At 39.1% G+C, this 144179-nt stretch overlaps 1 pseudogene; it reads right to left on the reverse strand.

Moving 5' to 3' along the window:
- Nucleotides 1-18859: 18859 nt before the first annotated feature.
- On the reverse strand, nt 18860-90923 carry LOC124971671 (RRP15-like protein; annotated as a pseudogene).
- Nucleotides 90924-144179: the final 53256 nt, after the last annotated feature.

Raw genomic sequence — 144179 nt, forward strand, 5'->3', positions numbered from 1 at the left:
TGTAAATTCTTTTAACTTTTGTTTATCATGAAAAGATTTTATTTCATCTTCAAATCTGAAGGTAAGTTTTGCTGGGTATAGGATTCTTGGTTGGCAACCATGTTCTTTCAGAACTTGAAATACGTTGTTCCAGACCCTTCTAGCTTTTAGAGTGTGTGTTGAGAAGTCGGCTGCTATCTGTATTGGTGTTCCTCTATATGTAATCTGATGCTTTTCTCTTGCGGCCTTCAAAATTCTATCTTTATTTTGAATGTTAGGCATTTTCATTATAATGTGCTTTGGTGTGGATCTGTTGTGATTTTGTGCATTTGGTGTTCTATAAGCCTCTTGTATTTGATTTTCCATTTCATTCTTCAGGTTTGGGAAATTTTCTGATATTATTTCATTGAATAGGTTGTTCATTCCTTTGGTTTGTATCTCTGTGCCTTCCTCAATCCCAATAATTCTTAAATTTGGTCTTTTCATGATGTCCCATAGTTCCTGGAGATTCTGTTCATGATTTCTTACCATCTTCTCTGTTTGGTCAACTTTATTTTCAAGATTAAATATTTTGTCTTCATTGTCTGAGGTTCTGTCTTCCAAGTGGTCTAGTCTTTTAGTGATACTTTCCATTGAGTTTTTTATTTGGTTTATTATTTCCTTCATTTCAAGGATTTCTTTTTGTTTTTTTTTTCTGAAAATCTCTATCTCTTTGTTGAAATGATCTTTTGCTTCCTGCAGTTACTCTTTCAACTGCTTATTGGTATTATCATTCATTGCCTGCATTTGCTCTCTTTTCTTATCCTTTGCTTCATGAATCATCTTAATCATGTATAATCTGAAGTCCTTTTCTGACATTTCTTCTAACATACTGTCATTGGATTCTATTAATATAGAATCTAGATTTGTTTGGATCATTTTCTTCCCTTGTTTTTTTCATGTTGTTCATGTATCTTCCCCTCTAGCAGCACAGATCTGGGGTATTGAAGATTCCCCCATATAGGCTTATAGTGGCCCTATAAGTTTCCAAAACCTTTTCTTTAAGGGGAGATCAATATTAGCAGTGCCCTATTCAGACACTATGCAATCCTAGACCAAATAGCCCCTATGAAGGCATTAACAATATTGTCATAGTAAACAGAATGTGTTCAATTATTATCTTCAGTATAACAAACAGATTTGCAATAAGGTCTGCAGTTTCTAATGGAGGACAAAGAGGATGCAGAGGGATATTGGATGTGGCTGTTAATGGGATAAGAAAGAATATACAGAAGTTCTAGATAATAGAAAGGGTGAGAGTATAATCAAAAGAAATTGGATGTTAGCATGCAAAAAGGGAGAAAGAGACTCTGAGGGAACAGGTAAACAAAAGGAAAAGAGAGCAAGAAAAGTAAAGAAATAAAAACTTTACATTGTTCAATAAGGAGAAAAAGAAAATCTACACTATAACAGTCATATACTAATGAAACCTCCCGGTGTTCAGTAGCCTGATGCATGAGAGGTACCTGATAATGAGCTTCAAGCCTCCAGCAGGTGTCTCAGGATGGGATTTGCCCCACCTAAAGATCGGAGCTCCGGCTTCCAGGATTATTCAAGATGGCTGTTGTGGCTTTCAAATGTGTTGGCAAATGGGAGCTGCAGCTGGGGGTGTGGACGTGGTCAGCTGGAGGTTCTGGAGGAGGGGTACAGTTGGTCAGGCAGGGGTCCTGGAGGTCGGGTGTGTTTGGTGTGGTTGCAGGATCCTGGAGGCCGGGTGTAGTCGGTCTGGGGTCCTGGTGACAGGGCACAGTCAGTCAGTCTGGGGGTCCTGGCGGCAGGGAGCCGTCAGTGGACGTGAGGGCCCTGGAGGCAGGAAGTAATCGGTTGGGCTGAGGGATCCTGGAGATGGGGCTCAGTCAGTCTGGCCAGGAGTCCTACAGGGCCTGGCTGTTGTCTCAAAATGGCAGCAGCCTCATGTAACCAAATCTGCAGGTCCCGTAACAGTGAACTTCCAGGCAATAGGAGGCAGCTGGTGCTCCACTGGTGGTCAGCAATCAGTTTGCTGACTGTTGTCAGACGATCGGGAGGTGAACCTCTGCAGTGGGTGATGGATAGGTGTCAGGCAGGCGATGGGCAGGCAAGAGGCAGGCAAATGGCGGATGATAGGCACCTGACAGTGAGCAATCAGCACTCAAAAAAGGTGTCAATATGCTGGCATACTGCAGGTCATCACAGCAGACAAATGGGGTAAACAGCAGGGGATCGATAAGCAGCAAAAACTGCCTCACCAAGAAACAGATGTCCTCTGCTTGAAACTGGAGTTATGGAGTGACAAGGAACTCAGCCTCCCTCTAGTCCGCCATCTTGAATCTCTCCCGAGAAATTAACTTTCTAGCTTTGCAGACTGTAGTATAAAAAGGGGTATCAAAAGAAGACTAAGTGAGCTAACACAATATCCTCACAAGCTAATTTTGGGATAGTCTGCTGGCCTTGAATGACTATGGCACTAAAGAACTTTCTGTCCTATGGTCAGATAGACTTATTGTTCTACAGACATCATTACGCTAAATATGTCAGTCATTGTCTGCCATGCTCACAACCATAGAAGCTTCCAGAGAACCTGTTCCATAGCTTTGTTGAAGGGCTTCCTGGATATGTGCTATGTGATCAGGGGTGGGTCATGGGACCAATGGTGGCTTATATGAAGTCTGGCCAGGGAGCTAAGTGGCTTGGATAGGCTGATTGAAAAAAAAAAAAAAAAGAGGAGCTAAACCAATAAAGTTACCTCTTCAGGAATTGAGTATGGGAAACTTAAATCTTCAGGTCAGCTAAGTTGCAAAGTCATCAGGGAGACTTAAGACCACAAAGGCCTTTGCAGAATATGTACAAGATGAAATTGTCATGAAATCAGATTAGTATAGAGGTGAATAGAGCAAATATACAGGGTGAAACAGATACTCCAAGCAGATTGATGGCAGCACCTGAGTGAGCCCCAGAAAAAGTAGCTATCTCTGTTCTTGGTGTCTTTGTAGGTCAGTTCCATTCCAAGACTATATTGTCTTTATTTGCCTTGAAAATAACTTGAGTGGCAAAAAAATCTTTGTGTAAAACCATACCACAAAGAAAAGTGGATGGGAGATTCACTTCCTCCCATGGGACGTGTGGCAAAGGCATGCTGTTTGTCATTCCATTTGCTCTTCCTGAGCAGCCAGGAGAAGTATATTTTCCAACCCTTTTTTGGAGGGCTACTGTAAGTTCTTACCATGGTGGATGAGAGCTGCTGTGATATGCCATTTCCAGTCCAAGGAAATTTAAAATGGTGCTCTTTCTTCATCCACGTGGGGGGTGGGCTAAACACTCTGATATGGAGACATTGCACTATAGAAGTAGCCAGGATCTCTGAGTCACTTGGAGGAAAGTTGCTAAGAGATCTACTTAACCTTCATTAGACTATAACCTGACCTTTCTTGTGTTACAATACTGATTAAGGGTGAGGGATAGGGTGTCCACTGCAATAGCTAATATTCATTATCCCAGTTAACACAGACTGGTATCCTAGCTAATGGGTCCACAGTGCTGCTTACTGTATAACAGTGTCCCATGTGTACAGTGTTAGGGATGCTGTTGTTCCTTTATCATTGAGACTTGAAGGTTCTCTGTTGACTTCTAGGAATATACTTAATCTGATTTAGTTGTGGTGTGAGTCAGTTGCAGCAATTTGGAAGAACTGGATTTTTGATGGGATACCTCAAGAAGGTATATCCTTATGTCTTTCTGAAAAATAGTTGTGGCATAAAAACTTTAAATTCCTTTGTATAAAAGAGAGAATATTTTCCACTTCCAGCAGAAACTACTTCTACCGAAAAGTCAAGGAGAAAATGTGGGCTCCTTTACTTATGTCAATGGCAGAAATTCTATGTGACTCAGTGAAGGACTGAGTGATGAAACCTATAAGGAAAGGACCTTGACTATCTTGTCTGCCACTATGCCTCTAGAGCCAAGAACAATGTCCATTGTAGGTGTTCAAAAGTATTTGTTAAGTCAATGAGATGAGATGAAGTTAAAATTTCACACCTTTAGTTAGGACAGTATTTGACTTTAAATTCACTTAAGGGACTTAAGTGTAGCTGGAGTGTACAGCACTTGCCTAGGATGTGTAAGGTCCTGGGTTTGAGCTTCAGGTTTGACCACAAAAATAACCAAAGCACTTTAAAGGGCTTTCAGCTAACCAAGAAGTATAATTTGATCCCATGAGCAGTTCCAGGAATTCATAAAGTGCTCACCAGAATTATACCTAAGTAATTACTATAGGCAACATCAGTAGACATGGGGAGTCTGACTCTCTCAGCAATTTGCCTGATTTGCTGTGTGAACTTAGGCAAATGATTTCATTCAGCCTCAATTTCCTCCCTTACGAATGGAGATAAAAATCTGTCTCATGTGCCTCAGAGAGTTGTGAAGATCAAATAACCCAATAAATAAGGAAGAGTCATGCAAACTCTAGTGTGTGTGTGTTTGTGTGTGTGTGTGAAACACACATACATATATTCACTTATGTGTATATGTATGTACATGTAAAATAAGTCATTGCCAGTCAAATGTTTCAAGGACATAAAGTCTTTATTCCTCTTCCAATATTTATATATTTATATTATCCCTTTGGATATTGTTTTATTCAGCTTTTTCACTACTGTGACCAAAAGACCTGACAAGAACAATTTTAGAGGACAAAAAGTTTATTTGGGGGCTCATGGTTTTAGAGTTCTCAGTTCACAGATGGCCAGCTCCATTGCTCTGGGCCAGAGATGAGGCAGAACATCATCGCAGAAGAGTGTGGTGGAGGAAAGCAGCTAGGGACAGCTCACCAGGAAGCAGACAGAGGGCTCCACCCACCAGAGACAAGATATAAACTCCAAAGGCAGGCCCCCAATGACCCATTTCCTCCAGTGACACCCTATTTGCCTAAAGTTACCACCCAGATAATCCCTACTAGGGATTAATTCACTGATTAGGTTAAGGCTCTCATACCAAATTGTTTCACCACTAAACTTTCTTGCATTGCCTCACACTTGAGCTTTGGGGTGATACCTCATAGCTAAACCATAACAGACATATATTCCCAAATTCTATTTCAGTGCAAGGGAAAATTAACTGTGCTGTCTGTATAATTGTTGACATAAGAAGAAGATAAAGAGGTATAATTAATCTGCATATCTCAGGAAAACCAGTGGAAGATCCAGATGACCAAATCCATTACAGAGAAGCTTGTTTGAATTATGCATATCTCCTATAATCCAGGGTAAATCAAATAGGTCTAAGTGGCCCAGGGAGAAGAACTACCATCAGAGATTTGGGTAGTGTTTGAACTGTGTAATGCAAGCATACTTACAGGTTGCTTCTCTCTGTGCAGTAGTTGATTACCTGTGCAGACATTCTCTCACTTGAAGTGCAAGAGGTACTCACCAATTCATTCACTCATTCTCACCCTGGAAGCACTCCTCTTACAATTTGATAAAGCAAAAGCTTACTTTTTAAAGGGAATGTTTACTCTCTGGTACTTTTATTTAGACAATTTCCATCTAGTGAGTGTTTTTCATTGCTTGAAGCAGTGAGGGGCATGGTGATATCATATGAGATGGTCCTGTTTTCAAGGCACCACAGTTAAACTGGGATTAATCAGGGAAAGTGTCCCAGAAGAGATGAGCTATTAGTTTTACATTGCTGCATTAAAAATTGACACAACCATGATGACTTGACAATCATACCTATTTCTTTTTTATCTGCATTTTAATTAGTACATTATAGTTGTACATATTGTTGGGATTTGTTGTTACATATTCATACATGCACATAAAATGACAACATACTTTGGCAAATATCACTCCCCAGCACATCCCCTCTCTCTCTCCTTACCTCCCATCCCTTGGTCCCTTTCGTCCTCTGATTGCCCTTTGATTTTTAGGAGATCCACCCCCACTTTTGTTTTCTTTTTTTCCTCTCTAGCTTCTGCACATGAAAGAAAACATACCACCCTTAACCTTCTGAGTTTGACTTATTTCACTTAACATGATGGTCTCTAGTTCTATTCATTTTCCCACAAATGCCATAATTTCATTTTTCATACCTATTCCTTAGCTCACAATTCTATAGGACATAACTCAGATGACTTCTCTGCTCAGAGTGTCATGAGGCTGAAATCAAGGTATCAGCCAGGCTGGATTCTTATCTCAAAAATCCAGGAAAAATCTGTTTCCAAGCTTATTCATTTCATTTGTTGAATTCAACTTATTGAGAGTTAGGACTGAAGTTTCTGTTTCCTCCTGGCAGTCAGCCAGAGGTCTCCTTCAGTTCCTAAGGCAACTCACATTCCTTATCATGTGGTCCCCTCCATCTTCAAAGCAGTAATGGTTTGCCAAATCCTTCTCAACCTTTAAATCTCTGACTTCTTCTGCAAGCACCTAAAATAAACCCAGTTTTTAAAAGGCTCACATGATCAGGTCAGCCCATCCAGGGCAATCTCCCCTTGCCATATAATGTGGCATCATCCTGGGAGTGATAGTTCATTGCATTCAAAGTTTCTGCTCACACTTAAGGGGATTGTGCAGGGCACTGCACACACCACAAGACAGAAATCTTAGTGGCCCTCTTAGCATTTTGCTTACCACAAAGTGGATGTCAAAATAGTCCTGGAGAATGGCAATCTGTAAATGCTATAGAACCATGTTGGAGAGTTCGACAAGGCACATTTTGCCCATTCACAGAATCCTGTACTTGCCTCCTTTATTGTTTTCTATGACACTCTCTTTGGATTACTGAATACCAATTAGAAAAAAGAAGATCAAGTTAGTGTTTACATCTGACCATTTGGCTTCAAATGACATCTAGCATAGGAGTGGCTTTCTATATGGCAAATTGAAGTAGTACTTCTCTTTTTAAGTTCTTAGAAGGCAGGTGTTGTATTTTATTTCATCATTCTTGGCTCCAAACAAAACAAGCCAGAGCAACAAATTTCCCGTAACCCTTGAGTTTCTGATACATTTATATCCCAAACTTTAAAGCCAGGTTTGGAGAAAGGCCACTGTGTTTCCCTTCTGTTTCCTTGCTTACAAATGTTTTTTCTACCCTCTGAGATGTAGTTGTCACTCCCCTCATCCGTTTGGTTTGGTCCAAAAGAATAGACTAACCTGGATTCAAAGATCAGCTTACTCACTTGTCATGGTTAATCTTCTATGTCAACTTGAGTAGACTAAGTGATGCCCAGATAGATGCTAAAACATTATTTCTGAGTACATCTGTGAGGGTATGTCCAGAAGAGATAAGTATTTGAATCAGTAGAGTAACTAAAGAAGATGGCCTTCATCAGTGGGGGAGAGAATCATCCAACCTGTTAAGGGTCCAGATAGAAAAAAAGAGGTAGAGGAAAGGGGAATTTGCTTTGTTTTTGAGCTGGGACATCTTTCTTCTTCTCTCAGACATCAGAGCTCCTTATTCTCAGGTCTTTGGACTCTCGGACTTACACTAGCAGTAGCATATAATGGGACTTCTTAGCTTCCATAAACATGTGAATCAGATTCCATAATAAATCCTTTCATATATATATATTATATATATATATATATGTGTGTGTGTGTGTGTGTGTGTGTGTGTGTGTGTGTGTGTATGTGGTTATATGGTTCTGTTTCTTTGGAGAACCTGACAAATACAGTCACTTACCTCATGTATGATTATCCAGGCCTCAGTTTCCTCTTCTATAAAAAGGAGATGACCATGTTAAATCATAAGAATGGGATCCTAATTAGAATAAGTTATACTCCATGTATGTGTAATATGTCAAAATACACTCTAGTGTCACGTATATCTAAAAACAACAAATTAAAAAGGGAGATAATATTCATGCAGAAGTGTTCTAGTAACAACTCATTCTTCAACAATTCTGTTTCTTGATAGCAGAAGCAATCTATCAAGGAATCACAGGACAGTCTGTTTTGACACTGGCATTTTGATAAAATAGCAGCAGAAAATCCCCACGTCCAAATGAGACTGTGAAAACATTCCCACTGAGGATTGGGCATCCATATCACCCCCATTTTCTTCCACAATGCTTCATGTATGATAGGAACTCCATAGATACTGGTAAATAGTAGAAATGATCAATTGGCTTATGTATTTTCTTAATGTAAATTGTATGCTCAATGAGGGCAGATAATTTTTTTCTTGTTATCAAGATTCCATGTGTTTCATTCTTTCAGAGGAAATATTAATTTTATCATGATATATTTTCAAGGAGTAAGCAATATTTGGTCATGAATAATTCCTTCATTCATCCAAATTCTCAGACTTGGATGAAACCTGAGGGAAGATTGAATTTGAGCATTCCAGTAAGAAGATTAGCTTTTTAATGTTTAAGAATCATCAGGGAAAAAAAGATTCCATAACCTTCCCCAGGAACTTGCTTCAGAGTTAGATTATATAGAAGGAAGACAATAAGGATTATTAAAATCCCTCATGCTCTACATAAATCTATTTCCAAGTGCTAATAGGTTCCCTGGGAAGTTAGACACTTCCTGCCTCCTTCTTGTGAGTGTGAGTGCGTGCGTGTGTGTGTGTGTGCACGCGCAATGTGTGTTTACAAGACAGGAGAAGTGAGAACAGGTTGTTTGCTCTGCCTGAGGTAGTGAAGGAAAATGGGTTTCCCCAGAGAATCTGAATTAAAGATTTCCTATATCAGAGTGGTTAATGAATAGTTACAGATTCAAGCTCCACTGTTTGATTTTGGGCAGAAAGTTCTTTAACCACTCTGAGCCTCAGGTTCCTCATCTAGAAAATGGGGTTGAAAATAGTACCTCCTTCAAGGATGGTAATTAAGATTAAATGAGAGAATTCACATAAAACCTTGCCACACGTTTAGCAGGTAGTATAAGTACCAGCTATTTATATCATAAGTAGAATTCTCTTTTAGCAAGAATGTTTTAATGCTTAACTTGGTATAATGGTCATAATGAAGGTATTCCCATGTCTTGGCAAAGAAACCACATAGCATTACTTTGCTGATGAAAATGAATATTCCTGTGAGAACCAAAGGCTCCCCAACGACCCTCTTTTATTTAACATTTATTGGAATACGATTATCATTCTGTGAAACCAAATGTGGATCTGTGTAAAAACTACATTTAGACACAATCTCCAGGCACTGTACTAGACACTTTGGGCTATAGAGATGGATCAGACACAGATCCTGCATGATCTAGGGAGAAGATATCAAATGTTTAAAACTAACTACACCTGAGAGACACAAATGCAGTAAAAGACTGCAAGAGACACAGGTAAAGCGTAAGAGAATTTGGAAAAGGGATCACTTTTAGATCTGCCTATGATGTCCCTGCATCTGCCTCTAAGTCACAAAGTAGCAGAGAACATCAGAGGTTCACTCTCTGAAACATCTTTCCTTCAAATCTTGACCTCTGTCTATTTCCTGCTATGTAAAATAGACTTGATACTCAAACCTGCCCCATATGGTGGTGAGATAGATTAACTGTCTTGGACATGGTGTGTCCTTGATCAATGGAAATCATTGCAATGCTTTCCACTGAAACTCCCCAGGCTCAACTTACTGTGAAGTCATTTTAAAAGATAGGTGCATCCAGGTACTTTGTGGAGGCTTCAGATCTTGTCCATTAAAAGTGGAGTGAATCACTGTACTGGCATTACTATCATGTTCTCCTTTTAGTGTGGCTGAGTTTGGGAAATTGACAAAGATATTGATAGCACTCTACTTCACACTGATCTTTTGGCAGCCCTACTGCCCTGAATCTTCACATGATGATCTTACATGCATAGAAAAATACGTGTAATTGTATTAATCATCCAATATGATGCTTTCAATTGTACCTATAGAGGAAAGAAAATAGTAATGCATGTTCTGCCCCCCACAAGTTTTGGCATACTTTGGGGTCAACAAGGCAACTCCTTTGGGGGTAACATACTTGTTGTTCTCCCATCTCTTTGAAAATAGGGAATACATCTAATATTTACTTAGGCTTCAAACATCATGATTCGGATGTTCTGATATCTCCTCAATCTTCTTAAAATAGGATTTTACTGGTGTGCCCATTGGTAACTGTTTGTGAAGCAGAAATACAGTAATTACTTGATATTAGCTCAATTCCCCATTGAACATTAGCCAATGTTGACGCTAAATAAGATAGTTCTTTGCTATGAATTTCATGATTTTGCTGCAACTGTCCTGGATTTTAGTAATGAGAAGTCATAGCCTTAATATCATGACAACTTACATCTGAAACAGATTTTGGGGTCTGGACAGGGGTTTTCAGTAGGGGTAGAGGAAAGTGCAGCCTCGAAAGGAAAGAAACTCTGGAGGAAAAGACCATTCGTTATTTTTGAAGTCCAAAGGTTAAATGTTTCTTTTTGACAACCTGGAAGATGGTTTCCTGCAGTAATGCTATAGCACTAAGCCACATAAAACAATTGGTAAAGGCTTTAGAAGTGTTGGCTGAGGGGCTGGGGTTGTAGCATGGTGGCAGAATGTTCTTCTGGCCCTGTCCTGGTTCAGTTCCCAGTACCACAAAAAGAAGTGTTGGCAGAACTCAACTATTGGTTAAGTTCAGCTCAGTCCCTCTCCCTCTAATGTTGCTTGAATATACTCATACATTTACATCTTTCTGTGATGCATGATGTGGGACAGATGGCAGCATTTCTTCTAGAGTCATACTGAACAACTTGAGGAATCAAAAAGCTATGGAAATAGCCCTGTTTGGTTTTATAACTGTAGAAGGCAATTGGATTTTGAAAAACTAAACCACAGAAACTGACTAGGGTTTTCTGATGAACTGTCTCACAAAATATTACTGATTTGTAACTCAATCCTTAGTAATATATAAACACACACATATATATGTGTATATAGGGTCATCCTGAAATAGTTGTTAGTAACTTTTCCCCCAATCCTCCCACTTTTTTTTATGAAGTACCTTTTCACATGCTAGTTACTGTTTCACACTTGTTTCTTGCCATGTCCTCCAAACACATTTGTGAGACAGGTAAAGGTTTCAGAAGAGGAAACTGAAGGGCTGCAAAATTAAGCTGCCTAGCCAAAGTTACACAGCTACCACATGATCCCCAGCCTCTGCCTGATGAGAGAATGTTCTCTGTACTCTTCTGCCTGGATCTGTTCCATTGAATAAGTGGGATGCCCCCACTGGCTATTCAAACCTATTGGTGAGACCTGTTTTATCCCTCCCATGGATGAAAACCAGGGCTAACTCTGTGACTTTTCTGGTCACTGTCTAATAACAAAAACTTCTTTTGTCACTTCAGTTAATAAACCACATTCCATTTTCAAAAAAGAGTCCAAGTCCACTTAGAAATCAAAACTCCTCCATTTAAAGCTAAAGCTCCTCCATTCCCCCAACTAGGACCCACAGTGGGAAAAGTTCCATACCCTGAACTTCTACTCCCCCACCAAGCTAACAGTGGCTTCTGACTTCCTCAAAGGTCAAAGCAGGGACAGAGGTAAGGAGGCAAGAGTGACCTTGCTCAGTGAGTGCTGCCATGATAACCCAGTATCAGTGCTCTCTGGATTTAGTAGATATTTAAAGTGGCTCTCACTCTCTGGGTTGCTTCATGGGCTCCTCCTTTATACACTTAATGTTAGAGCAAGATTAATAATCAAAGGCCAGCTTTGTAAAACCTCCTTAGTCTTGGGGTCTCAGCTGTAGCTGAGATAAAACTAATTTCATTGTAACATCCTGTTACATGTAGCTGATTTATGCTCTCATAATGTGACTAGGATCACAAGCTTTGGAGTTAATGAGACCTGACTTTGAATGCAGGTTCTGACATTGGAGAAGCTTTCCTAGCCTCCCAGTTTTTTAAAGTGTTAACTGCATATTATAATCCTAACTTCATAAACATTATAAACTTGTGTAAATAAAATTGTATATTAGTTGTCTGGCATAAAATAGACACTCAATAACTGGCGGTAGTAGCAGCCATTTTGTTATACAGGCAAATATGATCCCAATAAACATTTTGGGGTAGACAGTTTGTCTTTAGCATTTCCTTCACCTTGTGCTGCTTCCTGGTACCCTAAAACCTACAGTGTTCTTCTCACTTTCTTGCTGTGCTTGAAATCCTTCAGTAGGTTATCCAACCTAAGCCTGCCAGTCCTGCAAAAGGATTTTTTTCCAAGTTGTAATGATTAAAGGGGATGATACATTTAAGATGATCACCCAGCATCTAACACTAGTAAGTGCTTAGGAAATAGGAGGTGTTATTATTGCTCGTGTTATTGTTATGATCTTTTCATGTTCCCTTTTTTCTAAAGTTCCTTGTACCTACAGTCTCAACCTTCTTATTCTCAACAAAGCAAATCACTGAAAGTAACCAGAAATGGCAAGTTTCTTCCAAATGATACTGTAGATTGGTTTAATTAAGAATGCAAATTTTGAGGGGGAGGAAGAAGGGGAGGGAAAAGGGAAGTACTAGGGACTGAAATGGAGCAAATTATATTCCATTCTTTTATAATTATGTCAAAATGAATCCTAAAGTTACTGTGTGAGGAAATGGTCGAAATATACATGATTGTTAAGGACCTTTTGTGGTAATTAAGGGAATTTGGATTTTATTATGTAACTAGTATGAATCCAACAATAGCAAAAAGCAGGCAATATAAACTGAATTGATATAATTCAATTGTGTGTCTACTGAATTTTGGTAAATTAAGTCATTTTTGCATAGAATTGACTGTCTTTAATTCTGGCTTCAGAATCAGAACCCTATTGGTGAAGGAGCCCTTGGAAGTGGAATGTAAATGTCTTTGTAGTGAAAATAAATTGCCCTGTAAATTAAAAAATAAAAAGACATTTAACTGCAGAAGTTTTGAAGATACTGTGATGGCCAACAGAGGGAAAAATAATAAAATTATTTATTGACCCAAACAATCCTAATATTCTATATAACTAAAAAGAACCAATAGAAAGGGAAAAAAGACTGCAGGTTCTGGGCTAAGAGTGTAGCTCAGGAGTAGAATGCATGCCTCTCATGCATGAGGCCCTGGATTTAATCTCCAGCACAGCTGGAAAGGGGAAAAATAAGAAAGCAGGTTCTGAAATTACACCAGATTGACTTCAAGTCACAGCTCTGTTCCTCACTAGCTGTGTGACCTTGAATAAGTCACTCAAACTCTTTGAATATCAATTGTCTCATATGTAAAATGGGGTCTCTAATAGTGTGTACCTTGCAGGTTTTCTTATGAGAATTAAACAGGATAAAGTATATAAAGCACTTGGTGCAAGCCCTGGACCATGTGAACACTCAGTAAATGTTGTCAGTTCTTGTACTGTCGTTTCTAGAACAATCAGTTAGCAACTACCCACCATGAGGTCCTTTATGTGCTAGAACTCGGGATGGAGAGATAAAAGGAAAAGATACAGTTCCAGAACTCACAGAATTTACATTATACTGCTGTAGTTCTTAAATCTGCATATCACCTAAGGGGCTTGAAAAACTCACAGTCCTGCATCCTCGCAATTAAGTCAAAATCTCTTGGGGGCAAGAGGCATGAGACCTGAGCACCAGGCTATTTTTTGTGTGGTTTCACCATGTAGCCAGTGTTGAGAACCCCTGACCTAATGCAGAGTTTGATAACCATTCTCTTAAAAGGGCCAGAGAGTAAATACTTTAGACTTTGTGGACCAGGCATTCTCTGCACTGATTGAAGTTCAAAAGCAGCTGCAGATAATACCTAAGCCAATGAGCAAGGCCGTGTGGCAATATGACTTTGTTTACAAAAACAAAAGGTAAGCCATAGTTTCCTGACTCCTAATAAAGAGTACAAAGTAAATCAAATATTACAATACAGCATGACAGGTGCAATAATAGGTCTAGAAGAGCATTCCAGAAGTGGTGAAATTTAAGCCGAGATTTGAAAGAGATAGTCAGGAGAAGCAGCACAAGGCAGGGGCAGGTGGAAGAAAGATCTTCGAAGGAGAAAAACAGTGACAGCAATAGCAGCAACAGCTGTTAGGTGAGCATGGAGAGTTGATGGAGCTGAAAATAGTTGGTATGGCTCAAGTGTACAGTAGGTGTTAGGGAAGAGGGAATAGATTAACCAGGACACATGTGAACAAATACGCAGGAGCCAGACCATGACGAACTTCATATGTTGAGCTAAGGATTCTAAACTTTATCTTGAAAACCCCGGGGAACAATGGCATTATAGAATCACATTTTCAGAACAGCACTCTGACAGGTAAGGATGCAGATGGAGAGGGTAGTGCTGCAGACTGGTAGCAGCTGAGAACAATTATAGTGATAGATAGGAAATAATGAGAGTAGGAGCTGGGTGCCATGGAGCATCCCTGTAATCCCAGTGACTCCGGAGGCTGAGGCAGGAGGATCGTGAGTTCAAAGCCAGTCTCAGCAACTTGGCGAGGCCCTAAGCAACTCAGCAAGACCCTGTCTCTAAATAAAATATAAAAAAGGAGTGGGGATGTGGCTCAGTGATTAAGCACTCTTGGGTTCAATCCCTAGTACCAAAAGAGAGAGAGAGAGAGAGAGAGAGAGTAGGAACTATTGCATTGATAAGGAGAAGGGGAAGAAACTAAAATATACAGAGAAATAGAGCAGACAGTAGGAGGTGGACTGATGGAACTGAGAGAGTGCTGTTTGGGAGAACAGTGCATCAGGAATGGAGCCCATTTATGGCTTGGGCAGCTAAGAACATTGGTGCTGTTCCTTGATGAAAAGATTGAAGGAAGACCATGAGCATGGTTTCAGACATGTGAAGTTTGCAGTGCCAGTGGAACATCATATGGATCGAGACAATTAGCAGTCTTGAGCTTAGGAGGGAGGTTTGGATGGATGATAGAATGGGAAGTCAACTATCAATAGATGATAGTTAGAGCAGTGGTTTTTCATGAATTCAGCCATGCAGTGTGGACAAAGAAAAGAAAGGCTAAAAAATCATGATCCTGGGAAGACATAAATATGGCTTTCATTTATGGGGTAAGTGCATCAGAAACTGTGCTAAGCACTTTATACAGAACATCTTATTTCCACATATCCCCTATGGTAGATAATATTACTATCTCAATTTCAAGCTGAAGGAAAGTGATACCAGAAGGTTTAAGTAATATGTTCCAGAACACAGAGCTGGGTTGAACATATGGCTCTCTGACTCCAAAGAACATGCTGGTTAACTACTACACTTTCCTGCCTTCCATAGAAAGCTAAGGCTGAGGGGTTTTCAGAGAGGAACTAGCCAGTGTCAAATGCTTCAGAGGCTACATAGAGTGAAGATGAAAACATGTGTCATTTAAGATTTGTCAGGACCCAGTCTACAGTTCATCAATGAACAAATGAGAGGTGAGAAAGTAAGAAAATGTTTTCAAGGGTAGATGAGTTCATCAAGACCTTGTCTGTTCCAAGCCATAACACCATCAGTAAGGGTGATTGTTTTTTAGGATACTGCAGCACTGGGTAGAGGGGGTTGACAATAGAGTGTGAGAAAAAAAGACACAAAACCCATTTTTCTTGAAAAGATTTAGTTGTTTTCTTGAATAAGAATACCTTTGACTGTTGTAAGATTTTGGTTTATTTCCAGATTTCTGAGAAAGTTGATTTCAACTAATTTGGCCAACCTTCTCTTTGGTTTTGGTTTTTTTTTTTTTTGGAGAGTAGATTTTTGGAATTCCTTACATTGCCATTCCTGCTGACATTGCCATACAGTTGATTCTATAATATCAACTTTGTATTTTCTGATATTTCTGAATTTTCTTGTTATAATAGCATTTTAACATTCTCTAGAATTTTCTACAGACCTTATTATGCATTTGTGAATAATACACGTTGTAGTATTATATCACTTCTTTTATTCCTTTATTTTGCATGTCTTTATTAAAAAATAACACAATGAGGGCTGGGGCTATAGCTCAGGGGCAAAGTGCTCATTTAGCATGTGTCAGGCAGTGGGTTCAATCCTCAGCACCACATTAAAAACATAAATAAAATAAAGTCATTCTGTCCATCTACAAAAAAATTTCTTAAATAACACAATAAAAAATATTTTGTTTATGATGAGGAAAAAATGGATAATGATGTCATTGGAGAAAGTGTTCTATTTTGTTTTGTTGTTTGCTTTTAATATGGGAGATGCTTAAATACATTGAAGTGCTGAGTTGGAAGGAACCTGTAAAGAAAACAAAGCTTGAAGACAGAAGACTCAAGGTCATAAGAAAGTCAGGATGAGTGACCATCAGAGTATGGGACTAGCTTCATAGAGAATGACGGGCACTATTTCCACTGGGATGGGAAAGAAAGAAAGACTGCAGAAGGATTCAGGGAAGAAATGTAGAAATGGGGGGAAATTCTACTCACTGGTCTCTATTTTTCTCTGAACTAAAATGCACCCTTCTCGCACCTGCCCTGTACATGGGAAGCTAACCTACAGGGAGTTTCCGATTGGATTTGGCCAATGGGAGGCACCAGCCTGAAGCGGGAGATGGAGAAGCAAGGGAGAAATGGGTATTAACTTCTCCAGGGTCTCTTTAATAGTGTGACTTCAGGTTGACTATTTCCCTCTCTCAAAGGCTATAGCTCCTGTCAGACAGCCATCTCTACACAGTTGATCTCTGCAAGTTCTGATGACCACTTGCTTTCCTAGCCCTTTCAAAGCTGGGGTTTTAACACACTCCACTGTTGCTGGCTCCAGGGCCTGCACTATATCATGGTAGTTTCCTGGAACTATGCCCCCCTTCATGGTCCTTTCATTAAACTCTTTAATTACCCAGTTTGTATGGAACATCTGATTCCAGCCAGGCCCCAGATGGATAGAGATGGCAAAATCATTTACTAAAAATAAGGGAGGTGTTCTGGGAGGTAGTTTAAGGAGAATGGAGAAGGTTTGAAATAACTCAAATGGGGAAGAGAAGAGGAAGCTGACAAGGGACAAAGGACAAGGACAGCATCACCTGGCAGTGTTGAGACGAAGTTCCAGCCAAGATCGGAAGCGGCCTTTACATAGGATCAGAGAAAGCGGTTGGTTGGCTTGATCCATGGTCGGAATTTTGCCAAAGGTCAAATAATTGCTGATAAAGATAGTTGAAATATTGGCAGATAGGAACATGGTGGGAGAGAGAAGACATAAAGTAAGCTGGTTGCTAAGACACTGGGGAAAATGGAGAAATAATGACTGAATTTCTCCTTTATAAGTACACAAGTAGTCATTTGAAAACAGGCATTTAAAGGGCTCAAACCTAGCCAGGTGTAGTGGTTTATACCTGTAATTCCAGAGGCTCAGGAGGCTGAGCAGGAGGCTTACAGGTTGGAGGCCAGCCTCAGCAACTTAATGAGACCCTGTTTTAAAATAAAAAACAAAATATAAAAAGGGCTGGGGATGTAGCTCAGTGGTAAAGTGTCTCTGGTTTCAATCCCTGATACCAAAAAGAAGTAAACAAATAAAGAGTTCAAACCTCTTCACATCACAGTCACCGAGGCAGGACCCAGACTAGGATGAAGCAAGCAAGGGCACAAAATGTCAAGAGGCTCTCACTCTAACGTGCCGACCCTGCATGCGCCTTTCTGACTTTTGGTTCCCTCCCTTGCTCACCCTAGCCCAGGCATGGTCCCAGGGGCAACTATTAACATTTTAGCATATTTCTTTCCGGTCTTCTCTCCAAATCAGTTATCTATTTCACTAAGTTCAGACCTTACTGCTTATATGATTTTGTATCCAGTCTTATTTACTTGACATTATAATGAAATTGAATCTTCTTTAGAACTGCTTTTATTATGTCTCCGTTCACTGGTAATATATATTCACTGCAGCAAAGCCAGACAGTACAGATAAGCAAAAGGAACAAAATAAAGAATCATCTGTAATCTTGCCATCCAGAGACAATGACTGTCGTCACTTTGCTGCATACTGAGATTGATTCATAATGCAAAAAACGATTCTGAAGTAGAAATATACTGCCAGCTTGTGGAAGGCTGTGCAAAGAATATCTGCAGCTAACCAAGTGTGGCGAATTTGGGAAAAGGATTTTGGGGAAAGGCAGGCCACCATCTTTACTGAGTGGAAAACAAGCCCACCCTACCTGAGGACCCCACATTTTACCCCACACTCCCCCACCATCTGAGAGCCTATTCTCCAGCCCAGTGTGGAAAAAGTTCCAGTTATGAGAAAATTCTGTAGAAAAAAAAAAGGAAAAATAGAAATTCCTCTTTATTTGAAATACCTCATCATTGAGATATCTTGGCAGGCTTCTTATCATTCTGCAAACCTGTGTTTTGGGAAACTTGCCCTATAGTCCTCCAAGTGAAAGATACATGTCGCATTCCCAGGTGAGAAACAGGAAGTATGTTTATGGCTATACTAAATTTGATTATGGTCATCTTTTTTAACTATAATTTTAAATTTTACTACATAGGTGTTTCTTAATGGCTTACCAAAAACAAACAAATGAAATGAGACCAATGATTCTCCCAAGCTACTCTGTGAGTTGGAAAGCAGAGAATGATAACTTCAAAAACATTAATTATGAAGTGGTACTATATTTCAACAAACATTGGTGATACTTAAACAATACACTGATAGACATGATCATTATGTGTATGCATGTGACAATCCTAGCAAAAACATACTTCTTATTGGTCAAGAAGAAATATTCTTTCTACAAATGTTTTGAGAAAAAGTACTTAAATGATAAGAGTTGAAAATCTAACTGTAACAAAGTTCACATGAAAGAGGGGAAGCTGGTAAAATTCTCTTGGCTTTTGGTTTTCACAAATGGTATTCTTACAATTCCCCAATTGTCAGAGGATGAAGCATTTTTCTAGGAAAATAATATGGTTGCAGATTTTGTTTCCTATATGGTTTTACGTGTCAGTCACTTGCAGATCTTGGTCTGCTGTTATCTGGACCATCACTTCCTTGTCCCAGTCTTCTGTAGATGCACCCATCAGGAAATCTCCACATATTATCATCCAACCTGGGCCCTCTTCTGAGTCTACTTTAGGTTGTTTAGTTGGGGTTCTTCCCAGTTGAACTTTTCTCATTTGTACTTTCATCCAGTCTTCTCAGAACACTGATGAAATCTTCTTGGAAACAGTTGACATCAACTAAGCCTGCTTTCAAAGAGAGCCTTTGGCTTTTCTAGCCTTTCCATCAGTGTTCTTTGGATGCTCGAACACCATTAAATAATTGCACCACACACATCGCTGCAGTTCTCTGAAGGTTTCTCTGTTCTTTGTCTTTGACAACATCTGCCTTTACTCTCTACATCATTTCCCACTTCTCATTAAACCATTTTCCTTTCTCTCGACTTTCCCGCTTTAATTTTTCTTTCTTCTTTTCCAGCTCTTTGTTTTGTTTTTGTGAAAATGTTTTGTTTGTTTTTGTTTTGTTTTTTACTTTTAGGAGTATTTGTTGAGCAGGTTCAGCTTCTTTGTCACAAGGTTCAACATCATCCTCACTGTCTGCTTCTATTGCTTCATCACCAGACAACGGATCCTTTTCTGACACATACTTCCTATACAACCTCCACCACTGGAAGCATCTTTGATATCACCTTGCAGCTCCTATGCTACAGCCCTGATTACCGGTTTCATCATCTTCTTTTGTAGGGAATTTTCAGGTGTCCCCTCACATTTGCACATGGGTTTTGAATGGCTGTGGTCATTTCCCCCTATGGTCATTCTTAATAATGTGATCAGTATATATAGAAGCATTTTAGATTCTAGCTTTCCATTAGACAACAGATAAATTTTGTCTTATTATATTTTGTTTTGTACTGGGAATTGAACCCAGGGGTATTCTACCACTGAGCTGCATTCCCAGTCCTTTTTCTTTTCTATTTTGAAGAAAAGAAAGGAACAGGTAGACTGGGAGAAGGGAACACAACAAGATAGGGAGGATGGGAAGCAGGGATGAGTTTTAGACAGGGGGAGGAATCCTTTGACCATAATTGTGGGTGGAGAGGAAGAGGAATTGTCTGTGGGGAACATGTGGTAATGGTGGAAGTGGTGATGGTTCTCAAATTCTTCAAAGAAGCAGAAAGAAGGGAAACTGTTGGAAATCTAAACTAGGGCTAGATTACAGGGAGATTTGGGAGGTTTTCTCTCTAGTTAATGGAGGAGCCATCAAGATTTTTCAGTTTTTAGGTAGGCACAGTGTCACATACCTATAATCCCAGTATCTTAGGAGTCTGAAGCAGAAGGATCCCAAGTTCAAACCCAGTATCGGCAACTTAGTCAGACCCTAAGCAACTCAGTGAGACCCTGTCTCTAAATAAAAAATAAAAAGGTCTGGGGATGTGGCTCAGTGGTTAAACATCCCTGGGTTCAACCTCAGAACCAAAAAACAAACAAACAAACAAACCTAAGAGATATGAGAAGAGAAGGTAGTAGGAACTCTCTACCTTCTCTTCATTAATGGTGGGGCACAGTAGCCAGCACTTGTGGTTTTGAAGTATAGGAAACTCAGAACCAGGTCTGGACCAGATCCTGTGCTAAGTTCTTTGTGAGCACTGTTTCACTTAGTCTGTAGCACAACTTGTTGGAATTGGTCTCTCTAGATAGATATGAGTCATGGCTGTACCACTCACTAGTTTTATTCATTTGGTCAAGTCATTGTATGTACTCCAAGTCTCAGATTCTTCATCTGCAAGGTAGTACAAACAGTGATAGTTCTCGGGAGGGCTCTTATAACAATCAAATGAAATAATGTATGTAAATGAGCTCTGTACACTCTGCCTGCATCTCACAGAAATGCCTGTCATTATCATAAGACAAAGGACAAGTGAAAGAGGACAGTTTCCGTCCTTACTTTATTCATTTTGTGTGTGCCATGCAGTGGGATACAGGAGAAGCTTCCTCCACCAAGTCCAGTTGAGGAATGCTAGCACCTAACTGGGATTTTCCATTGCAAGAAATCTGATTTCCTGGAACATTCTTAAGAAATCTACCCTAAGGAGATCTAGTTCCATGGGGACCAAAGGAAAAAAAACAAGCTGGTGAGGGTGCAACTGTTTCAACAGCCAGAACCAGAACTTAATGGGATGAGTCTTTGAAGGGTAGGAGCTGAGGGCCTGAAATCTGACTTGTCTCCCTCCTACTGGGTGAAGCTGGATTACAGGTCTGTCTATTCATGGACAGGCTTGTCTGATTTCCCATGTTGCACACACCCTGATCAGTCTCACATGTAAAATAACACATCTGTGAATCGAAGTCTTATGCTATTGTTTTTTGAGAATGGGCTTGGGTGAGAGAAAGATTATAGACTCAGGGTTATTTTTTTCCAAAAGCAGTACCCAGCAAAAGAAGGACCTGAATCCTTAGGAGTATATGGGATAGGAAAGGTAAACATGGAGAGATGAAAACCAGAACCTGAATGTGTTCATAAACTAAATGGGTGGAAAATAGATTTCTGGTGCTACGTCACCTCTAGGTAAGTTTGGCCCTGTACTTCCTTCCAGAAAGAAGAGACCTCCTGGCTCCAGTGCTCCCCTTCTCCTTTATTAGCATGCAACTAACTGGATAAATTTTAAATTATACACTTTAGTAGCTGTTAAAATACATGTAAATAGATGTCCATGTGTATATACTTGTGTATATGCAGGAAATCCTCATCATTATCAAGATAATAAACATACTTTAACCCCAAAAGTTTCCATGTACCCCTTTCTAATCTTTCCTTCCCACCTCTGTCCTCTGTCACCCCAAGCAGGCAACCACTGCTCTGTTTGTGTCATTAGAGATTAATTTGCATGTTATAAAAACATATGAATGGAATCCTACAGTACATGTTCTGTTGTCTATCTTCTGTTACTCAGCATAATCGAGTTTCATCCATGTTGTCTCATGTATCAATGACTCATTATTTCTTATTGCTTATCTTATGATTTATCTATCCCATGCATCATAATTTGTTTCTGAACATCCTTATGGATAAACATTTGGGTTGTTTCCAGTCTGGGCTATTTTGGATAAAACTGCTATTTACATTTATGTATGAGTCTATATAGACATATGCTTTCTTTATCTTGGATAGATTCCTAGAAATATACCATATGGTAGCTATATACTTAAATTTTTAGGAAACTTCCAAGCAATTTTACAAAGTGCTTGTACCATTGTACATTTCTAAGAGGAATATAAGAGAGTTCCTGTTCTTTTTCACCCTGGTCAAATTTTGGAATGGTCAGTATTTTCAATTAAAGCCTTTCAAATACTTGTGTAGTTGTATTTCATTATGGTTTTAATTTGTATTTCCCTATTGATTGATATGAACCATTTTTTCATATTCTTATTTGCCATCTGTATATCATCTTTACTAGTAAAGTGTTTATTTAAATAATTTATCCATTTTAATGGATTATTAATTTTGATATTATAGTGTTTTAAGAGTTAATTATTCCACATACAAGTTCTTTATCAAATAAGTGTTTGGAAAATATCTATTCTAAGTCTGTGTTTTGCCTTTATATTTTCATGTGACTTTCTTTTGAAGGGCAGAAGGATTTAGTTGTGATTCAATTAAGTTTATCAATTAATTTATTTGATAGATTATGCTTTCAGTATTATATTAAGGAAACCTTTGCTAACCAAAGGTCACAAGGCTTTTCTCATGTTTTCCTCTATAAGTTTTATACTTTCAGGTTTTACATGTATGTTTGTGATCTATTTTGAGCTAATTTTTTAGGTGGTGCAAGATATGGCTTGAAGATTTCTTTGTGTATGGATATTCAATTGTTCTAGCATGATTTGTCAAAAAGATTGTCCTTTCAAAATGAATTTTATTTGCACCTTTGTCAAAAATCCTTTTCCACATTTGTGTGAGTCTATTTCTACACTCTCCCTTCTATTTTTTTCTTATCTTGATGTCAATACCACACTGAGTTGATTAGTGAAGCTTCAATAGGAAGTCTTGAAATTCTCCAATTTTGCTATTTTTCAAAGTTTATTTTGGCAATTGTAGACTTTCTACACTGCTATATTTAATGTAATATAATTGTCCATTTCCATAAAAGCATGGTGTAGTTTTGACTGGAATTATGTTGGATCTGTAGATCATTTTGAAAGAATTTACATCTTAATAGAATTGCCTTTCAATCAATTAACAAGATAGAAATCTCCATTTATTTAAGTTTTCTTTTATTTCTCTCAGCAATGTTTTATAGTTTTCAGTATGCAGGGCTTGTACTTCTTTTATAAAGTGTGTTCCTAAGTATTTTATTCTTTTGATGCTATTAAAAATATGATTGTTTTCTTGGGGGCTGGGGAGATAGCTCAGTGGGTAGAGTGCTTGCCTTGTAAGCACAAGACCCTGGGTTCAATCCCCAGCACCCAAAAAAAAAAAAAAAATATGATTGTTTTCTTAACTTCATTTTTGGAATTTTTATTGAAAGTATATATAGATACACAGTTGAGTTTTGTGTATTGATCTAAGCTTTCTGAATTTGTTTATAGTTTCTATAGTTTTTTCCGGACTTTTAAGGATTTTCTGGAGTATACATGATGATGTCATCTGTGAGTATAGATAGTTTCACTTTCTCTTTCCAGTCTGGAAATCTTTTATTTCTTTTTCATTGCACTGGCTATAACTATCAGCACAATGTTGAATAAAAGTGGTGGAAGCAGATATACTTGTCTTTTTCACGAACTTCAAGAAAATCATCCAGTCTTTGATCATTAAGAATGAGGTTATCTGTAGAATTTTCATTGACATCTTTTACCAAGTTGAAGAAGTTCCTTTTTGGTATTAGTTTGCTGAAAGTTTTAATCTGGAATATGTTGTTCTGGGGGTCCTAAGGTTTATAATTGTTCTATCTTCTTCTCTCCATCTTTCAGATTCTTATGTTTGTTTTACATATAATGTGCAAGGTATTTGCTGTATTTGTCAGGAGAGATAAGAAAATGACTTCTAAAAGTTTCAAGAAGTTCAACTCTGGTCAAGAAGTAATGAACATGTAGATTTGGAGCTGCAAAGTTTATGCTCAAAATACATGATACTGAAAGTTTAAAAATACTTTTAAACATTAGGCTGCTTGGTAGCTTGAAAGACAGGAGAGAGTGGTGGTAAGAGAGAGATTTTGTCAATAGTCTAAATTTTAAAGGCATAAACAAGATTGGTGACTGTATTAAGAACTGGAATGAGAAGCTGGGTTCAGTAGTGCATGCCTGTAATTCCAGTGGCTCAGGAGGCTGAAGCAGGAGAATTGAGAGTTCAAAGCCAGCCTCAGCAACTTAATGAGGCCCTGTCTCAAAATACAAAATAAAAAGGACTGGGGATGTTGTTCAGTGGTTAAGCACCCCTGGCTTCAATCTACAGTACCAAAAAAAAAAAAAGAAATGAGAAAAATGGATGTGAAAAGCACTTTAGTGAAGAATACTATTGAGGGGAAAAGTTTCAAAAGTTAGTTTGAGGTGAAATTTTACAGAACCTTGAGTGCCTCACACAGAAGGTTTGACTTTGGCAAATTCACTGTGTCCCTCCTTAGCTTTACTTACATCATATGACTGATGCCCTTCAGTGCTACGTTAGTCTCCTCAGATTGCCATAACAAAATACCACAAACTGGGTGGCCTAAACAACAGAAATCTATTTTATCATAGTTCTTGAGGCTGATAACCTAAGATTAAGTGCCAGTATGGTCAGTTTCTGACAAGACCTCTCTTCCTGGCTTGCCTTCTTTCTGGGTAAGCACAGCCTTTCTCTGTGTGTGCATGGAAGGAGAGAAAGCTAGCTCTGGGATGTCTTCTTCTTAAAAGTACCCCAGACCTATTGTATTGGGGCTATACCTTTATGGTTTCATTTAACCTTAATTCCCCTTCAAGGTCTCATCTCCAAAATAGTCACATGTAAAATTAGGACTTCAACATGTGAATTTTGCTGGGAGACAAACAGTCCATAACAAGGTGATTTCTAGGAATACTACTAAAAATATTGTGAAAACAATTTTTTGACCAAAGAATTGTATTTGAAATAGATGATGATTATAACCTCTGTTAGTATGGATCATGGTTATGCAAAAATTCTTTTCTAATTATGGACAGGTGTGCTAAATAAAAATAATCTGGGTAGACATTGTATACATATATTAAAATATTACACTATACCCCATGAATATAAATGATTGAACTATAATAATTAATAAAATTAATAATAATTTTTATATAAGTTTATAGATTAGTTCAGCATAGCTATCATTTTTCAGGCCCTGAAAAAGTAAACATAGTAGAGTCCATTGGTTGCCTTCCTTACTCATATTTTGTATTTTTGAAATAAAAAGAATTGTACTATATCAGTAATGCAGGCATTGATGTGTTCATGATTGTAAAAATCATCTGAATTATTTTTAAAATAAAACCCTTCACTGATTTGACTAATACAGCAAAAATCAAATTTATTGGAAGTGGATATTATCTGATGATTTACCTCTTTGATGATTAAATGGCTTTTACTTTACATTAAGACATTATGAGCTCTGATTTGAGCTATTATTCTATAAGATTAGCTTCACTGAGAATTAGAGAAAGGACTGAAAATGTAGCTCAGTAGTAGGGTATGTGCTTACTGGGCATGGGACCCTGGATTCAATCCCCAGTACCTTCTCCCCCTGAAAAAAAGAATTAGTGCTTAATTATGTGATAGTTGAGGCTAATAGCACATTGTGAGTAGCCAATGATACTTTGGAGAAAGAAGACTAATGTGCATAAGGCTCGCACATATATTCCTTAGATTTTCATTCATTCCAGTCACCTTACTTTTCTTCTAGCACTTTAAGAGAGACGTTTTCCTGACTTTCTCCCGAATCTCCCCTACTTGGCTTCACCAAGGTGTTCAAAATGTCCATGCCAGGTATTTCTGGACTGATGCATACCCAAATGAAACCAGATCCTCTTGAGAACCCTTGGGCAGTAACTCCCAAGTCAATCCCCATTTGTTCTGTTCATTAAATTGCTTCTTGTTAATTTTTGCCCTAAAAGAAAACAGAACCCAGGTGTCTCCCACCCCAGGCTTCAGCACCAAAGACCATGTCAAGTGCTGACTCCTCCGCACAGACCAAGAATTGGGAATTCAACTCCAAGTTCTGAACCCAGGGAGTGCTCCCAGGGTGATTTTTATAGGTGCTGTCTAAGACTTTGGGAAGGGGATATCCAGAATCAGAAGAGGAGTGGAAAGATAAGACAGCTACTGCTGCTAAGGGGATGGAGGCAAGATTACAAGTGTGAGCAGCAGAGAAATGAAGAACGGCCATGGGAATTTGGTTATTTACTGTTGTCAAAACCTCTGGCAACCTTTCTATGACAATATGCAGATCTTATAAAGACTGTATGAAGAATGACTGTGATCTAAGCAAGGGCTTTAATCTTGAGTGCTGTGGTAGTGCCTCGGCCTTTAATTTGCCAAATGACTTTTGTCTTTGTCATCCTGCTTCCTTCCCCTTTGTACCTCCCTCAACGCAGGCCAGAACTTTATAGTATACTGAAGTGGATTGTCTGCTAACCATATCATCCATTCCTGGGAACCCGAATGCCATCATCTGCAGCCTATTTGGCTTATGCTTAAAGTTACATACAGAGTTCTCTGAGCCTCAATGTCTGTCTCTAGGTAATAGCACGAAAGAATCTCTTGGGGCTAAAGGGTTTCTGTTAGTATAGGATTACATGAAAATTTATATGTGTGTTAGTACTCTTGATGTTGAATGATGAGACATTCTCCGCCATAATTGTCGTTTATTGTTTGTGGTGATTTTATTGTATAAGTTGAATGAGGTAACTAGGAAATTCCCAGATTTTGCATTTCCTGAGTGTGTCTTTATTATTTGTGGGTCAGCCCATGTTACATTGTAATGAATGAGAAAAATTAGGAACATTCCTTGCACATAGAGAAAGAAAATGGAAAATAGGAGTGCCGTTGAGGACATTCAGCCACAAGGAAAAGAAAACTAGCATCTTTTTCAGCATCTATTATGTGCCTCGCCCTGAAGGCACATGATTTCACTTTACTGTACTGTCCACTCCAGGGGGTAGGGGCTGCTGCTTCCCCCATTACACAGTAAGGAAGCTGAGGCACGAGATAGGCTCAGCAAATATACCCTCCACCACATGCCCTCTAAATGTCCAAGCAGGGACTTAGAGGTCCAGAAGACTCCAAGGCAACACCATGCAACTTCCAGAAAACTGGTTTTTCCATTTTCACAACTTATTATATTCATCTCTAAAGATCATTGCTACTTGAAGAAGCCATTTTAAAAATTGAGCTTTGCTTCCCATCTCTGGTATGACTGAACTAAAGCGATGACAAGTTTGGAGCATCTGGGGGAAATTTGCCAGGTCTGTGCTAAAGGAGATACTCTCAGAGACCATAACAAAGGGCCTGGCTTAGCAATTGTGACTTCCAGAGGGTGACTGGGTAGATGTGGTGAGGTAAAGAGAAACTGAGCCAGAGTCACTGAGAGAGAAAGATAGCAAGAATCTGGGCAACCAGAGAGGTGGGGGTGGGGTGGGGATTACACAGACTGAGGAGTTGCTAACATGCAGAGGATGCAAGGTCAGAAGTAGACAGATAAATGGAGAAAGCATTACCCTCTGTAAAATATTCTGGTGCTGAACTACGGGTGTCTATGACACAGTGGGGGAAAGAAGGGAGACAGAGAAAAATAGATAGGCAGAGAGGTACAGGGTGATATATACAGGAGTACTTTTGCAGGTCAAACAGGACAGTAGAAGTGTCAGAGCATATTTCAGAATGCTAGTCCTCACTCTGACAACTACTTTCCCATTGCAGACGCACAACACCAGAGTTGCCAGAGCACTCTAATTCCTTGAACACACTCTTCTGACTTTCCTTCCACTCTGCCTGGCCAGAAAGCCTGAACAGCAGTGACAAGGAGCTTCCAAATAGCAGATGCTTAGATTAAACATGAAATTTTGTCTCACCACAAAAATGTCTTAGCTGAGTTCATGTTTACCCAACAATCTAATTTTGCCACCTTCCAAAATAGCATGGCACAACACCTGGTGTGGAAGCATCTGCACACACGCATGTGTGTGTGTGTAGTAGACTGGGAGACAAGAAGAAGTTGGAGAGATGTTCGTTTGCACAGTTAAACATCCCCCTTTATCATTTCCCTCCCTTGTCTGCACAAAGCCCTCTCAGGCAGAGTAGAAGACAAGAACATGCAATTTGTTTCACATTGTTTTTCTCCCCTGATCTCAGTAAGCCAGCAGGTATTCCTGGAGATGACATTAGCAGGAGACAGGATGTTGCCAAAGAAGGAAACAAGTGCTGCGGGTGCTAAAGGTGACTACTGCTAGTGCAATAAGGCAGTCCCACAGATGGGTCCCCACCCCTCAGGGAGCTGGCCAGACAGAGCCTGCTCCTCTCCTAAAGTGACCTTCCACATGGGCCCTTTCTGGATTCTTTGGCAGTTTTGCCAGAAGGACATCTAGCACAAGTTCTTAAGTGACATATGGTTTATCAGTTTTTTCATGTTTTAAATTCTTTTAAAATGTGTCTCCAGTTCTCAGTTGACAATGACATTAGAAGTGGGGGGTTTTGCTTTCCCGGGCTTGGGAATGAGGCCTTAAACTCTCCCCAAACATGGGCCTGCAGGAAGCACCATGTTCTCTCACCCTTCTGTAAACCCCATCTCCCCGCCAAAGGTAGAAACTTAACCCAGGTGCAGGATTCTCTTGACAATCGAATTCAATGTTCCTTTGTAACTACTGTTGAGATAACGTCCTGCACCCCTTTGGAGTTGGGAATTGTACTTTGCCAACACATTAATGAACATAACCCCCAAATTTCAAAAACCCAAAACTCAGCAAGGTTCTCTCCTGGTCAAAATGTATTTTCCTGTTCTCTCTAAAAAAGGTGTGAGAACCTCAAAGGGCATTTTTGGACTCTGTTCCTCCACCTACAATTACCTTTAATAATAATAATGCTTGAATGGAAACATAATGGGTTAGCCTGGAACACTGGAGTGGGTGTTTAATTGGCCCTGCCATTCTCAAAATCGGAGATAAAAATAAGACTGCTTAAGAATGCCCTTTCCAGCTGGGCACATGGGGAAAAAGTCAGTGTGCCACCAACTCCTGAGCAGCATTATGTGCCTATCTGCCAATCCTTAAATTAGCCCATGCTGCATCATGGCAATCAGACTGTTTAGTTTCCTGAACTGATTTGGTTCATGGAGGGCTATTCTTTTAGGCCAAGTCTATTTTTGTGGTGGTCTGGCAGCTCTGAAATGTTTTTCCTCCTGAAAAGACCTGGCACTTTTTTGGTTTACTTTGGCATAGGTTGGGCCCTACTATAATTTCTGAAGATAGCAAGGAGACATCAGAACAGTGATTCTCAAAGTATGGGTTCTCAAAGTGGAACTGGAGGAAGCCTGGGCCTTCCCAAGGGCCTTTCCTTCTTATTCCAACTGCATGTCTGTGTGCAAATGGTTTCCTGCATAGAACTGCTTCAATTCCTCTTAAAGGTTCTACAGGAAGAGCAGCAGGTTAGCCTTAAGAATGAACTGGAATAAAGGCTTAAATATTATGTTCACCTATGATGTTCTTTGACAACAGGTGCTGCTCCCTGGTTTCAAGGACAAGAGGCAATATAATCAATAAGTTTCTCTCTAGGATGATTTTCCAAATGATCTATGAAATCATTTTAAGATGATGAGAAACCAAGAAGCTTCTGTTCAATGTTCCTAGCTAGATTACCTAAATAACTTCTTTAACTCTTCTTAAATTTTCTCATGTTTCCCCATAAAATACTCACCACTTAGGGATTAATAGTCAGTGTTTGCATAATTGCTGTTCTCGGCTAATCTAGCCCTTGACTACCTCTCTAACTTCATGGTGCACCTTTCTTTCCCTGGTACTCTGCACCACATCTTGGGTCTCCTTTCAGTTCCTCAAATCTCTCCACCCACAGGGCCTTTGCACAGGCTCCCCCTGTGCGAAATGCCTTTCGCCTCCACTTTGCCTCATTAAAGCCTATTCATTCTCAGAGATCGGCTCACGCAACACTGCCTTACAGAAACCTTCCTTCCCTGATCCCTGAGCCTCAACCTGACCTGGTTAAGTCATGTGTTTCTACCTGTCAGAGCACCAATCTCTGCATTATCACATTGCTCAAGTTGCTTGACTGAAGTCTATTTTCCTTATAAGACGACAAGTTCAATGAAAGTAGAACCATGTAGTTTTGCTCACTACTGCCCTATGGTAGTGCCTTATACATAATGTGAGTTAAATGAGAGCATGAGGACACAAATGCTCCCACTTCCCGATTTACAACTGTCTCAGCCTCTGCTGCCAGAACTCTGCCCCAAAGAAAACCAGGCTCATATTCATGGCTACATTTGCTCTCATTCTACTCTCTGTCTGAAATGTCTATTCACTCCCTCTGACCGTACACATACAGGACTCAGCTCAGAAATCACCTGCTGTTTAAATAAGTTAAACCATCCCAGTCTTCCTGACCTGGGATCTCCCTGTCCAACCCTTCTCTTCCAATCAAACGAATGTGTTACTGTGTGCTATTGCAGTGTATCTTTTCATAAAAAGATCTTGTTTCCACTAAGCACAGAAGCACATGCCTCTAGTCCCAGTGACTCAGGAGGCTGAGGCAGGAGGAGCACAAGTTCAAGGCCAGCCTCAGCAACTTAGCAAGGCCCTGAACAACTTTTATTTAGAGACATGATCTCAAAATAAAAAATAAAAAGGGCTGAGGATGTGGCTCAGTGGTTGAGCATCCCTGGGTTCAATCCTTGGTACAACAATGACAACAATGACAAAGTCTTGTTTCCTCTGAAAACGGAAGGAGGCCTTTTCCCTGTATACAGTGTAATGACAAGTGTCCGACTTTGCACTTGAGCTGAACTGGGCTCAAATTCAGGCATTATTATTTAGGAGTTGTGCAGCCTTGAGAGACTGCTTCCCTGTTTTGGGTATCAGTCTGTTCATCTGCAATATTAGGGGTCAGACAATATGATCTTCTGAGTTATTTCCCACTTTGAAGATTCCAGGAGCTCTATGAGACACTGCTTGAATGGTATGGAGTCTTTTTAAAAACAGTTTTATTGAGATATCTTTGACATATAAAACTTGTACATATTTAAGGTGTGCAATTTAATGTTTTGATAATGCATATACATTGCAAAATGATTAACCAAGTTAAACTATACCAGATTACCAGTGTGTGTGTTTGTGTGTGTGTGTGTGTGTGTGTGTGTGTGTGTGTGTGTGTGGTGAAAAATTTAAGTCTATCTTCCTAACAAATTGCAGGTATAAGTACCGTTTTAAATATCATCTTGTTGTACATTAGATCTCTGGGGCATAACTGAAACTTTGTACCCTTTAACCAACAACTCTGCAATCCCCTGCCCCTGACAACCTCCATCCTACCCTCGCTTTGCTGGTGAGTCTTGACACGCAGCCCTGCAGAAAGGGAAAGATGTGGAAACACAGATATAGCCCAATGGACCATCAAAAGCAAGGGGAAAAGCTATTGTAAAATAAGTAAGATAAACGAGTACTTATTTCTGGGTGAGAAGACACCCTTTTGTAGTTTGTACCTTTTCTGAGGCTGGCTCTCCACTAAGTAGTTTCTAACCGCTCCTTCCTACACCTATTAAAACCAGATCCCAAACTCAAGACTACTACCTATTTTGGGATTCTGTACACATCTCAGGACTGCTTGTGGTCTAAGAAGGAGATACATAAACAGGAATTCCCTGAGCTCCCACCGCAGGCCAGGCTCTCTGCTTTGGGACAGTGGGAATGAGAGTGGTGGTTCGCTCAGGGCCCAAATGAACTGAACTGCTCCATTCAGGACAAAGGTCTTCTGCATGTTCTAATACAAGGTGTCCTGATGCTGGTGCATAATTGCCAGATGAGCATTTCTCCACACAATATGGAGGCATTTATTTGCCTTTTAAAAAACCAAAGGGAAGTACTTTTCCCTGTTTCTGAATTTAGTCTGCTTTCCCCTGATCTGCTTCCCTCCTTGACTTGCTTCTTTTCATTCTTTTTTTCTTTTTCTCTTTCATTTTTTCAATCCCAACAAGGCAAAGAGAAGCCAAAAGGAATGATTTCTCATTGACTTTGTGAATCTGGGCTCGTCCCCAAAACATCATTTCCCATTACTGAAGAACTGGAAGCCTGAAGTGAACTTAACTGCTATATTATGCTGCTCGCTTTCCATGAAGTCTTATGCAGAAAAATAAGTTGCTATTGTTGAAATGAACCAACTTCCAGCATACCATGGGTGCTCGTTAAGTGTTAAATAATAATAATATGTTTGGTGATGCAGTAAGCTTGATTTATACTCATTATTATTATTTTTGCTTTCTTCCTAATCCATGGAGTTGGATCATGTGGGCTGGGCCACCCCATTGTTCAGGGAAATTAGTGACGGGCTGCACACATCTCTCTCCACCTAGCACACCACAATGACAATTTACCTGTCAACCTTTCTGACACTAATCTTTGCCTGTGGCTCTTTCTGGTCCAACTTTCTAAATCCCCTTGTAGTTATTTAAATCTTTGAAAGCTGGTTCTTTAGGGAGATTGAGAAATGATGGTCATGGGCAATATATTATTTCTGGGGTGGAAAAAAACAGTCTTTTCAGAGCTTTCTCTCACTTTCACCAGAGCTTGAACTATATTGTGCTTCTCCCAGGTATCAGCAAATATGTGGGTGGTTGCATGGAGGCGTCTTTACAGAGTGTGGGTAATTGTTTGGTCACGCCTATCAATCAGCAAAGGCTGTACTTGAATTTTTCTGATTAGCTACAGACATTTTGGGGGAATATTTGACTTGGGACCAGGTTTCAAAAATGCATACTCTCTGTAGAAGCCTATCTTCATGTCTTAAAACATCATACTTGGCAAAGGTCCTATTTGGTGACTTTTATCTGCTTACATTGTCTAATTGTGGGGACCAGAAGAAGACAGAATACCTTTAAAAATGAAAACAAGTTGAAAAGCTTTTGTGCAGACAAGTTGGATTTGATACCTTCTGTTGGGTAACCCTGAGCTCTCTCTGGGCCTCTGACTCCACAGTGTGTCTGTTTCTGACTTTCCCTGCAGACTGTCGTGTAGAGTGCTGGTGACAGGCTTCTGTGGTCAGTCCCCTGGACTTGCATTGAATACATATAAGACAGAACATGAACTCCTAAAGGATGAAGTCTGGATCCTATCTTCTCTCTTTCCTCTCCCCATACCATACCACAGGCTGACTGACCCGCACCTAAAGGATGAAAGGCTCAGGACTGATAGACTGGAGTTTCCAGATCCTAAATTAGAACATAGAAGTTCAAGGGGTATAAGTATGTGGGTAAGGATAATGAGGTCGATGGTTTTAAAATGAGGATCAGTGTGAAAGTTCTAAGCTCTAAGCCCTTGCAGTCACTGTAAGCTCAGTCCAGTAACCTCCTAGAGTGATGCTCTCTTATCTTAAGAATATGAATCAATCAAAGTCACATTTAAAATTTTTAAATTATTAAATTTTTAATTAAAACATAATTCTACATATTTATGGGGTACATTATGACATTTTAATACATATATACAATGTATAATGTCAGATCAGGATAACTGGCATATCCATCACCTTAAGCATTTATCATTTCTTCATGTTGGAAATATTCAAAGCCCTCTCTATCTTTATTTTGAATTATGCAATTAATTGCTGTCAACCATAGTTGTACCACTGAACTACAGAACATTAGAGGTTATTCATCCTATCCAAATGTACCCCTGTACCCAATAATCATGTTCTCCCCTTAACACCCCCCGCATTGTTCCTAATCTCTGGTGACCTCTGTTCTACTCTCCATTTTTATGAGATCACTTTTTACCCCTTCACATATAAATGAAAACATGTAGTATTTGTCTCAATGTGCCTAACTTTTTTTACTTAGTATAAATCAAAAGCACATTTACATGTATATATATATATTTTTTTTCTTGGGTTGGGAGATGGAGGAGCCTTCCTCATGAGCCTCAAGGGTCTCTAGATGCAGATTCATCCCCTAAATCTGCCTCTTACTAAATGAGTAACCCTGGACAAGTGACAACCTTTGAGTCTCTTAACTGTCAAATAAGGGTCACAGCCTTCTCCAGTTTTTGTGAGGATCAAATGGGTTGATGTGGGTAATGCCTGCAGAACAGTACCTGGTGCATAGAAAAGGCTATGTAAATAGAAACTATTGTGCACATTATTCAATCTTGTTATTCTTTTGAAAAAATAAAACCATCTATCCACTCAAGTGATAGGTAGAGAGAAGAGTAGAATAAACATTGTAATCAAAAGTCAGCAGACTCCCAGGAGTCAAGGTTTCAGGTCAGTGCACAAAAGAGGTTTTTTTGTTTTTTTGTTTTTTTTTTGTTTTTGGTCCCTTTTGAGACTGTGAAGGTACAGGAATTTGTGTTTGGTTCACCCATTTGCTCAACCTGTTCCCAATAGTTGCCATCCAGCCAAGACACATGAATTCTTCTGAGATTTGTCAGGACAATGCGGAGTAAAGAAGTGATGGCCCACATGGACAATTGTGTCACTTTTGTTGACACCATTCAGGGAAATTAAGTTTTAAAATGGTGGTTTAATATACTGAAAATGCCTGCAGGTGAGGGGGATTTTCAGGGTATGATTAATATTAGTTTACCCTCAACACAAAGTTACGATTAAATGTGAACTCATCTTAGAATATTAAAGGAAAATATTTAGCAATGGTAAATCTAATATTATTTTTATTGGTGTATTATAATTATACATAATAATGGAACTCATTGTTACATATTTGTACATGGCCATAACATAATTTGGTCAATTTCATTTCCCAGTGTCTGCCCTCTTTGAATATGCAACTCATTCTTGTCAATGTCATTTTAAGGCCATATACCGAAAATGGGAAATTCAAAAAGAAGATGCTTATGACAAGGCTTCTGCCCATCCCATCCACTTTTGGATTATTGAGTTATTAATGTGTTAAATCCAAAATATAATTTTAATTTAAAATTAAAATTTCAAAATATTGCTGGGCTTGGTTGTGCATGCCTATAATCCCAGGGGCTTGGGAGGCTGAGGCAGGAAGATGACAAGTTCAAAGCCAGCCTCAGCAACTTAGCGAGACCCTAAGCAACTTAGTGAGACCCTGTCTCTAAATAAAATATGAAAAGGGCTGGGGATGTGGCTCAGTGGTTAAGCACCCCTGGGTTCAACCTCAGAACCACAAACAATTTAATTTAATTTAATTTAATTTAAAATAATTATTTCTAAAGTTAAAATTGGGTTCTGATTCTGGGCTCTGATTCACTCCTGTTTTCACTGCACTAATACCTGCTTTCATCTTTATCCTACCCCTAATTTAGCCTTGCCCTTTCTTGTCCAGTCTCCATATTTCTCAAAATCAGTGTTTCCCCTCTCTGCACTTCAGTGTGTCCCAGCATAAAATGATGTCTTTTGGCTAGGAGGGACTATCAAGACCTGTCAGTGTTGGCCCTCAGAAGCAGAGCCTGTAAGACTCACTCAAGACTGCATTTGTTTCTGCTTGGTCTCCAGGGGCAAAAAGGGAAAAGATTCAGTATCCAAGATTCCAAGTTGATAGTTGGATGCCAAAAGGATTCTTGGGGAAAACATAAAATAAAAAGAAGCATTAGCTTCTGCAGCCTTTAGATCCATCAGTTTCAATGTTTGAAATGCCACTGTAGTCATGTTGGGGTGTGTTAACTTTTAAAACGAGCACCTAACCTTTTACAGCTTTGTCATGAGAGTATTTAATCCAAATTCATATTTCAGTTGCATAAGCAGAGTCCGTTTCTCAGACATTTCTGGCCCAAGTCAGACACTTGCAGTACTATTGGAGAGTTTTGGCTTTGCTGGATGGCTGAATCTAAGGAGATCTTCATTAAAGTCAATGGAGAAGAAAATTAAGTCATTTAAATTGCTATTTCTGGAGTTGTGGAACTTGAAAGTGTCCAAACAAGAAATATTCCATTATTTATTATGGTGACTTGATTTGTGGCCATTGAAATGATCGGCTAATGCTCTTCCATCTTTCCAGATCGTCTGTACTGGTGGCAGCGCTGAGGAAAGGAGAGGTAATACATTAAATAAATGGTCCCTCTGGGGCCCAATGCTAATTATTCTTAGTTAATGCAAAGTGCTGAGACATATAAAGAGGTCAATAACAAATTGTGAGTTAAAATTCTGAAACTGTCTCTTGCCTGACAGGGGAGAAGACTTTTTCTAAAATTTTGCTCATTCTTTATTCTTACTTATGTGAATAGCCTTTTGGACCCAGGAGAAATTCACTAGTAATAGTATAGGGTTTTTTTGGTTGGAAACTGAGGTTTATTTAGTCATGAAATGGTTGCTTGGGACTGGCAATCAAACCCAATGAGAAAGTTTAAGTACATGTTCCTCATTTCACTGAATATTTATCAATTATAACTTAATAACATGAAACAAACTGGAGTGTCTCTTGAGATTTGGGACACCCAGCTCATCTTTTGATATCATTGCCATCTAACCTACATCTTGGATGATAGAGGTTCTTAATCTGAATTTAAAAGGGCCCACAAGTCCCCTGAAAGTGGGGGTAGCCGCACTGGGGATATGACTCAGTTGGTAGCACAAGGCTCTGAGTTCAATCCCAGCACCTCAAAAAAAAAAAAAAAAGAAAGAAAGAAAGGAAAGTGGGGGTAGCCTTTACTGGGGAGGTGTACATCTGCTTCTTTCTGAGAAGAGGACATCACTTTCACTGGATTTCCAAAAAATGCTGTGGCCCCAAAGAGACTAGCAGAAACTTCTCTTTCTGCAGAAATGTGACCTAACTTGCCATACTTCCTTTGTGTTTCAACCTCATTGCATTAATACAGAATGGATGCAGCAGAAAAGATTTCTTCAATTCTCACAGCTTCCTTGTTTCTAAGAGCATTGCTCCTTCCATCTCTCCTGTTTGTATTCTTCTGACAGAGCCTGATCAGTCATGTCTGACTGCTTTGCTGGTTTGGATCTGTTTGCATACTCTTCTCTCCATGTCTAGACTTCCTCTGGTCCTCTCCTGCCACTGTGGTGCTGCCAAGTGCAGACCCAAGATTCACTTCTGGCAACTGGAGGTGACACAGGGAGATCTGTCATGATGGCCATCTTCCTTGTGACCCACATTCAATAAAAATACATAGGTCTTTTCCTCCCCTTTCAACCGTTCTCATCATTCAGTGGGGAACTAAGGGTGACTTCATACTTCTACTGGCCAATCTGATCAAACTCTTGCCTCTTTGAAGTTTACTCTCTGTGTAAGAAAAAGGAATATGGCCTTCTTCCTTTCTAGTACCTGATCCTGTACACTGTACCTGCTGCCCACAGTGACCTTATGGTGCCTGCTGTGGCCATTCTGTTTCCAAATAACTGTCTTGGGTCTGGCAGGGTGAGTGTCTGTCCTGAGGAACACAAGCAATCAGCAACAGTAATTTTTGAAACCTATTACAAGTACTATATTAAGTGCCTACTATGTGCCTGCCATTGTGTTGAGAGCTTTATGCACATCCTCTCATGGAATCCCCACAACCACCTTGTGAGCTATAAAATTCTTTTGCTGCTCAAATTTGATCCCAAAGTCCCAAACTGGTATTTACATTCTCTATACTCCTCATATTGTTTCCAACAAAACCAAAGTCTGAATGTGCTTCCAAAAGTAAAATGGCCACTGCTCCCTATTTGGCTAAAATCAGTATCTAATGCTCCTTCACTAATGGATTTGCTGCTGTCAGCCTCCACTTTCTGAGCCGATGCCTAAGTCCTCTCTGTGGTTACTTTGTTCATTTCCATTTAAATTCTTTTTCCAGAGTCAATACTGAGAGTCACAAAGGTTTCCTCAACTACTAAATCTCGAGTGAGTGACTCATCCAAACACAATTATTATGCCATCCTATTTGCCCATCATAATTAGCTATCCATTTTAAACCTCCAAAATGCCTGTTTCAGTGGTTAATAGCAATGGAAAAATAAATGAGGGCATATATGCCAGTGTGTATGTGTGGTCATTACCGCTCTATTATGTGCATCAGCCCTATTGTCCACCTCAGAGCTGTAATGGCAGACGAGCTTCCCCTTCCCCTCGGCACACTCCAGCAGCCGCCTGCTCCTGCTGTTCAGCCACTGTGTGCTTAGTGAATGCAAATTAATATTAATATCAATCAGCCTAAGCCAAATCAACCTCTCCTAAGCAGGGAAGTGAATCTGCATAAAATCAAATGAGATAATGTATGTGAAAGTGCTCTGAAAATTATAAAGCACTATACAAATCAAGGTATTTTTATAATAAAATCATAATGTATTACAAAACCAAATATGAATTATTTTAAAGCTGGTCTGCTAGTTTAGATTAGCTGCACTATTAGCAAGTGCTCAATAAATATTTGTTCAATTGTATTGTTGAATTGAGATAATCAAGAGTTGACTGTACATGAAAACAAAGAATTCCATGAAAGATTTAACTAAGTACAATAGGTTGGGGAGCATAGAAAAATGAATTTTAAAAGAAAAAGGATGACTTCGAATACAAAAGAAAATAATTTGTGTTTTCATCTGAGAATTGGAAGACTCTCTTCAAAGCTCTTCCTTTTCAAGACCGGGTGAAAAGGAAAACCAGATGGTTTCCCTTGTTATAAAAATCTTTTACAAGTTACGATACAACAAGATCTTCACTGTGTTTAAATTTGAAGCTAACTGTACAATCCTAATTAAACATTTTAAATAGTATCCATGATGAAAAACATGTCACCTCATGTCAAAGTACTTTGGTGATGGAAGTACAAATCGTAAAGAAGTTTTTTGATGTCTCATCAATTTTTTCATATACATTTACTGGTTTCTAAGTAATTTTGGAATGTGCTTCAGAACAACTCTGGTTCTCCCACTACCCACAGCTTGTAACAATGTCACTTTGAATTTATTTAAATGTGACTGATTACAGCAATTTCACAGCTAAGAGTGTTCATGATAAATAAAGTGTAAGTACATTAGTGAATGAGCATGAATCTTCTTTGCCTTATGGTGTGCTTATCCACCTTTTATAAGGAAAACTAAAGATATCTGGATAATTGACTGAAACTTGGTGAGGAAACAGTTTTGTGCCTGGAATTTAGAAAAAAAAGAAGAGCTTGCACTCTGAGTGAGTCAAGAGTTTGATTCCATATGTAAATTCCAAATTTCTTGTAGATTTTATCACTTGGAAGCTGGAAATTAAACCTTCTCACATTTGGAACATTTAAATTCAGCTTAAAAAGTGAGCTAGGCAGCCTATCCGAAAACAATAACAACAGAAATACATGACCATGGCAGAACCCTTCCCGTGACTTTATTTGCTAAGTAGATAAACCAGTCACTTGTTAAACTTATGAACAAAGGAAATCCCAAATACAATTTCATAAGCTTCTGGAAATACATTTTCTTTTTTTAAAATTTGTTTTGGTCTTTTTAGATATACATGACAGTGGAGTGTATTTTGACACATTATACATACATGGAGTATAACTTATTGTAATTAGGATTCCAGTCTTGTGGTTGTACATAATGTGGAGTCTCACTGGTCCTGTATTCATTTATGAACATAGGAAAGTGATGTCCAATCCATTCCACTGTCTTTCCTATTCCCGTCTCCCCTCCCTTCCCTTCATTCCCCTTTGTCTAATCCAGTGAACTTCTATTCTTCCCTCCTCCCTCCCACCCATTGTGGGTTAGCATCCGCATAACAGAGAGAACATTTGGCCTTTGATTTTTGGGGATTGGCTTATTTCACTCAGCATGATAATCTCCAGTTCCATCCATTCGCCAGCAAATGCCAGGATGTAAATATATTTTCTAAGAAGATATTTAAAAGGAATCTTATCTTGGAAAATAATGACCATGACCATGATAAAAAGTAACATAGCTTTTTTTAGAGTAAAAATAGATTTATTTAGTATTGATGTAGAATTGATATCTAAAGAAAACATTCCTTACTTTTATAATTATGTTGAAATGTCTCCTAATGTTGTATATAACTGATATGAACCAATAAAAATGGAAAAAAAAAGATTTGACATAGAACTGAGGTAAGGATCCTATTCTTTCCCAATGCAGCTATATGATAACATTGTTCTGAGTATAACCAAAAGCTTTAAAATGATTTTATGTTTTCAGTGCTACTTTGATTTAGATCATTTTAATTTATGATGGAATGTTGAAAGAACCAATGAGACTCAGGATGGATTTTGGCACTGGGAACATCATAATATAAGGGTTAGATAATGGCCTAATTAACTGTATCTAGAACTGGTTGGGTAGTTGTAGCTCGAGTGTAGATTATTGGATCAGTGACAATGTGGAGGGGACTTTCTACTAGAATGTTATAGAGCTTTCTTCTTTTTTTGCTTTGTTTTTGTTTGCTTGTTTGTTTAGACCAGGTCTCACTATGTTTTGCAGGCTGGCCTCAATGTCCTGCAACTAAGTGATCCTCCTGTCGCAGCTTCCCAAGTAGCTGGGACCACAGACATGTGCCTCTGTACACAGGCTAGAGCTTTCTTCTTGATCTTGGACTATTAATTTCTTTTTTCAAGGCTTAGATGAAAGTAGTCATGCTTATCAAGTTTATAAATGAAACAAAGTAAATATAATGGATGGCAGAACTAAGTTTCAAAATCTTGATATGGTATAAGGATAGGTCAAAACCAAGAAGATGAAAGTTGACAAAAATAATGTGAAAGAACTGAATTTAGGTTTTAAAAATGTCAATTACCAAAGTACATCATGAAGAATATTTGTCCTGACAGCTTTCCAAGTGAAAAATACCTCAAGTACAGTATGAGTCACTGTTATTTTGCTAAGAACAAAAACAAATACACCAAAGAAAAACTAATAGTGCAATCATAGCCCACATTAATAGAAATGTACAAGGAAATAGCTCTAATTTAGTGTAGTGGTTAAAGGCATGAGTCTTAGAAAATTCTGTTTTTTGCCACATTAACTTAAAGGTGTCTCTTAGACCTCCCACTGGCAATGTGGGGTAGGTTGTTGGCTTCAAGAAATGGGCAGGTTACAGAAACAAATTTCAGACTTGTCAATGCATAAATGGTCTGTAGAGCCAAGGGATTAGATAAAAATCAGAAAGACAGTGATTATAGACACAGAGACGAGGTCTATATTATCTACTCAGGAGGCTGGAACAAAATTCTCAGATGGAGTGACTTAAACAAGAGACATGTGTTTTTTAATCATACTGGAGGGTGGAGGTCCAAGACATTGTCAGGGTCAATTTCTTCTAAGGTCCCTCTCCTTGACTTGCACATGACTGCCTTCTCACTGCATCTTCACTATTCCTGTGTGTGTGGGACTCTTGTTGTGTTTCTGTGTGACCATAGTTTCTCTTCTTATAAAGACACCAGTCAAAATGGAGTAAGACCCGCCCTAAATGCCTTATTTTAACTCAATCAGCACTTGAAAGGCCCTGTTTCCAAATACAGTCACATTCTGAGATGCTCTGGGTTGGGATTTCAACATATAAATGGAGGACATTTTACAAGTCTTAACAAGGTGATTGTGCTGCTCTTCTAATCATAACTGTGTGGCTTCAGACAAGTCTCTTTACTTCTTTGAGTCTTTATCCTCATCCAAACGTTTGGAACAAAACTATCTCTCTATATATTATATACACATTGTTTAAGAAGCAAACACAAAAATGAAATACATTGTAGTAAAGCCTAGCTCCTCCTATAAGCAGCTTCTGTGACCACATTAGTCTTTTTGAAACCCTTTGGGGTTTTACCACTCATCTGCTATCTAACACTGTTACCTAATTGTTCTCAACTGTATTGTTGTTGATCACTGGATTGTACATTTATGATGAGGAAGAAATGAGTTTTCTATGTATTATTTTGGGGGAGTGGGTGAAAAGGGAAAGGGACTGATTTATTGAGCATCTATTTAGGCATATTATCTAAATTAATTCACACACAATTTCTGTAGAAATGGACATTATTTCACATGTGAAGAAATGGAAGCCCAGAGAGATTGAGAAGCTTTTCTAAAGTCACAAAGCTAATCAGTGATGAAGTCAAAACTTGAATTTGAAACTCCAAACTCTTACCCAGTGCTCTTTGTACTACACCATCCCACACATTCTTCTATACCAGGCAATTTTGACTGTATTAGGATTTCTTGCTGAGGCTTTAATTACTGAGAGGAAATGACATTTTGATTAACCCATGTTTTCGCAATTATAATGCCAAACAAACAGCTTCTGCTTTTCTCATAGAAATTTATGATAGTACTGGTTCATAGCCAACTCTCTGAAAATTGGTTATCTTGCTACAAATGAAACTCTATTTATTTGCTTTCTCATACCATCACAATAAGGAAATCAGAAATGATGAATCATAAATGGCTGACACTGGAAAAGACCTCAGAGACCATCTATCTCCAGCCCCTTCCATTTACAGGTGAAGAAACTGGGCCCAGAGAGGGCAGTTGACCTATTGGAGAGGATACAGCAAAAAATGTCAGAATCAGGATTGGCTATTTTTCTCTCCCAGCCTGATTTTCTTTCCTCCAGTCTACTTACTCCATCTTATAAGCCATCCCTTTGTCCCTAAAGCAGCAGTCCCAAGGTCCCGGGGATTTTTCTAAATGTCTGCATGAAGTTTGAAGGGCGAAACCTCAAAGCATGTCTCCCTAGGTTAATGTCTGAAGAGACTGGGAGAAAAGCAGTGCCAGGAAAGCAGGTCGGTTCATACTTCTGACATTTGCTAGTTTTGTTGCTTTATTTTGTTTTGTCGAGGGATTATTTTGTTGCAACTAAGCAGTAAAATTTGAGGTCTTAATGTATGAACTCTTTGGAAGCAAGGTACCATTTCTCTGTTTTAAGGCTTCATCAGTGACCTTTTCTTCTCAAAACCACCCAGAGAAATGGGCAGCAGCAGGTAGTTTTAAGATGATTTTCAATCTAGCTCTCCTCCCTGAAGTAACTGAACAACTCCTCTGATCTATTGCTTCCCTTTCAAGTTTATAAATGATACTCAGGAAATATCTTCATGGAAGACTGAACCAAAGGAACGTGTGGGTGAAGAATGGATGATGCCAAAGGGCTCCGTTGCTGTTTCCATCTGTCTCTGGAGATGAGCTTCCCCCTGACCGCTTTCTGCCCTTGAGGGCATACAGTTTAGCATTGGTTGCAAGAGTCTTCCTTTTTTGATGAGGACTTCCTATGGCCTTGCTGGGTCTATGGCTAGGCCAATGGGGTAAGCAGTCCACTTGTATATCATTGTGAACTGGCCAAGTGCACAACACACTTTTCCCAACACCATATCATCACAGAGGAGTCATTATCTCACACTTTAGTGTCAATAGCAAAGGATTGCATGTCTGCAGCCAAGCATAGCCTACCCCATCCACAGGTCTGCTTAGAGCAACAAATGCCCAATGTGTGAAGAGAGAAATCGACAGCAACAAAAACAGCAAATAAAAAAATACAAACATTTTGCTTCATTCAAAGAACCTCACAAAAGAACATATAATTCCTTTATGTCCTCTTTTATGTTTTCTAAGTCCTTCCAAAAGGCAGGGTTCAGGACTTCAAATCTTGGTGAGCTGAGCTAAACCTACCCACCAGTTATTGACCAAGCAATCAAGTAGCAAGCACCTAGCATATGCTACGATTGTGTTTGGCACTGAGACACTGTAAAGCAGGGGCCAGGGGACAAGGAAGAGGCCAAATCTGAGACAATGTGTAAACATTAGATATTGAGGCTGAAACCCAGCCCATTGATTTTCAATTCGTGACCTGCACCCACCTTGGATAAGCCCAGCAACCAAGCATTGGCTTCAGGCATATAGGAAGCATGGATTCAAATCCATTCTAGAGAGCCTTGCACCACCCTGCTTAATTATCCACCAACATCCAAGCAGCAAGTGCTACAGCCAAAACACATTTTCTTATTTTTGAAAGATATTTTGGGGGTTATTGAGAATGATCTCGAAACTGCACTTTGCTTCTCCCTAATAATGGATGTACCATGTAACCAACGCCTAAAGCAGCCAGTGAACTCGAGTCTATTGAATCATTTTCTGTGCAAAGACGGCTGTTCAGTGCCCCACGATCGATCAGCTTCCATTTGCCCATTATGCAGCAGCATACCCAGAGAGGGCTATTTTAAGGGACAGAAGATTTTCTTTATTCCTTTTCTTTTTAATGAATAAGCTTTGCAAGACAAAAACCAAGATGACTTCCTGCTTGGCTTTTGTTTTTAGGTCTTGTTGGAGAAAGAACATTGATTCAACTGTCTAGAACATATTCCATTTCCCTGAAGAGATTCGATGCTGGAAACCATAAGAAGGGCATTGAATTTGGAGTCAAAGCTAAGGATATAGCCATGACTCTGCCCTGAACCAGCTGCACAACTTGAAAAAAAGTAACTTATTGTCTCTGGACCTCAGTTTTCCCTTCTGTAGAATTGGGGAGACAAGAAAGTATAGATGTTAAGAGGCAGCTCTTCCACTTAATCAACTGTGTAAATTTGAGAAAGTCACTTAACCTCTCTAGGCCTCAGTTTCCTAGCCTGAAAAATGGAGATACGTGCCTAATAGTGTTTTTATGAAGATTAAATTACAAAACACATGTGAAGAGTGAAGTGACTGTGAATTGTGATCAGGAAATACAAACAACTCTCACTATTTTGTCTCCAAGTTTCTATTATCCCCAAAGATCATTAAATATTTAATACATTATAAGTCAAAATTTTTCTTCATTGACTATTATATTTATTAACCTGCCAGATCATATTAAACAATTAGTATATGTTGATTAATAAGGCCATCAATCCATTTCCTTTATTTCATAGACTCATTCCTGAAATTCAAAGAAAAGGAAGCAAATATTTGATACTTTATGTCTACAGAAGAAATTCTAGAAGAGAGAGACCACTCATTCTCCTATAAGTTTATGCTTTAGCCCATATGAAGACAAGGGTAAAGATTTACTGTTTCTCAGGAATCCAAAGACTTTTCTCTGTCATCATTCTAAATGTAAAATTGTAGAAATTCACTTTGAACTGTGGCTATGTTTTATCAGAATTTAGTGAGCAATGTGTGGTCTGGAAGACATTCATCTTCCTATGTGTATAGGAGAAGAGACTGACTGAGGCAGGCCCATGGCATCTACTAAAATATAAAGCATCACAATCCTCCACACAGTTTCTTCAAACAACTAGGAATGGAACCACCATATGACTCCTCTATTCCAGTCCTCAGTATTTATCCAAAAAAACTGAAATCAGCATACTATGGTGATACAGTCACAGCAAAAATATGGAACCAACCTAGGTGCCAGTCAATAAATGAATGGATAAAGAAAATGTGGCATACATCCACAATGGAGTTTTGCTCAGTCATAAGGAAGAATGTTATGGCATTTACTGGTAAATGGATGGAACTGGAGAACATCCTGCTAAGTGGAATAAGTTGGGCTCACAGAGTCAAGGGTGGAATGTTTTCTCTCATGTGGTAACTAGTAAAGTAAGGGGAAAATATGGGGAGGTCAGCTATCATAAGGATAGAGGGAAGACCAGTGAAGTAGAAGGACAGTGAGGGGGAGAAAGAATAGATGAGAAAAGGGAGGAAATGCAGAATGCATTTGACAAAATTATACTGTGTGCATGTATAAGTATACCACAGTCAATTCCACCTTAGTGTATATCTATAATGCAACAATTACAAATACATAGATAAGCACACACCTGTAATCCCAGCAGCTCAGGAGGCTGAGGCAGGAGGATCATGAGTTCAAGGCCAGCCTCTGCAACTTAGCAAGGCCCTCAGCAGCTCAGTGAGACCCTGTCTCTAGATAAAATATAAAACGAGTTGGGAATGTGGCTCAGTGGTTGAGCTTCCCTGGGTTCAATCCCTGATACCAAAAAGTAAAATAAAATAAATAAGTAAAAGGAAGACTAGTAGAGTAGAGGAAGGAAAATAGGGAGCTGGAATAGGGGAGGGAAAGGGAGACACCAGCAACTGAAAAGGAGCAAATTAAATTTTATATATGTGTGATTATGTCAAAACGAACTCAACTATTACGTATAACTATAATATGCTAATAAAAACATAAAAGATCCTGCATACAAACCCAGTACTCTTGCTTAAAATACTAAGTGTGTGTGCACATGCCTTATGCAGACAATTTCCTATATATAACTTTCATAATCAATGTTTATAGAATATAGAGTCATGAAAATTATTTTTCCATGTGAAGAGTATATGGGACAGTGGTCCCAGTCTACCTCTGCAGCAGACTTTTATGTCTTTTCCTGGTCAACAAAATTGAAGCTACAATGGCCATGTGAAATTGTGTAAGAGCTTGACATTAAAAGATGAAATCTGGGGCTGGCACCAGGAGATTTCACTTTGCCCACCTAGGTAGGTGTTATTTAATCTGTGTCTCCTGAAAGAGCAAGCCATGTGATAATTGCCTTTTCATCTGTTGATGAAGAGCCTCGTGCTCATGTTAATGTTCCCTAGGACAGGAGGGCCAGATCCAGTTAGATGCAGCTGTTTCTTGGCTTTCGTCTGAATCCTGTAGCAGTATCACATCATTTACCAGTACACTCCGGCAAAACTGACTAGAGCAATCACGGTGTATGTCCGTGTGTGGAGGTGCAAGGTGGGTTGTCTCTTTAGATGGAATGGGAACATAACAACATTGCTAAAAGCTTTGCCTCGTTATCCCATCTACATCTTCTATTACATATACTGAGCTAGTGAAAGTACAGGCAGTAATTGCCAGCCTGCCTGGAAGATCCAATTTGTGCATTAAGGTAATGCTGTCCTGATCTTGCAGCACTCGTTTGTTTATTGTTTCTTCTGTGAAACATTTTTGCTCATCAGCCCATAAACCCATACTCACCATATTGAGTTTATGATAGGATCAGATCACCCTGTCAATATGAAAGAAAAAAAAATGAAACTCTTCTCAGGGGAAGCAGGAAACTTCAGAAATGTGAACTAGTGGTAGGAGTGATGGCGAAGATGGCGTGGGGTGACATTAGCTTCTGAAACTAATTGGGTGCATATTCAGTCATTGATAACCTTACTGATAGGGATCAGAACACATCTGGAGTGTCATGTTCTAATAAAGACATTGGGTGGGAAAACGTACGAAGAAGGTGACCGGGATTTGGAGAGATGTAGAAGCCATGCCATATAAGAAAGGATTGAAGTAACTGTATGTCTGCCATGGAGAGGAGAAGACTAAGCTAATTCAGGCTGACTGAACAGAAGAGAGGAGTGCAATTGTTTTGTATGAGTCCAAAGGAAAAATGCAGAACAAATAGAAATTACAAGAAAGTACATTTCAGATAAATAAGACAAATGAAAAGAACCTTATAAAAATGAAAACTATCCAAAAATAGAATGCATTTACTCAGGAAGTAAAGACATCTTCCTTGAGATGTTCAAACTGGCTGAACCTCTAGCAAGGATACTGTAAAGTGGAGGTTTGCATCCTCTAGTCAAGTCATCCCAAAGTTATCCATTAAATACTCTTAATTATTTTTTCTATGATGCCAGTCATTTTATTTACACAGAAAATAAAATCATATGCTTTCATTTGTTCACCTATTCAAGCATCCATTCATTAATTCATCAATAAACAGTGACCATGATGTCCCAAGTATTGTGTTAACCCATTAAGTCCCAAGTGTTAAATTCTGTGAACAAAATTGACACAGGTGCATTAAAATAGGTTGGAAATCATAAGCTAGAGATTATATATCCTTTATTGTCATTAAAGACAAAAAATAGATTGTCCTATAAATAGGACATTGGGACATATACAAGTCATTCTATAAATAAGACATTGGACAAATACCATATCTGGGATGCTGGGGCAAAATGAGTTAAACAAAGGTATATTAGACATAGAAACAGGACAAAGACATAGACACAGATCATTACAGTATAGTTTGATACAAGCAAAACCAGACACATGCACAAGTAACAGAAAGAGTCATAGAGATGTTTGAGCAAGTGCAACCCGAGGAGAAAGTCATGCCTGAACAGAATCATAAGGGATGATTTGGAGCTTGCCAAAGAGACAAGGTGGAGAAGTGGGAAGATGATCCTAAATGAGACATCAATGTGTTCAGAGACATGGAGGTGTGACCCTGTCCAGCAAGTCTGCAAACCTTTAAGTAACTCACCCTTGCTGGAGCAACGTAAAGTCTATCAGGAGAAGGGAGAAGGGAAGAGATGAGGTAGAAGTGTGGAATCAGGTCAGGTCTGGGGACCACCCCAAAGAGCCTGAATCTTTATGGATGCCAGAAAGCTGGGCACTGATGTTTCTTGATTCTATGTTTGCCCTTGGTTTTCCCTACACAATTCTTGTATCTAAGTAGGAAACCACCCATAACAAAACAAAATGAAAATGTAGGTCAGCTATTTTCTGCTGCCACAAAGTCAGCTGAATTTCCAGAACCACATTCCCTGACCTCTGTATCTGTTCACTTTAATCCAAATGTAACATAAAAAAACCTAACATCAAAGTTTTTCCATTTAGCACAAATTGAACAATATTATGTAAGTCTTCTAAGATATTTCAAATGTTCATTGACAGGAAATGAAATAATGTCTATAGCTATATCTGCATGGAAGATCTGTCTTCCAAATTGATGATATGTTGTTTGTAAGTTAAAAACAAATGGAATCATCTTAACAACAATAAAATAAAGCCCTGCAAGAATTTAGCACATTTTGTTCTGATTTTCAAAAAAAGCTCTTATCTCTTCAGAGTAATATGATTCAAATGAGCTTTAATTTTTTTAAAACCCCCATAATTGGCCCTATTAATTAGATGGCTAACCAGATTTGGGGGAGAACTCAGACTTACAGAAGTTCTTTTTTTTAATAACCTGCCATGTTATTACTTTCAAGTATTGTACTTGAGAATCATGTAAGTGCTTTAAAAAAATCACACATTCTTGTTTGAATGCAAATGCTGCTGTGACAACAGTTCTTGAAAACAATTCATCTGTGTTGGGTTTTTAATATTCATCTTTATTAATTCCATTCCGAATGCACATGAGGTGTTATGGATCAGACAGAGATTATTGTTATTCCACTAAAAAGCAAATAATGACCTCAGTTCCCCACACCCGGATTCTCACTCCTGGGGTGACACAATGAAAGTCAGGTCAAATCTTTTACACATAGGAAGTCTGTATTACAGGTAAGGAACAGAGAAAAATGGATTTTTCTCTACATACAAGAGAAAAAGGCAGCCATTACCCCCCTTTCCTCTCAAAATAAATGGAAAAGAACTATATCTCCAGTGTTCATAAATAAGCTCAATAAATCTTGTTGAATGATAAACCAAAAAAAGAAAGAAATGAGAAATATCCTTAGTTCTTATTCCAACGTTTTAAAGTAGAAATGCATTTTTTTTTCCCAAGGACCAGATAAGTCTCCAATTTTTGTGACCTAGAAATATCTCTAAGGTCCCTAGCTTCATTTATCCTTGAAGTGTAAACATAGACCTCCAGAATCAGCTAAATCTCCCTGGAGTTTATCACTCTCTATACATTTGTAAATTACTTCCCCAAAGCAACTTACTGAAGCTAGCTCTTAGTCCAAGATCCCAAGCTCCCAGCAAAACGTATTTAAGAAAACCTGAATTCTGTAGATACACCAAGTATTCTCTTTATACCTCAGAGTCAACCCATACTATCAATGAGGTTACCATTTCTTTGTGTTAAAGATGCAGGCTTGCTTAGCAAATCTTTTTCTTCATACACAATAAAAAATAAACTTCAGCCCAGTATATTTTCATTAATATAAAATCATAGTATAATTCAATCTATAAATTCAAAAATATCCATTTTGTGCCTACTGTGTGCCAGGCCTTGTTCTGATGAAATATTTCACTACAAGTAGATTTGGCATTTAACTGTTACCTCTATGCCTTTCTCTTGCCTTGGAATGATTCTTCTCCAGTTAGATCAATTATTGCTCTACTTGCTGTTTCAAAAGTTGTAAATGACCATGTACCAAAAAAAAAAAATGCAGTCTGAAATATTTCAAGCAAGATTTGGAACATTGTTCTTTAGGGACTATTAAATTCAATCATCTTTTCTTTGTACTTTGCCACCCTTCTTTATCACGTATAATCCTAACTGCTAATCTTTGAGACATTCACAAGTCTTCCTTCACTAAACTCAAGTACATTAATTTGCACGCTACACTAACTCAAACAACTTCTCAGCTTTAAGCCAAGGAAAGTTTTCCTCCAAAATGTTTCAAAGTATTGATCAGTTTTGTTTGCAAAATTTTAAAGTCCTCTTTTATAACTCAGTCTGTGGTAGCTTAAAAGTATATGGAGTTTTCACAACCTGCTTCACCTTTATTAAAACAAAATCAGAGAATTTAGATTGACTAAATTCAATATTATAGATGATACTAAATTATCATGATACTAAATTAGTATCATAGCTAAGTCAGAATGACTACTTAATAGTTCTGTATCATTTTTTAAGATAATCTCAGGTCTAGGGATATACCTTTGTGATAGATTGTGTTTAACATGTGCAAGACTCTGAGTTCAATCCCCAGCATCCAAAATTTTTAGAAAAGATCATTTTAGAGAAAATGGCAGTTTAATTACCAGAAAATAATAACAAAAAGATAACTTAATAGAGTTAAAGGAGTAAACTGAATTGTAAGCATAGCAAATCATAATGAATTGTTTCTCCTAAAACATTGAATTTAGCACCAAGGTAAATTGGAGCAATCAGAAATTAGTTATGACATAGTTTTTATTACCTTTCAGTTAATAAAATACTAATACTAATATAATACTGTAATATGATTTTTAATGTTTTGGACATTTAGTGAATCCATTTATACTTTTTCAGTATGGTTCAGGGTTCAAGAAAAGAAGACATACCAGAAGACATTCAATAATAGCATATGTACTATATTATTTTTCTTCATCAGAGAGTGGTTATGAGTTTGAGCCAGGAAGAGCCAGATTATCTACATTGGCTGAGTGTTGAAGACTTGCCTCAAAGTACATATAGAGCCCTTTGACAAGATTGGGACATTTATTAGTGCTAGGAACTTAAGTTATTCTCTGTCCAATTATTAGCTGACTGCTAAGATGATCAGTGAACATGCACAGTAAGAAATGCAGACTTTAAAGAATTCATTCAGAAATGTCACTAAAATAACAAATAGAAAAGTAACAATAAAACAGGAAACCCTAAGGAGGAAAAATCTGATCTCCAGATTTACCACATTATATTATATAAAATGTTCAGTTTTTCACACACAAAAATTGAGGTATGTAAGGACACATGAAAGCATCATACACAGGGAATCATGTCAATCAACAAAAAATTATCTCTGAGCGAGCCAAGACATTGAACTCACTAGACAAAGACTTTGAACCAGTTATTTTAAACATGTTCAAAGAACTAAATGAAAGCACTTCTAAATAAGTAAAGTATGAGAATCATGTCTTACCAAATAAAAATATCCTAATGAAATTGACATTATAAAAAGGAACCAAATAGAAATTTCACAGTTGAAAAATACTACTACTGAAGTGAAAAATCCAATAGAGGACCTCACAAGCCGATTGGAGGAGATAGAAGAAAGAATCAGTGGACTTGAAGATAGGCAACTGAGATTATGCAGTGTGAGGAACGGAAAGAATAAACAGTGAGGAAAAATGAATAGAGGTTCAGAGACCTGTGGGACACTAACAGGCATCTTGTCTATGGGAGTTCCAGCAAGAGAACGAGAAAGGGAGTACAAAGAATATTTGAAGTAAACCTCCCAAAATTGAAAAAAAACAATAATTCACACATCCAAGAAGCTCAATAAACTCAGAGATTTGCACCTAGACACATGATTAGCAAAATATCAAAATATCAGGACAGAGAGACTCTTGAGAGTAGGGAGAGAGAAACAACACATCATGTAAAAGGGATACACAATATATTATGAGCTTACTTCTCATCAGAAACCATAGTCAAAAGGCCAGTGGGATTACATAGTCAAAGTTGTAAAAGCGCTCCAAGAATTTTATATCAGAAAATTATCCTTTAAAAATGAGGAAGAAATCAGTACATTCCCAAGAAAACATAAACTGACAGAATGTAATAATAGCAAACTTGTGCTTAAGAAACACTAAAGGGATCTCTGCAGGCTGAAATGGAAGGACAATAACTTAAATTAACATAAATACAGAAAGAGTAATGGGAAAGGTGATTACATAAGTAAATACAAAATAGAGTATAAATATGTTTTTATTTGCAATTCATTTTTGTTCTATTTGATTTTAAAAGACCTATATGAGGCAACAATTACATGTCCATGACTGTGGACATATGATGTCCAGCCATGCAATTTGTATGGCAATAACAAACATAAATGGGGATAGAATGGAATCATATAATAGCAAATGTTTTATATATTATTGAAATCAAGATAATATCAAGTAGAATAAATCAGTCATAACTTTCCTATGTTCTTATATGATTGCATAACCAGTGTAACTCTACATCATGTACAACCACAAGAATGGGAATTTATATTCCATGTATGTATGTCAAAATACATTTTATTGTCATGTATAACTAAAAAGAACAAAAACAAAAATTTTTTTTAAATATGATGTCAACCTGAACAACATTGTTATAAATTAAGATGTAAATTGTAATTAAGAAAATAATGTATTGCCATAACACAATACCTAAGGTTGGGTAACTTATAAAGTAAAGAGGTTTGTTTGGCTTATGATTCTTGGGGCTGGGGGGTTCACATAGCACAGCACCAGCATCCTTGTGAGGGGTCCCTAGTATATGGAAATCAATTGTGTTCCATGCCATTTATCTCTATGTATATCCATATGCCAGTGCCTCACTGTCTTGATTACTTTTACTTTGTGGTTAGTTTTGAAATCAGAAAGTGTTAGTCTTCCAATTTTGTTCTTCTTTTCCAAGATCACTTTGGCCTTTTTGGTCATTTGAATTTTCAAATAGATTTTTAAGAGCAGATTACTAATTTCTACAAAGAAGTCATTTAGGATTCTGATAGAGATTGTTTTGAATCTGTAGATCAATTTGAGGAGTTTTATCATATTAAAATATTAAGTTTGCCAATTAATAAGCATAGGATATCTTTCTAATTATTTAAATATTCTTTAATTTCTTTCAATAACTTTTAATAGTTTGAGGGGTATAAATGTTGCAATTCTTGTGTTAAATGTTGTCTTGGTTCAGTCACAACATGACAGAGAAACGGAAAGGGAACTTAACCACATGCAGAAGGGATCAAGCTCGAGGTAGCCTCACTTTATAATAATCTGCTCTAATCCAGTCCCAAGAGACCTGACCCACTCTCTTAAGACAGCATTAATTCATTCATAGGATTGGAATCCCCATGACCTAATTACCTTCCACTAGGCCCCACCTCTTAAAGGTTCCACCACCTCAACACTGCTACACTAGGGACCAAGCTTCCAGCACATGAAACTTTGGGGGAAAACTGTATTTGACTATAGTAAATATATTTTTAAATAAACATTCTTTTTGATGCTATTGCAAATGGAATTGTTTTCTTAGTTTTGTTTTTAGATTGTTCCTTGCATATGTATGTCATGTTGAGATGTTACTAGAATGATAACATATAAGAAAACCACTAAATTGCTCACTTGTAAAAAGGTTTTAAAAAGTTGCCTAGGCAACTAAAAGGCAGTGAAAAATATGGTGACCAACTGTCCTAGTTTGCTTTAGAGTGAGGGGTTTCATGGGACACAGGACTTTCATTGTTAAGCCTGGAAATATCTTCAGCAAACCAGGATACTAGCTCATCTAAGACAACAGAAGGTAAACAGTTACTCCTAATGCCCTGAATCTAGACTATTCATGGACTGATGTATACCTACATCTGTTAAAATATCCCCTGGGTATCTAAAAAGCATCAGAAATAAGAGGAGGACATTCTTGGGTTCCATAGTTGAAAATCCTACATAAAAGAAAAATATCAAAGAAGAGGGTTTTAAATATTTTCATTTATGGAAACAAATGAAATGGATTAACTATTACACTAGGTGAGACCCTGTCTCCATGCAGTCATTTTCTAAATTGATAATGACCACTGATAAGAATGGAAGGACAAACTCTTGTGTACACACACACTTTTGGAGGAAGAACTTTATTTAAAAGGAAAACACAGGACTGGGTTTGTGGCTCAGTGTTAGAGAACTTGTCTTGCACTGGGTTCGATCCTCAGCATCAAATCAATAAATAAAAGAATGGTATTGTGTCCATATACAACTAAACATTTTTTTAAAAAAGGAAGACACATATGTATTAGTATACCTACCACACCGCAAGCCCTGTTCCAAGCACCACAAATATAAGTTTCTTGTGTCCTTTGTGAAGTATGTACTATTATTATTGCCATTTTTATTATCTCCATTTTATGTATGAGGAGACTAGTACACAACCACATTAAGTAGCTTACTCTAGGTCACACAGCTAATAGTTATTGAAGTTAACCCTGACAGTCTGGCTCCAGAGTCTGAAGTCTTAGCCACTGTGCTACATTGCATCCTCAAATGGGACATATTATGAGTGGACTAACAAGTGCAGACCCACACAAGGACAAGGCAAGGAAGGAAGGGCTAGGACCTGAAGGTGACAATCCTAATAAATTGAGAAAATAAACTTCTCTATTCTTTTTTTGTTAATGAACTCATAACCCCCAGTTGGACCCCCTTCTCCTGAGGTGGGACTTTGACAATTCTTTGTGTACATAATCTTCTCCCCACATCTCTAATTTGTGATGACTGCAATTTGGGCCTCTGTTGAAAGGGGGAATATGTAATTTCCAAAGACACAAATTTGAATACTTGGATCTAAAATATTCAGTGTTTCTCAAAAAGATTGACATCTAAATTCATGGTTTGACTTAACTACACTAAGTCAAAGCATAGTTCCAAAGATGGCAAGGACAGGGATGATAGGGTGGGGCTCCGATAGCAGAGTGCAGTGAGGATCAGTCAATTAAGCACATTAAAGAAAAACATAAAGCTATTTCCAGCGGAAATGCTCAGAAACACTATAGGAAATTAATACAAGAGACTGGCATAATCTCACCTAATAAAACCAGGAGCAGGTGTCTGCTAGTCCTACAGTCAAAACAACTTAATAAGATTAGTCTATAGCACATAGAGGGCTTAGGGATTGCATGGCTTAGGGTAAGTAGGATTCAGTTTTCATTAAGGAGATAGATGAATAAGAAACTTTCTGTTACAGCTAAAAATCTCTCATTCAATAAGTACTTGTCTTGAGTGCCTACTATGTGCCAAAATCTTTATTAAGTGTTAAAGACTCAGGAATGAAAAAGACAGATGATCTTACCATCTATTGAGTTAAAAGAGACATTTTAATATCACAAAAACAAATGACTACAATTCTGGTAAGTGCTTGAATGAAAAGAATGGGATTTTATGAAAAAGACTAACTACAGAGGGTAATTTGGATAGGAAGCACAGAGTCAGCTCCTCTCAGTCAGTGAAACTTAAGCTGACTCCTGAAGGAAGATATGGAGTTGGACAGATTTGGACGTAGAGTTCGAAGTGGACCCCAAGGCCAAGAGTCTGGAGGTCAAGAGCTTGGCAACATTCTAGAAACTAAGAGGGACTGTTTGGCTTCAGAGTAATGAACAATGTGTGGAGTGACTCAGGATAAGAATGAGCAGGTGAGAGTGGGCCATATCATTTAGATCTTTGAAGATCATGAAGGGGGAGTCTGGATTCTACTCCATGTTCAATGGCACATCATTATACAAGGATTTAATTGGGATGAGGGGGTAGTGACACTAATCAACATATGGTTTAAACATCCCCAAACTGTATAATCAAGTCCTAAGTCAGAATGGTACCAATATAGCTAAGTGGAAAAAAATATCTACAGGATATGAAACAGGGCTTGGAGACTATCAGGACACTGGATAATGATATGGAATAGTTATTGAAATAATCAAGGTTTAGAGCCATTGGACCTGGAAAAGATGTTATGGACACTCAGATAAATGGAGTAAAGGAGATGAGGAAGAGAACTGTTACAGAAAATTGTCATTTATGAGCCAGGTACAGTGGTGCATGTCTGTAATCCCAGTGACTTGAGAAGCTGAGGTATGAGGATCACAAATTTAAGGGCAGCCTAAGTAACTCAGTAAGACCCTTATGCAACTTAAAAATAAAAAGAGCTGAGGATGTAGCTCAATGGTAAAGTTTAATCCCCAATACCAAGAAAATGTCATTTCCATTTTTTAAATGTTGATTATAAACGTCAGAGGAACAAAAAAGCAGATGTTATGCTGGTGATGTAAGAGATTAGGCTAGAAACTTATTTGGGAATAATGGAAAGAATTGAAAGCTGAGATTAAAAGCAGCTTTGAAGGAAAAGTAGCTGGGTTCCTCAGGATGTAAGGGGAAAGTGGAGCCCTAGAAGGAGACACCAAAAGAACAGCAAATGGAATTGGAATAGAACTCAGGTAGGCCACTGTCTCAGTAAGAGTCAAATACAACCACAACACTGCAAGTGAATTTACCCACCTTGTAGAAATGTCTTCAGAGTTGTAAACACAAAATACTAAGGAAAAACTAAGGCTTCACTTAGAATGACAACAATGGAAACAACTCATATATTGTTCAACCTGGGGAGTCACTAAGAATCTGTGTAATATCATTTTGATTATTCTTATGACAATATTATGTATCAGGGAGGGAACTTCTCTCTCCCTTTTTTTTCTACTCTTGCCAATTCTTGAGTAATTCGTTGCTTCCAAAACTCTACTTTCTACTGTATGAAGTAAGTACTACTTTAATTAGTCAGAATATTTTTTATTTTAAACTTCAGGGGGGCCCCTCTACCCAACATTGTGGAATTCAGCAAGTAAGTTTTGTCAGATAAGAACCCCAACCTCACAGAAGATGGCAAGAAGTAACAAGACTTCAAAAATATTACAAAAGAAGCAAATTGGGGCTGGAAATTTAGCTCTGTAGTAGAGTATTTGCTTAGCATGTACAAAGCTCTGGTTTTGAACCCCAGCCCTACAAAAAAATGCAATTAGCTTGTCACAGGTGCCAAGAGTAGACATTGATATTCGACAGATCACAAGATGGTTTATTACTCACAGTGCAGTAAACATCAGGAGAATCATCATGGTAGCACCAAGTCTCTTAAATCCAAGTCTCACGGGAAAATGTGATAGGCCCAGATATCAGCTGTGTGTGCAGTTCAGCTGAGGAACCCAGGGGAGAAGGCTTTGTACCTTGGCAGCAAGCAATCAACAAACCAGTTCCCCATCCCCATAGTGTGAGTAGTTCTAGAGTGGTCACACTTTGGTTGCCTTGAACTACTTAATTACCTACATGACTAACTACAGAAACTGCTCAGTGTTGGTGTGCTGATGTGAGATAGGCCTTGAAGAATGTTGCTTGTATCAAGGATGTGCAGGGACACTCTGGGCTCGTGGCAGAATGCTTCTTCCAACAAATTAAAAAACACCTTATCTTTTAAGCATTCATAAATCACATAGATTTTGTTTATCAAAAGTCTCTTTGGAAGCCAGACACTGTGGTGCATGCCTGTAATCCCAGTGATTTGAGAACCTGAGGCAGAAGGACCACAAGTTTGAGGTCAGCCTCAGCAACATAGTGAGACCCTATTTCAAAATAAAAAATAAAAAAAGAATGGAGATGTAGCATAGTTGTAAAGCACTCCTGGATTCAATTCTTAGTACAAAAAAAGACTGAGGTCTTAATTCTTTCCAGAATTAAAAATTCTAATCTTATAAATCTGTCTTCCAACAGCTAGCAGCACTCCCCATCCCCCTGAAATGCCAAACTTCTAAACATCTTTGTCATTTTAGCTTCTCCCTCAAATTTTTTCCTTATTCCAAATTCTCTCTTTCTTGTGGAATAACTGAATTTGCTACCAGAATTCCACATCCATATACACCATAGTTTGGAGCAGAAGTCCACAAGTATTTTCTCGAAAGTACCTGAGAGTAAATATTTTAGGTTCTGCAAGTTATATGGTCTCTGTCATCCTACTCAAATCTGCCACCATAATATGAAAGCAGTCATAAATAATAATACTTAAATGAATATGTAATAATCTATACATAATAATATATAAATGAATAAGTGTAGCTGTATTTCAGTAAAACTTGGTTGTGCACCAAAGTTAGCACACAAGTTACATTTTGCTGACTTGACTCAGAACGATAGTAAGATATTTTACATTTGCTTCAAGAAAAGAATTACAGATATGCCTCATAAACATATAGGCAAACATTCTTTAGAATACCAGGAATTAAATCCAGCAACAGATAGAAAAGATGATATACCACATCCAGTTAAGCTTTATCTAAAGAATAGAAGACTGGATAAACATTCAAATCAATGAATATAATTCACCGTATTAGCAGAATAAAGGAGAAAATACATAATCATCTCAACAGATAAAAATTGGAAAAATTCAATATCCATTCGCAGTGAAAAAAATATTCTCTGCAAACTAGGAGTAAAAAAAAATGAATGCTTTTCCTTTAAGATCAGGAGCATGGAAATTCTCATTCTTGCGGGTGCAGTGGCACATGCCTGTAATCCCAGCGACTCAGGAGGCTGAGGCAGGAGGATCACAAGTTCAAAGCCAACCTGAGCAACTTAGCAAGGCCCTAAGCAACTCAGCAAGACCCTGTCTCTAAACATAATATAAAAAAAGGACTGGGGATATGGTTCAGTGGTTATGTGCCCCTGGGTTCAATTCCTGGTACCAAAAGAAAAAAAGAAAAGGAAAGAAAGAAATCCTTTTTCATGATCCCACCACTTCTATTCAACCCTTTAGTAAATATCTGAGTGATTCTAAAGCAAGAAAAATAAAGAAGGCATACATGCTGAAAAGAAAGAATTAAAACTGGCTTTACTGGTACATGACATGGTTCTATACATTTTTAAAATCCTAAAGTATCTACAAAAATAATACTAAAGCTAATAAATGAATTTGGAAAAATAAAAGAGAAGAACAATATTAAAACAATTCTACATTCTAACAATACAAAATTGGAAATTGAATTTTTTTAAACCTAACAACATAGATACTTTGGAATAAATGTAACCAAATATGAGCAGACCTGTGCATTAAAAATCTCTAAATCATTATCAAAAGAAACTGAAGAAAACTCATATGTATACATATATAAATACCTATATGTATATTGAGAAATACATCATGTTAATGAATCATAAGCCTCCAAAATGATATCATTTCTCACAAAATTAATTTACAGATTCAATATAATCCTAATGAAGATTCCAGCATTTTTTATAGAAATTGACAAACTGAATCTGTAATATACATGAAAATAGAAAATACCTAGAAGAGCCAAAGCAATTTAAAATTAAGCAAACAAATAAGATAGAATGAAGTTGGAGGACTTAAACTATCTGAATTCCCAACTTAATATAAAGCTATATTAATCAAGAGAAGGAATATAGGGACTGGGGATGTAGCTCCATGCTAGAGCTCCTACCTAGCTAGCATGCTCAAGGATCGGTTTCATGACTAGCACCAAAGAAAACAAGAAGTGGGTGTATAGATAAATGGAATAGAAGAGAGTCAAGAAATAAACCCACACCACAGAGTCAATTGATTTTCAATAAAAATACCTTGAAATTTCAATTGGGAAAAGAATAGTCTTTTTAATAAATAACACTGGCATGAGAAACATCCATGTTGGAAAAGAATCAACAACAACCTTTTTCTCAAACCATATACAAAATTAGCTCAAAAAGGATCATATATCTAAATATAAAATCTGAAACTAAAAAACCTCCAAAAGAGAGAACATAGGAGGGGCTGGGGATATAGCTCAGGTGGTAGAGTGCTTGCCTCACAAGCATAAGGCCTGGGTTCAATCCCCAGCACTGTGGGAAAAAAATCTTGACTTTGAGTCAAGTAATTTCTTATAGAGGATACCAAAATTCTGAACCATTTAAGTAAAGGTGATTAAAATGAACTTTATAAAAATTAAAACTTCTGTCCTTTGAAAAGCATAATTAAGAAAAGTAGAAAGACAAGCCATAGGCTGGAGGAACATATTAGAAATACATATATCCAATATGGAACTTTTATCAAGAATATATCAAGTATTACAGTTCAATAAGAAGACAAACATGCCACTACCACCACCAAATGGTGAAAACACATAAACAGACATTCAAAAGAAAAGATACAGAAATAGTCAATGAGCACATGAAAAATGCTTAACGTTATTGGTCTTCAAAGAAAGGAAGAGTCACACTGAGACACTACTACATAACGACTAGTGTACTTAAAATTAAGTGATCATAACAAACTGATGAGAAGGTGAAACAAGTAGAACTTTAAAACATTCCTTGTGGGAAGGTAAAATGGTACAACTTTAGAAAAACTCCTTGGCAGTCTCTTATAAAATAGAATACTTACTTTATAATCCAGAAATCCTATTCCAAGATCTTTTTAAAAATATTTTTAATTGTAGATGGACACAACACCTTTATTTAATTTATTTATTTTTATGTGGTGCTGAGAATCCAACCTAGTGGCTCACATGTGCTAGGCAAGTGCTGTACCACCGAGCCTCAACCCTGGCCCCTACTCCTAAATCATTACACAAGTGAAATGAAAACTTACATTCAGACAAAGACTCGAACACAAATATTCATAGCATACTTTCTCGAAATAGTTAGTGGGGCTCTGGTACACAGGCTCTCCAGGGGAAAAAGCCCCAATTTGCCAATTTCCCCTGATGTAACTATTTCCCTCATGGTTGATTTCAAGCTACCCACTGAACATAGAGTTAAGAAGAGATGTGCACAATCAGCTCCAGCAAACCTGTAGGAGTCAGCTTCAGTGGACTGCTAATTTATCATTCAAAACTGGAAATAACTCCAATGTTCATCATTTATCCAGGTGAGTGGATAAACAAATTGTGGTATATTCACTGTGATGCACTAACGTTCAGCAATGAAAAGGAATGAACTACTGATTCATGCTGCAGTGTGGATGAATCTCAAAGACATATGCTGAACGAAAGAAGTCAGACAAAAAGGAGAACCTACTGTGCAGTTCCATTTCAAACAATTCCCAACTTATGATGGTTCAACAGAATGATGATGTGAAAGTCATATGCATTTGGTAGAAACCTCACTGAATTTTGAATTTCTGTCTTCTCCCAGGGTAATGATATGTGGTATGATTCTCTTCTTGGTGCTGGACAGCGGCATTTAAAGCTCTCAGGCAGTCATATATGGTGAAGGTCAGCAACTGGTCCTCTGCAGGGTGCTGTGTTGCTAAGCTATGGTGTCCCATAAATGAGGTCTTTCAAGTGTATTTCCAATTTACGGTTTTTCCCACTTATGATACTTCTATTTATAGGACATAACCTTATGGTAAACTGAGGAGCATCTGTATGTGGAATTTCAGAAGATGGAAACTAAAACTAAGTGACAAAAAGAAGATTAAGTTCTCTCCGAATCTTGGGACTGCAGTAGGGATGAAGGTAATTTTGATGGTGGTTACTCTGATGAAATTTTTTATGTGAATTATACCTCAATAAATTTCATTTTTAAATCTTTATTTTGTTGTTTTTGCATGCTAACTAGTGACATCTCCCTCCAGTTTGTGGCCATCAATTTGAGTTTTCACTAATGGAAGAACTTAGTGTTATTTACGAAAACAGAAATTTACATACTATTACTTTTAGAGCATTGATTTAAAAAAAAAAAAAACATTCAACAAGGATAGTTCTAGTCCCCTGGGAAAACCCATTAATACCTCTGTACCTAAAGATATCATTTAATCCCCACTCTTTCTATACTGAATCTAAAATGGTTTCCTATTTGTCTCTACTCATTCTCCATAGCTAGAGCTACTCTTTATGTGGTGTATGCAAAGTAGACAAAATGTTCATCATGCATCATCTGAAAAAGATCAAACCGCACACAGTAATAACATCACAAGCCTAAAATAAAATCTCCAAGACTTGGATAACTTAGCCACAAACTATCTAATCCACAGAAAGTTAGCAAAATAATACTGAAAACATATGACACTTATTACATGTCAAGCACTGTTCCATGATCTTCCCATTAAATCAATCCATTTGAGCCTCGCAACTCTGTGAAGTAAGTACACTATCATTAGTTCCGTTTTACTAATGTGGACACTGAGGCTCAGAGTGATTAAACATTTAAGTGTGTGAATTGGGATTCAAATACCTTTACTTACAAAGAACTTCAAGGTACAGGGTTTTTAGAATAAATAAAAACAAAGTTCTGTGGCAAAGACAATATGGAAGAAAACATTAGTCTTTTCATTGGAGTCATATGTGCAAAACAACCCATTTTGATACTGCACATCACAGCACAAATGGATATATATATATACATAAGAACACATTAAAGACTTTGAAAATAAAAACAAAAATGTTAACAAAGATTATTTCTGGTTGGTTAAATTAGGTATGATCTTTTCCCTCCTGTACTTCTGTTTTCTAAATGTCACACAATCAATATGTATTATGTTTATAATTTGAAAAATGTCAATGTCTTTTCAGCTATGCATGGATTTTAAATGTTTTAAATATTCCCTGAACTTCTATGGGATTGAAAAAAATCTTTGCAGTAAGTCAAAAGTTCTCTTCATACAACTATACATCACAGTAAAGAGCAGGGAACATTCAAGCTATCTCTGGTATATTACCTGTTTTACAGAATAATTGCATAGACTATTTTATACTATTCATAATGGTTTGGCATCGTGAATTTTAACAAGGATGCCTTTTAAGCAAAATCTGCAAACAACATTATGACAATCAACTTGTTTTGCTATACACTTTAGAAAAGAGATGGATTCAGGAAAGAGATGGATTAATTGAAAATTTATATGCAATAGCATGGGAGTAATTATACGTACTAAGCCAAATTTACTTATGATAATAGACTTAATTGGAAAATTCTTTAATGTACAATTTTAATAAGGGCATTAAAGAAATTGGGAAATTTGAAGAACATCTAATCATTTCTGAATTATAATTGTAAATGAGTACAGATGACCTAATCTGCTTACGTAAATGATAATTATTAATTTAGCAGTTGTAAAAATGAGCTCAAAACATGGACTACAATAATTACAATACAAACCAATAACTTCCTTGTCTGCTATTTGCACAAATGATTAACTTATATGAGAAATGTTTTGTCTATGCTTTACAAGCTAATGTAAATTTAAGAATCCAGGGAAATTATTAGTGTAATTAAAATTAATCGGAATACACAAATATGGAAAACAAACAGCTGGATTTGTAAAGCTTGAAGGAAGAACATTTCATTCTACTTTAAGTCCTAATGTCATGCATCTTTCATTGTAACTGTAATGAATAACGAATCACCAGAAAAATAATATTGCTTCCTGTAGTAAGTTACCATTTATGGTACTGGTTTTTTTTTAAAGCATTTTGCACTTAAGGCTTTTCATCAAAAACGATATTTTCTCATTTGCTTCTCGCCACAGATAATTTTACATTCTGAAAATAATGCTATACACTGTCACTTAACCAAGGGCACTAAGTGGAAACCCACGGTAATTTTCAAAGTGTTTTTAAATGCCCTTTACATTTGTTTCATTACAGTATTGTGATTCACCTGGAATTTGTGCAGCAAAAGTTGGGGGAGGGGGATATCAGAAAACCACAGCTATTTGGAGTGGGGGGAGGGGAAGCACACAAAACTGCTGATTAAGGAGTAACAGAACAGAACTGATGGTGACAATAAAACAGGCTGGAAAGAGCGAGGCCGGGCTCTGAGCTGGCAGGGTCTGCTTCTCTGTGGGGTAAAGAGCCCCCAGCAGCTCTAAGCCATCGCCCTTCTGCCTGGCCACTGTTTGTGCCTGTCGCCACGTGCTTCAGAGTGCTCTAAGAGCCTAGTATGAGTTTCCTCCCTCAAATCGGTCCAGTTTGACCACGGTGCCGAAACCAGAATTGGGGACAGGCAGTTAGTGTAGAAATAGGGGACCGGGTCAGATCGAGAAGATGGGGGCCATGAAAGCCATCTGCATCTGGAAGTTGGAGACCACCCTGGGAGAATGGAATGTCAAGGATCTGCAGAGCCCATTGATTACCAAATTTACCTGCCCTTGTCAGGGACTGCAAGCAAGGAGCTGCTAATTAATGCTCCCTGGGCTCTTGCCTGCCTGAATCACTTTGCCTCCCCATCCACTTCTCACTTTTTACATCTCACCTGCAAAACCAGGCCTAATCCCTAGGCAGGAAGGAGAGAAAGAATGGGAGAATAAAACCTATAAACAAGATTTGCTCATCCTATGGATTCCACCTTTGGGTCCCCTTCATCCATATTGATAAGAATAGCTGTCATTCTGTCATTTTCACTGCTGTGTAGTATTCAATCGCATAATTATAGCATATTTTAGTACTATTTGGTTATACATATAATTTGCCATTGTAACCATTTTTTAAAGTTTTTAATTGATAAATCATGATTATACATAGGCATGGGGTACAGTGTGATATCTCAACACATGCAAACATGTGCGATTATTGCATCAGGATTATTAACATATCCACCTCTTCAAACATTTATCATTTCTTTGTGTTGGAAACATCCAAAATTTTGTCTTCTAGCTATTTTGAAATCTGTAACAGGGTTGGACATGTAGCTCTGTAGAAGAGAACTTGCCTTGCATGCACAAGGGTTTGACTCCCAGCATTGCCAAAATTAAAATATATATTTTTAAATTTTATATATACATATAAAATTATATAGAGTAAGTTATTAACTATAGTCACCCTACTGTGCTACAGAACACTAGAACTTAATCCTCCTATCTAACTGTAGTTTTGTACCTGATGCACAATCCTTCCCTCCCCTATACCCTACCCAGTCTCTGATTCTCTAGTTCTATGAGATCAACAGTTTTAGTTTCCACACAAGTGAGATCATGTAGTATTTGTTTTTCTGAGCCTGCACTTTAATCATTCACAAGTATGTAGTTCAGCAGGATTGACTGCATTCACAACATTGTACAACCATCGCCACTATCAATTTCCAAAACTTTCTCATCACCTTAAACAGAAACTCTTCAACCATTATGGAACACTCCCCTTTCCCAGTCACTGGTAACCTCTAATCAGCCTTGTTTCCCTATGAGTTCACCTCTTTAGATATTTCATATATCTGGAATTATACAATATCTGCCCTTTGTATCTGGCTTATTTCACTTAGCAAACTGTGTTCAAGGTTCATTTATGTTGTAGTGTGTATCACTTCATTCCTTGTTATTATGGCTGAATGTTCCACTGTGTGGCTAAACCACATTTTATCCATTTGTTGGTGGACACTTGGGTTATTTCTATTTTGGGCTCTTGCAAAAAATGCTGCAATGAGTATTGATATACAAGCATCTGTTTGAATCCCTGTTTTCAACTCTTTAGGTTATATGCATACAAGTGAAACTGCTAAGTTACATGGTAATTCTATGTTTAAGCTTTTTGAGAAACTAGCAAACTATTTTCCACAGTGGCTGCATCATTTTACATTCCCACCAGCAATGTATGAGGGTTCCAGTTTCTCTATATTTTGTCAACAATTCTTGTTTTCTGATTTTTGTATTATAATGATTCTTGTAGGTATTACAGAATATCTCATTGTGGTTTGGATTTACTTTTCTCTAATGACAATAATATTGAGCATACTTTCCTATGCATATTGGTCATTGATGTATCTTCTTTGGGGAAAAAAAAAAGTCTATTGGTATCCTTGGCCCATGTTTTTTTAAGAGGCAAGAGCTCACTGTTACCCAAACTGACCCTGAAATCCTGTGCTCAAGCAATCCTCTTGACCCAGTATCCAGAGTAGCTAGGACCATAGGTACATTCACCTCACCTGGCTTACCCATTTTTTATTGATACATTATAATTATACATAATAGTGAGATTCATTGTTACATATGTTCCATATTATGCACATAACAGTTTGGTCAATTTCACTCCCCAGGATCTTCCCATGCCTTCCCCTCTCCCTTCCTCTTAGGTCTATTCCTCTACTTTGCTGTTCTCACTTCTATTTTAATGACATCCTCCTCCCCCCACACCCTTATTTTCCTCTTCCTCTATAGCTTCCACATATGAGAGAAAACATACATACAACCCTTGATTTTCTGAGTCTGGCTTATTTCACTTAACATAGTGCTCTCCAGTTCCATCCATTTTACAGCAAATGACATCATTTCATTCTTTACAGCTGAATAAAACTCCACTGTGCATATACATCATATTTTTCTTTATCCACTCATCTGTTGATGAACAATAGGCTGACTCCATAATTTGGCTCATTTTTAAATTTGTATTTTCTTTTTATTGTTAAGTTTTATGAGTTTTTAAATATATTCTTGGTGCTAAATGTTTATCAGATATAAGATTTACAAACATTATCTCCCACATCATAGATTGACTTTTCAATTTTTCGAAAATACCCTTGGATGGAAAAAAAGCTTTTAATTTTGATGAAGTCAAATTTATCTATTTTTCTTGCTGCTCATGTTTTAGTGTCATATCTAAGAATCAATTTCCAAATCCAAGGTCATGGAAATTTACTTCATATACTTTGTGTTTTAAGCTCTTAAGGTTATTGATTCATTTGGAATTATTTTTTTATATAGTCTGAAGTAGTTGTCAAATTTCTTTTATTTGTGGAAACCCAGTCATCCCATAACCATATGTTGCTCTTTCCCCACTGAATAAACTTGACATCATTATTTTTTTAAAAAAATCAATCAACAATAGATGTAATGTCTTACCTCTGGACTCTCAGTTCTACTACACTGATCTACATGTCCCTCTTTATGCCAGCATCATCATGCATTGTTTTTAAGTCTTTAGCCTGAAGTTAAGTTTTGAAATCAGGAAGTGTGAGGGAGACTTCCAACTCTGTTCTTTTATCAAGATTGTTTTGGGTATTTGTGCTCTCTTGCAATTCTACACGAACTTGAGGATCAGTTTTTCCATTTCTTAAAAAATCAAAAAAAGCTGTTAGAATTTTGACAAGGATTATGTTGAATCTATAGACCACTTTGAGCTTTACTGACATCTTAATATTATTGTCTTTATGCCCATGAACATTTGATGTTTTTCTATTTATGTAGTTCTCTAATTTCTTTCAGCAATGTTTTGTGGTTTTCAATATGCAAGTATTTGTTCTCTTTGGTTAAATTTATTCATACTACTGGAAATTAAGTTGCTTTCTTAATTTTCTTTTCAGATTGCTGATTGCAAGTACACAGAAACATAACTAATTTGTGTATTGACCTCATATCCTGCAATTTTGCTAAGTTTCTTTATTACCTCCAATAACTTTCTTGTGAATTCTTTGGGGCTTTCCATATATAGGATTATATCATCTGCAAATAAAGACAGGTAATTACTTCTTCCTTTTCAGTTTGAATTCCTTCTGTTATTTCTTTTTCTTATCTAACAACTCTGGCTAGAATTTTTAGTACAATGTTAACTAACAGTGGTGAAAGTAGACATCCTGGTCATGTTACTGATCTTAGGTAGAAAGCTTTCAGTCTTTCACTGTTGAATATGGCGATACCTGTGGATTATTTTATGAGTGCCCTTAAGCATGTTGAGGAAATTCCCTTCTGTGCATAGTTTTCTGAGTTTTGAAAAAATATTCTTATATACTTATGATATACTCATACATGCTCATATTCATAAATGTTTTCATACATGTTCATGATCATGTTATAGACCTGTATGAATATATCGCAATGAAACCATTCATATATCTAACATGCACTGATAAAAATAAAGTTTGGGATTTTGTCAAATGCCTCTTTTGCATCAATTGAGATAGTATCAATGGATTTTTACTTTTATTCCAGTACGGGTGTGTATTATATTGATAGTTTTTATTATGTTCAGTCACCTTTGCATTCCTGAATAAATCACACTTGGTCAGGTGGTATAATCTATTTTATGTGCTGTTAGATTAATTTTGCTAGTATGTTGTTGAGAATTTTTGCATGTCTATAAGTAATACTGTTTGTAATGTCTTTTGTTTATATATTTTTATCTGACTTTCGTATCAAAATAATGCTGACCTTGTAGAATGAGTTAGGAAGTGTCCCCTCTTTCTCTGTTTTTGAAATAATTTGATAAAGATTGGTATTAAATATTTTAATGTTTGGAAGAATGTACCCTGAAGCCTTCTGGTCCAGGACTTTTCACTTTGGGGATGTTTCTAAACACCAATTCAATCTTTTTACTTTTTATGGTTTGTTGTTGTTTTCCATTTCTTCTTTTGTCTGTATAGATAATGTGTGTGTTTCTGGGAATCTGTCCATTTTAATCTAGATTATCTAATATGTTGGGGTATAAAAGTTCATATTATTCTCTCATAATTTTTCCTATTTCTGTAAAGTCGATATTTATATGTTGTCTTTTTGTCTTTATCACAAAAGTTTTGTAAATTTTGTTGCTCTTTTCATAGAACCAACTTTTGGGTCCCTTGATTCTCCCTATTGTTCTCTTCCCTATTTCATTTATCTCAAGTGCAACCTTTATTATTCTCTTTCTGCCAGCTTTGGGTTTAGAGGAAATCCAAACTTTCAAAAACTTTTTACAGTCTTCAAGGTGTAAAATTAGCTTATTTATTTGATATCTTTCTTTTTTCTAAAATGTAGGTGTTCATTGCTACAAATTACCCACTGAACACTGCAAATTACAGTATGTTGTGTTTCATTTTAATTTGTCTCCAAGTATTTTCTAAATTCTTTAGTAATTTCTTCTTTGATCATTTTTTAAAGAATGTTTTGTTTAATTTGCACATACTTGGGGAAGTTCTAATTTTCCTTTTATCGATTCATAGCCTGCTTCCACTGTGGTTGGAAAGGATACTTTGCATAATTTCAATCTTAAAATTTGTTGAGACTTGACTTATGGTATAACATGTGGTCTATCCTGGACAGCATTCCATGTGTACCTGAGGAGAATGCACTGTTGGACAGATTATTTTCTATAACTCTAGTAGGCCTCATTAGTTTATATACAGAGTTGTTCAAGTCCTCTAACTCCTTATTTCTATGCCACATTATATGTACCCATTCTACTACTGCTGAGTAATTATATCAGTTATAGTTTTGGGCCATTATAAACAAAACTCTATAAAAATGTCTCTTGGTGCAAAAGTTTCTCATAACACATACGGGAAGAGTGGAATTGCTGGGTATAGGGTATGCACGTGTTTAACTAGCCAATGCCTATTTTCCAAAGTTGTTGTGTCAATTTATACTCTCCCATCCTCAGTGTATATCAGGAATTCCCCATACTCCATAGCTTTACTACAGTCAGTGCTGTCAGACGTTTTAGTTTTTTTTTTTTTTTCTTGGCAATGCTGGGGATTGAACCCAGGGCCTTGTGCATGCTAGGCAAGCACTCTACCAACTAACCGAGCTACGTCCCCAGTCCAACTTTTTAGCTTTGTCATTGTGGTGGTTGTATCATGTATTATTGTGAATGTAAAGTTTATTTCCATGACTACAATGAGTTAAATTGACTACTTTGTCTTTTTCTTCCTTTAGTTTCTCTCTCGTGTCCCCATTCTTTCCTTTAACCAATTGTTATGACCATTTCCCTCCCCTATGGTTCCGAAAGAATCAGTACAATGATTAAAAGTGCATATTTGGAGACTGGGGACGTGGCTCAGTGATAGAACACTTGCTTAACATGCACAAGGCTCTGGGTTCAATCCCCAGCACAGCAAAAACCCTTTTTCCAAAAAAATTGCATATACAAATATGGCATATTGATTCCCACTATTACATATAATTATAATGCACCAATTTTAAAAAAGATGCATGTTTGGAAATAACTTGGGCCCTAGTTCTGCACTATCACTTTCTGAGTGTGTAACATCTGGTGAGTCACTTAACAGAACCTGGTCTGGAGTAAATACATTAATAGATTCTTATTATTATGCAGCTTAACTTTAGAATCAGATAAATCAACATTCAAATTCCACCTTGCTCCCAATGTTTTATTTGATTAAAATTTTTTAACTTTTTGTTTTTAAGTAATTATAGAGTCAAGGGATGTTGTAAAAAATGTACAGGAAGACACTGCATAACCTTCACCCAGTTTCCCCTGGTGGTTATATATTACATAATTATAATACAATATCAAAACCAGAAGCTTGACAATGTACAAACCATGTGTAGTTGCTTTATAATGTTTACATATATAGCCAGCACTTCAATTATGGTAGACAACTATTCCATAACCATAAAAATCTTCCTCCAGCTACACCTTTAGAACCATTTCTGCATTTCCTCCCATTATCCTTAGCCCTTGGCAACCACTAATCTCTTCCACAAGAAGAGATTGTGTCTTTCAGGAATTTTATTATTTTATTACTATTTTATTTTTTCAAGAATATTGTATGAATTGGATATAATTTTATTATTTCAAGAATATTATATGGCTGGGCACCCTGGCACATGCCTATAATCCTAGTGGCTAGGGAGGCTGAAGCAGGAGGATCAAGAATTCAAAGTCAGCCTCAGCAACAGTGAGGCAGTAAGCAACTCAGTGAGACCCCCGTCTCTAAATAAAATACAAAATAGGGCTGGGGATGTGGCTCAGTGGTTGAGTGCCCCTGAGTTCAATCTGTGGTACCCCAAAAAGAATATTATACGAATTGGATCACACAGTATGTGCTATTTTGAGACAAAGGGAACTTAGAGAGCCCCCTATTCCCACAGGGAGGCTTTATATAATATTTACATTCACGTTAGAATATCCAGGACTGAAAGTCACCTTAAAGATTCCAGTATATACATAGAAAAGATGTATAAAATGTATGTAATATAAAGTGCAATCTCACAGGCATTTATTAAGTTCTCCTTTGTGCAATATAGCCCTTATAACAAAAACCGTTTAGATCCCTTCTCTCCCAGTCTTCTTCACACAAACAGTAGTGATTTCAGCAGGGACTGGAAGAGGTGCTGAACATCTGCGTTTGTTGGTAGTTACCTTTTACCAATTGCTTTTCAGGTGTGGATCAACTGTTGCCTTTCTAAACTCAGGAAGCAAAGCAACTGAGGAGGGGGAAACCTGACCATTTGTACCAAATCCCAATTGTGTGTTGAATGTTGCTGGGGGCGATTAATGGGCCTGCAGAGTGAGAAGAGTATTTCAGTCAAAATACACAACTGGGCACTCAGAATACAGCAGGTAAAATGGAAGAACATAATGTGAATAGAAATCCTTTTTTTTTTTCCCAGTGGTGATGGCAGCTCCAAAAGCAGCTCATCCACCTGGGTTCCTGCAAATGCCATTTCCATCACAGCTATAAGCAGCTTCCTGGATCTTTAAGCTGCCATCCTTTTTCAGCTCTGCAGCTTTTCTTCTGTTTTCTGCTACCACCACCTGCTGTCCTATTCCTACCACACAGAATCTCTTCTCTCCTTTTCCAGAAAGAACTCATCCAACAGCAAGCCTGCAATAGGAACATCTTTTAAGGAGTTTAAGAGATGAGAAAATTTTAAATACTTGGTATTAAGATTGCAGACTTCTAGAAATAGAAAGGTCTTGTTTTAAAATGCCTGTAAATAGATTACAGGCATTGTTCTAGGCATGTTATAGTGAAGCACTGAATACACAGTTTTCACCTTAACAAGAGTAAACAATTGTATGGACAAACAGTGACTTTATTGAACAGATACTTATGCAGCATGTACTATGTGCCAGGCACTATTTTAAATGCTCTATCAGTATTAAGTCTTTTTAATCTTCATAATAACCTTATTAGGTTGGATTCTAATATGATTCCCATCTTAGAGATTAGAAAAACAAGGCAGGAAAAAAATCAAGCCAGGTATAGTGGTCCACATATATAATCCAAGCAACTCAGGAGGCTGAAGCAGGAGGATTGCAAGTCAGAAGTCAGCCTCAGCAACTTAGCGAGATCCTATATTAAAATGAAAAATAAAAAAGGCTGGGGATGTACATCAGTGTTAAAGCAACTTAGGTTCAATACCCAGCAACAAACAAAAAGAGTCAAGTAAATGCTCAAGGTCACTATGGTGAATTCTTCCTGTGGAGAATTATACATCCCTGCCCTATTACCAACAGCTTTGGCTATGTGACTGGTGGTACCCACCATGTGGAAAGGTTCCTCTTCCCCTCCACATTTCCATCTATTGTAACCATATCCTTTGCATTGCTCTGTGATATAACAAACAGAAATAAAACTCTCTGAACAAAAGTCTGAAGAGTTGGCTCACCATGTTCTTTTCTCATACAGGTATAAGTATAAGAACAACAGTGTTAGATAGCTGTTCCTTCATACTGAATCCTAGAATGGTGACAGAGGAAGCAGAACTAAAGTTGATCAAGATAGTAAAGTATGTATAACATGACTGAGAACTAAACCTTTGTGTTTATAAACCATCAAAGTATTTGGGTTACAAATAATCATCACATCTCAGTGTCATGCAGTAATAAACCTTTCTCGTTTTCAAGTTCACAGAGCTGTTCTGCCCCATGTGTCTCATACTAGGTCACAGGATAGAGGGCCAGCCACTATCTGTGGCACATTCTTCTCAAGCACTGGCAGAACTGCAAGGGGGCAAGCCCAACAGCCCAAGTGTATTATAAACAACTACTGATAGCATACCCTCTAATATTCTATTGGATGCAAGTCACGTGGCCAAATCTGAAGACAAGAAGTAGGAAGGTATAATCTGCTCACCATAATGCAAAGACAGGGTGTTGATGTGTAATAAAACCACTGATATGAAAAATTAAGATGAGTTACTGAATCTTTCATAGTTACTTAAGGTGACTAATTGGGTCAAGAGACATACATGTTTATTAAAAATTTTTGAAATAGAATTGACATATCATAAAATTCACCCAGATAGGTGCACAATTTAATGTTTTTTCGCATATTTACAGAACTGTGCAACTATCACCTCTGTCTAAAATCAGAACATTGTTTCCCAAAGAAACACTGTATTTAGTAGCAGTCACAGTACAGTGTTCAGTATTTCAGTCACTAATATATCTTCTATGAATTTGCCTTTTCTAGATAATTCTTATGAATAAAATCATACAATATGTGACCTTGCACGTCTTGCTTCTTTCACTTAGCATAATGTTTTCACCCATGTTGTAGCATGTGTCTGTACTTCATTTTTTTTTAACCTTTGAGAAGTCATTTTATTTTGTTTCCATTTCCTTATTAGAATATCTACCTTAAAGTTATTTTCTTGTGTTTGCTTTGATTTTTGTATTCATTTATTTTATTACTATTAATTTTTATTTGTATTTGTTCTAATTAGTTATACATGACAGCACAATGCATTTTCATTCATTGTACATGAACGGAGCACAGCTATTCATTTCTCTGGTTGTATGTGTTGTAGAGTCCATACCAAGCAACAATAACTGTTGGCAAGGATGTGGGGAAAAGGGTACACTCATACATTGCTGGTGGGACTACAAATTAGGACAAATACTGTGGAAAGAAGTATGCAGATTCCTCAAAAGACCAGAAATAGAACCACCATATGACTCAGCTATCCCACTCATTGGTATTTATCCAAAAGAACTAAAATCAGCACACTGTAGTGACACAACCACATCAATGTTTATAGCAGCACAATTCACAATAGAGAAGCTTTAAGGACTAAGCGCTCTTCAATAGATGAATGGAAAAACAAAATGTGATATATACACACAATGGAGTTTTACTCAGCCATAAAAAAAAAAAATTATGGCATTTGCCAGTAAATGGATGCAATTGAAAACCATCACTTCTAAGTAAAATAAGCCAGACTCAGAAATTCCAGGGTTGAATGTTTTCTCTGATATGCAGAACTAGACCAAAATAAGGGGGAAAAATAAAATTTGTGGAGGATTTCCTGAAAATAGAAGAGAGATCAGTGGAGTAGAGGGGAATGGAGGGGGAGGGAGGAGGAACAGGATAGGAGAAGAATGGTGGAATGAATCTTATCAAACTTTCCTATGTACATATATGAATATACCACATTGCATCTAACCTTTATGTAAATCTACAAGGCAGTAATTTTAAAAAACTATAAGTAAATAGAAGAAAGATCAGTAGAGTAAAATGAATAGGGGGAGGGGGAGAGAAGGGATAGGGGAAGTACTGGGGACTGAACTGGAGCAAATTAGATTCCATGCTTGTATAATTATGTCAAAATGAACAACGAACCTAAATATCACGTATGACTAAAAAGAACTAATAAAAATGCAAAAAATCATTTTAATGAACAAATAATAATCCATTCGAGGTAAGTACCACATTAGTTTATTCCAGTTATCAGTTAGAAGGACCACTATGTTATTTCCACTTCTGTTTCTGTTTCAATTCTCTTGGATATATTACTTGGGTTTGAAATTGCTGTCACTTGGTGTTTATAATCCTTTTATTACCTTGTAAGATCACTCATAATGTATCTTCTCTCATTCCTAATTTTAGGAATTAGAGTCTCCTTTCTTTTTTTCTTGGTTCATATAGCTCAAGGTTTGATAATTTTGTTCATCTTTTCAAAGAACCAACTTTCAATTTCAGTGTTTTTCTATATTTTATTTCATATATTCTGCTGTATTCTTTATTATTACCCTCCTACTTGCTTCCGGTTTATTTGATCTTTTTCTCTGGTTTTTTAAAGTGGAAGTGTAAGGGATCCCACAGAAACCACACCGGACATGGGAAATCACATAAGGGGGTTTATTAAGCAAACAGTGTCTCCCTGCAGGGTAAGAGAGAAAATGAGAGGAAAAGAAAGAGAATGAGAAAGGGTGCGTGCTAGAGAGAGTGTGAAAGACAGGAGGATAGAGAAAGTGAGGAGGAGAGACAGAAGGATGAGAAAAGATGGCGGGGTAGCTACAGTAAAGCAATTGAATCCCACCGGGCTAACAGGGACCAATATCGGAGAAGGATACTTGCAAGCTGACTGATGAACCAATAGCTAGCTAGGATGTTCACAGATTGACAAGTGGTTGGGAGGCGGGGAAATGGCTGCACCAGAAAGGTCAGGGGGAACAACTTTGTACATTACAGGAAGTTTAGGTTATTGATTCAAGATCTTTTCATTGATTATGTTATTGATTTGAGATTCTTTTTTATATGTATATTTATATTTTTGTGGTGCTAGGGATTAAACCAAGCCTCATGCATGCTTGAGCAGGTGGTCTCCAACTGAGCTATATCCCCAGCCCTGTAAATCTTCTTTGAAATATAAAGATATAAGTTTCCCTCTTAGTACTTTTATCACTATATCCCACAAATTTCAGTACATTGTATTTTATTTTCTTTTATCTGAAAGTATTTTCTAGTTTCTTCTGTAATTTCCTTGATCCTTTGGTTATTCAGAAATGCATTCTTTAATTTTCACACAATCATGAATTTCTCTCTGCGGTTTATTTTTAATTTTATCTCATCATGCTCAGAGTACATATATTTTATGACCTCAGTCATATTAAACTTAATGTTTTGTATCTTAATATATTGTCTATCCTGCAGAACCTTTCATGTGCACTTGAAAAGGATGTGTGTTCTACCATTGCTATAAGGAGTACCCTATAGGTATATGTTAGTTTTAGTTTGTATATAGGGTTGCTTATGTTTCTATTTCCTTGTTGATCTTCTGTCTTGTTGTTTTCTCCATTATTGAATGTGGTATTAAAATCTCCAAATATCTATGTCAAATTATATTTTTGTTCATGACTTTTTTTCTCCTATCTTATTTAAAAGACAACGTCATAAAGCATTAATTATGAATGTGTTTTGATGGGCATACAATGGATAAAGCTGTAATTTGTATGACAGTAACATCACAAATGAAGAGGGAGGGATAGGAGATATCTAAGAGCAATGTTTTTTTGTGCTATTGAAATTTACTTGATACCAATCCAAACTAGGTTGTAATGGTAAGATGTTAATTGCAAATCCCAGGGCAGCCAAAAAGAAAATGACTCAACAAATGCCATAAGGAAATGGCAAAGGTATTAAAATAGCACATTAGAAAATACCTGTTTAACATAAAAGGAATAAAGGGACAAAAAAATACATAAAACATAGAGAAAACAAACAGAAGATATACATGCTACCTTAAATCATTTATTACATTGAATGTAAATTGATGAAACAGTCCAATTAAAAGAGAAAGATTGGCAGAACTGATAAAAAAAGACATGATAAAACTATATGCTGTTGAGAAGAGATATATTTTGGTTCATAAACATAAAGAGATTGGAAGGAAATGGACAGAGACAGGTACAGTGGTACAGGCCTGTTCTCCCAGTGACTCAGGAGGCTGAGGCAGGAGGGCTGGGGAGTAACTCAGTGGTAAATCACCCTGGTTTTAACACCCAGTACTGGGGAAAAACAGAAAAAAAGTAAAAGGATGAACTAATACATATGATAAAAGCAGCAATCAAAAACTGTAAATGCCTGCACAAAACTCAACTCAAAATGGATCAAGGACCTCGGAATCAGACCAGAGACCCTGCATCTTATAGAAGAAAAAGTAGGTCCAAATCTTCAACATGTCGGCTTAGGATCAGACTTCCTCAACAGGACTCCCATAGCACAAGAAATAAAAGCAAGAATCAACAACTGGGATAGATTCAAACTAAAAAGCTTTCTCTCAGCAAAGGAAACTATCAGCAATGCGAAGAAAGAGCCTACAGAGTGGGAGAAAATCTTTGCCAATCATACTTCAGATAGAGCGCTAATCTCCAGAATCTATAAAGAACTCAAAAAACTCAACACCAAGAATACAAATAACCCAGTTGACAAATGGGCTAGGGAAATGAACAGACACTTCACAGAAGAAGATCTACAAGCAATCAACAAACATATGGAAAAATGTTCAACATCTCTAGTAATAAGAGAAATGAAAATCAAAACCACCCTAAGATTCCATCTCACCCCAGTTAGAATGGCGATTATCAAGAACACAAGCAACAATAGGTGTTGGTGAGGATGTGGGGAAAAAGGTACACTCATACATTGCTGGTGGGGCTGCAAATTAGTGCAGCCACTCTGGAAAGCAGTGTGGAGACTCCTTAGAAAACTTGGAATGGAACCACCATTTGACCCAGCTATCCCACTCCTTGGCCTATTCCCAAAGAACTTAAAATCAGCATACTACAGAGATACAGCCACATCAATGTTCATTGCTGCTCAATTCACCATAGCCAGATTGTGGAACCAACCTAGATGTCCTTCAGTTGATGAATGGATAAAGAAATGTGGCATATATATACAATGGAATATTACTCCACAATGAAGAATGATAAAATTATGACATTTGCAGGCAAATGAATGAAATTGGAGAATATCATGCTAAGTGAGATAAGCCAATCTCAAAAAACTGAAGGACGAATGATCTCGCTGATAAGCAGATGAGGACATATAATGGGGGGTGGGAGGGGTTAGCATTAGGGTTAGTGTTAGGGTTAGAGTTAGGGTTAGGGAGGGGGGTAAGAATGGAGGAAGGAAGGACTGTATAGAGGGAAAAGAGGGGTGGGAGGGGTGGGGGGAAGGGAAAAAAATAACAGAATGAATCAAACAACATTACCCTATGTAAATTTATGATTACACAAATGGTATGCCTTTACTCCATGTACAAACAGAAACAACATGTATCCCATTTGTTTACGATAAAAAAAAAAACTGTAAATGTTACACTAATTATCAGACAAAACATAACTTCAAAAAAAATCTCATTACATAGTGATTAGGAAGATGGACTCAAAATCCATCCTGCCTGGATTTGATACTTTGTTCTGATCATTCTGACTGTATGATTTTGAGCAACTCATTTGATTTCTTTGTGCCTCAGTTTCCTCATCTTAAAATGGGTCTAATAACAGTATCTGCTTCAAGAGTTACTGTGCATATTGATGATGACATAATAAAAGTAAGGTGCTCAAAACAGAACCAGGTATAATAAAAGTAGCATAGTCAACAAACATGAGCTATTAATTTTAGAAGTATTAATGTCCTCTTTCCTCACTTGTCTTTCCATAGGAATCCCATGGCAGATCTCTCCTTGTCTTTTGTGTCTCTGCTCAAATGGTAGCTTCTCCAAGAGACTTTCCTGGATCACTACTCAATCTAATGAATGCTTCCTCTATGATTCTCCACTATGTTTCCCTGTTTGGTTTTCTTTGGAGCATGTGCCACTCTTTGAAATTATTCTAATATTTTCTTTACTTAATTATTGTGCACCTATTTGCTGAGCCTACAAATACAATGCTCCAGAAGGACATGGACATTGTCTGCTTTTAGTTACCCATAGTGGATCCTCAGGGTCTAGAACAATGCTAATACATAATAACAATTTGATGAGTGGATTTCCTTTACACAGCTATCATAGAAAATAATCATAAAAGTTATAGAAATGTAAATCAAAAGCCTAAATAAGTGGAGCACTATATTGTATTCATGGTACCATAAAAATAAGAATTTCCTCTCCCAAATAACCTTTAAAAAATTCTAGACATGGCCTTTTTTAATTGATGCATATTAATTACACAGAATGGTGAGTTTCAATGTGGAATACTGGTACATGCATATAACAATTTGATTAATTTCACTCCCAGTGTCTCCCCTTACTGTCCCCTCTCCCTTATCCATTTTTCCTACCCTTTTGGGTCTCCCTTCTACTTTCTTTTATTTATTTATTTATTTATTTATTTATTTATTTATTTTGCACAGGGATTGAACTCAGGGTCACTAACCACTGAGCCACATCCCCAGCCCTTTTTATATTTTATTTAGACAGGGTCTCACTGAGTTGCTTAGGGCATCATTAAGTTGCTGAGGCTGACTTCGAACTTGCAATCCTCTTGCCTCAGCCTCCCAAGCCACTGAGACTGCAGGCCTTCACCACCATATCCAGGACCCCCACCTTCTACTTTCACATTCCTTTTTGGCCTCCCTTTTTTTCCTACTACCTTTCCCATATAAGAGAAAATATATGGTATTTTAGACCTGGCCTTTTCATAGAACTCAACAAACTAATCTCAACTCCATATGAAGAATAATGGACCAACAATAATCAAGATAATTTTGAAAAAAAGTTGAGGAATTTTGGAACAAAAACCACACTTTTAGCTAACCCATGGGTCAAAGATAAAATAAAAATGAAAAATTAGAAAGTATTTTACACTGAAAGAAAATGAAAACACAACATACCAGTCAATGGGCTGCCACTCAAAGCAATAAGTCTAGGGCAACGTATGGCAATAAATACCTGTATTAGAAAGAAAAGAAAGGTCTGAAACCAATAAGCCCAGTTTGTACCATAAGAAACTGAAAAGCCAGGTGAGATAGCACATACCTGTAATCCCAATGGCTCTGGAGGCTGAGGCAAGAGGGTCACAAGTTCAAAGCCAGCCTTGGCAACTTAGCAAGGCCCCAAGCAACTTAGTGAAACCTTGTCTCTAAATAAAATATAAAAAAGACTGGGGATAGGGCTCAGTGGTTAAGCACCCCTGGGTTCAATCCCTAGTACCAAAAATAAATAAATGCCTCATCATTAAAGCTCATATATGAGACTAAACCCCTTCCCACCCTTCCTGTTGCTGTTGTTCACAGACTCCCATAGTTTCCTGACACAAAGCGGGCATCACTCTAAAATTAAATACAAACACTAGAGAGCACCCATTAGATCAGTTTGTTCCCTTTGCAAATAAGCCCCAGTGAAAAGCGGTACACAGAAAATGAAATAATATTCTGTGATAATTGTTGCCAACATGCAAAAGTCACACCTCTCAACCTGTGTTTCTGAGGATTTTAAAGTGTGGTGTCCTCATGAAACGGTGAAGACAGGGACACAGGAGAGCAAGAAATGGGGACCAGAAAGTAAGTATCCTTTTCGCATAGAAAGTTCTGTATTATGGAATTTTAAAAGACATCTCAATGTATTATCAAGTCAATTTACCTAAAGTTGCAAAATACTAGTGGAAAAAGCATTAATTATGTGAAGCTAATGTTGTTTTTATTGTTTTATTTGAAATTTAAGGATCAACAGTTGTTTTCAAGCATTTTAAATTTATGAATGAAAACGTGATGATGTAAATAATGAAGAAGGAGGAGGAGAAAAAGCAGACAGAAGAGGAAATAAAGAAAAAGAATGAAGAAGCAAAAGCGAGGATAGGAATCATCTTTGCTTTAGACAAAGAATTCAACTGCAGGATCAGAGGTAGTAATATTGGAAAATGGACTTCTGGAGCAAATTTACTTGCTTTCTTTTATAAGTTTATAGTTACTGTTTACACTGTCAAAGCTTTTTGAAGAATATGATACTGCTTCTAGCTTGTAAATTCCTTAAGGGCACAGGCCGTGTCTTATAGATCTTTGTATCTCACATAGCATCTAGATAATTGCTAGCCACGGTGGAGGTGCTCAATAAATATCTGTGGAAGGGATGACTGCAGAAGTTGAGGATATTAAATATTTTCAAAAGAAATAAAAATATTTGATTAAAATTTAAAATGTATTTTTTCAAATATTGTTTTAGGTTGTTATTCCCTATGTTTCAAAGTAGATTTAACCTCTATTTGCTAAATCTTTTATGTATTTATACATTAACTTTTTAATTATTTTAATATGAATTGAAATGTTTATGGCTCATGAAAACCTTTTTTTGTATATTTCCCTAGCTTTTCATTTTTGAAAATTTTAAACTATAAATATTAAAAGAAATACGGCCTTTATCAACTTATCAGTTGTTAATACTTGGTCACATGTATTTTATATTTAGTATTAAATAGTTTTTAAAAAGGGGGGAGACAAGAAAAAATGTCAGTGGTAGAGTGCTTGGTAGTGTACACAAACCCTGGGTTTGAGCCCCCAAAATAATGAAAAACTACATTAAAATGTTTAAGATATACGTTAGTCACTTAATTGTTGGGGCATTTTCACTTTCAATTTTAAAAATGTTTAATTTATCAGCATGCTGGGCACCAAAGCATTCTGTGTTCTATTTTTTCTATGTTATGGAAGAGAGTTAAACTTGTAAATTCAGAATTGAGTATGACATTTCTACTCTCATGTCAAGGTTGAATTCTAGGCCAGGTAATAAACATTTGAAACCATAGCATAGATTTCCTGGAAATTAGCCAAATATTTGAAATAGCTGCCTGCAATGCCATTGTCTTTGCTCCTAGTGCATTTGTAGTTTTTCACTGAGTAACATAAAACTAAAATTTAGTCTTATTTTTATATTTAATATTTTAAAAATATTTTAGAGGTTTGAGTCAGTTGAATTTTAGTGCCCTGATTTTTCATGTGCCAATTAGGATGACTTATCAATCTCTATCATATTTATCAGTTTTAAGGAATAAAAGTGTTTGTTTAGCTGTTCCATAGTTCACCAAGTGTTTTTGCTAACATTGCCTCATTTATATTTCCCAGTATTCCTATGAAGTCAGTGGTAGTGGGATCTCTATTTTATGACTAAGAAAACTAGATCACAGAGAGTTTAAATGGCTTTCCCTGGCACATAGGCCATGAAGTTGAGGAGGCTCTACATCTTCTAATTCCAAAGTTAGGGACTTGTGCATACTAAGCAATGGCCCTTTTCTGAATTAGAATGGGCTACACAGTAAGATGTAAATCTGATAACCTTTGAAAATTGCTTAATTGACAATACTAGCCTCATTGTCTGAATCAGCAGTAGAATGCACAGGAAACCTTCTTAATATAAGGCTATAGCAGGATCTAGAACAATTCAGAATTAGACCTTTTTCAGAAAGGCAGATTTACGAAAATAGACACTCTTCAATATGCTAAACACCAACTTGAGGAAGAGGGACCATACTTAATACTGCTTCCACACAAGAATTAAAGCTAGTAGGTAGAAAATAATAGCAACAATAATGATCACTTTCAACAGATGTGATGTGCTGGGTACTTAATTGGCACTTAACTTAAATCCTTTCATTTAACAAAGGAAACTATTATGCCCATTTTACAGATGAGGAAACTGAAGCTTGGGGAGGTATCGTGTATTGTTCGAATATATGTATATTGTCACATAGACAATCAGTGGTAGCTCAGGGATTTCAGTATGTGTCTAAATCCCGAACTTGTGAGCTTTCTTTGCTTTCTGCATACTGCCTATACATAGGAAATGGAGTCATCCCAGGATGCTTTAGGAGTGAACTAGCTGAAGACTATCAGAGATATTAACCATTGATGTTTGCCATACAGACCAGCTTTGAACTAGATGTTTGCTCAAATTGAACACTGAAGTTGAGGGGTTAGGATCTGGGTATTCTGAGCATTCTGGGAGAAAAAAACATTGGCATTCATCCTGGGAAAGAAACAAGATTCAGTGGTTGAACAATTTATAGAGTTCAGAAGGTCAAGATGGCACCCAGCATCCACATGAGTGAAGAGCAAGAAAAAAACTAAGTACCAATGTCTATGTGGTTGTTCAAATCCAAACCTGTCAGTCATCTTTGAGTTATTCCTCTTTTCTCATCTAACCTTCATCTGTTCCACCAGGAGGTCCCATTGACTCTACCTCCAACATACTAAATTCCTCCATTTCTCTCCATTGTCATCATCCTTGCCCATGTCCTTCCCATCTCCCATTTGGATAACTGCAATGTCACTAACTGGTCTTGCTGATCTCACCTTTCACCCCTACAGTCTGATCTCAACAAGAAGCCAGAATGAAAAAATATAACATAATGAAATGAAAAAACGTAACATAATGAAATGAAAATATAAACCAGATAATGTCACTCCTCAGGTCAAAATATATGTGAGGGGCTCCTTACTGTTTATACGATAAGGACAAACTCCTTCCCAAGACCTACAATGTCCCACATTAATGGTCCCCCATTGGTTCCCCATTCTCCCCACAAACCACAAGTCCACTTGTTCATTCCATGCCCCAGGCAATGGAGTGTAGTGCTTACTATCTCCTGAATTCTAGAGTCAGAGTGCCTGAACCTGACCACTTAGCAATTCTGTGACCTTAGGCGCTAACTTTAAGATTTCTGTACCTCAATTTTCCTCATCTGTAAAATGGAATAAGAGTACCTAGGTCAGTCAGGCATGGTGGTGCACACCTGTAACCCCAGCAGCTTGGGAGGCTGAGGCAGGAGGATCACAAGTTCAAAGCTGGCCTTAGCAACTTAGTGAGACCCTGTCTCAAAATTAAAAATAAAAAGGGCTGAGGATGTGGCTCAGTGGTTATGTGCCCCTGGGTTCAATCCCTCAGTACAAAATTTTTTTAAAAAATACCTAGTTCATAGGTATCAACTTGTTTAGTTGAAAGAAATAAGTGAGTTTTTGTAAGGAAAGTTCTTCAAATAGTGCTTGTCCTGCTCAGTCCTGCCTCAGGATATTTACTCTTGCTGCTCCTTCTGCCCAGAATTTTCTTACCCCAGGTCTTCATCAAGCAAGTACCTTCTCACCCTAAGAACAGAACATAAGTATCTTCTCTTCATAAAAGCATCCCTGAACTCTCCTGCTCTAATCCAGTCAACTGTGTTACTTGATTTCATTGTGTTCATGGTATTCATCCCAATTTTTAAATTAACAATTGTACCTGACTTCTTAAGAACTACATTAAAATATAGTTAGAAGAGAAATGGAGAGCCCTGTAAGGATTTTTGCAACCTTTACTAGGATTAAAGGATCAGAAACCTCTGTTTTAGAAATCTATTTTTATGCTGCTAGTTTATTCTATAATTGTTTCCTTTTTATTTCCCCGTAGTGATTAGTAAAGTTCTCTTGGAAAATGTCAGAACTTCCAGCTGTGCTAAGGGCAAACAGGGAAAGAGTTTTTTGTACCTAACTGGGCCTGAGTAAGGGAGACCTGAAGGGAGAGCAGGAAAGAGACATTGGGAATCCATGGAGGAGACCCCTGCTGGGTGAGGAACAACCAGGGACTGAGAATGGAGCTCTTTAGAGAACAGTTACACTTTCTTGGTGATTGTTTTAATAAGAAAGGCTGGTACACTCCCATCTGTCACAGTTGTGGAACAGGAATCCTGCAATAAAGAGGAGGGTTTCACACAGTAAACATCTAATAGAAACCATAGACCATGCTTATTACTGGCCTACTGTGTGCCAGCCACTGTGCTAAACTGTGAGCATGCATTATTTTATTTAATCCTCACATGGATTTGTGTGTGTTTGTGATGCTGAGGATTGAAGTCCAGGACCTAATTGCTAATTCACATGGATCTTTTGAGGATCTTTTTACAGATGAGGAAACTGAGGCTCAGGAGGTTCAAAAACTTTCCAGAAGTCACAGAGCTAGGATTGAGAATTTATACTCAAGTCCGTGTTCTTAACAGCCTCCCTAGTTGATGAATAATGAATCTCTTAAGATCTTTGCTGACCATAAGATTGTATTTTTATGAAGTTCAATTCAAAAAAGAATAGTTTGGGAGCTGGCAATTTAGATCAGTGGTAGAGTGCTTGTCTGGTATGCATGAGGCCCTGGGTTCCATCTTCAATACTGCAAAAAAAAAGTTTGTCTCAAAATCTAGCATTATACTGTAGAACTGTTTCCCAACTTGGGGTGATTTTGGCCCTGAGGAGACACTTGGAAATTTCTGGAAACACTTTTCATTACCATGACTAGATGGAAAGGTGCTACTGACATTTAGTAAGTGGGTAGGGAGGCTGAGAACTCTGTTTAACATCCTGGAATGTACAAGACAGTTTCCCACAACAAAGGACTATGTGATTCAGTACAACGGGTTGAAAAATTCTACTGAAGAAAGTTCGTGTAAGGCAAAAAAGGAAATACATTTCATTGGAAGAATTGTAGCTAAAGGAATGGAACATTCTGGGTAACACTTTCTGTTTTCCTGTCATGAGGGACATACATTAAATGTAATGTATGTCTTTTGTAGTAAATCAGTGAGGATCAAAATCAGCTAGCTCCTCTGAAAAACCATGACTCTCTAAACAGAATGAAGCAAAATGTTGGACCCCAGGACTGACCACCCATGATTTTGCCCACCCATACGTTCTTTGCTCCTTTAATTCTGCATTAATCCAGGGTGCAGATAGAGTTCAAAAATCTGTATGAGCTCACCACTCTGGGCCAATCCTGATCTCTTGCTACCATCTTACAGAAATAGCTTCTCCAATGGCCTTGGACACTGTGGTCCTAGTTACATGAATGGTAGCTTCCATTTTGATTAAGTCTTAAGCCACAGTCATATTCCCTTTCGCCTTTGTGGTGAGCCTGTGTGAAATAAATGAATGCATCAGCACACACAAGAGCAGAGCAATGGAACTCTGGCAATTCTAAGCTATTCACAAAGTTTTTCCATAATTGTGAATTCAGGGCACAGTTTTGATGACCAGAAACAAATGGTTTGCAACAACTCATCCTTGCACTCTCTTTTCCAAAAGGTTGACTATAACTATTGCTTTGTTAAACTTTATGAATTACATTTCAAAAGAGAAAATACCACTCTAATCCACTTTCTATTGATGACAGCAAGATTAACTGTTGCCTCAAACTCATGTCCTTCCCACAATGACTAGCAAAGTATTTGTAAGTGTTGCCCTGGGATCCATCACTTATTAAAAAAGGCTCATGTTGCAAATACCAATCTGGAAACCTATTGGCTTCTAGAACAAATACAAATAAGCAGATTATGTCATTTATCCCCTCTCTCTTTGTATCTGTAGTTAGCTGTATGGAATAGAATGTGATAAAATGGATTTTAAGGAAATAGTAGTATACAGAAACTTTGCCATTGAGGAAAATATTTGTTTTAAGAAATAAACATACCAATAGAAAGATTTACCTGAGGCCTGGAGGAGAGAAAATAACTACTGGGTAGGGGGTTTTTATTTTGAGTAGATCAGCTAGATAGTGGTGGTAATTGTACAATATTGTGAACATACTAAACACCACTGAATTATTCATTTTAGAATGGTTTCTTTTAGGTTATAAAAATTGGATCTCAATTTTTTTGTTTAAAAAAGCTCTACAAATTGGGCTATTGAAATATGTGGTTAGATAATGTCCTTTCAACTTGATGTTCACAGAGTTAACCTGCATCTCCATCATTATCAAGTGCCTGATGCATGTTTGCATACTTAAGGTATTTATACACATTTTCTGCCCCTTTTTGATAAAACAGATTTTAAACTAATAAAGATAACCAAATTACTAATAAACATAATACAAGAATATTAAAAATGCGTCATTGAATTTTAAATGATTGGTGAACCTAACTGCTGGGAATGCAAGATGTGTCCTAAATGTTTAAGCCAATTCCAGTCCCTCAGCTCTGTAATGAACAGCAGTGGGTCTTTCACTCACTGAGACCAATATGATTTTCCCCCTACCTTGGATCGCTATTTCAGCTGAAAGAAAAAGCGAAAACAAACTATGAAATAAGTGACCTTTCTATTTATTGTAGATCACATCTCAATTGCTTCAGACAACTGGCTTTTTGTCCAGGTGTCTTGTTTATCTCTCCCTGTATTACTGTGATAACCCAACCACTCCGAAAACCCCATCTGCTAAACCAGGTGGGAAACTAACACACCATTACTCCATTCCTCCAGAGCCCCCTTTAAAAAAGACTTCCACAGAAATGAATAACCGTGCCCCCCTCTTCCAAGGCCAACATAACTCCAGGCAGCGAGTTCAGATAAAAATTTCATTTAAGGTTGGGTCGCCCAATCCCCTCCAACTTCCCCAAAGGCCAGTCTATCTCCTGGGTTGTTTGATGTTTCCAGAGACATCCCTACGTTGAGAGTTACAAATCAATTGTTTTATGTACACATCACACACACAGTCGGAGAAGTAGAAAGAACTAACTGAGTCAGACAGTGCTAATATCTCAGCGAGGGAGACAATTGCATGCCGCACGCGCGCGCGCAAACACACACACACACACACACACACACACACACACACACACACAGCCAATCTATAAAAGCCTGGTACCTTCCCTCAGGCTGTTTTTTTCTACTCCTGCTGTGCTGCCTGGATACACGAATTGGGGGAGGGGACCAGAGGCAAAGTTCTCAGCGCTTTCTTCCCCCAGCCACCCCGGCAAGGACCTCTTGTCTTCCCCTCCCCTCCACCTCCTCTGATCCCAGGAACGGCCCCACGCATTTTCCCCAGCTAAATCTTACTCCATCCTCACTCAATTCTGATTGATGGTACCCTCGAGTTATTCCTTGAAAGAAGTCATCTTGCTACCAAGTGTGAGCCAGTTCATACCAGGGGATGAGGTGGTAGGTGGGGCTGGGGAGATTAGTAAGCGGGATCGGTAATGACAACTCACACCAAACAAAACCGACGATTGTTAGATTGTATTTAATTTTTAATGAATCATCAACAGAAATAATGTTTTCGTTTCCAACGGATCTCTGTCCTTTCCGTGGGCTCTCTTGCCCGCGTGGACGGTCCCCACGTCCCGGGAGCCTTGCAGCTCTAAGGCAAGGAGTCCCCAGATAACTATTTAGTATAAACAAACCGTGCGGCTTTAATGGAATTACCTCAGCCTGCTAGTAAATAATTTATAGTAGGCAGTAAATAAAATATGGTTCTGCGTCTTTAAAAGAGTTGTCAAGTGGAAAACACCCACCAGAGGGACGTAAACCCAAAGATTGCCACGCTTAAAGACGCCGGTTGGGATCGAGAGCCGGGTGAAAGAAAACACAACATGTTTTTATATCCCGAAGGAAGTCGTGGGTGCTGCCAGAGCCGGAGCGGGCAACTCTCAGAGAAGGTTCCCGCAGGGAGAAGGGAAGAGACAGGATGTCTTTTTTACTTACCCGAGGGGCAAGTGATTAAAATGCAAAGGGAGGGGGTTGCACTTTCATAATAATACCTTCCATTTGAAAGCCTAAACGCTTTCAAATTCGTTATCACACTTAATCCTCGAAGTCACTCTTCCAGAAATACCAGGCAGGGGTCAGGATTTCCCATTTTCCCGATGGGTTAAAAAAGGTTCTGAGGCTGAGACAGTCTCCACGCCTGGTGAGGACTCAGTGCGACTCAGGAGTACTGCTGGTCTTGGCAGCTCTGCTCAAAGTAGTTCTTCCCCGTGGCGCCCCCAGGAGTAGCTGGTGCCTACCCCACCACCACCACACACACACTGTCTAGCCCAGCACACTTGCCTAGTTTTACAACACTCCAGCATGTCTTCTGTTTTCGGTGACCTGAGAACCCTCTAAATAAATTTTCTGCCCCCCTGTTCCCCCCATCCTGTCCCTGAAAGGCTCATCCCCTGTTCAGACAGGAGGACAGATTTATGAATGTCTCCTCAAGGCTACCCCCAAGACAACCTTGACCATGAAACCAGAATCTTGAACACTTGACCTAAATTTCCAAGGGCATCTGTTTCCGTCTGTAATTGTCACCAGGCTTCATTTGAAATTCGATCCTGTGTCACTAATGGTATTAACAGGAGCTGAGGTCCAACCTTCCAACGGGAAACTGTTGCATATGATTTTACATCCAAACGAAAGTAAATCAGTTTCTATAAACCTGCAGCCACCCCCTCCCCGAGTATAATAAAACTGTTGTCGCAATCAATAAATCTCTGGTTTGGGGCAATGAAAATTAGATAACTGTTCTCTCTCTCTCTCTCTCTCTCTCTCTCTCTCTCTCTCTCTCTCTCTTGCTTTCTGCCTCTTCCCCCCCCACCCCGCCCCCTTAAGACAAAGCCACTATTGAAAGAACGGGGCGTCTTGTTAACCATTTTTGAAGTCCCTCGCTGTACCCGGCGCCTTTCACACACGCACTTCTCAGTCATCGGAGAAAACCAGACGTTTAATTACGGTGACTTTTGTTCGATCATTACGGATAATAAAGGCAACCTTTTCGCTAGATACAATTATAACGCAAGCTGCTCCAACACCTGCACGGATCGCATTTGTCTCCAGCATGGTTTTTCACTCCTCCTCTAAACTGCCTTTGAATTTCTCCCTCTCTTCTGACCAGAAGATTTAATATGTTGCAAGAGATAGATTTCACGAAAACGCGTTGCCCCTTCTGTAGCTACATCTGCTCCGACCTATTAAGAAAAGTAAGACATTTTGATACTAATTGCAAATAAATTGTGATGTGTTCACCAAGTAATTGATTTAATGAAGTTCATATGAAACTCCTGAGATTGGCCAAGTGAAAGGCCCCCCGGTGCGTCTATTGTGGAGGAAAAGGAAGGTTGGTTTTTCGTTTTCTTTCTTTAAGAGAGAGAGAAGGGAAGAGAGAGAGAGAGAGAGAGAGAGAGAGAGAGAGAGAGAGAGAGAGAGAGAGAGAGAGAGGTGGCGTGGCGGGTGGAGGGAGGGTGAGAAGGGGGGTGGGCACAGATGTTACCTCTGCAGCCGGCGTGGTGGCGGGAAGGAGCTGCTGGGGTAACGCCTCCATTCCGGCCAAACGAAGCTCAAGCGGCCGCTAGCCCGCCGGGCCCCTGCGGCCAGATGCGCGCAGTTCATTGGCAGACCTGGACCCAGGACAGGGCCACTGCACTGGCCCCCAGAGTATTCCGAGTTGCCGAGGTTGCGTAGGGCACTGCTGCCAGTTCTGTGCCCCGGCTTCCCAAAGTGCTCGACGACGGCCTCTAAACTCCTTTCTCCAGCCCAGAGGCCGGAGGCTCAGAGGCTAGGAAGAGAGGAGGGGCACCAGGTGGCTCTCCCCGGAGTCCTGGTCGCCAGGCCTCAGCTGAGGGCGAGAGACAGGGTTATAGTAGCCAACACCAAGCGGGTCAGGATCCTGGGGGCCCGAACGCACACTACAAGCAAGAATCCGGACAATGAAGCCACCTGGGACTCTTGCGCGGATTTTCCTTTTCAACCTTTCTGACCAGCCAAGTCTGGGAGTTAAGGGCCAGGCGTATGCAGAGTGCGGAGGCAATACAAATTTCCTGAACACCTACGGTGTGCTTTAAATTGTGCACTTCAGAAACAGTAGCGCTCTTTCGCCAAGCAACGAGTGGGAGGTTATTATTGCTCCTCCTTAACAGATGCAGAAACTGAGGCCGGAAGGCACGCTAGGTAGCACTGTGCCTACAATGCCCTGCCTACCCTGGGCTATCCGCCAAGCCCCCGGCTCCTCTAAACAGAGAAGGAAGATTTCCGCACAACCATCCTCAATCTGCCCTAAGGCCCTCCAAATATTCTCCCGTATAACTTAATCTACGGGGCATAGGAGACAGACAGGGTAGAACCGGCCGCAGGGCCCCACCCATATCTCCGAGTTGGCGGCGCACAGTCTGAGACTCTAGTTTGGAATTTTTGTTTCGTTTTATTTAAAAAAAAAAAAAAGGAAAGAAAGAAAAGCTCGTTCGAGTAATCAGAGCCCGAGCTAAATTTAACATTGACTTCAAGTTCATCTGAGAACTTTCTCCGAGTTGCTTTACCCCAGAGTCCTGGGGGCCGCTAATTCGGGGCCCAAAGTACTCGCAGGCCACAGCGGGGCAAGGGTGGTGATGCTGACTCAGCCCTGCTGGCCGATGCCGCTGGACCGCGAGCCAGGGGACCGCAGGAGGGATGGAGCTCCCATCCCCCCCCTCCGCCCGCTTCGGGGAGGCTGTCCCCGGGGCTCCACGTATTTAAGCGCCTGTACGCCTGCTGCTTCTCACCCTCCGATGCGGCGAAAAGCTTAAAACTCAGGCGAATACAAATGGTCAATGCTGGGGCCCGACCATGGTCACGTTCCTCCCCGAGAGGCAAGACCCGGAGTGAAGGAAGGCGAATAAATAAGCCCCCTGATTTCCCCTTCAACATTTCCGACTAGGAAGTACTCAAAGCTCGGCCCAGAGGGCCGGGTAAGTGAATGAAGGTAGCCTGGGTCGGGCTACCAGGAATACCAGGAATCCCACACTGTCCCCCGATCGGTGCTAGACACCAATTGCTCAGCCTGCTCCTTCTGGGGAAGCTCAGCTCACCACGCTTCTCTGGACCCGTCCAGCGCAGGCCCACCCTTGTGGCTGCAGAGAGCCAGCCACATTCGTTGTTCCGACCGATGCACCTCTCCTTTCCCCCAGTTTTTCGAGCCGCCGAAGGACGAGGGCTAACCTACTTCGCCCTCGGCTTAAGAGTTTCTGGAACCCGAGAGGGACCGCCGGGATGTTTGGAGTCCCCCTCCCCCACCGCAGGGCTTCGGAGTAGGTGAACTGGAAGCAACTTTCTCCTGCCCCATGTCACAAGTGCACTTTCTGAGGCCGCGAATCCCCCAGCCCGCCCCTCTGCTTTGGCACCAAGTCCCAGGGCATCGAGGAAGGGGTGGGCTACAGGCACAGTGGGACCGAGAGGCCCGGGGCTGGGCCGCAAGGGTCTTCGGGATTGTTGAAGGAGGCGCCGGTCAAGAGAGAAAAGTTAGGGTTTGAGCGACTTGGCTGGGCGGGATTGTTTCGGGATGACCTTTTCTCCCCCCAGTAAGTGGGCACCAGCTGCTGATACGCTTGAGCGAGGGGCACGCAGCTTTTGTGAACAGTTTTCACCTTCCTGGGGCCAGGAAAAGATTGACAGGGGCCTTGGAGGATATGAGGGAGGTCACGGTATCCCGCTTGGTTTGAAGTTGTAGCTTGCGCGTCCTAGGACTTGCCAGGTCCCCAGCGCAGCTGCACCCCCAGTCCCGCCGGCCCGCTCCCCCCAGCAGCAGCGCCCCCTACGGCCGGGAGGTGGGTCCGGACCGGCTCGGGCGGGCGCGGGGAGCTGCTGGGGCAGGCAGGAGGGGGTGGCTGACGGGAAGCTGGCGCGCTGGCCCCGCCTGAGAAGCGGTCACCCGCGGGGGTTTGGCTTCTGAAAGTGCGATTTAGGTAGCTGGGAGTGGAGATTTACGATCCTGGAGGACAGAGCGTGAAAGGGGTATCATCATCAGTTTTGACTGAAAGAAAGAAAACATATCTTTAACAAAAAGAAGGGCCCTTGCCATTCACCCGCGTTGTTAGGACAACGTGAACTATCCTTGAAATGATTAGTTCCACTTCAAAGGAATTTACATTCAACAGTGAAAACTCAGCCTCTTTTTATTTATTCGAAAAGACTTTTCACTACTGAGAGTCGTATGTTCGGTCCTTCTATTTATTTTTCCGCGTTCACGGTGCACTTGTATTAAATCAACAGAGAGAGCCGCACAACGCACTCATTATACCCACCAGCCTGGGGTTCCAGGGACCCCAAGTTACAGGTAGACGGGGCGGGAGAGAAGGGATGGGCTTGGAGTTGAGGCCCGGAGCCACGTAGGCGCCCTCCAGACTGGAAGGATGGGGCGGGAAGTGCGGGAAGCAGGTCTGAGGGGTGGGGAGCTTGCAACAGAAATAACCCTGACTCAAGCCCAACCCAAGCGCAGAGAGAGGGATCTTGAGCGCGTCGCGATTAGTACAGCTTCTCGCACACTTCACTTTTCTCTTAAAGAAAGGGAATCCGAAGGTGCCCAGTGACACTTCAGGAGATTGTATTGACATCACTTCGCTGGGCGCGATTCGATCCTATCTCCACTGAGAAGACAACAGTCATCTCTTAGTAGCTTGAGACGTTGTTCACACACACTTCCAGAAGCCACGCAGGAGCCACACGACCGCGCCTCACCCTCACCTCCACCCCCCAGGTCGCCACTTGTTCTCACCAAATGTGGAAACCCCCAACCAAAGGAACAACAGTACTAAGTTTACAAGTGCGCCCTGGGAAGGGGCGGGGGTTACACCTCTAAGTGTCCCTGGAGTGCCTCTGGGCTGGGATGAGAGTCCACACCCTCTGGAGCCCAGCGGCAGTCATCAATTCTCAGCTTCGCTCGGTCCACGCACGCAGCCCCACTCCCACCCCCGACTTCAAACTGCTCTTTTCTTCAACCCAGGGCTGTTTTCCTCACCGAGAACAATGACGCAAAACTTTTTCTTGATGATCTTTTCCAGCTTCTGATTAATTAGGAAAGAGAATTTGTGTTAGACATTGTATTCAAGAATGTACCCATTTCCTATCATGTCATGATTCACCATCACCACCCTAAAGTGGGACCATGCTTTGAATTATCCACAGGAATTCTGATATTATCCTTTCTAACGAGGTTTTATTGGCCTCCCTTAGAAGTTTCAGAAGCATTTACTGCAGGCTGCTTGGCTAGGAGTTCAAGGTGGTTCCCATTTGCCATCTGCTTGCTAGCAAAAATAAGTCAGGGCAGTGACTGGGGAAGCCCTACTTCCCCTGCTGTTTGGGGTTGAATGAGAACTCAGGTTTTCAGCATTCTGGAGTAGCTCTCCTGTTCCTCCTTCCACTTGGATCCTCCTGGATTTATTTTACCTTCTTGGTCTGACAGTCTCTTTCATTTCTTCTGCCCAAACCTGAGGCTTATCCTGAGGCATCTCCTGCCCGCTTCATTTTCCTCTAAAGCTCCCCAGGACAACTTTCCTGACCCCTCATTTCCTGCACCTTTGTAGGGAATCCAACTCCAGTTGAGTCAGAACCCCAAGCAAAACTGTAGACTTGATGACTCCCTGCGGTGGTTCAAGAGACTGTGCGGACAATCCTGAGGTTCCAATTCCCACCTCACCCCACTCTCAGCTATGTTTATGAACTGGAGACTTCCAGATGGGTTGGCATTTGTTCCTCAGTGGTATCTACACTTCTCTGCAGGTGGCAAACGCATTCCAGTGTCAGTGCCAAGGTCTGTTCCTGTGGGGTTATGTGTAACCTTGGAGGTGCCTGTGTTGATCTCAGGCAGGAAAGAAAGAAAAAAGAAAGAAAGGGAGTGGGAAAGGAGAGGCCCTGGTAGAAAGCAATGCTGGGAAGGCGCGGGGAGGCCTCCGGTTGAAAAGGCTTGAGAATGAGGCTGCGGCTCCCAAGGCATCTCTGGTGGGGGGAGGGCAGGAGGAGGCGTGTGAGAAAAGTGACACATCCTAAAGCACGCCCCAGGAGAGCTGGGGATCTAGGAAGGACTCAAAATGTATTTCTAATTACTTTTCATGCTCCCAGAAAAGGGGCTCCTTTTAAGTTCTGTTTTAAAAGCTTGTTATTGTACTGAGTTATAGTCCACATTTGAAAGCGCTGTTTATACGTTTTAACTTTTTGTGTAGGGTGGGAGAATGGTAAATGCTAGAAATGTACTTCTCTGGCAAAATCGGTAGAAAATCAGAACTTGGAAACTTCTTCAATGATGGCCTTCACATTGTAGGGCTGATAAGGCATCTCGGAGACATTGATTTGCCCTAAAATGGATAGAGTCTTTATAGGAGAGAAAGAAGACCATGTTCAGTCCTTGTTTCTGTTTAATGTGCCTCTCAGGTAGCTGAGGCTCGAAATGTGTGTGTTATGTGGACATGACTGCAGAGCAGACATCCAGTCAGCAGAGGGCACACTCGTCACTGTCAAACCCTATTTCCAGATTTGGAGGTGATACAGGTAGGTAGGGTAGGCATAGTCACATTGGAATGGCACTCCAACAGAGATCTGAGGAGTTGGAACAATTGTTATTCCTTGAAAGTTAACACAAAGAGAGCAAGAAGGGATCTGCTATGTTTTATACCCATGGGAGTTCCCCAAAAGAAAAGTATCTCCAGATTGGAAAAGAAGGCCTTTTAAAATCTTGATGTGACCAGTGCATGGTTGAGATCAAAGCCTTCACTGAATGAAGACCTGAGGTTTGCTGTCTGTAATGATACCTTGAAACACTTGGGCCTTCTCAAAACCAAGAAGCAGTTAGGAATGCTATAAAGAGCACTGGACATGACACTGAAAGCCCTTGGTTCTAGTAAGTTCTTTGGCAAGTCACCTCCCCTCTCTGAGTTTAAGGATTGAAGGTGGAACTTCTAACAGTAGATGATTCTGAAAACAAAATAAAATGTGAGTCCAATTAGAATTAGCATTCATATTCTAGGACCTCAAACCATGAGTTTGTTTGTTTGGTTTTTGTTTTTGTTTTTGTTTTTCAGTACTGGGAATTGAACTCAGAGGTTTTTTTACCACTGAGCCCCATCCCCAACCCTTTTTATTTTGTATTTAGAGACAGGGTCTCACTAAGTTGCTTGTGGCCTCTCTAAGTTGCTGATGCTGGCCTTGAACTTGCCATCCTTCTGCTTCAGACTCCTGAATTGCTGGGATTACAGATGTGCCTTGCTAAACCATGGTTTTTTTAAAAAGAGTATCATACAGGAGGGATGAAGGTAGAAAAAATGCAGACCACTTTGTGATGCTAACTTTTTTGTGTTATCCAGCCTGACAGCCATTCTGTGAACAATTCTTAATTTTGCATGGTGGAAATGATAGAAACCAAGATCCTCTCAGGCTGGACACTGGTAACAAGTAAGTTGTAAGTAGAAATTATTAGAGGGCGAAGCCAGAGGACACAGCATTCTTCATACTAGGGAGACTGAGGTCCTAACATGAAATCAGAACACTAAACCTAGTAGACTCCTGGGCTATGTCTGGAGACTTTTGCAAACCATCAGATTCAAGAACACTGTTGTTATTTCCGGTTGACTCACTTGTGTTCCTCAGGCCTTTTTAACCTGCATTGAATTTTAGGGTTTCCTCTGATGATCTATGTTACACTGATTTGAACATGTGAAGCAATTTCTTGAATTGGATTTTCTTGTTGCTGTCTAGACTTGTTTACCCCACAGTGAAGCCACCACCAATTTTGTTCTTTCATTGGCATGAAACTTCTAACATTGACAATGAGAAAGTCACACACCTAAGGTCTACAGTGTTCTGGAATCTGCCTCTCTCTCTCCCCTCCACTTCAGTTCTAAGCTGCTAAGGTCTGAATGTGTCCCCCAAAATTCATGTGTTGGAAACTTAACCCCTGGGTTGACAGGTAGGAGGGGGCCTTTTGGAAGGTGTTGAGGTTGAGAGGACTTTACCCTCAAGAAAAAGATTAATGCCATCATAAAAGTGCTCACTGGAGTGGGTTTATGCTCTTCTGCCCTTCTGCCATGTGAGAACATGGTGTTTCTCTCTTCCAAAAGATTCAGGATTCTAGGCATCGTCTTGGAAGCAGAGAAACTAGACTCTACCCTGCCTGCACCTTCACCTTGGAGTTCCCAGACTCCAAAACTGTGAGAGAATAAATTTCTGCTCTTTGTAAATTACCTAGTCTTACGTATTCTGTCATAGCAGTATAGAAAAGACTAAGACACCAGTGTTATGTGGTCAAGCTGTGGGCTCAGATTATGAAACTGCAGACAGAATAGTCTGGCATTTGGCAAGGTTAGGTGTTTGCAAGTAATTGCTGCCATTCCCCTTAGGCCTACAGTATCTGGTGCCAAGATCACTAGCCATGTGTGACTATTGAGCACTTGAAAAACTGTTAGTCTAAATTGAGGCATGCTGTAATTGGAAAAAAATGCATTCTGGATTTTAAATACTTGTACCAAAAAGGTATGGTTAATGTCTCAATAATTTTTATATGAATTACATGTGGAAATGATAATTTTACATACACTGAATTAAGTACAATGAATCATTAAAATTAATTTTAGTTGGTTCTTTTTACTCTTTAATGGGGCTACCAGGAAAATAAAAATGATGTGTATAGTTCAGATTTGTCTCTCAAATTCTGTTTTTATTGGGCAGCACTGCCCTACACAGTTGACAAAGAATTCCTGAACATGTACTCCTTGCCTAGTGAGAGAACAGAACATGTTTCCTTGTCCTGTGTGTCTCCAGAATCAAGTGCAGTACCTGACATATAGGAGGTGCTCACTCTTAAACAAATGAATGAGTGTCCCCTCCAACACCCCAACACAAGGATGCATTGACTTTTGAAGAGACAGCCATAATGAAATGTCCCCTGTTCCTGAGCAGGTTCAACCTGCTGCCATTGCATGGTTGTAAGTAAAAAGAACTTAAAAAATTGTGGAAGATCTGAGTTCAAGATTCAACTCAGCACATCACTCACTGTTGGTGTGACCTTGAGCAAGTCTTTTCTGTTGGGCTTCCTTTCCTTCCTCTGTAGAGTGAGGAGGTTAGGTCAGGAAGGGACAGATAAACTTTAGGAAAAGCTAACCTCCCATTATTCAGAATCACCATTTTGCCTCTCTTAAGTTGTCTTTTGGCTCTCTAGTTTTCTTCTTTACCTTTGCCCATTATACTCTGCACTCTATTTTTTATTTTTATTTTTCAGTGCTGGGATCAAACCGAGGGTCTTACCCATTCTAGGCAGGTGCTCTACCACTGACCTACATCCCTAGCACTGTGCTCTTGATTATGTCTCTCCTTTCTGGTCCCCAAACATGCCGATACTGTATTTCCTCTGCTTTTGTATTGCTCTGTTTCTGCAGTTGCTGGGAACAGAAAAGGAGAAAGGAAAAATTCTTCCTAATCCCTGAAGTTACTATAGAGTAGATTTAGGATGGAGTGGGACTCCCATCCACTTTTACCTTAAGCACTCTGGAAGTGGTAAGGGAAAACCGAATGCTGTGGCACACGCCTGTAATCCCAGCAGTTTGGGAGGCTGAGACAGTAGGATTGTAAGTTCAAAGCCAGCCTCAACAACTTAGCAAGGCCCTAAGCAATTTAGTGAGACTCTGTCTCTAAATGAAATACAAAAAAGGATTGGGGATGTATCCCTGGTACCAAAAAGAAAGAGAGAGAGAGAGAGAGAGGAGAGAGAGAGAGAGAGAGAGAGAGGAGGGGGGGGGGGGGGGGGAGAGAGGGAGAGAGGAGAGAGGGAGAGAAAGAAAGAAAGAAAGAAGAAAGAAAGAAAGAAAGAAAGAAAGAAAGAAAGAAAGAAAGAAAGAAAGAAAGAAAGAAAGAAAGAAAAGAAAAGAAAAGAAAGAAAGAAATGGAAGTGGTAAAGAACAGAGCAGGCAGACAAAAAGTCTAAAATTTGGGGGAGTGGGATGCTGGGGCAAGATTCCAACCCAGACATGTCAAGGCAGTCATCACAACTTCAGCTTCCCTTGCTAACAATGGCTAACCTGATGGAACTTTTACAACTTCCTCTAAAGTGAGAGTGTTCTGTAGTGCCAGTTTGAAGCATTGGCTCATCCAACTGTTAAATAGGAATGAAAAATCACTAGATCAGGGGTCATGAACCCAAATGCTTACTCAGGGGTCAGGTAGGGAAAGGGAACATGAGTGAGGTAGCTGAGTGTAAAAAAAGAAGGAATGGAGGTAGCTGTACAAATCAGTGTTCACTCTAGCTAAAGGCATTCAAGTTCCTTTTCCTTTTTGGGTGGGAGGGTAGTTGCTTCTTTTGTTTTCTGTTTTGCTGTGCCTACACAATCAAAACACATCTCTAGGCTGAATTTAGACCATATCCCAGGGACCTCAAAGTGTGCCATCCTGCCTAACTCATCTATGGTCTAGCTTCTAGCTAGATTCTTTGCAAATTCTAGATTTTCTTCCATGGTAATAGATGCCATACTAAGAAAAGTACCTTTAGAACTAGTGGTCAATATTCAAAGTCTAAGTTCTAATCAACATATGCAGACCTAAAAACACACTCATCCCCACCCTTAGGGGCTTCCATTCCTTTCATGGATTTCTCAAGCATTAGTTACATTTAAACCTCAAGCCAAAGCAAAGAATCTTTATGATATTTACATCCTTTGAAAAATGATTATATATTTTCAGAAGATTTTTCCAAAAATTTAAAATACTTGTGCTTATACACACATAAGTGAGTCTTGTAATAACTTGGCATTTTTTTCTAGTAGGCAGGCTGTTATGGAAATGGAAGGGTCTGAGAGGACATCTTGCCAAGACACATCTGTGTCTCTAACACATCCTTCTACATGCTGAAGGGGAAAGATGCCGAATGACCTAATTATACCAAATCATCACTCCTCTATCATCCTGCAATATCTCCTCCAGGAGACGATGAACACCTTGAAGACATGTCCTGTGTCTTAGCAATCACTGTGCTCCTAGTACCACATGCCAGGACTGTCACATGGTAGGCACTCAGTGTTTATTGAAGTGAACTGCAAAGCTATGAAAGTAAACTGGCTCCTTCTTTCCTAAATAACCAATTTTTAAAATTCATTTATTTATTTGGCAACATCCATTGCAAGTATGTTTACTGTTGTAAAATTTGACAGGGAAAAAGTTTAGGCAGATCATTTTCCTTGCAATCTTGTCAAACAATAACTTTCTTCCTGAATTTGTTAGTCAGTTTTTCATCACTGTGACCAAAATACCTGACAAGAACAACTTCATGGAAGAAAAGTTTATTTTGGGCTCACAGTTTCAGAGGTGTCTTTCCATGGTCAGCTGATTCCTTTGCTCTGGGCCCAAGATGAGGCAAAATATCATGGAGTTAGGGCATGGCAGAGGACAGCCACTTAGCTCATGGCAGCCAGAAAGCAGAGAGAGAGAGAGCAAAGAGTCAGGGACAAAATATAATTCCCAAGAGCATGCCCCCAGTGACCTACTTCCTCCAGCCATGCACCAGCTGCCTACAGTTACCACCCAGTAATCCATTTAAATTATTAACCCATCAAATGGATTAATCCACTAATGAGATTATAGTTCTCATAATCTAATCATATCATCTCTGAATATTGCCACATTGCCTAGCATGAACTTTTTAGGGAGACAGCTCATATCTAAACCATAACATTCTACTCCTGCACCCAACCCTTAAAAGCTCATCTCATAATGCAAAATGTATCCAGTCCATCTCCAAGAGTCCCCATAGTCCTACCAGTTCTAGCATTCTTCAAAAGTTCAAGTCCAAAGTCTCAGCTAAGACTCAAGGCAAACTCTTGGCTATGAGCCCCTATAAAGATTGAAAGCAAGTTACATGTATCCAATATACAATGGCACAGAGTAAGAATTCCATTTTAAAAGGGAGTAATAGGGGCAAAGAAAGAAGTAATGGGACTAAAGCAAGACTGAAAGCCAACTGGGCCAACAAGTTCTGTAGCTCCATGTCCAGCATCTGGGGCACACAGTGGCAAGATATGTATTCCAAAGAGCTTGGGCAGCCCTGCCCCTGTGACCTTGCCTCATGGCCTCTCTTGAAGGCTGGGTCTGTTGGCAGTCAGCAGTTTTCCTCAGTAGATATTCCACTTTACTGGTGTCTCTTGATCCCTGGGGTCTCTGTTCCAGCTGGAGCTTCCTTCTCTCAGTTTCATGCTTTGCCCCTCAAGGTAGCAAACAGGGATTCTGACCCTACTTTACTTTGACTTCCTGGGCCTTCCTCTGAAATCTTGATGGAATCCTCCAAAATCCTGCATTCCTATAAAACCAGCACTACATGAATGAAGCCAAGGTCTGCCACCAGTTTGAGCAGTAGATGGGCCCCTTGAACCATGGCCTCTCAGTGGCCTCTGAGTGCCTGGGTGGCTGAGCACAGCAAAACCCATCCTAGGAAAACAATTTCCAGTCCTTCTGTGAGAGCAGGGTTCATCTGTGGTTTCTTTTCAAAGGAGTTATCACTTTTACACCCTTGAGCCTACCATAGGTATTTCTTGTTGATTCCTGAGATGCTCTCAAGTCCTCTTTGCTACTGTCTCTTGAGAAAAATACTTATCTTCTCTTTAGTGGCTGTAAACTCTTCAGCAACCACAACTTCCTTGGCCCCAATTTTACAAGTGCTTTTTCTGAACTAACCACAAGTTTTTCAAATCTTTCTCCTCTGTGTTCTCTTCTGATTATTGCAATAAACCTGCCTAAAATCTGCCAGTAATACCCATGCCACTACTTAAATACTGTGCTGCCTTGAAATATCCTCCACCAGATTAATTAGCCCATTATTTTTAAATTCAGCCCAATGCAAAGACTCAGGACATGGACAAAGTGTAGATAAGTTCTTTGCCAGAATGTAATACATAGGATCTGTGGGCCAAAACCCAATAGAATCTTCATTTCACTCTGAAACCTCATGAACACAAACTTTACTGTTTGCATTCCTGTTGACATTCTGGTCTTTGAACCTCCCACCAGAATCACCAGTTAAGCTCTGTTTATAATGTTCTAAAACTTCCCCAGCCTGCATCTCCAAGATTTTTCAAAATCCTCCCAGAAACCAGTTTCTAAGGTTTCTGAACCACATGATCAAGTTAGTCATAGTAAGAACTCCACTTCTTGGTAGCAGTTTCTGTGTTAGTCACCTTGCCTTTCTGTGTACAAACTATCTTACAAGAATGACTTAGAGGAGGAAAATTTTATTTGGGCTCATAGTTTCAGAGGTTCAATCCAGGGTCAGTCATCCAGGCAGAGCATCATGGCAGAAGGGTATGGGGGGAGGGAACCTGCTCAGATCATGGCAACTGGGAAGCAGAGAGAGAGACAAAGCAGAACCAGGGACAAAAATATAATCCTCATAGAAATGCCGCCAGTGACCTACTTCCTTAAGCCATGCCCGACCTGCCTACAGTTGCCACCCAACAATCCATTTGGATTATTAATCCATCACAGATTAATCCACAGATGATGTTACAGGTCACACAACCTAATCATTTCACCTGTGAACATTGCTACATTGCCTAACATGAGTTTTTTTTTTTTTTTTTTTGAGGTCACCTCATATCCAAAGTGAGTATCTTTTATTGTGTGTCTGCTCTACACCAGACTTTCTGCTAGGTGAAATGACACAGTACTTGCCTTCACAAAACTCATGATGAAAAGTGGCAAAGACTAGGCTTTAGTGCAACTCAGATATTACTTCTTGGAGAAAGTCCTTCCTCCAGGGTTTTGCACCCTCCTTGTTCACCCCTCTTGTGCAACTTGTGCACCTTGACCCTAGCCCTTTCTACTGCATATTTTAACTGTCTATTTGAAAATCTCCCAACCTGAACTCTGAGCTGCTCATAGGCAGGGACTCAGACTTCATCATGGCTGCATCCCCAGGGCATAACACATGCCCTCCCACAGAAGTAGCACACTATAAAACTATGCCAAATTAGTGGATGAAAAATCGACAATTCTATATGCACATTGAAAATGACCAATGAGACTCAAAGATACTAGGGTCAGAATAATTTGTAGTTTCATTAAGTTGGTATAGAACATAAAGCAATGGGTTACTAGAGGACAAAAGAAAGAACATCTTGGCTCTGGTGTCTCTGGTGTGACATAAAGCCCATTCTAGAATCTGGTCTCATTGTATTCCTTTGAGCATTCCATTTTCAGATGAAAAGAAATACAATACCATTGCAGTTCAGTGGAAAACTACTAGATTTTTGAGAAATTGATTTGAAGCAGAAGTTTAAGACTAGCCTGGGAGTATATTTCTCTCACTCTTCCTTTTATGTATATATAAAATCTAAGGCTATATCTATATCCATATCCATCTTTCTGTGTTTAGTTTTCTCTTGCTCTTCAGATTTAAAAATGGTTTTGAGTTCGAAAAGAAATAATATGGGGAAACTAAACCATGTGAGATTAAAGCATGGGAGTGATTGTCTTCAAAACATGTACTATTTATTTCCTGGATTTAAATAATGTTTGTTTTGTTTTGCTTTGTTTCATTTTGGTTCTGGTTGGGAGCTTTAAAAATAATGCACAGCTTTTGGAGCTGAAGGTAATTATTACAGAATGAAGCATTATTTTTCCACTTGGATAGATATGAAATTTCAACTCCATTTAAGTTCCTATAGGGTTGCAATGCCTTTTCCTATAACTTTTTGGCCTCTTTTCCATCTTTTTTCCTGCCCATTACACAATGATATTTTCTAGAACAGAACTCTCCAACATTTCAAACACAAAAACCTCAGAGCCATTTCATGGAGCATCACTCAGAAAATATTTGAAACATATCCTTTTCCCCCTAGAATCTCTTAAGAATTGTTTTAAATAAATGCACCCTAGTGTTACAGTCTCTCATATCTCAGTTCTGTCCTTGTTATTCACTTAATAAGCTTCCAAAGGGTGAGGATTTTTTGTGGTGCAAAGCATACAGTGAAATACTTCCTGTTTTCTTTCCTGTATGTCTTCTTCTAATTCTGTGTTTTTCCAGAGTCTTTAACTTTGAGCTTAGGCAGATCAGAGTCAGCATTTGCACTTACTAAAATGCTCCAGTGTCTGTGGTATGTAGCTCTGGTGCTGGGTAATCATGACACCCATGGTCCCCACCTGTCTCCCTGTGTGTCTCTTGCACTCAAGCATAGAGCCCCCACTGACTTCCAGTCAGAGCACTGTGTGAAAAAGTGAACCTTTTGAGTTAAGGTTTGGGGCCTTGGTGGGGAAGCTCCCTCTTCAGTGATCACAACTCACCTCATTAAGCATTCTTTTCTGCCCCATTTTCTCCAGAGAGGAGGCTGGGGGTCTGTCATGTTGGAGGGCTGCTGAGAATAGTATAGCTTCCGTCTGGACCTGCCCCGTGATTCTCCTAGACATCTCAACCCAGACATGTGTTTCTTCCCACTTGACTGAGTTCCTGTCATCTGAGTAATAAGTTGAAAGGAACTCAAGTCTAAAGTTTAGTGATTGGCTTGATCCCAGCGGGCAAGGTTGCTCCTCTTTATAAGCAATTGAGAGTGCTTCTGGGCCATTCATCTACTTCTTTCTCTTTCCTTTTCCCCGTAACCTTCTTGGTTGTGAGAAATAGATATATGTGATCACTTTTCCTGTCTGACATAAACCAGGAAAGAAATAAAAGGGTTATTTCTTTATTTCTAGGAGATTTGAGGTGTGTGTGTGTGTGTGTGTGTGTGTGTGTGTGTGTGTGTGTGTTGGGAGTCCAGGGCCAAGAAGGTAACAATATAAATTGTTTTTCTGGTCTCATGTTTTCATTTAAATATTTAAAAGGAAACTTGTCGACTTAGGAACTGACTTCCTCAACAAGACTCCTAAAGCACAAGAAGTAAAATCAAGAATCAATAAATAGGATGGTATCTAACTAAAAAGCTTCTTCACAGCAAAGAAACAATCAAGAGTGTAAAGAGAAGGCCTACAGAATGGGAGGAAAATCTTTGCCACCTGCATCTTACATAGAACACTAATCTCCACGATATATAAGAACTCCAAAAACTTAACACCAAAAAACCAAGTAACCCAATCAATAAATGGGCAAAACAGGTACTTCACAGAAGAAGAAATATGAATTGTCAACAAATATATGAAAAAATGTTCAATGTCTCTAGCAATTAGAGAAATGCAAATTAAAACTACACTGAGATTCCTTCTCACTCCAGTCAGAATGACAATCATCAAGAATATAAGTAACAATAAATGTTGGCAAGGATGTAGGGGAAAAGGTACACTCATACACTGTCGATAGGACTGCAGGTTGGTGCAACTACTCTGGAAAGCAGCATAGACATTCCTCAAAAAACTAGGAATGGAACTACCATTTGACGCAGTTATACCACTTCTTGGTATATGTCCAAAAGCATAAAATCAGTATACTACAGTGACACAGACACATCACTATTTATAGTGATACAATTTACAATAGCTAAGCTATGTAGCCAACCTAGGTACCCTCAACAGATGAATGGATAAAGAAAATGTGGTACATATACACAATGAAGTAATACTCAGCCATAAAGAAGAATGACTTTATGACATTTGCTGGTAAATGGATGGATCTGGAGACTATCATGCTAAGTGAAATAAGCCAATTCCCAAAAAACAAAGGTGGAGAGTTCTCTCTGATATGTAGAAGCTAACCCACAATAAGGATGGGGGAGGAAATAGAATAGAAGCTCAGTGGATTAAACAAAGGGGAATGAAGGAAAGGGAGAGGGATAAGAATAGGGAAGAAAGTGGAATTAATCTAACATAATTTTCCTATGTACACATATGAATACACCACAGTGAATCTCACCATAGTGTACATTCACAAGACTGGGATCCTAATTAGAATAAGAAATAGTCCATGTTTGTATAAATATGCCAAATAGACTGTGCAGTCATGTATAACTAAAAAGAACAAATAAAAAATAAAAATTGAAATATCAGAATAAAAAAGGAAACATCTGAAGAACTAGTCATTCAGTTGCCTAGTTTGTCTTCCTCTTGGAGTTCTGCAGTCAAGGCAAGATCACCTACCATGTGTGCAACTCTGGGCCTGGTATAGAAAGGGGATTAAAGGATAAAATGTTTGCCCTCAACTTACAACCCAGACTCTTTGTTTTGACATTTTGAGACCCCAGAAGAGCTGTCTGTATTTGTATCCTCTACTTCTTTCCTTCAAGCCTTGTCTCCAGGAAGCAGATTCTGAGACAGAGCTAGGATGCAGGATATTTACTAATAAATTCCTTAGGATTAATGTCTATGGAAGCAAGATTGTGTCAAGGGAGATGAGCTGTGATGCAGGCCCAGGGATTACTCAGTCAAATTCGCAGGGCTCTTCAAAGCTGCCCTGAATTAGAGTGAGAGGGCTATACCTGTAGACTCCCACCTGATCTGGTCATCAAATATATGCCACCCTGAAAAGCAGAGTACTATAGTTAGGATTTGAAATGTGCCTCCAAGAGCCCATGTGTTAAAAGGGCTTGATCCCAGACTGTGGTGCTATTGGAAGGTTGTAGAAACCTTCGAGGTCAGGCCCAGTGCAAAGCTTGGGGCATGTCCTCAAGAGGAATTATGGGACACTCATTTTTAACTCTCTCCCTTTGTTTCTTAGCTGCTATGAGGTGAGCTGCTTGCTCCTCCATGAGCCCCCTGCCACCATGTGAGCATAGCACATTTGGGGACTAAGCCTCACCATAGTCCCAAAAGCAATGGGACCAACTAACCATAGACTGTAACCTCCAAAACTGTGAGCCAAAATAAACCTGTCCTCTTTTTAAGTTGATTATTTCAGGTTATTTTGTGATAGTAACAGAAAACTGACACAAGGAGTGACCTTGGGAGAGGTGACATTTGGAGTTGAAGTAATTTCTGAAGGGGTCAACTTCTAAAGACTGTGTGTAGATAACACTTCCAACAATGGAATAACAAAATCTTTCATTGAAAGGAGGTCTGGTTGGCTACTGCACCCCTCCCTAAGTTAGTTTTTCAGAATCAAATATATACCTCTTATAAAGATCACCAATGAATCCCCAATTAAAAAGTTTAACAGTCTCATTTTGATCCTCTTCTTAAGTGAATTTCCTGAGGCTTTGGTGCTGTTGATTAACTATTCTGCCTTCAGAATCTCCCTTGCTTCTGCTGTAGCTCACTTTTACCTTTCTAACAACACCTTCAAAGTCATCACTCTCTCTTCCTCATTGAGCCATTTAATTAAAGGTACCATCCCCATCTCAGTTCCATCTCTTTTTTGTCCATATTTTCTTGCTCTCATTAATCTGTCTCATCTACTTCCAAATGCCAATGATCAGATGACTCCTACAGCTATGTCTCTTTTTTGAGCTCCAGGTATATTTCTAACTGCCCACTAGATGTCCACAGCATAAATGCCCTGCTGTGTCAAATTCAACTTAACTATATTAATCAACTTGGGCTTCCATAACAGAATACCTCAGCCTAAGTGACTTAAACAGCTGGAATTTCTTTCTTCACAGTTCTGAATGAAAGCTAGAAGTTCAAACTCAAAGTGTGAACACGTTGCTTGTCTGGTGAGGACTCTCTTATTGGGCTGTGGATGGCCTCCTTAAACCTATGTCCTCATGTGGTCATTTCTCTGTGTGCATGGAAAGAGGGGTCAATCTTTGCTGTCTTTTGAGGGGAGGGAGTGAAGTACTGGGGATCAAACCCAGGGCCTCACACATGCTAGGCAAACACTCTACTACTGAATGTTTTTTCCTTCACATTTCTTATTGGTGCACTATAGTTGTATATAACCATGGGAATTTTTGTTACATATTTGTACATGCACAAAATATAATAACATAATTTGGTCATTATCCCCCCCCCAGCACTTCCACTCTCCCTCCCCTCCTCCCACCCTCTGGTCCCCTCCCTCTATTTTACTGACCTTCCTTTGATTTTCATGCATCACCCCCCACCTTTCTTTTTCTTTTTCCTCTCTAGCTTCCACATGTGAGAGAAAACAGACGACCCTTGACCTTCCGAGTTGGACTTATTTCGCTTAACATATTGGTCTCTAGTTCCATCCATTTACCAGAAGATGACATAATTTCATTTTTCTTTATGGCTGAGTAAAACTCCATTGTGTATATAGACCATATTTTCTTAATTCATTCATCTGTTGATAGTTAAGTAGGCTGGTTCCACAGTTAGTTATGAATTGTGCTGCTATAAACATAGATTTTCCAAATCTACAAATTCTAATTCCTTTTTGCTTAACATTTCCTTTGATTTATCATAGCTATCTCTACGGCATGCTGACTTCTAAATACCAAGAAGTGGTATATCTGGGTCAAATGGTATTTCCATGCCTACTCTTTTGAGGAACCTCCATACTGATTTCCATAGTGGTCATACTAATGTACAATCCCACAAACAACCACTGAGTCTTACTCTTCTTACAAGGATACCAGTCTTATTGCATTAGGGTCTGCCCATTATGACTTCATTTAACTGTAATTGCCCTCCTAAAGGCCCCATTTCCAAATACAGCCATATTGGGTGGTAGGATTTCAACATATGAATTGGGGGGCATGACTCAGGTCATTACATTCCACCACTGGCCTTACAGAATTCATGTCCTTCTTGCATGCAAAATAAACTCACATCATCCCAACAGTCCCCCAAATTTTAACCTATTCCAAGTCCAACGTCTCATCTAAATATTATCTAAACCAGGAATGAGTGAGATTTGAGGTATATTCATCATGAGGCCAAATTCCTCTCCATCTGTGAATCTGTAGAACCAGAAAATTTATGTGCTTCTAAACTAAAATAATGGGACAGGCATGGGATAGATATTCTTATTCCCAAAGGGGGAAATTGGAAGTAAGAAAGAGGCGATGGGTCCCGAGTAAGTCCAAAACCTACCAAGGCAGATTCCCTTCTATTTTAAGTCTTGAGAATAATCCTTGTTGGATGGATGCTCTGCCCTCCATGCCCACTAGGGTGACAGCATCACTCCATGGCCCTAAACAGAGGCTCTAAGCTTTCATACTGCATGCTAACCTCAATCACATGATTCTTTGACATGTCCCCTCCCAGATAACTCTTTGCAGAGGCCCTATCCTTCTGTCCCACTGAAACCCAGGAGGTATACCCACCCCCTGAAACTGGGGAGGAAACTGTCTTGCCACCTGAGCCTGTGATAGGAGTAACAGCCCTGGTGACCTTTGAAATTCTTTGGAGAGCATTCTGGCTTTTTCTTGAAGGATAAAACATACTCTCAACTGAATAGCTGTATTGTCTTTTCCTATAGAATCCCAGAAGCCCAAAGGCATTTGTTTATTTCATCTCATCTGTTATGTATGGTCCAAATTGGTGTTGTCTGCTGGTATAATCTCATTGCTATTTCTGGTTTCAGGCTATCTTATTTTTTGCAATAGGTATAGACTGAGTATTTTCCAAATCTACAAATTCTAATTCCTTTTTGCTTAACATTTCCTTTGATTTATCTTTATCTACCCTAAGCAGTAAGAAAAGGCCAGGCTGCACCTTCCACATTTTGTTTAGAACTCTCTTCAGCTAAATATCCAATTTCATCCCTTGTAAACTCTGACCTCCTCAAACACTAGAAGAGAATTCAGCCAGGTTTTTTTGTCAGTTATAACAAGGATCTCTTTTCCCCTGGCTTCCAATAAATAGCATATTCTTCATTTGCAGACACCAGAAGCACCTTCTACCAACAGTCCCTTCAAGGGAATTTAGACTTTTTCTTCTTTTCTTTCCTTTTTCCCTCCTCCCTTCCTTCCTTCCTTCCTTCCTTCCTTCCTTCCTTCTTTCCTTCCTTCCATACTGGGGATTAAACCCAGGACCTTGCATATGCTAGGCAAGCACTCTACTACTGAACTCCATCCCCAGCCCCCTTTAGTAGTTTTCTAGAATGTATACCAAAACTTTTCTGGCCTCTAACCATCACTCAACTGTAAAACCACTTCCACATTTTTAGGTATTTATTACAGCAGCATCCTATTTTTAGGATCTATATTAATCTGCCAGGACTTCTGCAGCAGAATACCACAAGCTGGATGGATTAAAGAACAGAAACTTATTTTCTCACAGTCCTGGAGACAGAAAGTGTAAAAAAGTGTACCATGACCATTGGCATCTCTTCAAGTTGCAGATAGCTGTCTTCTTACTATGTCTTTGCATGGACTTTTCTCTGAGAAGAGAGAGATTTCTGGTGTCTCTTCTTATAAGGACAACAATCAGCAATTTTATCAGATTAGGGACCCATCCTTGTGATTTCATTTATTCTCAATTACTCTCTAAGGGCCTTAATTCCAAATATGGTCACATTAATGGTGAGGGTTTCAACATATAAATTTTGAGGGGACACAATTTAATCCATCACTCTGTCCAAAAATATTTTTTTTCTATCTCTCCAATCACTGTCCCTCAAGTTTACCCTTCCTGCTTTCTTCCCATCTCAGAAAATTATGTCACCCAGTGGCTCAAACCCAAAACTCAAGAATTATTATCAACTTACTCTTTGCTATCATCTTGTATATCCAACCTGTAGTGTTTATCCCTTGCTGTGTATATCTCAAAACATAACATCTTAATACAATAAACATTTATTATCTCAGTTTCTGTGCTTTGAGTAATCTAAAAGCAACTTAACTGTGTGGTTCTTACTCTGAGCCTTTCATGAGGTTGCTATCAAAATTCCAGGTAAGGATTTATTTAGTCATATGAAGGCTTGATCGAACCCACAGGATCAACATTCCCAATTGTTCGCTTGCATGGCCACTAGCAGAGGGTCTCAGTTCTTCATCAACCATTGGCAAAAATTTTATTTCCTAACTATATGGCTCTCTACATAGTGCTACCTGAGTGACTTCAGAACATGGCAGCTAGCTCTTCCCAGAGTGACTGATCCAAGACAACAGGAATACCACGTGCCTTTTATGGCCTAGTCTCAGAAGTTATACATCAGCATTTCTCATCAAGAGTGAATAAATACAGAATGAGTCTCAAGTTTCTGGCTTGAACCACTGGGTGGCGTAATTTTCTGAGATAGGAAGAAATGAGTTACTGAGTAGACTCCACTCTCAAAAGAGGAAAGAATGACTTTCCACCTCCAAAAGGAGGAGTATCAATAATTTGTAGTCATATTGTAAGATTCCTAAACATCTCTCATATCTATTCAATCCATTTTTGTACCATCATACTGGCCTCCTAAATTATCTCCTTACTTTTAATATTTGAAATCCAGATATCATCACATGAACTCAGTGGCTTCCTGGAACCTACAGAATAAAGCCCATGTTCCTTAACATGACATTCAAAGCTCTCCACAATTTTGTCAGAACCTTTTTAAATTTTAATTTTAAATAAATTTCACTTGATGTTTAGGCTTACTACCTCCCTCTGGACAATTCATGTATTTTTTAAAAATTTTCTTAGATATACATGACAGTAGAGTATATTTTGACATATCATATACATATGGAGCATAAGTTCCCATTCTTGTGGTTGTACATGATGTGGAATTACACTGGTCGTGTATTCATGTATGAACATAGGAAAGTGATGTCCCATTCATTCTACTATCGTTCCCATTCCCATGCCCCCTCCCTTCCCCCATGTCTAATACAGTGACAATTCATGTTGTTTTATACCTCTGATCTTGCCTTTAATTATCCATTTGATCTCTCAGCCTAGAATTTTCATGTTAAATTGTTTCAAATTATTCATTTTCCCTGTCTCCACACCCTTTGCCTTGTATTCTGCAATTCCACTAGAGGCAAAATATGCTTCTCCACCCTTCAACTTTGGGCTCAGCTACGTGACTGTCTTTGACCAATAGCATGTCAGCAGCTGTAAAAAAGGTGAGGGATTGAAAGTGCTCAAATAGTTGGACTTATTCTTTGGCACTTCTGCCATGGCCATGAGGACAACTTTGTTTGGGCAGTGGTTCTTCCATGACACAAGAAATTCTGCTAAGGCGCTAGGGATATAGCTTAGTTGGTAGAGCGCTTGCCTTGCAAGCACAAGGCCCTGGGTTCAATCCCCAGTACAAAAAAAAAAAAAAAGTTCTGCTAGAACATGATAAAAGTTGGCTAGATCACATACACATGCGCATGTGCCCATACATGCACACACACACACACACACCTTTCAAAATTGGAGCCAAGTCCAGAAAATCTGGCTTAGGTCACTGAATCCCTAGACAACTTGTAGTTTTACGAATGAGAATAAATGATCACTGTTTAAGATCATTTGAATGTGGTTTGTTACACAGCATGATTATTGCAATACAATAGCTCAGCTCAGTAATTTGCTCTCCTTTCCCACCTTGTTTGCTTGCCAAAATTCCTCTTATCCTTCAACCTTCAGCTCAGATGATTCTTCTGAAAACTTCCCCAGTCTTTACAGTGAAAATTAATTGCTCCATTCCCTGAAATCTCTATTTATTTTTGTTTTATTACTCAAGAAATTTGTTTTTTTGCTTTAGAAATTTCCTAATGGATCTGTAACCTTGTTAAAAGAAAGGGTCAGATTTTATCTTTATGTGAACCTCTGAACCTTAGGCACATAGTAGGCAAACCATGTGTGTTCAGGGATTAGGTGAATGCATGAAAAGAGTAGGCAATTGATGACTAGATTGGAGAATGCAACTCATAAAGTTTTCACACAATCAAAGTGGATCTGATTACTCCAGTTAGTAAAGTATTTATTGTCCAGTAACTTCCTAATAAAAGTTTTCTTTTACTCATAAGTCCATGACTCCAGGGAATACATACTCATCCAATCTATCTTGAATATAGGCAAGTTTATTGAAAATAAATGATAAGCCAGGTGCAGTGGCTCATACCCATAATTTCAGTTACTCAGGAAGTAGAGGCAGGAGGACTGCAAGTTCAAGGCCAGCTTCAGCAACTTAGTGAGACTCTGTCTCAAAATAGAAATAAAAGGACTGGGGACTAAGAACACCCCTGGGTTCAATCCTGAGTGCTGAAAAAGAGAGGAAAAGAAAATTTTAGGGGCGATCCAAGATGGCGGCCTAGAGGGAGACTGCACCTCCGGTCGCTCCACAACCCAGGAGTTAAGAAGGGGAGGCATTGAGAGACTCGGACTGAAGTGGAGCCACGGGTGAGTCTGCCCACTGGGTAAAGCTCAGCCCGGGTGGCAGGCCCAGATAGAGGTGGCTTATCGGAGCCGGGCAGGGCAGCTAGAGTCATCCACAGGCAGTCCTGCACACTCCGGCGGTGGGCCCCGCCCACACAGCCAGCTTCTCCAGGTTCTCGGAACGGAACTGGCCCGCTAGTGAGAGCCTGTCTGAACAGAGCACGCTCCGAGTCCCGGAGCCCCTGCAGTGCAGTGTACTCCTGCAAAGAACCAGCGGAGAGCCTCGATCTGCAGTCAGCCTCAGGGATAAGGGCAGGGCAGCCGGAGACCTCTTCAGGCGGCTCTGCCCACTCCGGCTGCGGGCTCTCTTCACGGGGCGATCCAAGATGGCGGCCTAGAGGGAGACTGCACCTCCGGTCGCTCCACAACCCAGGAGTTAAGAAGGGGAGGCATTGAGAGACTCGGACTGAAGTGGAGCCACGGGTGAGTCTGCCCACTGGGTAAAGCTCGGCCCGGGTGGCAGGCCCAGATAGAGGTGGCTTATCGGAGCCGGGCAGGGCAGCTAGAGTCATCCACAGGCAGTCCTGCGCACTCCGGCGGTGGGCCCCGCCCACACAGCCAGCTTCTCCAGGTTCTCGGAACGGAACTGGCCCGCTAGTGAGAGCCTGTCTGAACAGAGCACGCTCCGAGTCCCGGAGCCCCTGCAGTGCAGTGTACTCCTGCAAAGAACCAGCGGAGAGCCTCGATCTGCAGTCAGCCTCAGGGATAAGGGCAGGGCAGCCGGAGACCTCTTCAGGCGGCTCTGCCCACTCCGGCTTGAGTCTTCCCAAGGTAGTCTTCCACACTCCAGCAGTGGGCTCTTCCCACACGGCCAGCTGCACGGTGCAGGCCCACAGTGAGAGCATTTCCGCACAGAGCCAGTTCCAAAACGTGGAACCAGTAGGGGGCTAGGGGCAGTATTCTTCGAATGAGCTGCTTTATCAGATTCCTCCAAGACATCAGGCTACTGAAGGCTGGGAGGTGATACACTGGAAATCTACTGGGACACTATAAGCCAATAGTGGAAAACTGCAATATCTCAGGGTCCCACTGACAACTGACCATTATGAGAAAACAAGGGAAGAAAATGTCCCAAACAAACCTAGATACTACATCAATAAAACCCAATGACAGCAGAGCAGAAGAAATGTCAGAAAGGGAGTTCAGAATGTACGTAATTAAAACGATCAGGGAAGCTAATGAGGAGATGAAAGAGCAAATGCAGGCATTGAAGGAGGAGATGAAAGAGCAAATGCAGGCATTAAATGATCGCACCAATCAACAGTTAAAAGACCAAATACGGGAAGCAAGAGATCATTTCAATAAAGAGTTAGAGATACTGAAAAAAAAACAAACTGAAATCCTTGAAATGAAGGAAACAATAAACCAAGTTAAAAACTCCATAGAAAGCATAACCAATAGGATAGAACACCTGGAAGACAGAACCTCAGACATTGAAGACAAAATATTTAACCTTGAAAACAAAGTGAAACAAACAGAGAAGATGGTAAGAAATCATGAACAGAATCTCCAAGAACTATGGGATATCATGAAAAGGCCAAATTTGAGAATTATTGGGATTGAGGAAGGCTTAGAGAAAAAAACCAAAGGAATGAACAATCTATTCAATGAAATAATAACAGAAAATTTCCCAAATCTGAAGAACGAAATGGAAAACCAAGTACAAGAGGCTTATAGAACTCCAAACATACAAAATTACAACAGACCCACACCAAGGCACATTATTATGAAAATACCTAACATACAAAATAAAGACAGAATTTTAAAGGCCGCGAGAGAAAAGAATCAAATTACATTCAGAGGGAAACCAATAAGAATATCAGCAGATTTTTCAATCCAGACCCTAAAAGCTAGAAGGGCCTGGAACAACATATACCAAGCCCTGAAAGAAAATGGATGCCAACCAAGAATCTTATACCCAGCAAAACTTACCTTCAAATTTGACGATGAAATAAGATCCTTCCATGATAAACAAAAGCTAAAGGAATTTACAAAAAGAAAGCCAGCATTACAGAACATTCTCAGCAAAATATTCCATGAGGAAGAGATGAAAAACAACGATGCAAATCAGCAACAGGAGGCGCTAGCCTAAAGGAATAGCCAAATAAAGGAGAAACCAAATCATGTCAAAAACAAATATGAGTCAATTGACTGGGAATACAAATCATATCTCAATAATAACCCTGAATGTTAATGGCCTGAATTCATCAATCAAAAGACACAGACTGGCAGATTGGATTAAAAAGAAAAATCCAACAATATGCTGCCTGCAAGAGACACATCTCATAGAAAGAGACACCCATAGACTAAAGGTGAAAGGATGGGGACAAACATACCATGCACACGGACACAGCAAAAAAGCTGGAGTATCCATCCTCATCTCAGATAATGTGGACTTCAAACCAAAACTAGTCAGAAGGGATAAAGAAGGACATTACATGCTGCTTAAGGGAAGCATAAATCAGCAAGACATAACAATCATAAATATCTATGCCCCGAACATTGGCTCATCCACGTACGTCAAACAAATCCTTCTCAATTCCAGAAATCAAATAGACCACAACACAATAATACTAGGCGATTTTAACACACCTCTCTCACCACTGGATAGATCGTCCAAACAAAAATTGAATAAAGAAACTATAGATCTCAACAACACAATCTGCAATTTAGACTTAACGGACATATATAGAATATACCATCCAACAAAGAATGAATACACTTTCTTCTCAGCAGCACATGCATCCTTCTCTAAAATAGACCATATTTTATGCCACAAAGCTACTGTTAGTAAATACAAGAAGATAGAGATACTACCTTGTACTCTCTCAGATCATAATGGATTGAAATTAGAAATAAAGGACAGAATAAAAAACAGAAACTTCTCCAATACCTGGAGACTAAATAATACACTATTATATGATGAATGGATAACAGAAGACATCAGGAGGGAAATAAAAAAATTCTTAGAAGTAAACGAGAACAAAGACACATCATATCAAAATCTCTGGGACACTATGAAAGCAGTACTTAGAGGAAGATTTATTTCATGGGGTGCATTCAAAAAAAGAAGTAGAAATCAACAAATAAACGAGTTAACACTACAGCTCAAAGCACTAGAAAAGAAGAGCAGACCAATACCAAAAGTAGTAGAAGACAGGAAATAGTTAAAATCAGAGCCGAAATCAACGAAATCGAAACAAAAGAAACAATCGGAAAAATTAATAAAATAAATAGTTGGTTCTTTGAAAAAATAAATAAAATTGATAAACCCTTAGCCACACTAACAAAGAGAAAGAGGGAGAAAACTCAAATTACTAAAATTCGGAATGAACAAGGAAACATCACAACAGACACGAGTGAAATACAAAACATAATTAGAAGCTATTTTGAAAATCTATACTCCAACAAAACAGAAAACCTTGAAGACATCAACAAATTTCTAGAGACATATGAACTACCTAAACTGAACGAGGAGGACATACACAACTTAAATAAACCAATTTCAAGCAATGAAATAGAAGAGGTCATCAAAAGCCTACCAACAAAGAAAAGTCCAGGACCAGATGGGTTCTCAGCCGAGTTCTATAAAACCTTTAAAGAAGAGCTCATTCCAATACTCCTCAAACTATTCCATGAAATAGAAGAGGAGGGAACCCTACCAAACTCGTTCTATGAAGCCAATATCACCCTGATACCTAAACCAGACAGAGACACATCAAGGAAAGAAAATTTCAGACCAATATCCTTAATGAACATCGATGCAAAAATTCTCAACAAAATTTTAGCAAATCGCATACAAATATATATTAAAAAGATAGTGCACCACGATCAAGTGGGTTTTATCCCAGGGATGCAAGGTTGGTTCAACATTCGGAAATCAATAAATGTCATTCACCATATCAACAGACTTAAAGTTAAGAATCACATGATTATTTCAATAGATGCAGAAAAAGCATTTGATAAAATACAGCATCCCTTCATGCTCAAAACACTAGAAAAAATTGGGGTAATGGGAACATTCCTAAACATTATAAAGGCCATCTACGCTAAGCCCATGGCTAATATCATTCTAAATGGTGAAAAACTGAAAGCGTTCCCCCTAAAAACTGGAACAAGGCAGGGATGCCCTCTTTCACCGCTTCTATTCAACATCGTCCTTGAGACTCTAGCCAGAGCAATTAGACAAACCAAAGAAATTAAAGGGATACGAATAGGAAAAGAAGAACTCAAACTATCCCTGTTCGCTGATGACATGATTATATATTTAGAGGAACCTGGAAATTCTACCAGAAAACTTTTAGAACTCATAAGTGAATTCAGTAAAGTAGCAGGTTACAAGATCAATGCTCATAAATCCAATGCATTTTTATACATAAGTGATGAATCTTCAGAAAGAGAAATTAGGAAAACTACTCCATTCACAATAGCATCGAAAAAAATAAAATACTTGGGAATCAATCTCACAAAAGAGGTGAAAGACCTCTACAATGAGAACTACAGAACACTAAAGAAAGAAATTCAAGAAAACCTTAGAAGATGGAAAGATCTCCCATGTTCCTGGATAGGCAGAATTAATATCGTCAAAATGGCTATACTACCTAAAGTTCTATACAGATTCAATGCAATTCCAATTAAAATCCCAATGATGTACCTCGCAGAGATAGAGCAAGCAATTATGAAATTCATCTGGAAGAATAAAAAACCTAGAATAGCTAAAGCAATCCTCAGTAGCAAGAGCGAAGCAGGGGGTATTGCAATACCAGATCTTCAACTCTACTACAAAGCAATAGTAACAAAAACGGCATGGTATTGGTACCAAAATAGACAGGTAGATCAATGGTACAGAATAGAGGACATGGACACAAACCCAAATAAATACAATTTTCTCATACTAGACAAAGGTTCCAACAATATGCAATGGAGAAAAGATAGCCTCTTCAACAAATGGTGCTGGGAAAACTGGAAAACTATATGCAATAGAATGAAACTAAACCCCTATCTCTCACCCTACACAAAACTCAACTCAAAATGGATCAAGGACCTCGGAATCAGACCAGAGACCCTGCATCTTATAGAAGAAAAAGTAGGTCCAAATCTTCAACTTGTTGGCTCAGGATCAGATTTCCTTAACAGGACTCCCATAGCACAAGAAATAAAAGCAAGAATAAACAACTGGGATAGATTCAAACTAAAAAGCTTTCTCTCAGCAAAGGAAACTATCAGAAATGTGAAGAGAGAGCCTACAGAGTGGGAGAATATCTTTGCCAACCATACCTCAGATAGAGCGCTAATTTCCAGAATCTATAAAGAACTCAAAAAACTCTACACGAAGAATACAAATAATCCAATCAACAAATGGGCTAAAGAAATGAACAGACACTTCACAGAAGAAGATGTACAAGTAATCACCAGATATATGAAAAAATGTTCAACATCCCTAGTAATAAGGGAAATGCAAATCAAAACTACCCTAAGATTTCATCTCACCCCAATTAGAATGGCGATTATCAAGAATACAAGCAACAATAGGTGTTGGCGAGGATGTGGGGAAAAAGGAACACTCATACATTGCTGGTGGGGTTGCAAATTAGTGCAACCACTCTGGAAAGCAGTGTGGAGATTCCTCAGAAAGCTTGGAATGGAAACACCATTTGACCCAGCTATCCCACTCCTTGGCCTATACCCAAAGGACTTAAAATCAGCATACTACAGAGATACAGCCACATCAATGTTCATTGCTGCTCAATTCACCATAGCCAGATTGTGGAACCAACCTAGATGCCCTTCAGTTGATGAATGGATAAAGAAACTGTGGCATATTTATACAATGGAATATTACTCCGCAATGAAGAATGATAAAATTATGGCATTTGTAGGCAAATGGTCGAAATTGGAGAATATCATGCTAAGTGAGATAAGCCAATCTCAAAAAACTAAAGGACGAATGATCTCGCTGATAAGCGGATGAGGACATATAATGGGGGGTGGGAGGGGCTAGCATTAGGTTTAGGGTTAGGTTTAGAGTTAGGCTAAGGAGAGCAGTAAGAATGAAGGAAAGAAGGACTGTGTAGAGGGAAAAGAGGGGTGGGAGGGGTGGGAGGGGGGGGAGGGGGGGGGGGGAGGGGAAAAATATAATAAACATCATTACCCTATGTAAACGTAAAAAAAAAAAAAAAAAAAAAAAAAAAAAAAGAAAATTTTAAAAAGAAGAGAAAAGGAGAGAAATGAAAAAGATTGTCATATTATCCACAAGCAGGAAACAAGTAAGTCAGTCCTCATAGGGACTGGAAAGCCATCAGGAATTGACGTTATATGGGGTCACATAATCTCTCTCCAAGGCACCTCTGATCTACTCTCTCAGACAAAACTGCTTTCTCAGTCCACTCAACACTTTGGGCAGGAGGCATCATGATATCCCCAAAGGGCTATTTTGCATAACTAAATGACACCATTTCTTGAGACCTCAATTCATACTCCCCAGGAACAGGATTGAGTTGGTCCAGTTTGAGTTAGGTACATTCAATCATCTTAGAGCAGGATGGGTGAATTCACTTGGGCAGCTTAGACTCATCTCTTCACCAGACACTCTAAGTGGGAAGCAGTTCATTACATCAAAGAGTCAGGAACATGTCTTAGATGAGGGGAATTAATAGCTTTTTGTTTTAGGGGTAACCTAAAACACAAGATAATAAGAACTTGCATAGTCTATACAAGGAGAATATCATTAGCTTGTGACTATAAATTTTCTGTGGAATCCACAACAGACTGACCTTTGGGAAGAGTTTAGCACAGTTTTCAGAATATAATAAGTACTCAATAAGTGTTAAATATTGTTACTCACAGATGTTGGGAAAAGGCTGCATGACTGAATATTTGGATCTGTAAACTCCTGGTAGTGGCAAATATCCTTATAGAATCTTCAAACCCTAAGAACTCAGAATGGGACAGAAGGCTGAAAGGAAATATCAGCCTCTTAGAGCTCTTTGTAAAGGGACTGCCTTACAGTTCTTGTTTAAATGATTAATCTTATTTATCAACTATTTGGAAGAAAGGACATTTTCAAATGCCACTGTTTTGGACATAGATTTTTAAAAACCCAATGACCAAGTATGTTAAAGAAGTTGTATACTGTGCATATTACTTTTCTTTTTTTGGTACCAGGGATCGAACCTAGGGGTGCTTAACCACTCGACCCCTTTTATTTTTTATTTTGAGATAGAGCCTCGCTAAGTTGCTTGGAGCCTTGCTTAGTTGCTAAGACTGGTTTTGAACTTGGGATCGTCCTGCCTCAGCCTCCTGAGCCACTGGGATTACAGGCATGCACCACTGCATCCAACCTACATATTACTTCTTAAGAGACATTGGAACAGAGAAACAACATGTATCCCATTTGTTTACAATAAAAAAAAATAAAGCAAAAAAAAATAAAAAGAGAGACATTGGTTGCAACATGCTTTTTACTGAAGTGATCACACTGGCTCTTCCCTCTCAGCTGGCCATGGGAATCAGGGATGGAATGTAACTGCTCAGGGGTCATGCTGCTGAGTCATGATGATGCTAGACAGAAGAGGCAGTATTAGAGATGAGAACCTTGAGGTCATTACCTGAGTAAGAGTGACTCAACACAGGTCAGCAAAGCCCAGCAATTTAAAAAGTGAGAGCTTTTAGAGCACTCCAAAGGAATAAAGGAGCCTTTGCCACTGAAGCCAGGTGCTCTGGGCCTAAAAAAGACCTTGAGCTGGGCTGCCACTCTAAACTGTAAACTCCATGAAAGCAGCCTGGGGACTTTCATGTTCACCAGTATATTCTGAGGGTCTAGCACAATATTTAGCAGACAGCACTGGTTCAAGACTTTACTTGAGATAGCTAGCATTTATTCATTGATTCATTTTTTCACTCATTCTCTTAATCATTAATTTGCTCATTCACTAGTCTCTTCATTCCGGAATTCAAACTGAAATGTTTTCTCAACCTTAACACCATGATATGTTGGGATAGATAATTATTGTGGGAGACTGTCATGTGAATTATAGAAATTTTAGGGGATCCCTGCCCTCTACCCACCAGATGCTAGTAGCTCCCCATCCCAAATGTGACAACAGAAAATGTCTCCAGATATGAGCAAATGTCTCTTGAGGAACAAAACTATCCCTCGTTGAGAACCCCTTCTACCATAATCCAGGAGTTTCATTGGGTTTTCCCTCAGAGTGGTGGTTTTGATATGAAATCATTTTCCATGGGTAGAGGGAGCTGAGAAAATTAATTCAAACTTAGACTGGGCATGTACCATATGAGGAAGAATTGATAAGAAAGGACTTAAAACATAGATATTCAAATTATTTTACTCATTTTTCTCCTCCAAAATCATTTTGAAATGAATAAGCAATCTTCACAAAAATTTTAATATTATTTTTACTTTAAATATTTTTCTCCATAAGTTTAAGGATTTTCAAAGGATATCATTTTGTTAGGTTGTAAATATTATCTGTTAAAATGAAACTGTTCCAGCCAGGCATTGTGGCACATGCCTATAATCCCAGCAACTCAGGAGGCTGAGGAAGGAGGATTGTAAGTCCAAGGCCAGCCTCAGCAACTTAGTAAAGCCCTAAGCAACTTAGTGAGATCCTGTCTCAAAATACAAAATTTAAAAAAGAAGCTAGGGATGTATCTCAGTGGTATAGTGCCCCTGTGTTCAATCTCCAGCATCATAAAAAGTAGATAAAGAAAACTGTTCCTGCTCTCTCTTCCTTGATGCTGCCTACAGAGGTGGCAGCCATCTATATTAGGTATCATGGCTGCCCTCAGACCACCCTTGAAGGCAAAATCATCAAAAAGAGGACCAAGAAGTTCATCCAGCACCAGTCAGACTGATATGTCAAAATTAAGCATAACTGGTAGATACCCAGAGATATTGACAACAGGGTGTGGAGAAGATTCTAGGGCCAGATCTAGAGGCTACACACTGATTATGGGAGCAACAAGAAAATAGCACATGCTCCCAGTGACTTCTGGAAGTTCCTGATTCACAATGTCCAGGAGCTGGAATTGCTGCTGGTGTGCAACAAATCTACTGTGCTGAGACTGCTCAGTGTTTCTTCCAAGGACAGTGTAACCATTGTGGAAAGAGCAGCCCAACTGCCATCAGAATCACCAATCCTAATGCCAGCAAAGAGTGAATAGATAGCTCATGTGCATTTTTTGTGTGCTTAAATGAAACCAAAATAAAATAAAACTCTTCCATATCCATAGAAATCCAAAAATACATATACGAGCTCTTCTTTTTTTTCTGGTACCAGGGATTGACCTCAGGGGCACTTGACCACTGAGCCACATCCCCAGCCCTATTTTGTATTTTATTTAGAGACAGGGTCTCACTGAGTTGCTTAGGGCCTCACTAAGTTGCTGAGACTGGCTTTGAACTCACGATCCTCCTACCTCAGCCTCCCAAGTCACTGGGATTACAGGCATGCTCTACTATGCCCAGCTATGAGCTCTTCTTTAACAGGCAGAAATATTACTCTATTCCTTTTTCTCCTTAAATTCACATTCCATTTCTCCCATAAAATTTGTCTTTATTGTATTTTTATGCTTGAAATTCTGGAGGATCACCTATGACACCACCCAGCAACAAAATATGTACAGAAATCAGATTTTTTTATGAAAGGAGGAAGGAAAGGGAAGAGGTGAATCAGTGGGTACTAAGTTACAGTGAGAGATGGGTAGTGTTACTAACAATGTTTCTTTTACAGTTGAAGAAACCAACGCACGAAGAAGCTAAGAAACCTGTCCATGTCACACAGTTAGAAATTAGTTCGAAAAGTTGGTCTCATACAAGTTGAGAGTAGAAGGTGGGGAGAATGGAGGGGAGAGGCTGGCCCATGGGTACTGAGTGAGTGAGGAGCAAGAAGTTCTGCAGTGCCACTGTACAGTAGGTGGACCATAGATAACAGTCACATACCACGTATTTCAAAAGGCTAGCAGAAAGGATTTTCAGTTTTCACATAAAGAAAGGATGAATGTTTGAGGATATAAGATGTTTAACCCAATTTAAATATTACACTATATTATATATATACTATATACTATTTATATTTTTATATATATATATATATCTTGAAACATCATGTTGCCTCATTAATATGTATAAACTTATGGTTTTATTTCTCAGTTAAAATAAATTTAAAGAAAAATAAATGTGTGTATCCATAAGATTGTGGGTGCCAACATTTCTTCCGGATTGATTAATTATTAAAATTCTTATGGGTACACATTGATGAAAACAACATGGACATATTACAAATTTGGATAAATATGTTACCCTTAAAAGTACGAGTTTTGTTGGGAAAACATGCCAATGAAATTGATGAGGCTTCCTCACTCAATTACCTCATGTGCCCAAGGTCACTATTGCTTACTTCTGGGATGAGACAGAAGTTGACATTGATTTTATTTCTGTTATCCATTCTTATAGATCTAAATACAAAGAAGTCTTGTTCAAATAAATATTTCAAACTGGAATGAGGAGTGGAGTTTGTCAGAGCTGTGTGGTCTGCTTTTTAAGAATCCTTTCACTTTACATGCTCCCCAAATCACATAATTATTATCCTGGAGAAATATATATTTTTAAATTTTTTTTGTAGTTTTAGGTGGAAAGAATGCCTTTATTTTGTTTATTTTTATGTGGTGCTGAGGATCAAACCCAGTGCCTTACACATGCCAGGCAAATGCTCTACCATTGAGTTATAGCCCCAGTCCTGAGAAACATATTTTATTGTGATAAAATATATATCATGAAATTTAACCTTAAAGTGGTTATACATTTTAATATAACATATATATTAACACAATTTAAAATTCATTTGTATAGAATTATTTATATATATAATTTATATATAATTTAACATACATCTTAACCACTTTAATATACAGTTCTTTGGCATTAAGCATATTTCCATTGTGCAATCACTACCACTATTCATCTCTGGGACTCCAGACTCACTGAACAGTTAACACCTGATTCCCTGTTCTCAGCCCATCAAGACTACCATCCTACTTTCTTTCTCTATGGATTCAACTACGATATGCACCTTATATAAAGGAATCATATAATATTTGTTCTTTTGTGTTTGCTTTCTTTCACCGTATCTTTGAGGTTCGTCCATGCCGCAGCATGCGTCAGAATTTTCTTTAATTTTAGGGTGGAATAATTTCCAATCGTATACATATACCACATTTTGTTTATCCTTTCCTCCATTGACGGACACTTGGGTTACTTTCACCTTTTGGATATTGTGAATAATGCTGCTGTAAACATAGGTGTTCAAATATCTGTTTGATGGAATTGCTAGATGATACAGTAATTGTCTTTTTAATTTTTTGAGGAACTGGTATACTGTTCCTCACAATGGCTGCACCTCTTTACTTTCCCACCATCAGCACACAAGAATTACATCAAAAAATATTTTTAATCATCATTCAGCAGGCAATAAATACAGCTAGGCCCTGCCTCAGTTCTGTTGAAAGCAAAGAATTGGTTGGCCACCACCTACTTGCAAAGGGATTTGTTACCTAATCTTGATTAGAGCCATACACTTCTGTAACACCAGCACAGTATTTCAAATTGCCTCTTTGTTTGTTTTCCCAGAGGTGTTTACATTCCCAGGGCAATGCACCACAGGGAGAATGGGGTGGGTGAGATTTAACATTTCTTTAGTAAAGTGCAAGAAGGCTGGGGGTGAAAACAGGCTTGCTACCTCCACCATGGATAGTTTCTCAAGCAGATGAGTTTTAAGGAAAAGTCCATATTGAAGTTTAAGATCTGGAAATGAATTTCTAGGAAAACACAGACCCCAGTTTGAAGACCAATAGGATCCATTTAAAGATTTGGCAAGTCTCACCAGGAGAACTTGGAAAAATTGAGAAATGCCCTAATTAGTGCATCAAAATTATCTGGGGGACTCCTTAAGACACAGACTGGCAGGGCCTCACCATTGGAGTTACTACTAACTCAGTGGGTCTGGGGTGGGGACCAGAATTTGCATTAATTAGCATTAATCCTAAACTCCTAGGTGATACTAAGGCTGCCACTCTGGGCACCCACATGAGAATCATTGCTCTGAGGGGAACTAAGTAAAACCACAGGAGTGCACAGACCTCAGGAACTGCCTGATTCTTTTTGTCCAGCTTTATTACGGTGTATCTATCAAAAAAAAAAAGAACATACAATTTAATGATTTGGGTCATATATACATACATTTGTGTTACTGTCACCACAGTCCAGGTAAAAAACATATTCATCACCTTCAAAAGTTTCCTTCTATTGCTTTGTGTGTGTGTGTGCACACACGCATGTGTGTGATAAGAACACTTAAAATGAGATGTACCTTCTTAACAAATTTTTAATTGCACCTTATTGTTAATTATAGTCACTACATTGTGTATCAGATCTCCAGAACTCACTCATCTTTTATTACTGTAACCTTACACCCAATGAATAGCAACAACTCATGTACCACTCCTCCAGCCCCTGGGAAATCACCATTCCATTGTCTATGACTATATGGCCATGACTTAAATGTGTCCTTTAGAACTGATGTGTTGGAATCATTTTTTTTACTTTGCAGAGGTCATTTATTTGTATAGTCTTTTTTCAATTACTACATAATAGTTGTACAAATTTATGAGGTTCAATATGATATTTTGATATATGTACATATTCTATAATGATCAAATCATTTATCATTTATTTTTGGTGACACATTCAATATCCTTTCTTCTAGCTATCCTGAAATGTACAAATTCAGTGATTTTTATCATTAGTACTAATATGGCTATTATTATTTTGAAACTATTTTATTTATATCATAGGATAAAGCAAGTAAGGAAGCAAGAAAATATTTATGTTGTTATTATGAACTAAGATTGTCAATTATAAAAAGAGGTTAAAACTAAAAAAGTTAAGTAAAAATCATGCAATTAAATTTTAATTGGAAACAGCAATATAAACTTATACATCTCAGTTTATTTTGTTATAATTATTAGCACATATTAATTGTGCAAATTCATGGGATTCACTGTGGTATTTCCATACAAGCATACACTGTGCATTGATCATGTCCACCCTCTTTCTCCCTGCACCCACCCTGCCAGCACCCTTTCCAGTTCCTAGTAATCTCTCCTCTACCTTCAGATCATGTTTGCTGGTTCCTTTGTTTCCACATATGAGAGAAAACATGTGATACTTGTCTTTCTCTGTCTGGCTTATTTCACTTAACATGATTGTCCTCTAGGTCCATCTATATGCAAACAAATGACAGGATTTCAATTTTCTTTACGGTTGAATAATACTCCATTTCATATATATACCATATTTTCTTTACCCATTCATCAGTTGGTGAAAACAGGTTGATTCCATGTCTTGGCAATTGTGAATAGTGCTGCAAAATGAACCTGGGAGTGTAGATGTCTCTTCTACATAGATTTCTTTTCCTTTGGGTATATACCCAGGAATGGGATAGCTAAATCATATGGTAGTTGTATTTTCAGTTTTTTGAGAAACCTTCATACTGTTTTCCACAATTGATCTACTAATTTATATTCCCACCAAAATACTTGTTGTGTATGTGTAATGGTAAGGATGGAACACAGAGCCTATGCATGCTAGGCAGGTACTCAACCCCTGAGCTACACCCCTAGTCTATGTGTGGGAAACTTAATCCCAAAAATCATATGTTGAAGGTACTTGGAGGTGGAGTCTTTGGGGGCTCCCTAGGATTAGATGAGGCCGTGAGGGTGGGGACCACATGATGGTATTAGAGGCTTTAGAAGAGAAAGAGAAAAGAAAGAAAAGAAAGAAGAGAAAGAGACACCAATACAGCTCACTTCCTCTGTGTTGCCACATGATGCTCTCCACCAAGTTATGATGCAGCAAGAAGGCCCTCACCAGATGCCAAGGAGATGATGGTGCCATGCTCTTGGACTTCACAGCCTCCAGAACCATGAGTCAAATAAACCTATACCCTTCTTCAATTATCTAATATCAGTTATTTTTTTCTATAGCAAGAGAAAATGGATTAAGATACATACCTTTGTCTATTCTAGATGCCCTCATAGAAGAGGAATCATAAAGTATTTGTCCTTCTGTTGAGTGACTCACTAACCATAATATCCTCCATGTCCATTCATATTGTCATGAATGGTAAGGTTTCCTTCTTTTTATGGTTGAATAATATTCAATTGCATGTATTTACCACATTTTCTTTATCCACTCATTGTATTTGATTATTACCTTCAGATTCCTTCACACTGTAGCAAATGAATTTGTTTACCTTAGTAGATGTTTGTATCACTTAGGCACTACAGGGAAGAAATTCAGTCTCTAGTATTGTTGTTTGTCAGCAAGTCTCTTTTTTTTCAGTACTGGGGATTAAAACCAGGAGCACTTTATCACCTTCCAGCCCTTTTTATCTTTTTATTTTATTTTAAGACAAGGTCTTCTAAGTTGCTGAGGCTGGCCTCAAACTTGTGATCCTCCCAGCTCAGCCTCTCAAATAACTGGATTTACAAGTCTGTGCCACCATGTCCAGTTATCAACTTGTCTTATACTTCTCCCTTCCCCACCCTCCATTGAAAGTCCTTTCCAAGGAGGAATTAGATCTTACTTCTCTATTATCCACTGTAGATTCCTGATTACTACAGAAATAAATATCATGATTATCTTCCAATAAAAAGTTGTGACTCATACATCTATAAGTATTTCAAACAGGAATATGTGGACATCATTTCTTAGGACTGAAACATTATTGCTTATTCTTTGAAGAAAAAATCAGATGTAATCAAGGAGACCATAAAAGGAAATAACAAGCTATAAGATGTCATCCAAACCTAACACTAACATTTAAGCAATAGCACTGTTTAATTGAATCTGTCCTCTTTTTCTGTGACCATGAAATAAATGGGTATACATATTAGTGGTTGTATCAATCTATTGATGATACAGATATGTAAGGTTATAGTGGAAGGGAAGGCATATACCCTATTATCAAGAAATGCCACATTTGATCCTGTGTTTCAGTACCAAAAAAAGAAAAGAAAAAGATGGCTGAGTGTCAACTGGGAGACTGTGGCAGGAGGATCAAGTTTGAGGCCAGTCCTGTCTCAAAATAAAATTCAGAAAGGGCCTGGGGATGTTGTTCAGGATAGAATGCTTGTCTAGCAAGTACAAGGTCCTGGGTTTCACCCCCAGTACTATAATAAATAAATACATACACACATACATAAACAGCATCTCATCTCAGAGGGAAGAGAAAACATGAACAGAAATACCTAAGTAATGCACCTTAAGATATAGAAGTAAAGGGTTTGGGGAGTTCCCAGTACTACCTTCAAGTTAGCTTTGGGGAAGATGGAAGAGTCAGGGAAACTTCTCTGCAGACAATGCAGTTTGAGGCCAGCCATGGAGGACAGGTAGATGTTGACTATATAAAACTAGGTTAAAGACAATTTCAGGCTGAAGGGGAAAAAAACAAGTACAGTTCCACCAAGGCAGGAAACCATGTGATCTGTCTGAGGAACAGATAGAGATTTCACATTATTAGAGTACACAGTTCATGGATGGAGTAGGGACCAAGTCTCAATCATGGAAGGCCTTGGATGACAGACTTAGGAATTTGAAGTTGATTCTGTAATTAATGGTCAACTGCTGAAGTTTGAGCAAGGAGTAGGATGATCAGAGAATGTGCTTCATTTGAAAGGGATGTGTAGGACAGATGACAGGACAGGGACCAGAGGCAAGGAGACCAATTAAGATACCATGACAGCAGTCAATGGGAACCAAGAATAGAGAGATGACATAAGATTAGAATAACAAGACTCAGTAATTAGTTGAATGGGATCAAATATAATGCTGAGGTTTTAGGTCTAGGCAACTGCGTAGATAGCAATGTCAGGAACTGGGAATACAAGAGGAACAAGGTTTGATGAGAGTGGACAAAAGAAACACTGACTTAGAGATCCAGCACACCATACTTTTGAATGCCTCACAGGAAGTTAGAAAGATAGAAGTTCTGGGGAATGATATTGGCCAGATTATATTGTTATATTATGTGCATGTAACAACAAACCCCACCATTATGTACAACTATAATGTACCAAGAAAAAATGTGGGGAAAGAGAAATGAAGAAATTAAAAAGAAATAGTATTTTTTGAAAAAGAAAGATAGCTGGACATGGTGGTGCACACCTGTGATCCCAGAGACTCAGGAGGCTGAGGCAGGAGGATGGCAAGTTTCAGACCAGCCTCAGCAACTTAGCAAGACCCTAAGCAACTTAGTGAGACCCTGTCTCTAAATAAAAAACAAAAGGACTGGGGATTTGGCTCACTGGTTAAGCCACTTGGGTTTAATCTCCAGTACCAAAAAAAAAAAAAAAAAAAGACAGATAGAAGTGAAGCTCAAGAGAGACACCAAAGTTGCAGATAAAGATTTCAGACTTCATTACACAGAGCTGATAACTTAATGGATATTATTACGTGGAAGAGATGGAATGAAACTGTCATGACAAAAACAGTAGAAAGAGGAAATAAAAAGACATGAGAACTCAGGACTGATTTTTGGCAGCCACTTGTATTTATTCAGTCAGTTCACAATTTTTTGTTAGTGTGCCTACTTTGAGTTAGACTGCAGATTTAGTGGATTGAAAGAGGAAAAGAAACAGAAATGGAGACAAAAAAAGAATAGTAGGAGGCAAAGTAAAGTGTTATGCAGTTACAGAGAAGAGTCATTTCCAGCTGGGAGTATTGCATAGATAATAAATTCCAGAAAGGTCCGAAAGGAGGAAACACAGAAAACGTTCATCGGATTTGGTAATGAAGTCTCAAGTGAACCACACGTGGTAGACATCCAACATGGCTTCCAGTAATTCCTGCCTCCAGGTAGTGACACCCTTCATAACTCCCTCCCCTTTAGCATGGGCTGGATCTGGTGACTAGCTTCTAACAAACCCAATACTTTCTAGTGAATAGAATAGAGCACAATGATCCCTTATTACTTCTAAGATTAAGTTTTTAAAGACTGTGATTTTCATCTTACTTTCATTTTCTCTCTTGCTTTCTTCCTTGAGTGTGCTGATAAAACCAGCTACCATGTTATAAGCTATCCTGTGGAGAGGCCCATATGACAAGGAACTAGAGGTAGTCTCTGGCCAACAACCAGCAAGAAAATGAGACTTTTTGTCCAACTACCTATGAATAATTGAATCCTGCAAACAACTACATGACTGAGCTTAGCAATGAATGCTTCCCCAATCAAACTCCAAGAAGATTGTAGCCCTAGCTCACATCTTAACTGCAGCCTGCAACAGACCCTGAGCCAGAGGATCCAAAGTTATTATGCCCAGTTTCCTGTCCCACAGAAACTGTGAAATAATAAATGCATGTTGTCTGAAGTCACTCAGTTTTGGAGTGATTTGTTATACAGCAATAAGTAACTAACACACTGAACTTGGGCAGAAGCCAAATCACAAAAATTTAAGAGTAAGTATGAAGAAGGACAGGCAGGAAATACACACAACCATCCTTCAATGGTGAAGCCAAGAAAAGCAAGCAATATTTACCACCCCAGGCTGATGTTCAGATGGCTATAATAAATGAAAATATTATCTAGAACTATTAAGATTAAACAGACTCACTCTAGCCTCAGGACTCTAAAGTGACATTAGTCACACACTCTAAGATTTGAGTCTTCATTGGGTTGGTTCTTGCTGAGAACCTCCTAAGTAATTATTATCGTAACGCTTTATGCTTAGATATTAACAAATACCTGGTGACAGCCTCCTCATGTATTATCCTGTGGAATGTTCACGCTCTATGAAGTAGGTATGGAAGGCTAGCTAAGTAATCAAGACCCACTGATACTACCATCTTTCTATCTTTGTAACTTGGTGAACTTGGTTTCTGTAACACAACACTGTTGGCACAATAACAACTAGGTAGACAGATGTTACTACAAAGTCCAAGACTGGTTTCGCAGACTTTACTTGGCAATTACATGTGGAGTCTGCATAAGATGTGTAGTTTTGGGGGTAGCAGGTGTCCCAGTATACCACGAATATATCCTTATGAGCAAATGCATTGAGAACTACATATTGTCATGCTCATAAGAGTTAAGCTCAGTTTGATTATACAATTCACCCCCCTCTGCCAGCACAGAGTCCCCAGCTGTTGCTTTTAGCAAAGAACTGACATTAACTGATACTTTATCATTTCTATGGGCAAACACTTGATTTCAGTGATATCTCTGCCAGCTTCGGAAAGAAAACACTCCCAAGATCTTTGCATTTGAGTGCCATCCACAAGGGACTACAAGGGAGCTTACTCATTTGTGGGTGTGCTTTGGCATGTGCCTTCAAAGCTTGTCTTCCAGAATTTGCCTAATTACTCCAGTCAATTACTTGGCGTGCAATTCCTCCAACAACCAAGTGTTCCAGAAAAGCTATGTGGAAGCTTTCATTCAACTCATTCAATCCCACCCTCCTGCTTCATTTCAGATGGTGACCCACAATCTCACTCAACTTGGAGGGCAAAGAACAAAACTTAAGGCCTTGTCCAGTGGCTTCAGAAGGCCAACGCTATACTCACAAATCTATTGGGTCATCTTATGAGCACATAAGGAGGTGTGGATTCATGCCATGTCCATTACTGGAAAACATTTTTCCTCCTCCTAAAGGTAATGAAAACAGTTATAGTTCGTGCTTTTATTTATATTTTCATATTTTTATGTGATCATTCCATAAAGCCACTTTCTACTCAGTAATGGAGTTTCTAAATGTTTTTTACAAAGAGCTAAAAAAAAGATCTCAGTGCAGTGGCACATGCCTGTAATCCTAGCTTCTTAGGGAGGCTGAGGCAGGAGGATCAAATTTTGAGGGCAGTCTGGGCAAGTTAGGGAGTCCCTGCCTTAAAATAAAACTTAAAAAGGACTGGGGATGTAGCTCAGTGATAGAGGTAAAAATGAGCTGCTTAGTCACCAAAAACTATTTGCACAGTGAGTCTTCACATTTGTAAGCAAACAATAGTGACAAAAAGTTACATTTCCTCCCTCTGCCCTGATTTTATTAAGTTCCTAATGTGTAACTAATAATTTACTTAAAAATAATTTGTCTTGATTATGAATGGGCCCCAATCCCAGTGCTGTGAGGAGGAAGATAGGAAAGACATCTGAGGTTTCTTTTATAAGGGTTTACCAACCTATCACTATTATGTTTCTTTTTTTGGACAGTTTCTTCCACATTTCTGTTTCAGTATAATTGTCATCATTTATTATTTATCAAACACTTATATAGCACTTATACTGGTCACTGTGCTAAGCACTTTACACAATATTAATTCATTTACTCTTTTTAACAACTCCATGAGGCAAGTGCCCTTATCCTCATTTTAGATGTAAAGAAACTGAGGTACAGAGAGGCCAAGGAAAGCATCCAAGGTTACATAGCTAGGAATGGTGGAGGCTGGCATTTGTTTCCAGGCAGTCTGTGCTCATGATGACTATACTCTGCAGCTACTCATTATTTGTTAGTTTTGCTTCTAAAGAATTCTTTTTTTTTCTTTTTGGTACTGGGGGTTGAACCCAGCCCAGGGGTGCTTAACCACTGAGCCACATCCCCAGTACTTTTAAAATTTTATTTAGAGACAGGTCTTGCTGAGTTGCTTAGGGTCTCACTAAGTTGCTGAGGCTGGCTTTGAACTTGAGATCCTCCTGCCTCAGCCTACTGAGCCACTGGGATTACAGCCATGTGCCACCATGCCAGCTGCTTCTAAAGATTTTTAAGTGCTTATTTGAGTCACATCAAACTGCCAAACACAGAGCGTACCAGCACATCTAGTAAATAGAAAAGGTGACAGCATGAGCCATTCTTGGTAAATTCCCTGAGAATAATTTTTAAATGTTTCTACAGTGATATATATATATCACTGTAGGAGTATATATATATATATAAATATATATATATATATATATATATAAACTAACTTACTCCTCACAACACTATGTTGCAATGTTCTTATTATCCCTATTTTACAGATGAGAAAACTGAGAAGCTAAATAGCTTATCCAAGAGAGGACATCCAGTAAGTGGTAGAGTCATGATTTATTCAAACACACCTGGGTCATTTGTCTCCACTTATCATGCACTTAACCACCAAAGGACGCTGCCTGTGTGGGAAATTCAGCTCCATTTAAAGAGCTAAGGCAAATATTAAAAAGCAGTCTTGAGGACAAACTGTGAGGTAGGTCTCTGGGCACTTGTGGTCTTTGCTGAGACCTTTGAGGTTGGCTCCCCATGGTCAGGATTGCTCAGGTTACAAGCATTATCTCTTGGGTATATAATGTGGAGAGGAGGATTGAGGCTTTTGGGGGAGAAAAATTAAATAATTTCCCTATTAAGGCTTTTCTCCTCCAAGTATAGAATATCATTCATTCCTTCAACAACCCTTTATGGAGTGCCTAGCCATGTGCCAGCCAGTCTCCTAGCCTTGGAGGAATGGTAGGAGGTAAAAGCAAAATACCAGCCCTAGAGTTTTCCTCTGGAATATTCTATTTATGGTACTACTGTCATCTCTAAATGTACCAAAAAAGAATGATTTTATCAACAAATAAACACACGTGTATGTAGATCTCTCTCTTTCTCTCTCTCTCTCTCTCTCTCTCTCTCTCTCTCTCTCTCTCTCACACACACACACACACACACACACACACACACACACACACGTATACTTTAATGTGTTTTTGTGTGAGCAGTGTGGTGTTGGCCTTTGGATTCCACTTTGGCTCTGACTGTGAGACCTTGGCAGATTTGTGAGCTCCTGTGTGAGTTTCCTCATGTATAAAAGAATAAAGTAGGAACTGGGAGCATACCTCAGCAATAGAGCATTTTCCTAGCATGTGTGAGGCCCTAAGTTCAATCCCTAGCACAAAATTTAAAAAACACAGGGTGACATTCATTTGGTCTAGCATAATCTTTCATTCTGTGGAGACTTATTTTACTTAGCTATATACTGGGGATAATAATGCCTCAGTCATTGTTCCTGCCCAGGTCTTTCCTAACTCCTGAGACAGATGTGAGCCTCATGGCTGTAAGTATGGGGCACACTTTCCCTTATTTCTAGAACTTGCTCTACCTTCTCCTTCCAATGCAAAGACCCAATATGTGTAACTTCGTCTTTCGGGCAATTAATTGTAAACACAGTGTCCATTCCAATAAGATCATTTGAAAGGCAAAATTATGCATTTAAAAAAATTCAAAATCACAGTAAAGTTGCAAGAATGGTACCACTCTCTTTTTTTCCTGAATCATTTGGTAGTAAATTGCCAATCCGAAGCCCTCAATTCTTTATCATGTGTTCCCTGCAAAGAAAAGATAATCTCCTACCTAACCACAATACAGCTGTTAAAACCAGTATATTAATACTGATGCATCACTACCATTTGATCCTCAAATGTCATTCAAGTTTCTCCAACTGCCCCCAGTAACACCCTATATGGCAAGAGGACCCAAACCAGGAAGACAGTGTTTAATCTTTCTGTCTCTTTAGTCTCCTTCAGTCTGGAACGGTTTCCGCATCTTTCCTTGTTTTACATGACCTGGACACTTTTGAAGCACACAGGCCATGTTTTTGTAGAACGTCCCTTAATTCAGGTTTGTCTGATGTTTTCTCATGATGAGATTGGAGTTATGCATCTTTTACAGGACTAGGACTGAAGTGATGCTGTGTTCTCATTGCATCCTATCAGGTGGCGCATGATTTCAATTTGTCCCATTACTAATGATGTTCACTTTGATCACTTCATTAAGGTGGCAGTATCTGCCAGGCTTCTCCACTGTCAAGTCATTCTCTTTGTAATTAATAAGTATTCTGTGTAAAGGTACCCCGAGACTATGTCAATTTTCCATTTCTCATCAAACTTTCACCCACTAATTTTAGCATCCATTGATGTTTCTTGACTGAATTAATTATTACTATGATGGTTGCCAAATGGTGATTTTCTAATTCAATCATCCCTTAAACATTTATTAGTTGGTTTTTTATGTAAGGAAAAGCTTTTCCTTCTCCCCATTTACTTATTTATATAAGTATGGAGTCTGTTTCTGTAAGATTTTACAAGTCTTTCTTCCCTGTTATTCTCAAATCTCCTATGTAATCTGATATTTCTCCTTTTGGCAGAATGTGGGGCAGACAGCAGTTGAAAAATTAAACCTATTCTCAGAGATCTTGTCAATCTCTCCAAGCCACGGAGCCCCTTTACACAAATTTTATCTTCTTGTAACATAAAGGTTCTCATTAGAGGATCATAATAGCTACCTTTGTTGAGCACTTAGACTGTGTGCTAAATAGTTTGTATGCAGTGTTTGAATTCCCTAGTAGCCCAACCCTATGGAACAAGTGTTATCATCATCTGCAGTTCACATAGAAAGAAATCAAGACATTGAGAAATTTATTTACCTGCCCAAGGACACACAGCCCACAAGTGACAAAGTGAGGATCTCTTACTTCTAAGTCATTACCACTAATGACATTGCAGTCCTGTCCCTAACTTAACCCTCTGCAAGCACAAAACTCCCTGTGGGACCTCAGTTATCACTTTGCATTTTCTCCTTGCTTTTAATTCTCTGGGACAAACTGCTGGCTTCTCCTGCTATCATCTTTGGGATATGGTTCTGTTGAATCATTCATGGAGGCTGGGGTTGAACCCATTCACTGAATAAAAAGGTTATGGAATTCCAGATGTGAAAAGTCAGAAGACTTCGGAGACACTGAAATCAAATTGGAAATGGGGGAAAAAAAAATCCTCAAGCCCCTGTCCACAATGTTAGCTTTGTTAAAACCTAAGATTTTTAGTCTTAGAGTTCACTTTCCCAAAGGATGCACAGGGTGGGGCCTGCGCACTGCAGCGGGCTTTGTAGGGCCACTCTACTGCAACTGTCTGGGCTGGAGGTGAGTCCCTGAGGAAGAGTTCTCTGGGATTGTACACTTAGAAATTCATGCTGAATTGAAGTCTGAGGCGAAAGTCCAGCAAACGGCAGGGTTATGCTTTGGATTGGAAATGTTCCCCAAAGGCTTGTATGTTGGAGGTTTGGTCCCCAGTGCAGCAATGTCCAGAGGTGGGGATTTGAGGAAATTATTGGATCATGAGGCCTCTGACCCATCACTGGGTTAATCCATTTGATGGATTCATAGCTAAATGGACTACTATGGTGGGGGTGGAAACTGTAGGAGGTGGGAGCTAGTTGAAGGAAGTAAGTCCTTGGTGGCATAGCCTTGGAGACTCTATCTTATTCCAGTCTTCTCTCTCTCTCTCTCTCTCTCTCTCTCTCTCTCTCTCTCTCTCTCTCTCTCTGCTCTGTCACTGTCTGTCCCCTCTCTCTCCCTTTCCCCCCCTACTTCCCAGCTTCCATAAGCTGAACAGCTTTTTCTGCCATGCCTTCTGCCTCGCCTCAGGCCCAGAGCAATGGAGCCAGCTGACCATGGACCAAAACCTCTGAAATTGTGAGCCAAAATAAATATTCCCTCCCTTTATTAAGTTGATTTTCTCAGGTATTTTGTCACCACAACAAAGAACTAATGAACACAGGCAGAGAAGGGTGCCTTGAGACCTCTTCCTCCTCCTACACATTCATGCCTTCATTCACTGAATACTTAATTAAGCACCAGTGATGCAGAGCACAGTGAATAAAATTCTCAACCACAGAATTCAGAGTCCTTTATTGGAGGAGCTAGACAAGTAAAAGACTTGGAAAAGCGTGGTCAATGCTAAGGGAATATAAATGCAGCCCATCATCTGCCAGCTAATCTCAAAACTTCTCCCTACTTTCCTAATGTTCCACAATGATTGGGCATTCCAATATTCATTCCTTCAGTGAATGATGACTGATAGGCAGGTCTGTGCTGGGTACTGGAAATAGGAGAGAGAAAGGGATGGCAGCCCTCAATGAACTCACTATCCTGGCCAGGAAGTCATCCAAGTGGGCAAACAATGAATGGCAGTTCTTGTTGGCAAGAACACAGGCTTCAGGAAATCTCTACCTAGTCTGGATGAACATGATGGAGGGCAAAGGAGGCTCCAAAGGCTTTCTGGATGAAGTAGCCTTGTGTTATGACTTGGATGTGAGGTGTCTGCTAAAAGCTCATGTGTGATACAATGTAAGAGGGTTCAGAGGAGAAATGATTGGGTTGGGAGAGCCTTAACCCAATCTGTGTATTAATCCCCTGGTAAGGATTAACTGAGTGATAAGTGAAGTGGTAGGTGTGGCTGGAGGAGGTGGGAATTGGGGTGTGGCTTTGGGGTTTGTATTTGTATCTGGATAGTGGAGTCTCTCTCTCTCTCTGCTTTCTGATCACCATGTGAGCTGCTTCCCTCTGCCACACTCTTCTGCCATGATGCCATGCCTCACCTTGAGCTCCGAGGAATAGAGCTGGCCTTCCATGGACTAAGACCTCTGAACCCATGAGCCCTCAAGTAAACTTTTCCTCCTCTACAGTTGTTTTGGTTGGATCTTTTAGTCATAGCAGCGAAAAAGCTGACTAAAACACCTTGAAACTGTGAGGACAAATCAGCTAGACAAAAAGGAAGGTGGGTTTTTCCCAGACCCAGGATGCTGAGAAAGGGGGAGAGCAAGAGCCATCTCTGGATGTGAGGGATGCAGAGAAGGTGTCATTTCAGGAATGAGTGGTACATTCTGGTAATGGAGGCTGAGCTTCAGCTTAAGAATGGAAGGCTCCTGAGATAAAATCGAGAAAAGCAGGCTAAGGGCAGAGGATCCCAGGCCTTGAATGCAGAATGCTTATCTAGATCCTATTTCTGCAAGTCAGTTAACAAACTTGAAAAGGTGCCAAAATACCTCAAAAGGAATTGAAATGCTGTACTAGTTATTTCAAGTTTTCACCAGATTCCCCTTATGCAATTGGTAAAAAAAAAAAAAAAAAAAAAAAAAAAAAAAATGGCACCTGTTCCTGCTCAAAGGAGTCTTAGAATGAAGACTTTAAATACACACACACACACACACACACACACACATACTTCTTATTAAGGTTACTTATCTCTGTTGATATTTTTTGTACAGGCCTATACATCTCTGCAGGGGTAGCTACTGGTCTGGCTGCAAGCTAGTGACCACAATTGTTATGGCCTTGGCAGCCATCCAAAAAACCCAAACCATAAAATTCATGGCTTGGGGCAATTTACCAGAAATATTATTGCATTCAAAATGTGTTTAAAAGTGTACAAATTTCCATTTGAACCTGTTGTGGATCCCCACATGCAGCAGCCTAAAGCTGCTCCCAGCTTAACCTCCTTGGGTCCTCAAGCTTGCCGTGGCTAGTGATGTGGGGCTGTTCTTCCCAGAGACTGAACTGAGAACTCTAGCTCACTACTGCTCTATCACACTAGAACTGCAGAAGGCATCTGGAGAGGGGAGTGGGACTCTTTTTGTTGTCGTTGGCGGTGGTGGTTCTTTGTTGGTTTTTGGTACTGGAAATTGAATCCAGGGACACTTAACCACTGAGCCACATCCCTAGCCTTTTAAAATATGTATATATTTTATTTAGAGACAGGGCCTCACTAAGTTGCTGAGGCTGGCTTTTAACTCGTGATCTTCTTGCCTCAGTCTCCTGAGCCACTGGGATTAAAGGTGTGCACCACTGCACCCAGCAGGAGGTGGGATTCTTGATCATAATTCAGATATGAATTTTGCCCCACAAGCCCAACACTGAAGCACTTAGAAAATCTGAGTGTATTATCAAGCACATAAGTAGACCCGGTAAATCCTGGCTGTACTACTTTCAACCTGTGTGACTTTGGGTGTGTCATATGACTTCTCTGAGCCTGGACTTCCTTTGTGGTAGAATGAGAATAAGCCCACCTTGAAGGGCTACTGGAATGGCTAAGCAAGATGATAAAAGTAAAATCATTTGGTAAACTGGAAAAGCATCATGTAAATATTTCTGCTAATTTCTCATGGATATAAGTATTAGAAAGTCAATAAAAAAGGAAGACCTTACTGAGGAGGGAGGGGCAAGGAGTTAAGCCTACTGATGGATCAGGAGGAAGAGTCTCCAGGCAGAGGGAGCAGAAGCACACCGAACTGAACTCTGCATGAGCAGAAGTGTTCCAAGGCCAGTGAGACTGCAGAGTAGTGAATGTGGAGGACTCCAGAGAGCATGGAAGGAAATGAGATGCAAAGACATCAGCAGGGGCTAGAGTCACAGGACCTTGTCAAACAGTGTAGAGAGTCTAGATTTTATCTTAAATGCCTTGGGAAATTAGAGAGGGTTTGAGGGAAATGAACATCATCTGCCCAAAAGGTAGAGAAGGGATTGGAAGAAGCAAGAGTGACAGGAAGAAGGAGAACATTATAGTAAGGAGATCAGGCCAGAGAGAATGGTGTTCTACAACTGAGCTACATCCCCAGACCTTTTATTTTTTTTTTTTTTTATTTTGAGACAGGGTCTCCCTAAGTTGCCCACACTGGCCTAGAACTTGTGATCCTCCTGCCTCAGTCTCCCCAGTCACTGTGGATTACAGGCATGCACCACTACACCTGGCTCTCCTAAATTCTTTTGAGATTGTGATTAAAGACTACTGATCTTTCTAGAAACACTGCACTGTACTCAAATAACTCACAAGGTTACCAACTCCCTGAAGTCATTATTGTATCCTGAGGGCCCAGGATAGCACCTGATGCATCACAATGTTCAATGACTTCCTGTCAATTGGATAAATGCTGCTCCCTGCCTAACTGCTATACCTCCAGCCTACTTCTTCAGCCTTACCTCCAGCTTTCTCTATGAGCCTTTCAACTTCTGTTGAAAGATGTCAACTCTCTATCCCCCAAATACACTGTGTCCTTATCCGGCTTCCCCCTCCTTCTCCAGACTCAAGCACTTCCACTCCTTATTGTATAGTTTTTATTTTTTTTTAGTTGTAGATGAACACAAGGCCTTTCATTTTATTTATTTATTTTTATGTGGTGCTGAGGATCGAGCCCAGTGTCTCACTCATGCTAGGCAAGCGCTCTGCCACTGAGCTACAGCCCCAACTCCTGTATAGTTTCTATTCTGATGCTAGTAAATGATGTGCAGTTGCCTGCCCTGACCCAGCTATTTCTCACCTGCATGCTTTACTGTTGCAGTCCCTTCCCACAGAAGGGCTTCTCCTGCATCTCTTTCCCCTATTGCTTAGCTAACCTCTGAGCACATTTTCTTGTACCTCTGTACCATTTTGAGTCAGGCTCCAGGGAATTGGTAGTGATGAATATGCACCTGCTTCATGCCCTATTTTAGTCAGCTTTTGTGTCACTGTGACCAAAGTACATGACAAGAGCAACTTAGAGGAAGGAAAGTTTATTTGGGGCTCATGGTTTTAGAGGTCTCACTCCACAGATGGTCAACTCCATTGCTCTAGAATCAAGGTTAGGCAGCACATCATGGGGGAAGGGCCCAGCAGGAAAAAAAAAACTGTTCCCTTTATGGTGGCATCAGGAAGCAGAGAGAAAGGAGGGTGGAAGGGCAGTAGGGAAGATGCACACTTCCAGGACACAACCCCAGTGACCCTCTTCCAGCCATGCCCCACTTGCCTACAGTTACCACCCAGTGGGTCCATTCAAAGTAGGATGAACAAATTAGGTTACAGCTCTCGTGATCCAATCATCTCACCTCCCAACTTTGCTGTATTAACACAAGAGCTTTTGGGGGACACCTTATATTGAAACCATAACACCCTCCTTGAACTATGATCTAGCAAGGAATACAGATAGATGTCTAACAGTGTATATCAGACAAATGAGGATCTCAATACCCAACCTCAGTAACAGAAAACTACTTATCAGCAAAGAATAGAAGTGGGACTCGGGGGTGTAGTTCAGTGGTCAAGCACTTCCCTGGTATGTGTGAGGCCCTGGGTTCAATTCCAAGTACTGCAAAAATATGTATAGCAAGGAGAACTGAACAACATCATCAACCAACAAGATGCAACTGATATTTATAGAACCCTCCACCCAACAACTATAGAATACAGTCAGTCCTTTGTATCCTTGGTTTCCACATCTATAGACCAACCAACCATGGCTCAAAAATGTTTGGGAAAAATTGCATCTGTACTAAACATGTACTTTTTTCTTGCCATTATTCCCTACATAATACAGTTTAGTAACTATTTACATAGCTTTACATTGTGTTAAGTATTATATATCATCAAGAATTCATTTAAAGTATACCAGAGTGTAGGTTGTACACAAATACTATACCATTTTGTGTAAAGGGAATCAGTATTGTTAGTCAGCTTTCTGTCACTGTGACAAAATACCTGAAGTAACTTAAAAGGAAGAAAGGTTTATTTTGGCTTAAGGTTTCAGAGGTTGCAGTCCATGGTCACTTGGTCAAGTTGATTTTCGACCAGGTAGTTGCTTTTTGGCAAGGCAAAGCACCAAGGCAGGGAACACATGGCAGAGAAGGTCTGATCACCTGATGGCAGCTAGGAAGCAGGGGGAGGTTCCAATACCTCCCTTCAAAGGCATGCCCTTTCCAGTGACTTTACTTCCTTCCACTAGTCCCCACCTCCTAAATGTTGCACCACCTACCAATAGGGCCAGAAGCTGGTGACCAAGCCTTTAGCACATGGCCTTTGGGGGACATGGTCTAGTGTTGTGGTCTGGTTGGTGGGCAGCAGGAGCAACTTTTCTACTTCCTTTCTCCCCATTCTCCTCCCTAAATCCATGTTGAAACTATAATCATTTATACCGATAGAGGCTGGTTTGTTTTCCTGTCCCAGGAGACAAAGATTCATTCTTTCTTTTTTTTTTTTCTAAGTGCATTTTAATTATATAGAATAATGGAATTCATTGTGGTGTATTTGCCCATGATGGTAATAAACTTCAATCATATCTACCCCCACTACTCTCCAGTCCCAACTCCCTGTAAGAATCTCCCTGATAATCATCCTCTCTTGACTGTTCCCATCCTTGCACTAGGCCACCACAGGATATGCAATAGAGAAGAGAATGTATTCCTGCACCATAAGGAAAAACTGTCTAAACAACACCTTTCTTCTGAGCCCAGTAAGCCCGTTTCATGCCCTGACACTCCAAATTGCTCTTGAGGCACTTACTGCCATCAGGGATGAGCAGTGGGGTTTGCAAGTCCCCATACTGCAATTTTGGGCCATATTTTTATCAGCCTGGGAAGAAGCAGAGAAATATGATGTTTGTAAGTGCAGAGTAGGGGTATCGGAAGCATGGATGTCCTCAGGTTGACACAAATTGACGCAGAGGGGTGTAGACTAGGGGTGTAGGGTTAACTGATGAACTAGTCATAGGAGTAGATTTTGGAGACAAAAATGATTTCAAAGTCCCATCTCCTGTGCTTTAGGGTTTATTAGTGTCCCAAAACTGGAGACCTTGGTCAAAACATTCTCAAGGCTTTGGAAATACTTTTTGGAATCACATCCTTCTACCTCCATGGCATACATGCAGGCTAAAGAGGCAGATTGCCCAAGTTCAAAACCTGACATTGTCATGTTTTGTGATCTTTGATAATTCACTTAAACTCTCTGAGATTCCACTTCCCCATTGGAAAATCAGAATGCTATTAACCACCTCACAGGATTGCTTAAGGATAAAGTGAGATATCACATGCCAAGTACCTGGCGTGTCATGTTAGAAGTTAACAGTTATCAGGGTTGAGATTGTAGCTCAGTGGCAGAGCGCTGGCCTAGCATGTGTGGCATACTTGGTTTGATTCTCAGTACCACACATAAATAAATAAAATAAAGGTCTACTGACAACTAAAAAATATTTTTTAAAAACTGTTAACAGTTATCAATACTTACTATTACTAGTAACCAAACCATTTGTCAATTTAAACCCCTTCTCTGCACCCAACTACTTATTATCTTACTTCTTATGGCTACAAACACTTCTTGAGACTTCTTTATAGTCTCTCAAATAAATAGTTTTAAACAAGATTAGCCAAAATACCAATGCTTGGAGCTATGAAAGAACTAATTTGTTTTCTAATGTGAATGGTTTTATTTGGTACTGTATTAAGTACCTGCAAGTTGCTGTGACAAAATACCTGAGAAATAAAAGGAGAAAAGGTTTTCTTGGCTCACAGTTTCAAGGGTATCAATCCATGATCACTTGGCTCTGTTGTTTCTGGGCTGGTGGCAAAGCAGAACATCATGACAGAAGGGTGTGGTGGAGGAAAGCTGTCCACCTCCTGGTGGTCAGGAAATAGAAGGGGACAGGGGTCCTAATATCACCTTCTACGGGGCACCCCTAATGACCTATTTCCTCTCACTAGGATCCACCTCCTGAAGTTTTCAACACCTCCCAATCGTGCCACCAGCTGCGGACCGACCTTCAACATATGAGCCTTTGGGGCAACATTTAAGTATGAATCATAACACTAAGTAAATACAAATGGGCGGAGAAAAAATAAACCAAATTTTAAAGTTTATATCATAATGCATACAAGGATTAAACATTTAAAGGGACTGAAAATCAATGTAATCAAAACTGAAACTAGAAAGCACATTATACTAACAATAGTTGTATCTGAGTGATAAGGCTATTGGTGTATTTTTTCTTTTTTCTAAATATCTGAATTTTCCAACTTTTTTAAATGAAACTATTTACTTATACACATTTTAAAAATCCTAATTAAAAGGAAAAGAAAAACCAACATAAGTGATGTTTCAAATGTCAATCTGAATGTTCAATTGCAGTGCAAAATAAGCTAGTTACAGCTTCAAAAAATTAACTAGTTTAATTCATGCTGTTTGTTCACTGAGAGTTAATTTAATATACTTATCCTAGAAAATAATGCATTATTCAGTTTAATCAATATTCATTTGTTCTTTGCATAATCATATTTGCAAAAGCATTTATTAACAATGTGCCTTCAGACTCACAGGGAAAGACCTTGCTATAAGTAGAATAAAAATTTTGAAGTAAAAGAAAAACAAATGAATTTATCAACATTAGACAAAATGATTGATTCTAATATGCTGCAGGTTTTCATTTAAAATGTAGCCAGGACTCTTTTGTATATGTGTTTTCATTGGAAGCAGCAATAGCTACACTGTCAAATTAATGAATATCATGTTAATTTGAGAGGAAATTAAATCTGGGTTATTATTGAATACTTGGCCTATTGGTGCATGTAACATTGACTCTATTTACATACCCTCAATTGACTGAAACAGTCAATACTATTGATATTTGCAAATATCTGTTGTTGTATAGCTAACGAATACGTATTTTTCCATTTTAATCTGAAGGCTTAGCATTGCATAAATACAGACAAAAACTCATACTTTTCAAATATTGTGACTTGAAAAATGTCACCTTTGTGGAATAAAGAGAAGTTTCCTGTGAATGAATCCTATTTGCATTGCTAAGATTTTTCTTTAAGATTTTTAAAGGTGGGTACTGTGGTGCACACCTAAAATCCCTGCTACACTGAAGATTCAGGAGGCAGGAGGACCACAAATGTGAGGCCAGCCTGGGCAACTTAATGAGACCCTATTGCAAACAAAGAATAAAAAGCTTTGGGTGTGTAACTCAGTAATAGAGTGCCCCTGGGTGTAATCCCCAGTATTACAAAAATAGGAGAATGAGTTTCTCCTCCTCTTCCTTCTCTTCCTCTTCTTTTTAGATTATGATTTCTATTTCTCATTATGTTTTTGTAATTTTTCAGATCTCAGACTTTCATGAAAAAAATGGGAAACTGGATTTAGACAATGCTGATTAGTCTCCATAAAGCTGTTCCGAACAGTACATCCTTTGGATAAATGGGTAGTTTTACTGTGGCACCTGTGTTGTCATTTTGTTTGTTTGGGTGTTTTTTTCCCAGTATGGGGATTGAACCCAGTGGTACTCTACACTGAGCCACACCCCCAGTCCTTTCTATTTTTCATTTTAGATAGGGTCTTG

The sequence above is a fragment of the Sciurus carolinensis genome, chromosome X (genome assembly GCF_902686445.1).
Source record: "Sciurus carolinensis chromosome X, mSciCar1.2, whole genome shotgun sequence".
Taxonomy (NCBI): Eukaryota; Metazoa; Chordata; class Mammalia; order Rodentia; family Sciuridae; genus Sciurus; species Sciurus carolinensis.